Raw genomic sequence first — 107271 nt, forward strand, 5'->3', positions numbered from 1 at the left:
TGACAAGATTATCATATCTGTATTTCTGCAGACCTAGTTTCTGTCTGGGGCAGAGAGACTTGGAGGGGGTTGGTTTCTGCCTTTAAAATCCTTTGGGGAAATATATCCTGCCTTTTTAATATTTCCCAAAATATTTCTTTCTCTGGATTCTTCCCACAAGGTCATCTCCCTACTTCTGTATACTTCACCAGCTGTGATTCATTTCATGGTAGACAAACACTTCCACTTCATTTTTTTACAATGCATTGTAGCAAACATGTCCCCTTTCCTTTGGTACTTTGGTACTTACCTTGTTTTCTAGGACTTAAAGAATATTTCAGACCACTTTGCCTAGGTAACAACTCTTATATACCGGTATTTCTGGTGTCACTTCTGTTGATGGCTGATTTGTCTGAGTGCCAAGCTTCCAAGAATTCCCTCACATTTTTGGACTTAGCTTGATCTAGGATGCTCATAATATCCCAGTTGAAACTATGATTAAGTCTGTGCATGTGATATATAACAAAGGAATTTTCATCATGTCTTCTGACTGCTAGTTGATGTTCATGGATGCAGTTTACTAGTGTTGGAAATAAAATCTGGTCCGTGTCCTGTTCCAAGCCAGCAGAAAGACACTGGACAAATAAATTGGAGGCAGGCTGCATTTTCGAAATCTAGGTAGAGATGGCTCCTGTAGCCTGCAGTGTTTTCTCTAAATCCTTTCAAATCCTTAAGTAACACCAGCTGCCTGCAATTAGTGCAGGTTCGCATCCCACCAGGCTCAAGGTTGACTCAGCCTTCCATCCTTCCGAGGTAGGTAATATGAGGACCCAGATTGTTGGGGGCAATTAAGCTGACTTTGTAATAATGCCGCTTGGGGGTGTGGTGTGTGAAAGCCCTAATAAGCAGGCATATACATAGAATGAAGGCTACTGCTAAGCTTGTAAGCCACCCTGAGTCTTCGGAGAAGGGCGGGATATAAATGGAATAAAAAAAATAATAATAATCTCACACCATTCAATGGGTGTACATCTCAAAGTGCATAGCTAAATGTCTATGGAGATTTTCAGTCATCCAAGTCATGGTTGTCCCAAAGGTGCTTTTTCAGCAGGCAACTGGACTTTCTTGTTTTGCCTTTGAAGATGTTTCACTTCCCATCTAAGAAGCGGTATTAGGAATGGATTTCCAGAAAAGATTGCAGACTACAGGAACCATTTGCGCCTTGGTTTGAGATGCAGGCAGCACAGACTCATCCCCAACAACCCGCGGCTGTCTTCAACAGTGAAGGGACACGGGGCAGAAAACATCCAGCAGCCAAGAACATTTGCATTGCTCAGGTGACTCTGGTCAGGTAAACCTCCAAATGGCCTCAACTACTCTCTAAAACAGGGGTCTTCAAACTTGGCCCTTTTATGACTTGTGGACTTCAACTCCCAGAATTCCTCAGCCAGCTTTGCTGGCTGAGGAATTCTGGGAGTTGAAGTCCACAAGTCATAAAAGGGCCAAGTTTGAAGACCCCTGCTCTAAAAGAATGGAAATGAGCAGCTGTCTGCAAGGAATATAAATCCTTCCATTCCCCACCATCCAGTCAGAGCTGAAGAAACATCTTGAATGAGAAGTGAAACGTCTTCAAAGAAAATGCAAGAAAGTCCAGTTGCCTCCTGAAAAAGCACCTTTGGGATTTCAGTGATCTTTGCAATGATCTTCGTTAAAATATACTTATTTGATTGCAATATCTTCTATAATTATTAAATATTATTAAAATTCTTTTCATTCCTAAAATTAAAATTCTTAGAGTTGATAGATGAATGGCAAAAGCAAGGCATATTCTTCTTTTCATCCTCATGTTTTTTGCCTGCAGGCATACCCTTAAAATCAAATTTGGGTTCTTTTGTGGCCTTTTTTAGTGTTTTCATAACAGCAGCCATTCAAACATTCATATATTATGATACCGATGAAGGAGAATGCTTGTAGCTCGGGGTATGATCTTATAAATTGTCTGCTTCTTTCTTTCCTTGTTGAATGACAGAATTGGCAGCCTAGATTTGCTTTGATTTGTTTCTTGATTTCAGCAATTGCCTTCAAGTCTATGGTCACTATGGTGTGGAGATTGCATGGTTTGTATGGTGAAATATGGAAATGCATCACTGTCAATTCAACATTATTGGTAATATATATTCTTTTAAAACCAAGAGTTGTAAAAATATCGTGATTGAAAAAAAGGTTTTTCGATGCTGGGAAAAGTAGTTTCATATACATCTATGCCTAAGTCCTTTTTTTCATTTTTCACTGTAATTTTTGTTGTGGATGCCAAGAAAGTTAACAGTAGGTCAGTCCTCTTTTGTCCTCTGGCTGGACCTTCCCTGGATCAAAATTCAGCTTCTGAAACTACTTTGAGTTCTGAGTTATTTTATAGTACAGTACAGGTAGTCCTCACTTATGCGGGGTTGAGCCCAAAATTTCTGTTGCTCAGAGAGACAGTTGATAAATTGCCACAATTTAAGACCTTTCTTGTCCCAGATGTTAAGTGAGTGATTGCAATTGTTAAATTAGTAACATGGCTGTTAAGTGAACCTGGCTTTCCCATTGACTTTGCTTGTCAGAAGTGATCGCCGGACTGCGGGACACTGCAACCGTCATAAATATGAACCAGTTGCCAGGCGTCCAAATTTCAATCATGTGACCCTGGAGATGCTGCAATGGTTGTTGGAAAAACAGTCAGTCACTTTTTTCAGAGTTGCCAACTAGTGCAGGTTCGCATCCCACCAGGCTCAAGGTTGCCTCAGCCTTCCATCCTTCCGAGGTAGGTAAAATGAGGACCCAGATTGTTGGGGGCAATAAGCTGACTTTGTAATAATGCAGCTTAATAAGCAGGTATATACATAGAATGAAGGCTATTGCTAAACACATTGTGCTTTAGATTGTAAGCCGCCCTGAGTCTTCGGAGAAGGGCAGGATATAAATGGGATTAAAAAAAAAAGAAGTCCACGAGTCATAAAAGAGCCAAGGTTGCCTACCCCTGCATTAGTCTCTTCTCTTTGTGCTGAGGGATCAGTGAGATGAAGCTTATTTCTAGCTAGGAGAATGCCTGCTCTCTCCCATTCACTTCCTTCATCATTTTTCATGAAAATTAATTTCCTCTCTGCCCATATCAATTACAGTGATGACAGGGGACAAAGTCCCATGCAGCTTAAAATTCTATGCAATAGGCCAGGGGTGTCGAACTCAATTTCATTGAGGGCCGCATCAGCATTGCGGTTGCCCTCAGGGGGCTGGGTGGGTGTGGCCTGGGTGGGCGTGGCCTACTGGGTGGGCATGGCTAAAGTGCGTATGGCCTACTGGGTGGTCATGGCCAGCTCTACATGGTTCGCATCAAGGGTGCCTATGGGTGCCTGGGCAGGAGTGGGACAGATCTGAGGGTCTCTGGCAGGAGGAGGGTCTCTGGGCCAGGGCCAAGGCAGTGGGGGACGTTCTCTCACTGTTTCCAGGATGGCTTTGCGGGCCACATGAAACCACTTCACGGGCCGGGACTTGTGTTTGACATGTCTGCAATAGGCGATTGTTTGGTCAACATAAATCCTTTGAATGCTGTTCCCACATCCTGGAATGATGACAGCTTTGCTTTCAAAACTGAGCTATCCAAAGGAATCTTCAGGGCTTGCAGAAATATCATAAATGAATACGATGAGATAAAGCAGCTAAGTTTTAGGAGCAACCCTTCCCCCACTCCAAAACAAAGAAAATAAGCCATGAATGAGAGTCATGGATGGCAGAGACCATATATTACTTATTTAGTTAGTTATTTATTTGATTTTTATTCTGCCTTTCTTAATTTATAAGTAACCCGAAGTGGCAAACATAAATATTACTCCTTCCTATTTCCCCTCCTACAACAACCTTGTGAGGTGGGTTGGGCTGAGAAGAAGCTCAGATGTAGCTATAGTTATAGCACTGCCAGAAGCCCATAACAAGTTCACTTTTTTGGAGATTTTCCTTTGGCATAGAGAAGAGAAAGGGAAATGTCCATCACCTCAACTAGGTCTGCAAGTCAAGGAGAGGACAAAGCTGCTTCCCTAAAAGCTTAATATTTGATAGGTGCAAAATGCATTGATGTCTCTGTATTTTTCTTGGTAAAGAATCAGAAAAGGCAGAGAAAAAACCCTTAGCCTACCAACCAAAACAGGGCATTGCCAGCTGAGGAATTCTGGGAGTTGAAGTCCACAAGTCATAACATTGCCAAGGTTGGAGACCCCTCCCTTGGGGGGGGGGAGTTCAATAGCCGCATGCGCAATCACCATTTTGACTTTGTTGACCGCACTTTGAGAATACCTATCTTCTTGGTGCTTCCCTGCTAGCTCCAAAGTAGGGATTTGAGCTTCTAGACAGAAATTCATTGCCCAATCTTAGGTGAAAGCCAGATAGAAGCAGGCCTTTTCCCACCATTGGCCACTTGTCAGCAGGAGCAGTTTTAAGTTAGAGGAAGTCAGATGTTGGTGTTCCCAATGAGTTCCTGGCCAAGAAGAATAGTCGGACAGAAGATCCCCAACCCCGGAGAGTTAATAAGGCGAGGCATTCAAGCGCAGGCTGGACAAGCCACAGATTGGGATGCTTTCATTCGGATTCCTGGAGGGAGCCCAGAGTCGGACGAAGTGATTTTAAGCCCTGCTTGGGTGAACCGTGGCTTCCCAACCGTTCCCCCGAACGTCCTTCCTCCGCGGGCCCTTCCCTTCCGCGACTTTTTAGATCAGCTCGGGCTGGGATCTGGGGCCTCTCCTCGGACCCCCCCCACCCGCCCCCCCGCACCCATCAGCGCAGCCTTAAGGAACCGTTCAAAGCCAGGATGCCGGGAGACGGGGCGTCTGGGCGGCGGCGCACAGGTGCCCGAGGAGAGCAGGAAGGGAAGGAGAGTCGTTGTCTTCGGTGAAGGAGGAGGCTGTGGGAGGAGGAGGAGGAGGAGGTCCCGCCCCTGCATCGGGCTGGCTGGGTTTGGGCAAGAAGAAAGCGCGTGGACGAGACGGGGAAGAAGAGGAGACGAGCCCGCTCGGCGTTGGCAGCGGGGCGAGCGAAGGCAGGCAGGCAGGCAGGCAGGCAGAAAAAGTGGGACCTGGGCGGATCGCCTGGCCGAGAAGCGAAGGGAGCGGGACGATACCTGCGGAAGGTGGCCGGAAAGCAGGCAGAGCTCGGAGCCCAATCCGAAGGGGCGAGAAGAGGCTCCGGAGGGAGGGAGGGAAGGAAGGAAGGGAAGGGAAGGGAAGGGAAGGGAAGGGAAGGGAAGGAAGGAAGGAAGGAAGGAAGGAAGGAAGGAAGGAAGGAAGGAAGGAAGGAAGGAAGGAAGGAAGGAAGGAAGGAAGGACGGGGGATTTGAGCGCGTGCGGGACAACTTCGATGTTGGGGTCCCGGAGCAGCCACCCGGCGCCGGCGAACACTTGCGGGCTCCGTAGCAGGTGAAGCCTTGCGGAGGAGCCGAACCGGGCGAACGCTGCCACGGCAACAGCCGCCGCAGCAGCAGCATGTTCGTTTCTTCCGGCTTCGACTGAAGCGGGATGAGGACCCTCGCGTTCCTTCTGGGCAAGGCGCTAAGGAGAAGGTTTCGCCTCCTGCTGGTCTTCGGGCTGCTGGCCGTGGGGCTCTGCGCAGCCTACCTGGAGCTGGTGGTGCTGGCCGACCGGAATGGACACCCCCTGAACCACAGTGAGTTACTATTTGGTGGTGGGGTGGTGGTGGTGGTGAGCAACGGGGGTCCTCCCCTTGCTGAACTAGGGTCTGGGGCCGGCTTGGTCCTTGCCGGGCATCAACTGGGCTCCAAGCCGGCTTAAACTTGGCTTAAAACTTAGTCCTCCTGGCATCAGCTTTCCGTCCTGTCTGTATAAATTCCTCATCTTAAGAGCAGCGGGCATCTTGGCATGTGCCCTGAACCACAGGAAGCCCTTCTCATTGCAGTCCTGGTGTGCAGAACTCCACAGGTTGGCCTTGGGAGGGCAGGGGAGGGCGTTGCCTGTGTTTGTAATTGTACAGGCCCCATCGGCGCTTCGCCACAGCCCAAGGTATGCCATGGCATCATCCTTTTTTCTGCGGTGCTCCCATGCGGTTGCCTTCATCTACCTCCCAGCCCAGCTGCCAGGCAGCTTTAATTCATCCTTTCTCTATACTTCTAATAGCACTTCTCCATTTATTACAAGGTACTTGCTACATCAGCCGCCCCTGTTTTTCATGCAGTGGGGAACAGTGACAAGGATGGTTTGGCAGAACAGACAATGGATTTGGTGCTGGGATAACTTTGGCCCATTCAAGGATGGGTGGATAATACTTCAACCTAAACAATGGTTAAAAAAAAAAGCCCACAGTAAGGCTTAATGGGCAAATGTAAATGCATACAGTATTTAGGGTGCTTTTAGTGATGAAAATGCCTATTGTTATATGATGTACTAAACACTTATATTAGCATGTCATTTAAAATTAGGCAGAAATGTAAGGATTCTGGACAAGTAACTAAGATACAGATAATCCTCGACCATTGGTCTAGTGACTGTTCAGAGTTACAGTGGCACTGAAAAAAATGACTTATGACCAGTTTTCACACTTATGACCGTTGCAGCATCCCTAGAGTCACATGATCAAAATCGTGGCAACCAGCAAGTATTTACGAGGGTTGCGGCATCCTGATGTCATGTGATCAGCATTTGTAACCTTCGCAGCTGGCTTCTGACAAGCAAAATCAATGGGGGAAGCCAGGTTCGCTTACTGACAGCACAATTCTTTTAATGACTGCAGTGGTTTGCTTAACAAATGTGGCAAAAAGGATCATAAAAGTGGCCAAACGCACTTAACACCTGTCTTGCTTAGCAATGGAAATTTTGGAGTCAATTGTGGTCGTAAGTCGGGGACTATGTATACTTGTTTCTTCTAAGTTTCTGCATGTCCAGTTGATTCGAAAAGGGAAACAAAAAGGTTGACAATGTTAAATTTGGCCAAACCATCTTAACATGTTTCTGGTGACAGTTTGTTATTTTTCCGTGAACTTTTCAAAAATCGCTTTGGTTCAAAAATCTGCCTTACCCATTGTCTTCCCTTCTCCCGCTTCTTTCAACCAAACAGAATAGTTTTTGCTTATTTGTCATCTGTTCATATTTCATGCTCATAATAAGCAGGTTTCTTCTGCCTGTTGAACCTCATCTCAAGGGAGCAATCTTTATTTTTTTTCCAGGAGTGATTGATTGATTCATCTTACGGTTCATCTTATTCTTATCAGCCGTCTCCATCTTTGTTAATCAATTATGTCTTCCTTCTTGCTCTGTCTTTTTCAATTTCGTAATTGCTTTGCAGATTCTGATCTTTCTTGTCATAGAAATAACCTTATTCTTCCTATGTTTGTCACTGCCTTTCTTCTATGATTAAGAGACTCTTCGTATTTCTCCAGGCCCTGAAAACCATAAATTATTATGAATTCAATAAGCATACTGGTTGATATTACCTTTGTCTTCTTAATATTTAGCATTAACCCAAATTTTTCACATTCCATTTTAATCTTTCAGTGAGCTCTTATAAGTTGTCTTTACTTGCAACTAAGAAAGTTTATCTTTAACTGTTAGGATTCCAGTCATTTCTAATCCTTCCATTCTTATAAGGTATTTGGTGTACGAGCTAAACAAATATAGGTTCAATATGCATCAGTATGTCTCTCCATATTCTGAATTACTGTTTCTTTCAGTTCTTTCCATGCTTTTTTTTATATTTCATTTATTTATCAGTAAATACAATACCTAATATTTTCCTGCTTGTTAGCTTTCATTGTTTTTCTTTTTAAGGAAATAATTGCATCAACTCAGTCAAGAGTTGAAACTGAATGTACATGTTTAAGTGAAAAGTATGTTTTGTAACTTTACTGTCTATTTCTTTTTACTGCCAACTATATAACATTTTACTGCTGGCTTGTAATTTTACTACCAGCTTTTCCCTTGACTCTGCTTGTCAGAAGCTAGCTGTGAAGGACAGAAATGGTGATCACATGACCATGGGACAGTGAAACATTTGTAAACACCCACCAATTGAGAAAAGTTCCATTCGCAATCACGTAATGGTCATAAGCGCAAGGACTAATTGTACAGCTATTTTTTCAAAGATACCATAACTTTGAACAGCCACTAAACAGGGCAATCATTAAGTAAGGACTACCTGTATAATACATAAAGCTGAGAGATGGATCACCTCTTTAATACATTCATACTTTCTTTAAGGCACATTAGGGTACATGCAGCCCATTATATATGAATTGGCCAGTCACTGACAGTGGGGCGTAAGGGCAGGATTTTTATAAGTTTAGAAGTAGGCAAAGACTCAGTCATTTGCTTTGCTGGCTGGGGAATTCTAGGAGCTAAAATCAACACATCTTCAAATTGTCAAGGTTGAGAAACATTGAATTATACCAAGACATCAAGTCATTTAATTGGTTTGGGTTTAGTGTGTGCAATCCAGCCATGGCAGTTGATACCTTATGACTTGATGGCCTGCGAGTTTGAGCAGTTGTGATTTATTCAGTCAATCATGGTTAGTTCTAAAAGGTGGAGCCCAGGCCATTTGATGAGGTGAGAACTTAAGGGAGGATTTATAGCAGGAGTGGGTAATTAATTTTCCCAAAAGATCACATGAGAAACTGGGACTATTGTGAAGGGATGCCGTTGCCATGGCCCCTGCTGCCGACATCCACCACTGCTCCCTACTTCCCCAAAATGCCATTCCATGCACCAACGCTGCCCCCACTCTCCAGAGCTGCCCTCACCCCTTCTGCCATTGCTCCACCCCCTGCCACTGATGATGCCCCACCATCTAACAACAATACCTACCACCACCATGGGCCCCACAGGCTATAAAATGCCCAGGTTTGATGTACAGTATTCAGTATTTCCTTCCATCTGCTCACGAACAGGTAATAATAGTAAAGTTGGAAGGGACCTTGGAGGTCATCTAGTCCAACCCCCTGCTCAGGCAGGAAACCTTATACCATTTCAGGCAAATGGCTGTCCAGTCTCTTCTTAAAAACTTCCAGTGTTGGAGCATTCACAACTTCTGGAGGCAGGTTGTTCCACTGATTAATTGTTCTAACTGTCAGGAAGTTTCTCCTTAGTTCTAGGTTGCTTCTCTCCTTGACTAGTTTCCATCCGTTGCTTCTTGTCCTGCCTTCAGGTGCTTTGGAGAATAGCTTGACTCCCTCTTCTTTGGGGCAACTCCTGTTAATAGGTAATAGGAATTGTTACCTGAAGAGCTGTAATCAATAAATGTACAATATGTTTTCGTGTCAATGGATGTGAGATGGGAATTGTAGTGTATGTTTGAAAGGCCTTTTATTGGGAAATGTTCTGCTAAGCCATGGTTTGATTACATGCAAGTTTTAACTGTAGCTTTGTCATCTCAGTCAGCATAATGAAAGATAAAAAATAGCATTCAGGGAATATCCCAGACTACAGGGGATTAAAAATGGATTATTTGCTCTCTCTGCTTAGGGAAAAGGACAGGCCATTCTTTGACCGTTTGGCATCCTGGTCAATTCCCGGGTGTTGGGAAACCCTGATTTAGAGTGAGGTTGACTACATAAGAACCAAGTACACAAATATACCCTCAGGTGATTTTTAAAACAAAGAAAAGAATTTTCTCATAATGTTCAAGTTAAAGATAGTAATTGTAAATAAAAGTTTCCTAAGTACATGACACAAGACCTTTTTAATATGCTGATTTGATAAAATGATACAAGCTTGTGGTACATAATTATTTAATCAATATATTGCATAACTCTTTGTAACATGAACTATATACATACTTCATACTTTGTCATAGTAAATATGCCCTTTGCCACTATTAAAATTAATAAAGAAAGTTCACATAAATTGAATCTTGAAATAGGAAGGTAATATTAATTCCTTCATGGAAAGGGGAGATACTAATTTCTCTAATTGAGAAAACATTTCTATGGACACTGTTCGTTAAAAAATTCTTCTGTGTACATAGATACTGGGTCTATTATTCTCATATCAAAGTTTTGGCAATGAAATATAACAGCGTGAGAAAAAATAAAGAGATATTTCTTATAATGTAATAATATAATATTTTCCCAATATAAAACTGAAAATGAATAGTACAGTAATTTATTGTAACTATTATAATGCATCTCTTATAATACTTCTGCATTTGTGCTATGAATGTAATACATTTGTCATCTGTGAAAGACAATAAAATAGGTCTACTTTTTCAGATTCAATAGAATAGAATAGAATAGAATAGAATAGAATAGAATAGAATAGAATAGAATAGAATAGAATAGAATAGAATCTGGAAGGGACCTTGGAGGTCTTCTAGTCCAGCCCCCTGATCAAGCAGGAGAACTTATACCATTTCAGACAAGTGACTGTCCAGTCTCTTCTTAAAAATCTCCAGTGATGGAGCGCTCACGATTTCTGGAGGCAAGCTGTTCCACTGGTTAATTATTATTATTATTATTATTATTATTATTATTATTATTATTATTATTATTATTATTATTATTATTAATTTTATTTGTATACCACCCTTCTCCCGAAGGACTCAGGGCGGTGAACAGGGCAATACATATTAAAAAAACAAGATACAAAAATTAAAAACGATTAGACAAAATGCCCACAAATAAGTTAAAACACATTAAAAAGTAGGTTAAAACAGATTAGTAATCTGTCCTCACTTTCAGGAACTTTCTCCTTAATTCCAGGTTGCTTCTCTCTTTGATCAGTTTCCAACCATTATTTCTTGTAAGATTACATAAGGTGAATAGGGCAGTATGGATGTAAGAAAATCTAAACAATCAAGATAGATTCAAATATAATTTAGTTATGACTTCATAAATAGTACTGTACTATTATGGATAGTAAACAATACAGTACTACCTGTACTATTTACTATTTACTCTCTAGCAACACACTACTAGTGAGAGGTTCCTTGAAGATGGGCTGTAGCATGAGTCCTAAAGCTTGGAAGGCTAAACCTCTGGTCCCAGTGTCCGACCCATATTGGATCCTGCAGTACAGGTAATCCTTGACTTAAGACCAAAATTTCCTTTGCTAAGCAAGGCGGTTGGGGAGTTTTGCTCCATTTTATGACCTTTTTACCACAGTTGTTAAGCAAATCATTGCGGTAGTTAAATAAATCATGTGGCCATTTGGCAAACCTGACTTCCCCCATTGACTTTGCTTGTTGGAAGCCGGCAGGGAAAATTACAAATCATGATAACATGAACCCTGGGCAGTTGCCAAGTGCCTGAATTTTGATCATGTGACCATAGGAATCTTGGAACAGTACTAAGTATGCAAAACAGTCATAAGTCACTTTTTTTCAGCTTTGAACGGTCCCTAAACAAATGGTTGCAAATTGAGGATTACCTGTAATACGATCCAATCAAAATAAGCAGATAAATATGCAGATAAAGTCTGTGCAACTTGGAAGTCCTTGTTTGCTTGGTGTGGCTGTCCCTCTTCTGTCTATGCATGTGTGTGTATATAAATAATTCCAGGCTCTTAGAAGACATGGGTTCTCTTTCTTTCACATAGCAATTTAAAAGACAGCTGCCAAAAGCTGGAGGAAAATATACCTCTGTTTAGTTTAAGGATTTGCTAGTGGCTTGTAAAGGCAGTCTTTGAGACTGCAAGCACTGTCTTGCTGCCAGTAAAACATTTATTTTGAGGTGTAGCAATGTAAAGCATTTTTAAAAATTTTTTTGCTATTTTAGCTCAGTAAAATTTCCACCTTGTGTAGGTAGAAGCCGTCTCTAGTTTTTATTTTTATTTTCTTTCTGTAGAGGAGATGGTCCCAAATGAAGGCCATAAGGGCTCTTGGGGAGAGAATGGTTCCAAAGCTTTTATTTATTCTCTGCTTTTATTATTTTGCTTAATCTGTCTTCACAGTCTCCCAGGTGAAAAAATCTAAATACAAGCAGGAATTATAGCACTGCTGTTGCTGATGCAATAGCCTGCCTCTGCATTTGTTGTTCTAAAACCAAGGTACTTTTTTTTCTCAATAATTTCCCAGGCCTGGAAAGAAGCCTTTACAAGATCAGTATTTCCATGTCTGTTGGTAACAGAACATTCTCTGTTAAACTCTTGATGTGTGCGGAGGTTTCACTGGCTAGGAGGATACCCAGTTGAGACAAGCTGTTATATGATCTCTGCTGGAAAACAATAGGCTGCTTCAGTCTAGGGCAGGGGTAGGCAACCTCGGCTCTTTTATGACTCATGGACTCCCAACTCCCAGAATTCCTGAGTTGAAGTCCATGAGTCATAAAAGAGCCGAGGTTGCCTACCCCTGGTCTAGGGACAAGAAAACATCAAGTTTTCTAGATGATCCTGAAGTACAACAACAACAACAACAAATAATAATAAATAAAAAATAATAAATAAATAAATATAATAATAATAATAATAATAATAATAATAATAATAATAATAATAATAATGAAGAAGAAGAAGAAGAAGAAGAAGAAGAAGAAGAAGAAGAAGAAGAAGAAGAAGAAGAAGAAGAAGAAGAAGTAGTAGTAGTAGTTGGAAGGGACCTTGGAGGTCATCTAGTCCAACCCCCTGCTCAGGCAGGAAACCCTATACCATTTCAGACAAGTGGCTGGCCAGTCTCTTCTTAAAAACTTCCAGTGTTGGAGCATTCACCACTTCTGGAGGCAGGTTGTTCCACTGGTTAATTGTTCTAAGTGTCAGGTAGTTTCTCCTTAGTTCTAGGTTGCTTCTCTCCTTGACTAGTTTCCATCCGTTGCTTCTTGTCCTGCTTTCAGGTGCTTTGGAGAACAGCTTGACTCCCTCTTCTTTGTGGCAGCCCCTGAGATATTGGAACACTGCTATCATGTCACCCCTCACCCTTCTCTTCATTAAACTACACATACCCAATTCCAGCAACCGTTCCCTATATGTTTTAGCCTCCAGTCCCCCAATCATCTTTGTTGCTCTTCTCTGTACCCTTTCTAGAGTCTCAACATATTTTTTACATCGTGGTGACCAAAACTGGATGCAGTATTCCAGGTGTGGCCTTACCAAGGCATTGTAAAGTGGTATTAACACTTCATGTGGTCTCGATTCTATCCCTCTGTTAATGCAGCCTAGCACTGTGCTGGCTTTTTTGGCAGCTGCAGCACACTGCTGGCTCATATTGAAGTGATTGTCCACTAGGACTCCGAGATCTCTCTCACAGTTGCTACTATTGAGCAAGGTACCACCTATACTATACCTGTGCATTTGATTTTTCCTACCTAAATGTAGAACCTTACTTTTTTCACAATTGAATTTCATTTTGTTAGATAGTGCCCAGTGTTCGAGTCTGTCCAGATCCTCCTGTATCTTAAGCCTATCTTCTGGAATATTGGCTATTCCTGCCAGCTTGGTGTCGTCTGCAAATTTGATGAGTTCCCCATCTATCCCCTCATCCAAATCGTTGATGAAGATGTTGAAGAGCACTGGGCCCAGAACAGAGCCCTGGGGCACCCCACTACACACTTCCTTCCATGTAGATGCAGTTCCATTGAGGACCACATGCTGAGTACGGCCTGTCAGCCAGCTACGAATCCATCTGGTGGTGATGCTATCTAACCCACATTTTTCTATCTTATCAAGTAGTAGGTTGTGATCTACTTTATCAAATGTCTTACTGAAGTCCAAGTAAATTATATCTACAGCATTCCTCTGGTCCACTAATTTTGTCACTTGGTCAAAGAATGCAATAAGATTTGTCTGGCATGATCTGTTTTTGACAAACCCATGTTGACTTTTAGTGATTACTTTGTTTGCATCAAGGTGTTCGCTGATTTGTTGTTTGATTATCTTTTGAGCCTTGGTGGAGCAGAGGGCTAATGCCTCCTTAAGTAACACCAGCTGCCTGCAATTAGTGCAGGTTCGTGTCCCACCAGGCTCAAGGTTGACTCAGCCTTCCATCCTTCCGAGGTAGGTAAAATGAGGACCCAGATTGTTGGGGGCAATTAAGCTGACTTTGTAATAATGCCGCTTGGGGTATGTGTGAAAGCCCTAACAAGCAGGCATATACATAGAATGAAGGCTACTGCTAAGCTTGTAAGCCGCCCTGAGTCTTCGGAGAAGGGTGGGATATAAATGTAATAAAAAAAATAAAATAATTTTTTCCCCCAGAATCTTCCCAGGTATTGAGGTCAGGCTGATAGGTCTGTAGTTTCCTGGGTCTGTTATTTTTCCTTTTTTGAAGATGGAACTACATCAGCTTTCTTCCAGTCCTCTGGTAGTTCCCCAGTGCTCCAGGATCTTTGAAAAATATAGTTCAGTGGTTCTGAGATCACGTCTGCCAGTTCCTTCAGAACCTTGGGGTGTAATCCATCTGGTCCTGGTGATTTGAACTTGTCTAGGCTGGACAGGTGCTCACTTACCATTTTCTTGCCTAACTTAACCTTTACTGTTTGACAAAGGTTCGACTTAAGCTTTGTCTAGGCATTCTAACACTCTACTAAAATGCACTGTATGCTTGTTTTGGCTTGGTATGATGTGACAGCCTAAATGTTTTAAAGCATGTTTTCTTTATACATGATCCATATTATAGTCTCAGCAGGAGACAACACCTGGTTTAACTTGTTTATGCCTGGAAGCTAAGAAAGGTCAGACGGGGTTCATGCTTGGCATGGATTCCTCTGGAGAATACTGTAGGACAGATTGGGAAGTGAAACAATTAAATCCCAAGGACATCCCAGTGGCACATAATTTCTGTAATCCTACCAGTATAACTGCATGGTTGTATTAATGAATTCATCTGGAATCAAGCTTAGCTCCTAGGAGACTTTATTTACTGATGCTGAAGCAAAGATACAAACATTGCCACAAATGATGTAAACAATAATATTTTTCTCATATTAAAAAGAACTAGAAGATTAAAATCAAACGGGCACAACAACACAAATTAAAGTGCCAACAGTTTACTACATAGGCTCTGGACTAATTGTAATAAATCAGAGGGGAAGGAACAGTCTCACAGTTTGGGGCACCTGTGTCAAAAAGTTCCCCCCTCGGGTTGTTACGTAGTGAACCCCCGAGACAGATACAACATTGTCATGATGGGATCCTCACCAGATCTTAGTGCTCAGGCAGATATGCAGGAAAAAATTGGTCTGTCAAATATCTAATCCTAATTCCAGCATCAACTTCCTGAAATTTTAAGGAGTGGGGAAAACATATTGGTAGCCAATGCAATTCCATGAAATAGACCTTATTTATTCCATAGTTAGGTTATTCCTTTTAATAGTTTAATGAAGTAATTATGCATTGACGTTGATTTCTATGGCAGTCTCAAGGGCAGCGACACATATAGCACAGCACAATAATCAGTTTTGTGATTAGCACTACAAAGAACAAGGTGCCTGGATTACCTTTATCCAAGAACAGCTAGAACTGGAAAAACACATTCTTTGCCAGAGAAAACACATGTGCTTTTATTCAGGGTGCTGGATTTAGAAGAATCCCCAGAGTCTACCCATCTGTTCTTTCAGACGGAATACAATCACATCTGAAGTAGGTAATTTCCCTGGAATAAGGTAGATGCCTATAATACATGCTTCTGTTTTGGTGTAATGCTGCATCTTCCTGGCCAACATATCCAGAGATATTTCTAAAGTCCAATAGCCTTCTTAAGAATTAACAAGATTTTGTTGTTGTTGTTAGTTGCGAAGTCGTGTCCGACCCATCATGACCCAATGGACAACGTTCCTCGAGGCTTTCCTGTCCTCTACCATCTTCTGGAGTCCATGTAGGCTCATGCCTATTGCTTCAGTGACTCCATCCAGCCACCTCATTCTCTGTTGTCCCCTTCTTCTATTGCCCTCAATCTTTCCCAGCATCAGGCTCTTCTCCAGTGAGTCCTTCCTTCCCATTAGGTGGCCAAAGTATTTGAGTTTCCACTTCAGGATCTGGCCTTCTAAAGAGCAGTCAGGGTTGATCTCCTCTAGGACTGACCGGTTTGATCGCCTTGCCGTCCAAGGGACTCGCAGGAGTCTTCTCCAGCACCACAGTTCAAAGGCCTCAATTCTTTGGCGCTCAGCCTTTTTTATGGTCCAACAAGATTTTACTTTTGTTATTAAGATTGTCAATCAAGAGGAAACCAAAGCTAATTCAATCCTCAATCATGCATATCTTCTAAAAGTATCTGAGCATCTGTACAAGTCCTCTCCTAAGCAGTCTTTCTAAGGCAGACATGTAAAACTCTTGACATCACGTGACGTTGCACGATGTCACAGAAGTTTTTCCCCATTGTTGGCAATGGGGTGGGCGCAGTTTCCTCGTGACACATCTGGCCCGCGGGCCGGCAGTTTGACACCCCTGTTCTAAGGGCTGTGGGAAGTAACAGGGTAATAGGCTGCAAATATTCTTTCTGTTTTTTACACATTTCATTAAGTACAAAAATTAAAAACATTGAACGTAGTGTATCATCTTTGACATACATCTTTGTCTGATCATTCAATATTGGTAACTTTGCATGTGGTACATAAGAAAGTAAATATTACATACTTATATACAGCTATACATTTCCAGTTAACCTTTTTCTACTGATATCCATTCTATCGACTTCCTTCTTTTCCCCCTCCATTTGTAAAATTTATTCCATACTATGTAATATTCTGTTTCATCCTGATCTTTTAGTTCTTTTGTCATCTTGGCCAGTTCTGCACAATACAAGTTTTTTTTATTAGCGCATCCCCGTTAGAAGCCTCAGCTACTTTCCAATTTTGAGCAAGCAAAATTCTTGCCGCCGTTATAGCATGTATGATTAAGTATGTATCGGCTTTGTTTATGTTCTTTTCTAATATTCCTAATAATAGTGTTTCTGGTTTGTATTGAGTTTTTTGACCTGTCATTTAAAGATAGGACCACCATTCCTTGGTGGAGCAGTGGGCTAATGCCTCCTTAAGTAACACCAGCTGCCTGCAATTAGTGCAGGTTCGCATCCCACCAGGTTCAAGGTTGACTCAGCCTTCCATCCTTCCGAGGTAGGTAAAATGAGGACCCAGATTGTTGGGGGCAATTAAGCTGACTTTGTAATAATGCCGCTTGGGGTGTGTGGGAAAGCCCTAATAAGCAGGCATATACATAGAATGAAGGCTACTGCTAAGCTTGTAAGCCGCCCTGAGTCTTCGGAGAAGGGCGGGATATAAATGGAATTAAAATAAAATAAATAAAATAAATTCCAAAACAATTCCCTGCTGTGTCAACTCTTGTCTTTGCTTTATATGACCTTCCTCTGACAAAATGTCTTTATATGTAATAACTTTATCTTGCCTATATAAGTTGGGGTACGTGACTGCTTCTAATGGTGAAAGCCAACCTGGAGCTTCTAGTGTTGGTATTTAACAGTAGTCCAGCTTTTTATTAGCTCTTGCCGAACTTTGTGTCTCAGGAATTATTGGTGGTTCCTGCTTTTCCCTGTCCATAAATGGGCATGCCAACCCTGCTGAAGGTCATGCCCCTCTAAATATAAACATCTTTTGTTTTCCAGAGTGATCCAGTCCCTAATCCACGTCAGGGACGCTGCTTGATAATACAGTTCCCAATCCGGAAAACCTAATCCCCCTCTCTCTTTGGCATCCTGTAGTAGAGACTTTTGTTTTATTCTCGCCTTCTTTCTTTCCCACACAAAATCTAAAGTTAATTTATTCAACTCTGTAAAAAAAAATTATCTAATTGGATTGGAATATTTTGAAACAAGAATATCATTTTAGGTGGAATGTTCATTTTCACTGCTGAAATTCTTCCAAGAAGTGAAAGATTTAGGTTTCTCCAGCGGTCTAAGTCAACTTTTATTTGCTTTACTAATTTTCCATAATTGTCCTCTTTGATTGATGAGCAACGTGCAGAAATAACAATTCCCAGATATTTTATTTTAGGAACTATTTGTATACCTAATTTTTTGGCAAGATTTTCTTTTTGTGCATTGGCCATATTTTTAGCTATGATCTTTGTTTTGTTTCTATTTATTTTGAAGCCTGCCGAATCTCCATACTCCTCCAGTATTTCAAATAGTTTCTGACCTGATTGCTCTGGATCTTCCAATATAAATACTAAATCATCAGCATGTTGTTGTTAGTTGCGAAGTCGTGTCCGACCCATTGCGACCCTATGGACAATGTTCCTCCAGGCCTTCCTGTCCTCTACCATCTTCTGGAGTCCATTTAAGCTCACGGCCACTGCTTCAGTGACTCCATCCAGCCACCTCATTCTCTGTCGTCCCCTTCTTCTATTGCCCTCGATCTTTCCCAGCATTAGGCTCTTCTCCAGTGAGTCCTTCCTTCTCATTAGGTGGCCAAAGTATTTGAGTTTTAGCATAGGCTTGATCATCAGCATAGACTTGATATTTGCATACACTGCAAATATTCTGATTTAAACATATATTCCTCAGTTGGAAGTGCATCAGTCCATTCAGTGTGATTTCATCCTGACTTAAGGGTGAATATAGCTTCATGTTTATAGTTGTTTGTTTGTCATCTATTATACTAGCATATTAATATCACTTCTGTTTGGAAAAAAAATCCTGAATTAACATCAATTCAATAAAATGAATAAAAATCATTAAATGTCAGGCGCAAACAACCAGATCCACATATGTAGAGTTCAAACTAGCTACTTTATTGTTCTACACCTATTTCACAGGAATCTTCCCAGACTGGCGGTTTTCACCTGGGAAAGACTAGATAAAGATCAAAGCCATTTGGGGGTGGGCGTTCAGGCTTCAACCCTCTTCCAAACTGGGACAGTTGCTGTCCAACATTAAAAGAGTAATGCCAGATAAAAGAATCGATTGAGAAGCTAATTTTAAACAGGAATTAAAAATATCTAACCCAGAAACATTGTGGCCTGATGTATTGCTGATAGGAAATAATTTCACATGACCTTGGCACTCTTGTTTGAAACCATGGTCTATTGCTAGCAAATGCTGATTAGTTAGTGTCACTATTAATTGAGTATGTCCTGAAAGAGTAGTAAAAGTATGCTTATACAGAGAGGAAGAAGACTGTATAATATTTCCAACAAAATGTCTTTGATGGAATTCTGCTGGTGACTTTCTAAGTGCCATTCATGTGCAATCCATCTTCTTCAAAAATGCTGAAACTGAGGCAACTTTGTTTCCTTAAACAGAGAAAGGTAGGATGGTATGTGTATATGTGCCATCTGGAGACAGCTTCTCACAAAAAGAAAAAAAAATGTAGTTAGGAATGGAACAGATCTGTCAGGGAGAAAATTCCCACTTTAATACATTAATACAAGGGCCTTGTTCTGTCCCACAAGCTATGATGATTGAAACTGTTCTTCTCATCTGTAAAAATCAAAGTTCATAATTGTTGTATCTATTTGCTGTTCTCTTATTTTATAAACTCTGTCAGGAGCTGAAAAATCTCAAGGAACTCCAATATGTTCATGGGACACCATGATTTAGGGCTTTCCCCCCACATAGTTATAATGTAGAGCAAGGGTGGAGAACTATCGTCCCTTTGTGACCTGTGGACTTCAACTCCCAGAATTCATACAGGGGCCATAATTCCCCACCCCTGATGCAGAGGAACAGTAGTTTTTATATCTCTCCTCATGCCCACAACTCTCAGCAACAAGTTATTTTGTTAGCAGAGTGGCAAGAAAAAGAAAGCACTCAGGCCAAACTTGTTCTTCTGAATTTTCCACCTCTTGTTTCTCCGCATTTTTCAAAAAACAAACAAACATTCAAGTCCTTTCCCATGCATTCTGGATACCCAATCTGTGTATCAGCCATCTGAGTAATTTGTTCAAATTACATTTAAAAAAAAATGAGCACCACAGCAATAAAGTTACCCTCCCACCCTATCGCCCTGAGTGGGCTGTTTGCAAATTGTTATGGGGGTGGGGGTGTGGGGTGGAAAATAGAGAAACAAAAAGAGGTTATTTTTCTAAATAACCAGATTTATTTATTTTTTAGCCTGTGGGCAGAGTTTAATCACTGAAATGATTCAAACAGGTATTTTAGACGAGTTTCATTCCCGGACAATGTACAATGTATGTACCAATCCGAAGAAAAATTGAACTAGTGGTTTCAACCTCTGGAGAGATGGAAGCTTTCTCATTCCATCAAGGCTGCATGAAACAATCTATAATTTCTGTTCAAGGTTTGTCTTCATCAAGTGGAAAGTGCAAATGGAATACATTGTTTTTGAAAGGCCATCAGTCCTTTTTCTGAAGGTCTCCTTCCCTGAGTTCTAGACCTGTCTTGGGCACAAAGTGAATTGGGTGACATTGAGCCGGTCACTTTCTCTCAGCCCTAGGAAGGAGCCAATGGCAAACTACTTCTGAAAAACTTTGCCAAGAAAATTGCAGGGATCTGACTCCAGACAGTCTCTGTGAACGGAACATAATTGAATAAAAGAAGGGAAAGAAAACTTCCTAGATAGAGGGAGGAATAATAGAATAACGATAAGAGCCTTGGTGGAGCAGTGGGCTAATGCCTCCTTAAGTAACACCAGCTGCCTGCAATTAGTGCAGGTTCGAGTCCCACCAGGCTCAAGGTTGACTCAGCCTTCCATCCTTCCAAGGTAGGTAAAATGAGGATCCAGATTGTTGGGGGCAATTAAGCTGACTTTGTAATAATGCTGCTGGGGGGGGGCAAAAGCCCTAATTAGCAGGCATATACATAGAATGAAGGCTATTGCTAAGCACATTTGATTTGTGCTTAGATTGTAAGCCGCCCTGAATCTTCGGAGAAGGGCGGGATATACCGGTAAATGGAATTAAATAAATAAAAATATAAATGGGATTAAAATTAAAAAAAAACAAAAAAAACAGAATATCAGCGTTGGAAGAGATCTTGGAGGTCTTCTAGCCCAACACAATGTTCAGACAGGAAATCCTACACCATTTCAGATAATTGCTTGTCCAATCTCTTCTTTAAAACCTCCAGTGTTGGAGCACCTACAACTTCTGGAGGCAGGTTGTTCCACTGATTAATTGTTCTCACTGTCAGGGAATTTCTTAGTTCTAGGTTGCTTCTCTCCTAGATTAGTTTCCATCCATTGCTTCTTGCCTTGCCTTCAGGTGCGTGACAACTGTGGATGAAAAGTTTCTCTCTCCAGAGCTTTAAAACCTGAACTGTTGTACAAGCAATTTGATAGAGAATAAAGATCGCTGTCAGATTTTCTTTCTAACTTTATGTGCCACATGGGGTCTGAATGGAAGTGAAGAAGAGATGAAAAGACGGAGGAGAGCAAGAAAGAAGGGGAGATAGAAATATTAAAGGAAAAATGAAATAGGCAGAAAAAAGTGGGGAAAGAAAAAGAAGATGAAGAGGACATGAAAAAAGTTCAATATAATGTCATCCAGAAGTGAAGTCTCTCTCATAGTAGTGAGCACAGTATTTATCTCTAAATACATCTAGTCTTTTACTCAAAATAAGAGGGTTTATACAAAGGAACAAACACCAGTAGCATATGACTAATATTTATACAACTGTGGTGTATATACTGTATACTGTTTCTTGTTAAATTCAAGGGTTAAGGAGAAAATCTTTTGTTAGATTACAAAAACTAAAAAAAAAGGTGTGTGGGGGGTGTGCAAGGGTGGGATAGTGAAAGACATCTGAATTGGAAAATAATCTGCTGAGAATAATTTTCTGTTTTACCAAAATTCTTTAAAGGATGGATGTTTAGGCTTGGAAGAGTGTGATATAAGATGCCTGGCCTGCACGCAAGGCTCTCTTATCTGCTGAGCTTCTCCTGAGCTTTCTGTTCTGTTTCATAATGTTTGATTTTCCCATGCATTCTGGATTGATTCTGAATTAATCTGTCTTTGATGACCTTTAAAAAGCACTTTGCATTTCTAGATCTTTGGGACTGCATTTTCTTTCGTTCTGGGGGATTTGTACTGCTACATGAGTTAGCCAGAATAAATCAACCCAGAGAGTTATTTAAGTTCATTTGGGAAGGTTGGGCATTATTTGTTATCTTTAGATGCATACATTACATTATTCTTATTTTATCTGAGCAGAATTACTGTTATTTATAAAGCTTGCTTTCTGAATCTGAAATTGCAACACAGCTGATTTATATAGTGGTGCTGGTCCTTTTCTGAATATAACATGCATGGGTTGTGCTAAGATGTATTGTTCTGGCTGCCAAGTTTGCATTTTCCTCTTTTTATCAGTAAAAATCACATTTTTGACCCTCCCACTGTCCCCTGTTCCCCACAATGGTGCATCTCTTCTCAGACCTTCTTCTAGGACAGGGGTCTTCAAACTTGGCCCTTTTATGATTTGTGGACTTCAACTCCCAGAATTCCTCAGCCAGCATGCCTGGCTGAGGAATTCTGGGACTTGAAGTCCACAAGTCATAAAAGGGCCAAGTTTGAAGACCCCTGCTCTAGGATAAAAGGTCCTCAACCCCTGAATTAGACTGAGCTCAAGAAATTGCAAGGTATTTACTTCCATAGACATGTGTAACATGATGTCGGCTTGGTAGTGGCATTATTGCCCAAGCCATATAAATGGCATAATTTCCATTAGTTGCATCAATTGCATCATTTATGCAATGCATTTTGTCACTGATAGCATCGATTGGATTTACACAATATGCTGAACCATAAACCACCATTTCCAAACACCATTGTTTTGGCTCATGTAGTGCATTAAGCCAAAACCAACAAGCCAGGTTGTGTTTTTTAGGTGTTGGCTAATTAACCAGTTTTGTTTTCAAAACCTTTATACTGTCGAAGAGTTCAAACCATCCCTCCCTCCCTGTGGGAAGAATGGCTCTTACCTTATTCCTTGATAAACCCTTTGTAACATTGAACAAACTGAGCCTGGCAATACTCCTGGCAATACTCCACATGGAAAAAGGTGGGAAAAAGACATGTCATAAAAACTCAGAAGGAATTTTTTTTGGGGGGGGGGAAGAGTGCTTAGTCCCCACCCATTCACATGCCTAGGCAGTTTCTGCCCAGTGGAAGAACACCTGATAATACTTTCAATCTCAGGGTAAAAATAGTGGCATAAACAAAGCCAGCTCATGTTTCGTTTTCTCCTGCCCAAACTTGCATGTACAAATACTCTGATGAGAGTAATATGAAATCTGCAGTCAGCTTGCTTACCTTCTGAGCAGCATGCAGGCATTCAGCCCATGTTCTCCAGGCCTGACTCATGGATTTCCAACTTTTTCAAAAGTTTACAAGGTGAAGGGAGTGCCTTGAGAACAGGACTGAAAGAAGAAGATCTTGCAAACTGTTTGCTCATGACTACCAAATGAATGGAACTCTAATCACTTGGAGATCCACAAAGTTCACTGTGAATCCAAATTAAACCCCTTCATTTCTGGAAGGGAGGGCATTTGCTTTCATCTTGGCTGAACTGGGTTGGCAGAGTCCATGCACTGTAGTAGGATACAGTAGTTTGGTTTTAAGCAAATTCTCTGAGTCGCTGAGCTTGTCGATCAGAAGATCGGCAGTTTGGCAGGTCGAATCCCGAGTGCCGTGTAACAGAGTGAGCGCCTGTTACTCGTCCCAGCTTCTGCCAACCTAGCAGTTCAAAAGCACATCAAAATGCAAGTAGAAAAATAGGGACCACTACGGTGGGAAGGTAACAGCGTTCCGTGTGCCTTTGGCGTCTAGTCATGCCGGCCACAAGACCATGGTGATGTCCTCGCTGGTTCTTCGCCTTTGAAACAGAGATGAGCACCAGCCCCTAGAGTTGGAAACGACTAGCACGCATGTGCGGGGGAACCTTTACCTTTTATTATAAGTTAGAATAAGCTTGTGACTTCAATCATTTATGACTTGAATTGTTTAAATGGTCATTTTTAACTTTGTCTATTGCCCCGAGTCATTGCCCTAACTAAAATGGGTGGTCATAAATTGTAAGATAAATAAAATTGAAAGAGGAACAAAGAGAAAGAGAGACAGTGCTGAATCTTTTGTAATCTTAGTTATGTTGTGTTCTACACAACAATAACTTTAACTTAAGGGGATTTGAGGGGGTATTGACACAGTATGTTGTGTGAATGGAGTTCTTATGGTGTGGAAACCCATGGCTTGTGGCTAAGTAAACTCAGCCAGTTATGATTTATTCAGTAGGTCATTGCTGTGCATGAATCTAGTTGTGTGATTGCAGTTACCTATAGAAAAGCAGCACTCCCACCAAGTAACATTTTCAAATATCTCTAACATTTTCAAAGTGGGATGCATTTATTTATTTAGATAGATAGTGCTCATGGATTGTCACTTCTGTGAAATGTCCCAAATAGTTCTTATTTCAGATTTTCAGTTACATGGAAGCTCTTAGGAGGTTTTCAGATTGATCAGTCCCAGAAAAGTTGTAGATATTTTGACCTTACATGTTTTTCAACCTGTAGTAGAAAAAAATAAGTTGACCTTCACATTTTAAATTTTAGTACAGAATTGCACTTTGGTAAGTAAGAGACTAAAACTCTTTTGTTCCATTACTAATGGGTAAGCAGATGGGTGGGTGGCTATAGTGCTCCGGATTATACAGGCTCCAGATGCATTTAAATAAGAAGGAAAAGATAAGATCTTGGGAACTTGTTATTCTTCTCCATTTCCATGATAAGTAGAGTTGACCCGCCAGCTTGCCCTAAGGCTCTATGATAACATTAGTGAATGCCAGATTGGCTGATAATAAGCAATCAATTATCCATGATTTGGTCTTGAAAAAAGAGCAGACTTATTTTACCTTACTAAGGTTGGGAGACTAAGCTGTGAAGAGCTGATCTTATCTAGATGTGCCTAGATTTTATATATAGCACCAACATAGGCTTGGCTAAGGGGCGGAATGGGGTGGAGGAGAGGAGGCACAGCATTTTCTGCTCTGTTCAATTGTTGAAATACCAGGGGAGTACAAAATCTTGCAAACTATTTGCAAAGATATTGGGGGCAGTTGGTGTGTGTGAAAATGTTGAGCCCACTTCATGATTTAGGAGGGAGAATCTCTGTATTCTAAAGCAATTCAGTTTTCATCACCAGGAGAAGTTCTGGAACAAGAATTCAAATATTAGTCTCTAAATTTTGCTGATGAGGACAGATTGGGGTGGCAGTAGGCTTGCCATGGTGCAGTGTTTTCTAACATACAAATGTATAGATATCAACTCCTGGAAATCCCAATGTTGCCCTTGATAGGTGGAAAATTCTGGAATTAAAGTCAACACACTGAAATTGTCGTACCAGGGAATGACTGCTATTGTATCCAAAGTTCTCTACCTGGTCTGTTAGCAAAGGTTTTGCTCTGACATGATGTTCAGAAGCCCAAGTTGATTCTCTAGGGAAGTTCACATTTGTGCTAAGATTCAGTGCCTTAAATTTTGGGGAGACAAGTGATAAATAGCACTACAAAACTCAGAGACACGTGTCAACGAACTGCTTGTGGAATGTACTTTCAAACAACCAAAGCAAGATTTATTTAATCCTGATTTATTTAATAAATCAAGCTTGTCTGGGTTCACCCTTTGTACTGAAATAATCATTTATAAACTAAAATGTTTGGATTTGTACAACTAACTGAGTCAAAACTCAGACAAACCACATTATGAGTTAACATGTTCTGGAGCAAATGCTGATTAGTTATGTAAAGACTGGGTTCACATGTTTTCCTAAAATTATGATTTGCTTAATGATATTTTATTGAATAACCTACAATCGGTTAGATTTCCACAACATATTAAACAAGAGGTTCCCAAACTTTATAGGTTGATGCCCCCTTAAATGTCTCAGTAATTGTTTCACAGCCCCCTATGCTAGTAGATTGCATGGCATCCCACAGATGTCAAACATTTCTATGTTTTCCTTAAAAATTTAAAATATCCTGTAGTGCCCCTGTGACTATCCCTGCAGTGCACAGTTTGGGAACTGTGACACTAAATCATAAACCATATTCTACAAACCTCTGCAGCTGGATTGACATAGACATTAAGTCACATCCAAACTCACCAACTATCCAAATGGTACAGCTTTACATGATGTGTGAATGCAGCCAGTCTGTGGTATGGCTTAGAGCTGCTTCAGCAGAGAGAATGCAAGCTTGTTTCCTTCTTATGTAGTTGTGGCAGCAAGTTTATATTTAGCTGGCAGTATGTGGCCTTGTGGGCAGCATAAAGAAAAAAAATCCCTGCAGATCATTACCTCACCCTGCCCAGTTTACCAGAGTATTTAAGCTGCTTGGGTGGAGAGTGGAGAGATAAATTTAGATGAACCATTCCTTCGCCAAGTGCTATGTGTCTGACCTAGCTAAACTTTGGTGAGATAGGAATCGAGAACGATATCAGATCTCCTCTCTGAGTTTCCCAGGGTGTCCTTATTCCAGAAATGTGCACTGGGAAAAAGAAAATGCCTTTTATAAGGGATGACTTCTGGGTAGTGTATGGTGGGATAGCTGGATAGTATGAGCCCTGCATAGTGTGAAGTTGAGAAATGCCTTTCTCCATGGAGCTCTTGAATTATAGCCGGAAGGCAGCTGATGCATGCATACGTGGAATGCTACAGGGCTTTCCTGAAAGAAGCCTGGCATAGGAGCAAAGGCATTCAGAGGATTCCCTGATAGAAGGGGCTACTTATAGCGCGCACACATATGTTTGCGCTCACTGCAGCCAGCAGCAGCTTTGGTGGAAGATTTCCAAAAGGGGAAACAAATGCAGGTCTGCAGGATCGTTCCAGAAATCCCACATAAATGCAAACTATATGACAGGAATCCTCGACTTACAACCCCAGTTGGGATGGGAATTTTGGGTTGTAAGTCATTGTGTAGGAGATGACCAGGATAAGCCCATGGGAAGGGTCAAATGCATCATCAGTCTGGAGTCCCTTCACACCCACAAGAGATCTAAGTCCAGCTCTCCTTGAGTTCCATGGACTCTTATCTCCCGCCAATAGGCCTTGTCTGTTAATAGGTCAGATTCTTGTAGAGCAGGGGTCCTCAACCTCTGATCCAGGGCCCGCTTACCAGTCCATGGCCTGTTGGGAATCAGGCCATGCAAGCAATGGGCAAGTGTGTGAAGCTTTATTTGCGCATGCGCAGGAGTTAGGTTGTGCACGCAAAGCAACCCCCTTTCCCTCCTCACTCCTTCCCTTCTCCCCCCCCCCCCCGCTTGGTGCTGCTGCTGCTGCTGATCTGTGGAGCCAGAAAAGTTGGGGGCTGCGGTTGTAGAGAGATGGCATGGAATAAACTTGTGCTTATTTGAACAACCTTGGCTCCTGATTTCATGCGCTTGACACGTTGGGGTCGTCACTTGAGGCACCACACAACCAGACTCAAGACCAGGAAGTTTTTATGACAAGTCAACTTAGTCATTAAGCAAACTGTGTCTAAGCAAACCACGTGATCATAAGTGCAAGCCCACTTTATGCAGTGGGTAGGTATATTTTCCTGGGAAAATGGCAACAGTGTTGAAATACATGATCATGTGAGAAGAGACTGGACAGCCATTTGTCTGAAATGGTATAGTTTCCTTCCTGAGCAGGGGATTGGACTAGATGACCTCCAGGGTCCCTTCTAACATCATCATCATCATCATCATCATCATCATCATCATCATTATTATTAATAATAATAATATTTCCATTCATTTTGCTGGTTATTTGTGTCTTGAATAAGAACTCTGCATTGATTTGTTCAATTCTCCTTTCATATTTTATTTTATTTTTTTATTGGCTATCCATGGAATTCTCAGAAGCCTTCTCCAACACAAAAGTTGAAAAGCACCATATTCTTTCTATCTTCTTCACAATCCAACTTCTATAAAGTTTCACAGAGAAATATGCCACGGCTGCCCAATAAGTGCTAGTAAGAATGTCGTGCTAAATTCTAGATTCTGTGACAGAGAAGACAACAAAGAATGAAATTCTTTTGCACCGAACTGAATGAAAACTTAAGAGAATTTTTTTTTGAGAGCACCCCGGTCCACTAGTAGGTACGGCTATTATTTTAAATTTTCTTTTTAATGTCTTTTCCATCTTTCTAGGATGGTCAGTATATTTTTTCAGCCCAATAGCCACATATTGTGGCCAGCTGGCAGACTGCCCCAATCCATGGTGACCACATTAATTGAAAGCTGGGTGGAGTTCCATATGTAGCAAGTGGGTTGTCTTGAATCATGGTTGTGCAGGCCTCCCATAGTTATTTAAAGCTAAAATCAGTAATCTGCTGTCTGGAACAAAAACCCAGACTTCTTCCTTGCAATAACAGAAATCGCTGAAATTTTTTATTGCTTTTGATACTTTATTTCCCTTATATTTCAGCCACTGTTACACTAGCGATGGCCATTCTGCTAGTTAAAGATGCCAACTTGTTAAAAACACAAATGAGTATTTGCTCATTCTATTATTTTACTAGATGAAACACATGAAAGTTCCATAAACAAAAAGGAAGAATAATGATAGATAATGTATCAAAGACATGAAGTATTAAGGAATACGTAGTCTAAGGATCTTTGAGTCCCTGATACTGTTTATAATCTGTCACAAGGCCTCGCTAGTTAAGGGATTGTTTAGCTACTACCTCGTTGTCTGGAAAAATCCACTTCTAGCAATGGAACTTCCTAACTGTATGGCATTTTCAAAACTTTGCTCATGAAATTGAATTAATGACAATCTTATCTTTTCCCTGCTATGATTCTGTCCCTCATGCTTTCAATAGAGTGCTTTATTAATTGTCTGCAACATGTTCCAGGAAAAGGTTAAAAAAATAGCAAGGGTGTGCATGTTGATTTCCCCCCTTGTTTTTAATCCTATATTTTATTATTAGATCTTTATAATACTTCGTTGTAATTATAAATTTCTATAATTTTTTTTGCAATTTGCTAACAGCTATAGGATATTTGGAAGAGAAGGAGCAAACGAGGTACCATGAAAAATGCATATATCGTCTGTGTAACAATGCTATGAACAGTGCAATTGTAGGAAAAATACATTGGAAAGATCTCCTTTATGAATTTTTCATACTTAATCCACAGCTTATGACCCATTGCTTAGTAATCATTCAAAGTTACAATATCCATAATGCTGGGCACTCAGCAACCAGACCGTATTTACAATAAAATTTACATTTTATTCCCTTTATCCCTTTTCCTTCCCCTTTTTCCATTGTCTTTATTTTTTATTTGTGTCTTATATTAAGAAAAATAATAATAAAAATATATTTTACACATGGCCACATTTTATGAGGTTTTTGGCAAAACCATCCCATAGTACCAGTTGGTTTGCTTAAGAAACTAGTCATCATTAATGATTGTCACACAAAAAAAGTCTTAAAATCAAGTCAGACACATGAGGGACCCATTTTATGACTGTTGCAATTTACAGCTGTAATGGATAGGTTCCATTACGGTTGTAAGTTGAGGACCACCTGCATTCAAAACATACTTTAGCATTTGCCATAGGGTAAAATATAGTAAATACAACCAAGAAGAAGAAATGCAAATTCAAGTGATGTGCTAGATTTCAGATGACACATTATGGTTATTATGATTTGGACTTTTATGGAAAAAACAGGCAAATTTTGAACATTGGAGACCAGATAAAAATGGTATCCTTATCAGTTTATTTACATAATTTCTCTTCAAACACATCTGATCTTTTGTATTTTGACATAATGAATATTGACTTTGCTTCACCTACATAGGTTCATATGAAGCATTTGCCTACATTATGTGTACAGAATGTGGCTTTTCTTACATTAGATTTTTTGTTGATGCTTGTTTAGTTTGCATCTAGAGTAGCATGATTTATTTGCATAAAGAGCCAGAGTCAGGATAAAAAAAATGAAAGCAATAATTATGCAGCTGTATATACTAAAGGGTAATAATTTTACGTGTTTTCTTTGGTCTTGCTTTTTTGTCTGTGTATGCTTATGGCTTGTCTATCCAGTCCAGCAAATGAACCAATCTAGATGGCTTAGTTTTCAAATTCATGTATCATTACAAATGGCCAAAGGCAGAAGTTTGTTTTCTGAATGCTCAGTAAAATATCTACTAGGTAATCATAACAAGAATGTGCTGAAGGTAAAGTTCAATTAAGCATCACTTTTTGGTCATGAAAGGTCTATTATTAGTACTTATGTGTGTGTGTGTGTGTGTGTGTGTGTGTGTGTTTGGGTGTAATCTGTAATTGAAAGAAAGGAAAGGAAACCTATATGTAGAATGGGTGGACCTCATCGTCCTCCAGATGTTTCCAAACTACAGCTCCTAGCATTTCTCATAATTGACCAAGATTGTTGAAGCTTCTGAGCATCAGGAAAATCACAGGCTGTTAATCTCCAATGTATAAGTGTTATTTGCAGAAAGTAAACATATTTTAACAAATAACTAGGAGTTGACAAACAAAGCACTTCAGAAAGGCAAACACAAAAAGAGGACATTCACGCTCCAACATAAAACCGATATGTTTGTTCCTTATGGAATCACATCTTTGTGCTGGAAACTAAATTGCTGAAATATCTGAGAGTTCCTGTTGGAACTGATTGGCTATCTGAGTTTGGCTGTTTGTACACTGATTATGTTATCTAGTTGGGTAATGAAACGTCTAAAAGAAAAACAACCAAGCTCAGAGAGCACCCAGGACACAGCAACCGTGAGCTACAAATGTTCTCTTCTATTGATTGACTATTCTGGATGCTTTTGTGTTGCCATATTATAATTTCTGACTGAATCCATCCACATAGCAGCTGTGTTTCTGGCCCATAACTTGGAAAAGCAATCAGATTTGTTCTGCTTGATCTAGAAGGCTACAGCACTGGGTCATTGCTTCTTCTATCATCCTCATATGTGCATCCTCACCTGGCTGTCTGCGTACATTGAAAAGCTTGGAATGATCATTTAGAAGACTGACAGAATTGAATTGAATACTTTATTTAGCCAAGTGTGATTAGGCGCACAAGGAATTTGTCTCTGGTACATGCAAAGCAACAGAATAATAATAATAGTAGTAATAATATCAATAAAAAGTAAAGAAGATAATAAGAACAATAAATAACACTACAGCCGCACTACATGGTTAATAGACATGGGTTAATAGACATTAGGCAGCACTGAGAGAATTAGATGCTTGGTAGAGTGATGGCACAAGGAAAAAACCTGTCCCTCTGTCTAGTTGTTTTGGCATGCAATGCCCTATAGCAGTGATGGCAACCCTTTTAGAGACTGAGTGCCCAAACAGCAACCCAAAACTCACTTATGTATCGTCGGGTACCGGGTGGGTGTGGCCCATTGGGTGGGCGTGGCTGCGGTGGTAACGGCAGACTAGGTGGGACTAAAAAGTTCAATCTGTCAATTCCAACTTTGCGAGATCTTTTTTTCCCCCGCAAGAAGTTAAAATTGATTGATTGAACCTTTTTTTTTTTTTTGCACACGGCGGCGGAGGCCTAAAGTGAAAATGTTTTATAAAACCCAGCTGAAGGCCTAGGACTGGGGCGACGGCACGCGTGCCCACAGAGAGGGCTCTGTGTGCCACCTGTGGCACGCGTGCCATAGGTTCCCCCCCACGGCCCTATAGAGTCATCCCAAGGGGTGGAGTTGAAACAGTTTATGTTCAGGATGTGAGGGAGCTGTGGATATCTTCTCAGCCCTCCTTTCCTTCACAAGTACCGTGACCAGGTGTTTGGCCATAGGGATGAGCAAGCGCCTTATATGGAGGCTCCTCCTCCAATGGGAAATAAATAAATAATAAAGTTGGAAGGGACCTTGGAGGTCATCTACTCCAACCCCCTGCTCTGGCAGGAAACCCTATGCCATTTCAGACAAATGGCTCTCTTCTTAAAAACTTCTAGTGTTGGAGCATTCACAGCTTCTGGAGGCAGGTTGTTCCACTGATTAATTGTTCTAACTGTCAGGAAGTTTTTCCTTAGTTCTAGGTTGATTCTCTCCTTGATTACTTTCCATCCGTTGCTTCTTGTCCTGCCTTCGGGCACTTTGGAGAATAGCTTGACTCCCTCTTCTTTGTGGCAGCCCCTGAGATATTGGAACACTGCTATCATGTCCCCCTTTGTCCTTCTCTTCATTAAACTAGACGTACCCAATTCCAGCAACCATTCCTTAGGTTTTAGCCTCCAGTCCCCTAATCATCTTTGTTGCTCTTCTCTGTACTCTTTCTAGAGTCTTGACATCTTTTTTACATTGTGGTGACCAAAACTGGATGCAGTATTCCAAGTGTGGCCTTACCAAGGCATTGTAAAATGATATTAACACTTTACATGATCTTGATTCTATCCTTCTGTTAATGCAGCCTAGCACTGTGTTGGCTTTTTTGGCAGCTGCAGCACACTGCTGGCTCATATTGAAGTGATTGTCGACTAGGACTCCCAAGATCCCTCTCAGAGTTGCTACTATTGAGCAAGGTACCACCTATACTATACCTGTACATTTTGTTTTTCTTGCCTAAATGTAGAACCTTACTTTTTTCACTACTGAATTTCATTTTGTTCGATAGTGCCCAGTGTTCAAGTCTGTCCAGATCCTCCTGTATTTTAAGCCTATCTTCTGGAGTATTGGCTATTCCTGCCAGCTTGGTGTCATCTGCAGTTTCCCATCTATCCCCTTGTCCAAATCATTGATGAAGATGTTGAAGAGCATTGGGCCCAGAACAGAGCCCTGGGGCACCCCACTACATACTTCCCTCCATGTAGATGCAGTTCCATTGAGGACTTTCAGCAGTGTAAAGAAACAGGTCTTTTTAATTCCTTCAAGTAAATGAAAATTAGGCTATGTTATTTCTCCCTTAAGACTGTGAGGAAACACCCTATGTTTATCTATCCATTCTATCTCACTATGGAAGCCATAGTTCCAGTTTTATTCCTTACAGGCAAAATGTGATCCAGTTTATACTTTGGCATCACTTGGTGGCTTCTGATACTGTTGACCATGGCATACTTTTAAAGTATTTGAATAAACTAGGAGTCAAGAAAAACATCTAATCCACTGCACCTCTGATCCACGCAAAGTGCTATTGGGGAAAAGTAATTGGAAATCTCAGAGCATATCTGTATTTACCATTTATATTGTATTATTTATATTATTCTTATCTTGTCCTCATGACAGCATATCTGGGTCAAGATATTTTAGCAGGAACTTGCAAGGTATTATGTCTGCATTATAGGCTTCAACATCCTCCCATTGGACAAATGTTTTGCTACTGTGTCCTCCCATCTTCGTTTTGCAGGAAAGCAATGGCCAATCATTTGTGTGATAAGCTCTTCCAGGTTATACATACAGTAGGTTCATTTGCATGTGTTAGTTACTTAAAGAAACTGCCTACTTAGATGAGATGGACAGGATAGAAATGAAATGGATGGATGAATAGAGGGATGGATAGATAGATAGAATGTATTCTTTAAAAAACTACCAATCATGGTTAAATCCAAGTTATATCTGTATTCAGTAGCAATAGTCAGTACAGTATAAAAGTTACATTATGTTAAAAGAACCCCAAATTTCAAATGTGTACAAGACCATGTATAAAATGAGTATTCATAAGTGATTTCCAAGTTGAATGAATTCTGTATAGCATTTTAAATATTGAGGCAAATGTTATTTTTCCACAGATCTGTTTTTTCTGAGAATTGGAAGCCATGTTGCCTTTATTAGAAATTTTCTTATTGGAGGCATTTAATAACTTTGGAAACAGATGTGGCCTTAAAAGTCAAAATATTTTTTTATTCTCCTGAAACTCATCCTTCTTTCCTTCACTCACGTGCTCTTTAGCTCTTCAGTCCTCAGCCAATTCATCATACTATAAGAATTCTAAATTCTTGACCCTCATACCACTCTGATCCAGTTGAACAAGCCCTCCATCATGTCCTTACTTAAAGATGAACCCAATAATTAAAAATTGCACTGACAAGATGAATGGTTATATTATTATAATAAATGGCAAATCATATTGGAATCAGCTCCCCCGAGAACTTCGGATGGCCCCAGATCTCCGGTCCTTTCGTCGCAACCTAAAGATGTATCTTTTCCAACTGGTCGACCTGGACTGAAGATGGGGTTTTTTAATATTGTTTTTAATTTTTATTGGTTTTAGTAATTTAATTATGGGGCTTTGTAATTTAATTCTTTTTTAATATTTGTATTACTGTTTTTTATAGCTGTTTTATTGTTGTGAGCCGCCCTGAGTCCTTCGGGAGATAGGGCGGCATATAAGTCCCATAAATAAATAAATAAATATTTGGTTAACTGATCAATTGAGATGAAGTAAGAGACTGTAAAACCAGATGATCATAAAATCATATGGTTGGAAGAGATCTTCTAGTCCAGGGTAGGAATCTTCAAGTCATACCAGTCCAATTTTTGCTTAACAACTTCCAATGGTGGAGCATCAACAATTCTAAGAGGCAGCTCCATTGCTTAATTGCTTAAGCTTAAGCTCTACTGCTTAATAACACTCAAGTGCAGGAAATCCCTCATTTGAATTTGGATCTTCATATGTAAAGCTTTCACCTGTTGACTCTTGTCCTACTTTTGGGAACTATGGAGAATAAATGTATATTCTCATCTCTGGAGCAGCCCTTTAATTATTGGGAGACTGCTATTATGTGTCACCTTAGTCTTCTCTTCTTTAGGCTAAACAAACCAAGTTGCTTTAACCATTCTTTGTAGGATTTAACCTCCAAGCCTTTCATCATGTCTTTAATGTCATACATTAACGCTGGCTTTAAAATATTATAATAAATTAAGCAATAATGAAATATAAAGACCTATGCTGGGTCTTCCTTGGTCAGATTAAGAAGACAGATTCTGCAGGCTTTCAGAGTAGTTTTTAAAACTATAAAATATTTTTTTTAAAAAATCATACTTTTATGAGATATTTTATGAGAGAGGGATAGAATCAAGATCAAGTGAAGTACTAATACCACTTTACAATGCTTTGGTAAGGCCACACCTGGAATACTGCATCCAGTTTTGGTCACCACGATGTAAAAAAGATGTCGAGACTCTAGAAAGGGTACAGAGAAGAGCAACCAAGATGATTAGGGGGCTGGAGGCTAAAACATATAGGGAACGGTTGCTGGAATTGGGTATGTGTAGTTTAATGAAGAGAAGGGTGAGGGGTGACATGATAGCAGTGTTCCAATATCTCAGGGGCTACCACAAAGAAGAGGGAGTCAAGCTATTCTCCAAAGCACCTGAAAGCAGGACAAGAAGCAATGGATGGAAACTAGTCAAGGAGAGAAGCAACCTAGAACTAAGGAGAAATTTCCTGACAGTTAGAACAACTAACCAGTGGAACAACCTGCCTCCAGAAATGCTGAATGCTCCAACACTGGAAGTTTTTAAGAAGAGACTGGACAGCCATTTGCCTGAAATGGTATAGGGTTTCCTGCCTGAGCAGGGGGTTGGACTAGATGACCTCCAAGGTCCCTTCCAACTTTACATTATATTATTATATTATGATAGACATCCCTCTTCTAGAATCTTGATACTTTTTTCAATTATTGTTATTCAAAAAGGAATGACAAAATGTTAAAATATGCCCAAATGGCAGGGCATTTGAAGAATGTGAAAGAACCTTTGAAATTTAAAATTACATAGTACGCACCAAAAGTAGGTTAGCTTTTTTTGGTCTTATTTCATGTGGAAAAAAGCATTACAGATTTTGTTCTTAAAACAGACAGTTGATGTAAAATGAATAGACGTATTACCCTCTGGGTTTCCCTGCCCTGTAATTGATTCCACGCTACATGGAAAGAGAATCCTGTGGCTGATTTTTATTTTAAGCCTGGATAGTTTTGATAGATAACAGAAGAACTCATATTCTACTTATAGAAGGTAGGAAGAAGAGATGCTGTTATCACAACAAGAAATTCCCTAGCCTGTGTGTACTCAGTAAAATGAAAAATACACAGTTAGAATCCCTGCAGCATTTATGGAACCCAAAATAATAAGGTTACCATACCTGAGATTGCAAAAGTTCAGATCTCAGCAGGTGAGCAAAGATTGCTACATCTAACAGTCATCTAGATTTTGCAGCCCAGATTTGATAGCCCTTACCACTAAGAGATCATGCAGCAGTTATCCTCATGTTCCTATTGATGCGTGGAGGGAGCCATTAAAATCAAGCAACAAGCATTACTATTCTCTCAGTCCCAGATGTGCAGCCCCCCTATTGCAAGGCATGGAGTCAAGAGTCAGATACCACCTGGGCACCTCTGGCATTTCTAAATGACAACCTTTCCACCCATTTGTGGCGAAGGGAAGAAAACCCGCCACATCAAGGCTTATCCTAGAACCCTCTAGTAATTTGTGGAATGAGTGTTGGCAGGTTATGCTTGCTATTTTGGCAACGGCTGCAGTCAGAGTTACAAAGGAACAGGATAGGAGTGAAGTCAGTGCTTATGAAGACCAACCAACTGCTGATCAAGGTGAAAAACGTTTGGAGGGACACTGGAAAATGAGTAGTTCTGGCGAAACTATCTTTTATTTGACATTGTTGTTCAAACCAATACTGAAGGAATGGTGGTCAGCCCAATAAAGCTGCTCAGAGCTTCCACATAACTGTTGCTTGAAAAGCTGGCCTTTATCAAACTTCCCAAGAACTTCAATAAGAGAAATAAGTTAGTATGCCTGGACTCCTCGCCCAGATTTACAGACTGCAGGTATCTAATATGTAGAAAATGTCTACAGAGATTCTCAATCATCCAGGCCACAGTCGTCCCCAAAGTGCTTTTTCCAAAAGGCAACTGGACTTTCTTGTTTGTTTTTTCCCTTTAAAAATGTTTTGCTTTTCGTTCAAGAAGCTGAACTGAAGAATCTTCATGGATGAGAAGCAAAATGTTTTCAAAGGGAAAAAAAACCAGGAAAGTCCGGTTGCCTTTTGGAAAAAGCACCTTTGGGGAAATACAAAAAAAAACACCCTTAAGTTTTATTCTTACATTGATTTTATGAAATAGAATTGGAAAGTACCTTAGAAGTCATGTTGCTTGGTACACTCTAGAGCAGGGGTAGGCAACCTTGGCTCTTTTATGACTCGTGGACTTCAACTCCCAGAATTGAAGCACAGCTGGCTCAGGAATTCTGGGAGCTGAAGTCCACAAGTCATAAAAGAGCCAAGGTTGTCTACCCCTGTGTCTAAAGCATCTCTGACAAATGACTGTTCTACCTCTGTTTGAAGAACTTCAGTGAAGGGAAGACTCACAGCTTCCTGCAGTGGTTTGTTCTACTGGCTAACAGTCATGCAATTCCTCCTGATGTCTAGCCTGAACTTACATCCTTATAGCTTTAACTATATGATCTCATCGTGCCCTTAAGGCTTCCTCTTCTGTATGACAACCCTTCACGTTTTTTTTAAGCTGATATCATTTCAGTCCTCATTTGTCTCCTTTGTAGGTTAAATACATCCAGATTCTTTAACAGTTCCTCATAGGGTTGGGTTCCCCAACAGTGTACCATATTGGTAGATTTTCGTTGAACATGTTTCAAGTAGTAGTTCTTTTTGAATTCTAGTGCCTAGAACTGGACACCATAGCCCGAGTGGAGTCTGAACAGGGCAGAGTCAAATGGAACAAGTACTACCTATAATCATGCCAATAGCTCACACTTACCTTGTAATTCAGGAAAGATACCCAGATTCTTTTTACATGCAGCAATACTGAGCTAGGCTCCCCCATCCCATGTCTGTGCTTTTCACCTTTCCTACTCATGCAGACTTTTCCTGTCCTTTTGCATCATCTTCATCTCAGATTACTGCTCAAGCCTCTAAATCTTTTTGATTTGCATCCCTCCCGACTCTGTGTCATCTGCAAATTTCATACCACTCTTAAATCATCTAAGAGTATAGGGTGTAGGATAGACCCTGGGGCACTCCACTTGATCTTTCCCTCCAAACTGAAGTAGACCCCTTAATAAGCACTGTTTGGTGCTGCTTTCAGAAAACCATCAATCTGCTTAACAGTCACATCATCTACCTTATATTTTACTATTTTATGAAGGAGAATGTCATGACACATTCAAAAAGCTTTGCTGAAGTCCAGGTACCCTTCCAGGAGGAGGAGGAGGAGGAGGTGGTGGCGGCGGCTGAGGCTGGCATGATGTGTTTGTGCAAAGCCATGCTGGTTCCTGTTAATTGCAGCATGCCTATCTGTGCACTTGCTCATAAATATGCTATTCGATAATCCACAAGGACCTTACCCAGTGAAGACATCAAACTTAAAACTTCCCAGGTGCTTTCTCTTTCTGAAGATAAAGGTAAAGGTAAAGGTTCCCCGCACATGCGTGCTAGTTGTTTCCGACTCTAGGGGCCGGTGCTCATCTCCGTTTCAAAGCCGAAGAGCCGATGCTTGTCTGAGGACGTCTCCGTGGTCATGTGGCCGGCATGACTAGACGCCAAAGGTGCACGGAACGCTGTTACCTTCCCACTGTAGTGGTCCCTATTTTTCTACTTGCATTTTTACGTGCTTTCGAACTGCTAGGTTGGCAGAAGCTGGGACGAGTAACAGGCGCTCACTCTGTTACGCGGCACTCGGGATTCGACCCGCCAAACTGCCGACCTTCTGATCGACAGGCTCAGTGTCCTAACCCACTGAGCCACCGTGTCCCTTATCTAAAGATAAGAGCTGACATTTTCTCTCCTCCAGTCTTCTGGGAACTGATCAGTATTCAAAGATTTCCAAGACCAATTCTGTTGTCATATCAACTAGTTTCTTCAGTAGGCTAGATGTAATCCATCTGCTCATGGAAGTTGGATTTATTTAAATTAGCAAAATTCTTTTTTTTACTTTTCCCTTCTCTCTTAAACTGCAGCTCTCTTCTTCCTTCAGTGCCATAGCAATAGACAGCTAAGACTTTGTTTCCATTCTGAGAGAAGATAGAAGCAAAATAGGGGTTAAGCCATTTGCCATGTGCTCCTTCCATCAGAACCACTCCCTCTTCATCTAATTGTTGTTGATGTTTCTAACATACACATATAATGCTTCTGTTTGCTTGTTTTTGATATGACTTGCAAATCTCAATTTATTATGGGCCTTGCTCCCTCTAACATAATCCCTTCAGTTTCTGAAGTCTAGCTTTAATCTTCTCTTGTGCCGGTTGAGCATCTAACTTTTGTGGCGTTCTTTCCTTTCTACCTTTTTTCCTCTCTTTCTTCCTTCTCAAATCATAATCCCAGTAGCTCAAAGAAATACCTAAGATTTTTTTTCTTTTTTCTTTTTAGGTAGAACATGAGGAAAGTATAGAACAGGGTTGTCAAACTCAATTTCATTGAGGGCCGCATCAGCATTGTGGTTGCCCTCGGGGGGAGGGTGGGTATGGCCAGGGTGGGTGTGGCCTACTATATTCAACAGGGATATGATTTAATTCATACCTGAGTGGCCTAGTGCTTTTCCCTACCTTCTTCAGTTTAAGCCTAAACTTTGCAATGAGAAGCTCATGGTCTGAGCCACAGTCAGCTCCTGGTCTTGTTTTTACTGACTGTATAGAGCAGGGGTGTCAAACTCAATTTCATTGAGAGCTGCATCAGCATTGCGGTTGCCCTCAGGGGGCCGGGTGGGTATGGCCAGGGTAGCCGTGGCCTACTGGGTGGGCATGGCTAGAATGTGTATGGCCTACTGGGTGGGCGTGGCCAGCTCTACATCGTTCGCATCAAGGGTGCCTATGGGGGCCTGGGCAGGAGTGGGACAGATCTGGGGGTCTCTGGCAGGAGGAGGGTCTCTGGGCCAGGGCCAAGGCAGTGGGGGCCGTTCCCTCACTGTTTCCAGGATGGCTTCGGGGGCCACATGAAACCACTTTGCATGCCGGATCTGGCCCCCGGGCCTTGTGTTTGACATGTCTGGTATAGAGCAACCTCTATTTTAAACACTTAAAAACAATGAATTAGATTTAACCTTTATTATATAATTTTAAATGAATTGTTAAAAGTTTCTCTCACAATTACGGTTTAGAGAGCCAGTTTGATGTAGTGGTTAAAGGCGTCAGGCTGGAAAGTAGGAGACCATAAGTTCTAGTTCCGCTTTAGGCACAAAGCCAGGTGAGTGACCTTGGACCAGTCATACTCTTAGCCTTTGGAAGGAGGCAATGGCAAGCCACTATCAAGCACCAGGAAAATAAGGAGATCCAGACAATTCAGTTAGGTATAAAGATCTATTGTAAGCTTCTCTACAAGAATCTGTACTACTAATGGCCAAGATAAATTAGTGGGAGATAAGAGTAGAAGGAATTCAAGGTGGGCAGACTTAGATCTCTTATGGGCACGAAGGGACTCATGACTCATGATGCATTTGCCGCCTCCCTCAAGCTCAGTCTGGTCATCTCCTACAGTTACTTCAGGGACTAGTCCAGATGATCATCAGCAATCAACACTGACTTAAAGGCACACACACGCACGCACACAAAAGATTACAATTTAGGATAATTATTTTTAGATAGTTTAATTTTTTTAGTTGCCATGGTGCAATGATTTCTCATAACTTCTACTTTACAAATGTCTGTACTATGCCTTACCTGGCAAAAAATACTTATTTCTAAATGGATGTTTTACAGTTGGATGATTTCCGTGGCTAGGATTCTAAGCTTCTGTTGGACCTGTTTCCCTACTGACATTTCTGAAATTCCTCTCCTCTTACTTCTCCTGCCTTTTGGGATTTAAATAGGAAGAGATGTCTTATGTCACCATTCTTGGAGTGGCAATTCTAATACCCACTCATCACATTTTCCCTCGCCCACCTCCTAAACTTAGCATCATCATTCACAACTAGAGGACACGTTTAAGCCTTGAAAGTAGCTTTTGATCACCTAACAACATTTAAAATCAGTCAAGATATTTATAGGGTTGCCCAAAATTTATGTATTTATTTAACAAATCTATTTGGCTGCCTGTCTCACATACATGACTCTGGGTAGCTATCCGCTAAAAGAAAAAAGGGGAAAAAACCCCAACAAATTTAAAAACAACAAAAATGATATAGCAGCCAAGAAACTCAGTTAACACAACCTAGGATCACCATATTATCAGGGCTCCAGACCTGATGGCAAAGCCATGTTTTCAATGTCTTGTGAAATATTTGATGCTATAAAAGTTCACTTAAAAGTATAAACTATGACTTTTTTTTCAACAGAATATCTGCAACCAAATTTGACCTCTTCAGGATACATTCAATAACAAATGAAAACTCTTGCAGGATCCATGCCCATCTTTGAAATTTAGGTTTAGTGGAACTTGTCCGTAGCCATGCTAATACTTTGGGATCCATTAATGCAAGGAATTGTTGTGAATATTTTATGTCATTCCTTCTGAACAGAAGATCAGAGGATCCTCTCCTTGAGTATCAGCTTATAACTTGAGATATACCATTGACAATTTATTTTGTTATATTTTGTTTGGATGGGGAGGAACAGACTCCAGCTCAACCCCGACAAGACTGAGTGGCTTTGCATACCTTCGTCCCGGGTTTATTCGGACATTCCACCTCTAGTTATGGGGGGTGAACTATTACCCCCCGTAGATAGGGCTCGCAACTTGGGGGTCCTCCTAGATTCACGGCTCACTTTGGAAGACCATATTGGAGCCGTGACTAGGGGGGCCTTCGCACAGGTTCGCCTGGTGCGTCAGTTGCGGCCCTATCTTAGCCGGGACGATTTATGCACGGTCACTCATGCGCTCGTGTCCTCTCGTCTGGACTACTGCAACGCTCTCTACATGGGGCTGCCCTTGAGGACTACTCGGAAGCTCCAACTGGTACAGAATGCAGCCGCGAGAGTGGTGTTGGGAGTCTCCCGATACTCCCACGTTACGCCTCTGCTCCGTGAGCTGCATTGGTTGCCAGTTGTCTTCCGGGTGAGATTCAAGGTACTGGTAACGGTATTTAAAGCACTCCATGGCATGGGGCCGGAGTACCTCAGGGAACATCTGCTGCCGGCATCAAGTTCCCTGCGCCCTGTGCGTTCCCACAGAGAGGGCCTCCTCAGGGTGCCACCGATCAGAGAATGTCGATTGGTGGCCCCCAGGGGGAGGTCCTTCTCTGTGGGCGCTCCGGAGCTGTGGAATCAGCTACCGGTTGAGCTCCGGATGGCGCCCGATCTTCGCTCCTTTCGTCGCGATCTTAAGACATTTCTGTTTGTACAAGCCGGCCTAGCCTGAGGGGGAGTGTTGGGGTTATTTTATTTTTGTTTTTTAACTTTTCTGGGGGGTTTTAGTGTTGTATTTATATTGTTTTTAACTAGGGCAATTTGTTTAATCTTTTTTTAATGTTTGTATTCACTATTTTATTCTGCCCTGTGAACCGCCCTGAGTCCTCAGGGAGAAGGGCGGTATATAAATGTTATTAAATTAATTAAAAAAAATTAAGATCTTTTTAAATTTCTGCGTTATGGCCAATAGTCTTATTCTGCTCTCTTCCTCTGTAAGATCTTTGTCCATTTGGCTCTGATCAGTACCATCCTCCTCTTATATTATATCCAATAAACTTGGAACGTGGAACGTGGAACTCAGTTCTGTAAACCATTTTGGTTGGAATTGCCATTACTATAGTTCTAGCATAATATGATTTGAGCATGCTGATAGGTACTTTGTATATTTTTGTAACGTTTTAGTTTTTTATTTTTTCTTTCTTTAGTGGGCCTCCAACCCATGTTGCATAATATAAGCCCCCTCCTCAGCATTTTATTGGTTTTAAGGGCACAGAAGACCATCACTTCATTCTCTATCTGAATCCCTTAAGTCTGACCTTCTTGTTGACCTTCAATTCATTTGTGAATCTTGTCATCTGGTTTGGTTTCGTTCCACCAAAACATTATATTGCATCTCCCATTCACACTGTTACAAGAGTGTAGTTAGTGAGAAGGAAATTCTACGTGCTAACCCTAAAATTTTTGCCAAGTTCCACCATTAACCAAAGCTTGGCTGCATGTTGAAAGGCTATAGAATGCAGCATTTACAGTTAAATGAAACTTTACAAGTTAAATCAGACATATTACTCTTCTTCAATTTCAGCTTTCATTAAGTGGCTTCTTTTTTTCTTGTGTGCCAAGCACAATGCTTTATTTAATTGGTTTAATAAGCAAAAGAGCTGGTTAAGACAAAAGAGGAAGGAGCAGGGGAGCAGCTGCTGAGGCCTCTGTGGAATCTGTTCCACTATTTCTATGGTAACTCCTGTGGTTAACTTGGCGTCTAAGACATTAAGAAAGAGACTGAAGGGCCTTGGTGGATCAAGGCACCCAGGCAGGTAACGCTCTACTTAATGGTCTGCTAAACACTGAACTCTGGGACGAAAAAACTTTATTCAATACTGCGCTTTCGTCAGCAACTGCTGACGTTATCAAAGTGTGAGCTAGCAACTGGAGGTGCTTGTTCTTATAGCCCTTTGGATGTGTTAATGATTGGGTCATTGAGCGTGTCATAGGTCTATCCGCCCCCCGCCCTCCTGTAATTAATTGTGTTAATCCTGATTCGGCTGCGCTGGGCAATATCTGCCTCAATTTTACTGTTCCCCCCACCTGCCTCACCCACTGATCCTGTTTGTTCTGCAAAATGTGGCTGGAACTGGGGTCCAACACATCTGGAGGATTCCTTGTTAGGGAAGCTTGTATTAGCTCATCCTGTTCAACTGGTAGTCAGCTAAGAAATGCTAATTTATTTAAGGCTGCCGAACATAAAGCCACGGACGATTCTACAGTGGTGAACTAACATATTGCGATTGCCTTGTCAACCGATACTAAATATGTATCCTGATTACCTGTGTCCCCAAAGTAATCCCTGGTGGCCTATTTCAGAGCCAATAACTTGATCAAGTCTTGGCTTGTACACTAGCCTATTACTTTCTAGGTGCTAACACTGTTGGAAGATTGTTTTTCAGCCCTTTCGGTTAACCATCTGCCAGGGTGGCATGAAAATGCCCCGGTTCCACTTGGATTGTTTGTCAGAGTCTTTACAAAGGCAGATCACTTACTTGCTTGAAAGGAGGAGATGACAGAGCCATAAGAGTCTGGCCATCATTTATTAATAGCACCGTGTTGCATTTCCTTTTGCCTCTGAAGTCCTCCAGGGACTGTAAAGAAAAGAAGAGATAGGGCGACGATGTAAAAGCTGGAGTCGGAGCCCATCAAGAAATTTGAGAGATTTCCACAAGGAATCAGAAGTACGAGTAGGAAGGGGAATCATATATTTTTACAGACACATGGTACAAAATGGCAAGACACAGGAAGTTCTAGATCGTCTCTCGTAAAAATATTGAGAATTTAAACTCTACATCCCAGCCTTTCAAATCACTCTCTTTAACAGGGCTTTTAAACCAGTGGTACGGGTACCACCTGTGGTACATTGGCACCTGGCAGGTGGTACGCGACCATCCTAGAAAAGTGGTAGCAAGTGAGGGAAATGAGCTGAACCGGTGGCAGCACCGCACAAGCCTGAGCGAGAGACACTGGAGCTGCAGGGCTGTCAGGGCTCAGCATAAGTGTCAGGATCAGCACTTCTTTGGGGCTGTCAGGGCTCAGCGGAAGCGCCAGGATCAGCGCTTCTTTGGGGCTGTCAGGGCTCAGCTGAAGTGCCAGGATCAGTGCCAGGCTCCAGCTGGAGCTTGGTAATGATCCTGGTGCTTCTGCTGAGCCCAGAAGAAGCGCCGATCAGCCGGAATGTTGCAGCATCTCCAGGGTCTTGTGATTTACATTCAGATGCTTGGCAACTGATTCATATTTATGATGGTCACAGTGTCCCAGGGTCATGTGAAGTGACCAAAACCTGCAGACAGGGGGAATAAAAACCAAACACCCCCCCATCCCACCCCCACTGCCAATCCTCAAGAGAAATGCTCACAACAACGAAAACCTCGGACAGGAGGAAGAGTGCCACCAGGCAGGCAGGCAGGTGTCTTGCTGGGCTGTGGCTTGGGGGGCACTTTTTCCAGTGCCATTGTAACTTCGAACAGTCACTAAGCAAACTGTTGTAAGTCGAGGACTACCTGTACTTCATCACTTTTTTCCTTTTTTGGGGGGGGGGTCATCAAGTTTTTGACACCTTGCTAGGCGACTGGTGGTACTTGGATGTTGCCATATCGTAAAAGTGGTACAATGGGTGAAAAGGTTGAAAAGCCCTGCTCTTTACAATTCACAAAACAAATCAAATGTAACAGAAGATCATGATAGACTTTTGTGAAGAAAGCCAGGCAGGAAGACTGCAAAGGATGGAAGGTGCCGGTCAAGTCATTTTCTATACCTCGGCAACGTTACGATGCCGGGAATCCGACTCCCAGAATTCCCCAGCCAGCATGCTTTCACCTTTATGAATTGTGTGAGAATTCAAAGAGAAACTAAAATAGAATCTATTTTAAATTTATTTCAGCAAGTCATTAATAACTGATCACAAACATAATCCACTATACATCATGAAAATTACATATTGTTACATTTCTCTATTGCTTTGGTATAATATGCAGATTGGTGTATGCAAATAATATGCAAATTAATATTTTTAATGGCATCTAACTAGCCTTTTTTTGGTCAAAAGCTTTTGAAGAAATTGGGGGAATCATCCAACGTCTTCCACAATAAATCTTCCCTTCTATGTATTTATTATCTGTATTTCCTAAAATGTGCAAATTAATGGATCATAGATTCAGTTTGTTGCTAGTTGCTAGGCTGTTACTGATCAGCAATACTTAAAAGTGTGGGCAACAATTTTGGCCGAAAAATTAACACATTTATTCACATCTGATTACTATTTATTACTACATTAACAGCATTTTCTGAGATCCCAAATGTGATTAATATCTCAAATAAGTTCAAATCCAAAAGTTACATTTGACTGTAAATAGACTCTATCCCTTTTAGATTTTGCAAACAGCTATTGAGAATTACTGTTACCAATGTTTATAAGGAAATTACCAATGAAGTAATTGGTAAAACTGTTTTTCCCCAGATAGTAAGACATCAATAGTTTCTTGTCATTTCCATTTAATTCTTAGGGAGGCAGTTCTGGAATAACTATTGCCAACTGGCATGCTTTCTTTCTAGAATTCAGTTCTAAAGACTATATGCAGTACATAATCAAAAGTCAATACAAATGCTACATCACATTTACTATTTTTCATAGATACATACACGTGCTTGTTCTTCCTGTAGTAATGCTCCCCCTCTTCTACAAGTAATCCACTACAGCATTTAAACTCTACTAACAGTCTTAAGATAGCCTGTGAGTAGATTTAGCTTGGTTGCAGGATTTACATAAACAAGTTAAAGAAGGAAAATGTTTGTGGTAGTCCATTCCACTAAGTTGTGTCATACTGATGTGATTTATTTATTCAGAGTCTTGGTGCTTTATTGCCTGTTCCTTGCTGACACTTTTTTTTAAAGGATTCCTGCTGTTGTAGAATTTCCATTTCCTAAACAAAGTTTAGTCAAATGTACACCGATTCTGGTTTTACTACACTCACCTTCTCCTGGTGGAATGCCCATGCCCTTGCCGTGTGTGTGTGTGTGCGCGTGCGCGCGTGCACAGGCACGCTTTAGAGTCAAGTGTTGACTCCTGGTGACTGCCTGGACATTTCTGAAGTTGTCTGCTTCTTCCTAGGGCTGAGAAAGAGTAACTGGCCCAAGGTCACCCAGCTGGCTTTGTGCTCAAAGTGAGATTTGAACTCATAGTCTCTTGGTTTCTACACTGATGTCTTAAACTCTACACCAGACATGTCAAACACAAGGCCCGGGGGGCGGATCTGGCCCGCTAAGTGCTTTCATGTGGCCTGTGAAGCCATCCAGGAAACAGTGAGGGAATGGCCCCCATTGCCTTGGCCCTGGCCCAGAGACCCTCCTTCTGCCAGAGACCCTCAGATCTGTCCCACTCCTGCCCAGGCCCCCATAGGCACCCTTGATGTGAACGATGTAGAGCTGGCCACGCCCACCCAGTAGGCCATACACACTTTAGCCACGCCCACCCAGTAGGCCACACCCACCCTGGCCATACCCACCCAGCCCCCTGAGGGCAACCACAATGCTGATGCGGCCCTCAATGAAATTGAGTTTGACACCCCTGCTCTACACCAATTCTGGCCCTGATGGCTAAGAATTAGGATAGTTCTACTGGTCTTCAAAAATTCAAGGGTGCCCATAGAATTATAGGACTGGAAGGGACGTTAGAGGTCTTCTAGTCCAACCCACTGCCCAAGGCAGAAAACCGTATACCTTCCCAGACAAATGGTTGTGCAATCTTTCCTTAAACACCTCCAGTGATCTTTTCTTAAACACCTCCAGTGATGCAGCACCCACAGCTCTGGGAGGCCAGCCGTTCTATTCCTTGTCAAGAAATTTCTCCCTAGTTCAACTAAGGAAGGTTGTATTATGATTTCCAACCCTGTACATAAGCTGGAAAAACCTACATTACAAACCTTGACTTTCTGCCTTAAGCATCTATTGACTGCTGGGGCCAAAAACTAGCATTCTGCACGTTTGCCTCCTTTCTTGCGTGAAAACCTTATCATTTTGTTTGTTTATAATGTGACTCATTCAGTCTTATCCAGAGCAAATAGTGGTAGAATATCTGTGTGAGAGTGTAAATCATATCTTTGTAATAAATTAATCAATATCATAAACTTGTGAAAGTTGACTGACCAACATGGCCATGAGCTACCTATACTCCTGCATATTGCTACATTTTTCCACTGAATCAGTTAATCACTTTCCTGAGGGGAATTCTTTTTCTTTTTAAAAAGGAAGAAAAGTAACTTTCAGAATCATGAGGCTGAATGGTTATGAATAGAATATTATTGCTTAATCTTGCTTTTTTTTAAGAGCCAGATGCTCATGTCTATGCTTCAGTTGTGTGGGAGGGTGCCAATTTTAATGATTTTTCAAAAATGAAAAATAGTAATAGAATAATACATTCTTAGAATCTGTGACATAACCCTGTAGCACCATAAATGGGAGAGGGAGTGGAAAGGGGAGCAAGAAATGTGAATTGGAATGTGTGATTCAAATTCCATGCCTCATATGTTTGTATATGATATTGCAACACATGTCAAAAGGACAGACCTGGTGGTCATGGTCTACCTTTCATAATTTTGGCATTATCATGTTTAGAGACAGATAATCACCTGAATAACCTTTATAGCACTAGTAATAAAAAAGGAATGGGGGGTATATCATAATTTTCTCAGCCTCCCACAAAATGAGAAAATGCACTATAGGTGGTCCTCAGTCCATTTGTTCAGTGACCGAAGTTAACAACACTAAAATAAAAAAAAATAACTTATGACCATTTTTCACACAACTGTTGCAGTTCCCTATGGTCACATGATCAACATTTGGCTGCTTTGCATCTGTCATGTATTTACGATGGTTGCAGTGTTCCGGGGTTATGTGATCCCATTTTGTGACCTTCTGTTAAGCAAGGTCAATGGGGAAGCCAGATTTGTTTAACAACTGCACGATTCACTTAAGAAATGTGGCAAGAAAGTTCGTAAAACATGGCAAAACTCACTTAACCATCGTCTTGCTTTGCAGTGTAAGTTTTGGACTTAGTTGTGGTTGCAAGCAAACGACTATCTGTAATGCAACGTGTAGAGACGTTGGGACTACAATCAGAAGTCACCAGCTCACTGAGTCATTGAAAAGAAATTACTCAAATGTTCAGTGACAAGTAGTCACTGAACCTTTATTAGGACATAAATTGATTGACAAGACTACTAATACTTCAGTATTGGAACTGCAGCATCATGCTCTTGGAGAAGGGACCAGTGTGTTTTTCTCTTAATCTCAAAGTGCTGCTGTCACAGTGGCACAGAAGCAGACACAGTTGATGGTCATCAAACTCTGGAAAGAGAACTGAACTGAACTGAACTACTGTCCCTTGCGTAGGAGAGTTTCAAAACAAATTGCTCTCAAATCTGTCTGTCATACATCTGATAATAACACCCAAACAATATTAAAACTGTCTTACAATATTTGTCCTGCAATACAGTATTTGTCCTGCAGAGATTTTTTTCTACAGAGGACATCTTTACAAACATGGTACATTATTAGTACCAGAGTTAATTACAGGTAGGCAATGGTTGGTTAAGGGACGTGGTGGCTCAGTGGGTTAGGACGCTGAGCTTGTCAATCAGAAGGTCGGCAGTTTGGCGGGTCGAATCCCGAGTGCCGCGTAACAGAGTGAGCGCCTGTTACTCGTCCCAGCTTCTGCCAACCTAGCAGTTCGAAAGCACGTAAAAATGCAAGTAGAAAAATAGGGACCACTACGGTGGGAAGGTAACAGCATTCCGTGCACCTTTGGTGTCTAGTCATGCCAGCCACATGACCATGGAGACATCCTCAGACAAGTGCTGGCTCTTCGGCTTTGAAATGGAGATGAGCACCGGCCCCTAGAGTTGGAAACAACTAGCACGCATGTGCGGGGGAATCTTTACCTTTACCTTTAATGGTTGGTTAAATGCCCACTTTTAATCCCATAATAATAAAGAAGTAAAAATGTTGAGACCCTCCTCTTATTTTTTGTTTCTTGAAATGTCCCCTTTTTAGACTTTTTTTGGTACATTTATTAGCTAGGGCAGTGATGGCGAACCGTTTAGAGACCAAGTGCCGAAACTGCAATCCAAAACCCACTTATATATGGTCGGGTGCGGAGTGGGTGTGGCCCATTGGGTGGATGTGGCCAATTGGGTGGCTGTGGTGGTAACGGTAGACTGGGTGGGACTAAAAAGTTCAATCAATCACTTCCAACTTTACGAGATCTTTTTCTTCCTGTGAGAAGTTGAAATTGATTGATTGATTGAACCTTTTTTTTTGCACACAGCGGTAGAGGCTTATATTGAAAACGTTTTATAAAACCCAGCTGAAGGCCTAGGACAGGGGCAACGGCGCGCGTGCCCACAGAGAGGGCTCTGTGTGCCACCTGTTGCACCCGTGCCATAGGTTCGCCACCTCAGAGCTAGGGATTAGGTTCAAAGTCTTGAATGTATTCTTTTGTAAAATATTCTTCAGGCAAAATTGTATTGGCTACCCAGATGGGAACTAGAATTGAATTCCAAACATAATTTCTGTAACTGTTATTTTGTTTTAAGGTCTTTAATTTTCTTGAAAACTTGCATGTACCCATTGTAAGATCATTCTAAGTCACATGGTTACTCAGAATCCAGTATGCAATTTTGTTTTACTGCCATGAACACCTGAGGGTGTTGATATTTGAGCCAAATTTAAATTTTCTTGAATTTTACAAGCAGTTTTGAAAACAGAGGTGAGCTACAATGCCTAGTGTGTCAGCTGTCCAGTGGCAGTGCCAGTTATTAAACATTTTCCAGTACACTCACTGAATATAGATGAATATACCAACAGGACTGCATCTGTTGCTACCTGAATGAGTATCATGTATTGCATCCAATGGGTACTAGAGTGGTTGCTGTGTTCAAAAGTTTAATTGATGTAGTTCTGAAGAAAGAAGAAAGAAATTCTATTGAAAGCCTCTTCTTACCCAAATTACCCAAATGTAATCAACTTAGAGCAGACATGTCAAACACAAGGCCTGCTACTCGTCCCAGCTTCTGCCAACCTAGCAGTTCGAAAGCACATAAAAATGCAAGTAGAAAAATAGGGACCACTACGGTGGGATGGTAACAGCGTTCTGTGCGCCTTTGTCGTCTAGTCATGCTGGCCACATGACCACGGAGACGTCCTCGGACAAGCACTGGCTCTTCGGCTTTGAAACGGAGATCAGCTTGTCGATCAGCTTGTCCTCGGACAAGCGCTGGCTCTTCGGCTTTGAAACGGGTCTGTGTGGGTGGACCCCTCGGAGAGCCTGGCTGACGCCCAACTGGACCACCTCCCAACGCTTGCCAGCCGCCGGGTTCTCCACGAAGTTCTGCAGGCATCCTGTTGCCCAGGACCGGGTCTGCACACCCGGACTCCGCAGCGGGCCTCGCTGGCCTACAGCTGACTCGGCTGCCTGCCTCCACCTATCAGCTGCTGGATGCGCCTGCGCAGATGGACTTTCCAGCAGGCCCCACAGGCGGCCGGTTAGACAGGCCGAGCTCCGCTGCCCACTTATCGGCAGGAGACTCTGCTCGAATGGGGCCAACGGCTGGACGAACTGTTCCCTGGTTAGGGATGCAGCCTGTTACCGACTGTGAGCTGGACCCGGGTGGACTGGCAGCCGTGGGCTGAGGCCTCGGTTGCTGCGGCCGGTGCGGGTTCCTTGCCGCCTCTGCCAGTTCTGCCTGGTGGTGAGGTGCAGGGATTCCCCAGACAAGGGGTGGTGGTCCTGGGTTGGGGGGTGTCTGGCATGGCCGTGTGGGGTGAGGGGGACTTCTTAGGGGTTCGGGCAGGGATCGCTTGGAGTACTTACCCTGTGGGAGGCAGCATGCCGGGGAGGATGGACGGAGGAGCAAACGCGTGAGGCGCAAAGGGGAAGGGGTGATTTATAGGCACAGGGCCAGATGTTAGTTTGCATCAGGGGTGTGTGGTTACTGTGCATGCAAGCCATAAAGAGCATTGGGAGCATGGTGCTGCCAACGCTGACTTTATCCTTGTTGGAAGCTGAATAAAGCAATCCTTGGTTGTCACCCGTTCCTGCTGTCGGCTGTGAGTGTGTGCGTCGTTCTGCGGACGGGTTGTGACATTAGGTTTCTCTGATGTTGCAGGAGTGAAAGACAAAATTGCTATTAGGACTGTAGAGGTTCTGTTTAGTGGCTTTGTTTCCATCTTTAGAGCTAAACTGATAATAGATTGACAAGGCCTTTTTGAAGGGCAGAGTGCCAGTCAGTTCTTTTAGTTCAATGCAACATTTAGTGATGATCAATTGCATTCTTTAAAATTGCAGCCAGGTGTTTCCTGTTATATGGCACAGCTAATAATAGAATTTGAGGGCCATCACGTACAGGACATCTAAAGGGAAAAGGCTACCAATATGTACCTTGTGGTGTCCTATTTACTTTTAAATACAGTACATGTTGCTCTGGTGCCCACATTTTTAAACTATTCATCAAAAGGTTAGGTGGTGGTTTCTTCTTCTTTTTTCTTTTTTGCCAACCTGACACAACCCAATCTATCTTGTGTGGCCCCTGTTTCATTGCTGGTTTTCTTTGTAATTTATTCCTGCCTGTTCTTTTTAAAAAACTGAGCTTGATGTCTGTCAAATAACTCCCTTGTTACATGAGCAGAATGGAAAATGAAAGAGAGATGATGTCCACAACCTACGATGCAATATTGTGAGATCAGTTTAGGGAAACAGAGGTCCCCCACTTGTGGTGAACTATAGCTGCTAGCAATTCTGTGTATCTCTACTTCTAGTACTGCTATGGTCTAAAATCTTATTGGCCTCTATATCCCATTTGTTACTTTAATTAGAGCTACCATGTCTGGACTGCCAAAATCTAGATAACAACCACAAGATGGTAAAAAAGCAAAAACCTTATCTCTTTCTAGTGGTTGTTTGGATTTCTGCAGCCAAAGTAGAATAGCCCCAATGGATCAGGAAGAGAGAAATAAGTTAACATTAGGTATAAAATCAAATTAAATAGAAAATAAAGGCAAGTAGATAGATAATCCAGGATAGTTTGCTCATTATATACAGCACACATTGGCACACATTTCCTCTGTTTCTCTTTGCTGCTATCTAGAAGTTGTCTGGATTTTGACAGTCCAAATCTACCTCCTCCTCCTCCTCCTCCTCCATCTTGTCTCCTCCTCCTCCTTCTTCCTCCTTTTCCTTCTTCCTCTCCTTTCCTCCTCCTCCTCCTCCTCCTCCTCCTCCTCCTCCTCCTTGTCTTCTCCTCCTTCCTCCTCCTCCTCCTCCTCCTCCTCCTCCTCCTCCTCCACTACTACTACTACTGTTACTACTACCACTACCAAAAATTAGGTAAGATAGGAACTAGTGCACAAGCAGGATAGATATTGGATTTTCTTCTTAATTGAATTGAAGTAATTATTCTAATTGGCACTTGTTAATACTTTCCTTAAATTTGGTCAAACAGGGAACTTAATTTCAGCAGGAAATTCTTGAACTTGTAATGGCACTCCCTCAGATCTAATTTTCATTTCTCTAGTTTCCTAATACTATGACAGTTGTTCTGTGTAACTGGAGTGAATAAACCAATACAGGCAGACAGAATATACCAGCCTGTGAAACCAGGTGTTCTCTTCATAGCTATTATAAATGTCAAGACAGATTTAGGAATCAAGTGATCTTTTCCTCAGGTATGTGTAGTGGAATGTATGGGTGAGCCTGGGAATCAGGGGAGGAAATGCTGTCTAGGAAACAGATAAGGCAGGCAGTCAGAGAAAGAAACCAGAAAGGACCCACCCTGATGGAGTAAGCCAGGGGTCTTCAAACTTGGCCCTTTTATAACTTGTGGACTTCAACTCCCAGAATTCCTCAGCCAGGCATACTGGCTGAGGAATTCTGGGAGTTGAAGTCCGCAAGTCATAAAAGGGCCAAGTTTGAAGACCCCTGGAGTAAGCAGTTAAAGATGGTGATAGGAAACTTGTACTTTCAGACTTGCAAGATTCTGTTAAAATAGCCTTACAGCAAGTAGGATTCATTCATCTTATTGTGTTTCCTCTCTGATTTACCTTGGAGAGCTGACAGTCTTCTACAGGCCCAATGGAATTGGATACTGTGTTTAAATAAATAAATGTAGAAAAACTGCTTCTAAAATGAGTGAGAATAAGTCATATCAGCTTGCAAGCTGAAAAGAACATATTTTACCATGTGCACTCTTAACAAAAAAAGGAAAATATTTTACTGATGGTTCTGAACTGGATTCATAGTGGGTTAGTTAGAAAAAGGCTCAACATCACCTCTGTTCTAATCAACTGATCTATCATGGAGCATACAAATAGTTATACAGTGGCCAACCTGCACACACGCACGTGAATTAAATATTGAATGGTGATCTAACAATCAGACAGACCTATGTGGGAGCAATTTGGGGGAATAATTCCCTTAAGAGGGAAAGTATGTTAAGTGATTCTGATTTTTCTGCAATAATTCAGGACTCTCTTCTCTATCCTCTTAGCCACAATACTTTATTACCTTTCTAATATTAAAATGAATTCTTCAGCCAAGAAAAGATGAAGGCACAGGTTACATATGAACCAGATCCACTACGTGGAGTTTCTCTGTGACAAATCATAGCAATAATAAATATAATTATTCCAAACATGGGCCCAGTTTGACAGTATAAGGAAAAATTATCAAGAGGAATGGAGCTGTTGGAGGCGACAGCTCAAAAGAAAGCAACTTTAATGAGGACAACTATTGTAGAATTCTTGGGAAATAGATTCCATAATTCTCATGTGTCATATTCACAGATCAGAATAATCATTCACTTATTATTTGAATGTAGATGACAAAGCAGAGCTAGAGAGATCATAGTATATTACTTCTATACTATTGTTCATTGATTTACTGTAACACATAATAAAGGGAAGACTTCAGTCAAACTTCTGAAAAGGAATATTGTATTGAAAGAATGTAAATTAAATACACATTGAAAATTAAGAGGCTTTTCACTTTTTTTTTAGTTTACCGCTCACAGAATCAAACAAAAATTTTAAAGAGACTTTACATACAACCTGACCAGCTATAGTCTCTAGATCCATTTTCAGGAAATATGTATAATGTCAGAAACGATCAAAAATATGTATTAAATAATAAAAGTCTCAAGTATGAACACTACAGTCTCATGGATGACTTCTTGAGATTTTTGCATTTAAAAAAATAAAAAATAAAAATTCTTAATTTGGGATTCCCCAAGAGTCAATTTGAGTCAAGTTCCCCAAGAGTCAGCCTAAGTCTTTTTTTTAATCTATTAACAGCCATCCTAAATCTGTTGTAGTTTTTGGCATGTCCATGGTTGTATAGGATTTTCAAGGATTAATCTTTGTTTTAAATGTTGATATATGAAAGAGACTATTACCAGATTAGCAATTATGTAGCACCAAAGTTATACTATGGTTTACATTGTAGCATTGGTAGTCCTTCAGTTAAAAAAGTTTTAACAATTTTGTTTACATGTTGTCATGATGTCACATACTGTATGGAACGTATCACATACATATCATTGCATCGAATAAAAGGGTATATGGATACATACTTCCACAGTAATTGTATTGCAATTATTTTTTTAGCCAGAAATTTTATTTCAATATCCTTTTTGTCTGTGCAGGATATGGAAGCTGGAGTGAATTGGCGAAAGCACTTGAACATCAAAACAAACCGAGAGTTGATCCAAGTCTTAAGCTCTATTTGCCCATAAAGGTAAACAAATCATAGAACCTTATGTGGATTAAAGATGTTATTAAACAGATTAAGTTTTGAAGTACATCAATAAAACTATGCATTTTAAAAAAATACATCCAACAAATGTAACAATCAGTGCACACAGTGGAAATAGGAATGTTATCCTGATTTGTTATTCAAAGTTATTACCTCCCAAAATGGAATTATTTTCACATTAAACAGGTAAAGCTCAGCTCTCTTGTGTGCAATTAAAATAGTTGCAGAGGGCTCCCATCAATGGTTATTTTGTTGATCACCAATCACATAATTCTAGCAGGTCCATAAAATGAGCAATTCAGTTGCTACAAAGCCTACACACAAATTATTTTCACAATATTTTGGACTAGTTTAGGTCTTCACTTCTGAGTTTGAAAAGACAGGTATACAGGTAGTCCTCAACGTACGACCGTAATTTATACCAAAATTTTCTGTTGCTAACCAAGACAGCTGTTAAGTGAGTTTTGCTTAAGGTCACTTTCCAACCTTTCTTGCCACAGTTGTTAAGTGAATCTGGCTTTCCCGCTGACTTTGCTTGTCAGACGGTCACCAAAGGCGATCACACGACCCCAAGACACTGCAACTGTCATATATACAAGACAGTTGCCAAGGGTCCAAATTTTGATCACGTGACCACAGGGATGCTACAATGGTCGTAAGTGTGAAAAATATTCATAAGCCACTTTTTTCAGTGCTGTTGTAACTTTGAATGGTCACTAAAGAAATGGTTGTAAGTTGAGACTACCTGTATTTTGCTGGACAATCCCAGCTTTTTGTTAGGACAGACTACACATCAAAATCAATATAGTATCTTCTTGTTGTTTCCTCTTAGTTACCTAAACTGCAGTAAAGATAGGAGGAAGAAACCAAACCAGACTTAGCAGCAGGCATTTGTGGTTGCATTTGCCCAAAGAAAGTTGGCTCAGGATCCAGGTAGAAGGCAGTATTTTTCAGAGAGGAATGAAACATTTTTACCATCTTGACATCATAACCATCACTTCCATTTTATTGAGTGTTTAGCATACATTCTTATAGCCACCATTTCCCAAGATAAAGCAGAGGATTAAAAAGCACGACAAAATCACAAAGGGGGGACTCTAAAAAGTGAGGTGCTGATGGCATAGCTGCAACCTGTGTCCCATGAAAACTAAAAATGACAAGGGGATGCTTAAACACACTAGTTTAGCCGTGCAATGCAATTACTCAAGATGAGATTTAAAATACTCATGTTTGGTTGAAAAACAGCAAAATCAGAAATCATACATCCAGGTATAGGATGGGGGAATATCTGACTGATGGTGTTGATGAAACAGATTTTACAACTGCAAATTAAATGTGAGCCAGTTGTATGATATGGCGGGGGGGGGAGTAAATTTTAGGGTTATAAGAGGATATAATTTCCAAATCACAGAAGGTAATAATTCTATTCAAGGTTTGTATTGGCAAATCCTTTGTCCAATTCTGGGGACCACTCTTTAGGAAGATCTAGAGAAATTGGAACAACTTGTAAAAAGTATAACAAAAGTTATCCAGGTCATGGTTGTCCCAAAGGTGCTTTTTTCTAGAAGCTGCTGGACTTTCTTTTGTTTCAATGCAATCTTCAAGGGGGGAAAAAGTGCCTTTTGAAAAAAAAAATCACCTTTGGGATGCAACAAAAGATGAAACTAAGATTTAGAAAGTTAGCTGAGTAGATAGATAGATAGATAGATAGATAGATAGATAGATAGATAGATAGATGGATGGATGGATGGATGGATGGATGGATGGATGGATGGATGGATGGATAGATAGATAGATAGATAGATAGATAGATAGATAGATAGATAGATAGATAGATAGATAGATAGACAGACGATGGACGGACGGACAGACAGAGTCAAAGGATGTCATATAAATCAAGACCGATTTGCCTCTCATTTCAAAATTTAAATTGCTAGAATAATTGGGATAGTAATGATTGCAGGATATTTTTGTATTCATGGACCTACGTTTAAATTAGCTATATGCCAATCTTTCTTATTGATATAATTTCTATATCATGCAATCTCTGATAGATCTCGGGGGGGAAAAAACATGTGTGCAAATTCACCATTTCCAAACACCTCTAAATCTTCTTAAAAACTGTGTTCAGCGGCACAGGGGGAAAAAAACAACCTCAACCTTTTCTTTTGTTTCTTCCTCTGATGAATTTAGAACCAAACAGAACAAAAAAGCTGGAGCAATAGGACCAGTTCTGCAACATCGGAGAACACTCCTTCTGGGATACCCAAGGTTAATCTCTCCCTATATAAAATCTCCTACCTATGAAGTTATATAACTAGAATAAATATGCCTAGAAGTTATGATGGTCTCAGAAAAAGTGATTTACATCCTGTCCTTGAAGTTATGACCATTGCACCACTCCATGGTCCCGTGACTGCAATTCAGGCACTTGGCAAATGCCGTTTATGGGGGTTGCAGCATCTTGTAGTCCTGTGATCGTGATTTGCAAGTTTCCCAGCTGTCTTCCAACAAACAAAGTCAACTGGGGAAGCTGGATTTGCTTAACAACTGTGTGATCCATTTATCAACCACATGATTCACTTGATGACCACAGTAAAGTAGTCGTAAGATTAGATCTAGTCACATGATCAAGTCATGGTGTAAGTAAATATTTAAGTCTATGAACAATCTTGGGCTTCCCTTCCATGCATTGAATTGCAGTACATAAAGATAGCAGAAGTGTTTGTTCCTTACATATCTTTCATAATGGAGTTTCACAAGTGCATGGTTTCCACTGAATCTATTGTGGCTTAAAATTATGTGAAAATAGTTTAGGGCAGTATATATTCAGTGGATAGAATCTTATAAATATTGTTTTAAATATTCTTTAAGCATCAACACAAGGTCTCCATTCTTCCAGGCTCCTTTTTATCTAATTTATTTTCATTGGCATTTTCACATTCTCCATATTATATGTAGCTGATTTGCTCCAGAGATAGCGAACTGCCAGACATTTTTTTTAAAAAAAGGGACAAAGCTATTCCTTTCTTCCTTTCATAGCAACAAGGGTTGAAAAGGGCCTTTCCCAACAAATTATGAGGGTTGCTTTGTTTTGTCTCACTGAGCATCAATCAGTCTCCCTGTCATCATGCATAACTTGCTGTTCCCATATGTTTCGCTGCATAGATCGTAGGCAGCTGAGATCGTAGGCAGCTGAGACTGATAGAGATGTAGCCTTGGTTAGTGTAGTGGTTAAGGCAGACATGTCAAACACAAGGCCCGGGGGCCAGATCCGGCCTGCGAAGCAGTGGCGTAGCGTGGGTTGTCAGCACCCGGGGCAAGGCAAGTAATTTGCGCCCCCTAACCGCACCGCACGCCTGGCACCCCCCCTCCACAGTGGGCAGCGGCCCGGCGGCTCGGATCGGATTCGCACAGCCAGCACTGCAGTGAGATTGAGTGAGTGAGCCAGGCAGGGGCAGAGAGCTGCGAGTGCGAGCGCCCCCCCAGATGTTGCACCTGGTGCGGCCGGCCCCCCCTGCACCCCCCACGCTACACCACTGCTGCGAAGTGGTTTCATGTGGTCCGCGAAGCCATCCTGGAAACAGTGAGGGAACGGCCCCCACTGCCTTGGCTCCGGCCCAGGCCGTCAGGAGCCAATGTACAATTTTGTGGTGGTCATCTATGCTGAAATACATTCAGTCTTAGCTCCACAAGGCCATCTGGAAAGAGTGAGGGACCGGCACCTGCCGCATCGGCCCCGCCCCCTGGGTGCACGCTAGGGAGATATCACCCTTTGTCAGGAATGAAGAAATGAACCATCGCCTGGAAGTGGCCAGCACATGGCCCTGGCTACTTCAGGCAGGCTAGGGGCTGGGCAGCATTGTGCTTCTCTTCAAATTTGTGCCACCCGGCTCAGCCTCTCAGCGCTGTGAGGAGAGGGCCATGTGCTGGCCACTTCCAGGCGATGGTGCATTTCTTCATTCCTCATGAAGGAAGACACTTCCCCAGCTGCATTTCTTGCCTGTTTTTCTCCCTCCCTCATCTCAAATATTTTCCCATCACTCTGTTCTTAGGAAGGAAGGAAGGAAGGAAGGAAGGAAGGAAGGAAGGAAGGAAGGAAGGAAGGAGAGGGAGGGTCTGAGGGAAGTCCTGCCTTAGTCCTTCCCTGCTGCCCTTTCACCATCCCCTTGCCCCCTCCTCCTGGCCTAACCTGGGTGGTCTCCCATCCTATTGCTAAGGAAGCTTTGGATACAAAGCCAGGTGTCCTCACATGGAGAGGGAGTGGGCCTCCCTTTTGACTTTGCCCTCATACCCATCATGAGCAACCTGGCTAAGGAGAGCAAGCACAGCAGCTGGGCACCCCCTTGGGGAAGTGGGGCTGGGCTTAGTGCTGCTGGTGCTTGAGGGCTTGGCTGGGCATTTGACCTCCACACCACCGTCCAGCCTCCCCCCCCCCACATGGCCTGAGAGGAACAGTGAGGCTCCTCCAGTGGACCGTGCCTTGGCACTTGCCCCAGTCCCATCTCCTTCTGCCAGAGACCCTCAGATTTGTCCCACTCCTGCCCAGGCCCCGATAGGCACCATTGACGGGAACAATGTAGAGCTGGCCATGCCCACCCAGTAGGTCACACACACTCCAGCCACGCCCACCCAGTAGGCCACACCCACTCTGGCCACACCCACCCAGCCCCTAAAGGGTAACCGCAATGCTGATGCGGCCCTCAATGAAATTGAGTTTGACACCCCTGGGTTAAGGCATCAGAAACCAGGAGACGGTGAGTTCTAGTCCTATCTTAGCCATGAAAGCTGACTGGGTAACTTTGGGCTAGTCATTCTTTCTCTGCCTAACTCACCTCACAGGGTTGTTGTTGTGGGAAAAATAGGAGAAGGAAGGTATATTAGGTATGTTTGCAGCCTTGAAGTTATTTATAAAAATAGTAAAGGGCATAAATAAATAAACACATTCACACATGGGATAAAAATGGCATCTTTTTGTATACAATTTTATTAGAAGTTTTATAAGGAAGATAAAAAGTAATATAAACTAATTTAATATAAGGAAGGAAAAAGAAAAAGTGAAATCCAAGAGAAAAGTAAAAATGCAAGAAAGGAAGAAAGTAAAAAAAAAATAAAAAGATACAAAAAAGTGGCTTGCAATCTTCTTTATAGCAATTAAGTATAATAAATTTACCTCTTTCTGTAAAGTTACAATGCAGCTTTCCATGGCCAGCTTTCTGCAGCCAACTAGCCACGGGACAAGAGTTACACTAATATCGAAAAAATGGTGCAATAGAATCATTATAGAAAGGATGCAAAGGGAAGGACAAAATATGTGTATGACAAAAATTAAAATGCTCTTTATTATTTTAAATAATTGAATTGAATTCTTGAGTTGTCCTGCGGCACGTTGTCCCATTCCACACCCTTTTGCTCTCAAATGATCACCAGACCCCACCAGGAAACTGCCCAAGAAATGAGCTGGAGCTTCTGAGGTTGCATGTGTTTCTCTCCCCAGCTAACTTCCTCTCTTAGCCTCCTTTTTGTAGCAGTCATTGGTCTTCCAGACTCTGCTGCACATCACTGGCTGTTGCTCTACTTGTTGGGATAAGTCTTCTTTGATGAGTGATTTTCACTTAGTGCAGGGGTAGGCAACCTTGGCTCTTTTATGACTCATGGACTTCAACTCCCAGAATTCCTGAGCCAGCCATGTTGAGGGGAAAGGGAGAGTTTCCAAGCTGAGCCATGCTGGCTCAGGAATTCTGGGAGTTGAAGTCCACGAGTCATAAAAGAGCCAAGGTTGCCCACCCCTGAGTCTTAGTGGCTGATTTCTAGACTCATCTGGTTTCAAATCTGTTCACTCATTGGTCTTCATATGTCCAAGTCCGCATTTCTTAGATTGTTTTGTTCTTTGCTTGCTTCGTGGCTCCGTTTGCTGATTTTTTCCTCTTACCTTCCCCAAGTAGTTACTGACTTCAGATAAAATCCATAATGTTCACTAGAGTTTTAGATGCTACATTTCTGGGCTAGGGATCTGTGGGGAGATGAAGAGAGAATGATTATATGGGGCTTAGGTACAGCTTGTAAGAGTTAGATATAGGAGGGGGGAAAAAGGGCTGAGAAGAATCAATAAATATCCCAGTGTGTGATGACAAAACCTTATAGATACCAGTTTGAGATACTGTATTAAGACAAAAAAACCCAGAAGGGGTATAAATATAATAAATAAACCTTACATTTAGAAGTATATGTGCATATTTCAAGGAATACATTTTTTTAATTTTACAGTACTATAATGTGAAATATATATTAGCTTATTTCCCAAAAGACCTATAACTTTGTCAACTTTCTGAAGGCCATTTAGAAAATGTAGAATAAGGAAATGTTCTCAGAACCTTCATCCCCATTTTTTTCTTCTCACGATTGCTTTCTGATTTACAACACATTGTACGAGTTCCTTATCTTTCTTGAGGAAGCCTATGACGTAAGACAATATTTGTTATTGAGAAATGATTAGTGATTTGCTGGCAGCACAAGATCTGTCAATTTGTTCTCTCACATTGTTCTGCAGGTCTATTCCCCTCACAAAATTTGTCCCCAAAGAAGTGGGCATTAGAAGTGAGAACTTGAAATCCATTTTAAAAACCATTTTCCTGCTTGTAGGTTAGTTGGTATATTTATGATACACTGCATGAAATCAGCAGTGCCTACAAATGGAGGTCAGGATACTTCCACATTAGGACTCAGTGCCAATTGCAAAATATGTTTCTGTTCTGTTCCTAGCCTACATGAGTCCTTGTTATGCTCACAAGGAAACACCCCTCTTTTAGGAAACAGGCAGGAACCACAAGAAAAAACCAACCCCTTTTATTCTCACAGACTTGAGTCAATGTCCAAGGCAAACAAACACAGTCCACAGAAACTTGATCCTCTACTTGAATGGTTGCCTTCGGGAACCAGCACCTCCCACACCTTCCCTTTTATAATTCAGCCAAGGCATGGCTTCCTAATGCCTTCTCCTTTGCCTTTGGAGCCACCCCATTGCATTCCTACTCACTTCTCTTGCTTGTGCTTTCGTGCATCCTGGATTTATCCCAATTGTTCTTCATCACTGTCCAACTCAAGCTCCCAGCACAGCTGTGTCTCAACCTGAGTGTGAGTAGAGGGGCCAGGCTCCTCGTCCGACTGTAAGTCTTGGTGCTCCTCAGAGCCTTCCTCTGAGTCTAATGTCACTCCAGGTCCCTCCTCCTCATCTGATTCCTCAGACTCAGCTGCCAGATCCACTGGCTGGCGAGGAATCACAACAGTTTCTAAGGTGTTAGTAATGTCCGTAAGGTAAAAAGTTAAAAGTTTCCATATCCAATCATGTCTGAGTTAGGGTGCAATGTGCATCTCTGTTTCTTAGCCGATGGAGCCAAACTTGTTTGAAGACATTTTCTGTGGCCAGCACAGCTACTACCTTCCCACCAGTGATACTGATTAATCTACTTGCATTTGCATACTTTCGAAGTGCTAGGTGGGCAGGAGCTGGAGCAGGAACAGGAGCTCACCCTGTTGCATGGAGTTTGGGACTTGAACCAGGACTGTCAGCTGTCCAACTGACAAGCTGTCCAACTAACCGCTGAACCATTGCACCCTCTTAATGCCCATAAGCTAAGCCTATATATTTTCAAATCTAGTGTATTTGAAATTGCAGGAAAAAATGTTGCTTTTTTTTTACATGATGCAACTCTGGGGAGGTTGCAGGCAATCTGTTTACTATTTTTAAGAACTTTTGCCTTACCCTTCCTCCTGGGCTTCAGCTGCCCTAGAAGGTCTGTCAAGGAGAAAGTTTGACAACTTTGTGGGTGCTTCTTAGAGGAATCTTTTGAATCGTTTTATTTTGCTTGGGGTTTTTTGTTGTTTTTTTTGCATACTGCCAGAAAAACATGTACCGTATGACATAAGTATTGAATATGAATAGACATCACTTTATTTTATTTCCTTTTATATGGCGTGAGGCGAAGGGATTTTTTTCTCTCTCTCTCTTAAGACTTGCAGCAGTTCAGAGTACAGGACTGTTTCTCTGATCGTCAGATAACATAGTCACTGACTGCTTTTTTAAGGAATTAAGAAATGAAAATGGTGAAAATAGTCTACTTACCCGTCATCAAAGTAAAATTTTTAGTTGTTTTCTAGTACTCATTTAGAACAGAGATTCTGCATCTAGATGGAGATGTGTTAGCCCTCAGACAAGACAAAACTTCATAAAGTGCTCAGGTTAAAGTTTCTATCAAATCTGGCATAATTCTGGACTTTTGAAATCCTTAGACTATACCCCAACTTCTATTGCTGCTCATTTGCCCTTTTGATAAAGTGCAAAGAGCTATTGCACCCATTACCCAGAAGAAATTTGAATAAGCTATGGAGAATACCGATAACAGGGAACTGCTACTGATTTTAGCCATTGATACATATTTTCAATTAATTGACTGTCTCATCCATAATTTACACTTTGTAATATTTGTTTTAGAAAATAATTGGCATATTTCAGTAAAAGGTTTAGTATACAGTAGTTGAAGCAAAGTGAACCATACTGTCGAAACATACCTATCAGATTATCTACAGTGTCATTGCATTAAGTATTATATTTAAAGATGTTAAATCTATAATAGAATTGGATAATATGAATTTCAACATTACCTAGAGGTAATATTTTAATTACATGCACCAAATAAGTAAACCTCCACCCCTTTAGATTTTCATACATAGTTATATTGTATTTGCCATTCCAAAATATTTAACCTTGTTGCTGTTTAAATGTCTTTTTTCTCCACCCTGCTATGAGTCCACCTAAAGTTAGAAATTGAAGCCAAGAACACAATTAGCTTTGTTTCTACTTGAAAACTGCTTTTGGATTTTATGCTTGAGGTGGGAAAAAAATGTAACTTTGATTTTGAGTTTTGCCAATTAGATAGGTTTGTTTTTATAGAAACGGCTATTTTATATTATTATATAAAAGTAAAAGGCTGAGATTTGATGCTATTATCTTATTCTACTGCATCAAAAGGAGTCAAAAGTCAATTTTATTTCTTTTTTCCCTTTCTCCTACACTTTTCCCTTCCCTTTTCCCTCCATTATTTTCCTATTATTTTCTTTTGTATTTTATATTATGTTTGGACAAACTAATAAAAATTTGAATGATTAAAATACGAAAGTGATGCCAAGATTAAAGGATCCATTCTTTTGCCTATTTAGGTCTTATTTGGATGGAATCAAAACAAATTAATTGAGGAACCAGGGGATTGGTTCTTCACCAAGAAGAAAGACATAGAGAGAGGGAGGGAGAGGGCATAAGCAGTTTCTTCAGAAAATGCACAATTTAGATTGAAGAATCAGAGTTAAACAGCTTAGCTATCCAAGCTTTTATTGATTCACCTGGATAAATTCCCAGCAAGTGCAGGTGTAAGATATGCCTAGAAGTCTCACACTTCTGGAGGACAGCATGTTGAGGAAATATGATTTATGATCTTACATATAACAGGATAAAACGTCTATCTACAATTGCAATTCCCAATATTTCTTCTTTGCCAACCATAATGTTTAAGGACCTCCATATAAGACAGAGGCTGGTAAAGTGATACCTTCAGGCACTCCGGGACATTGAGTTCACAAGATTGGTTGGTGCAGGATCAAATTTAAATCAAACTGAGTTAAATAAGAGGATTGTGTTCTTATTTGAAATATCCTGATTTGGGAATCCCACAAGTTTTTGGCCATTTTTTTTTTAAAAAAAATATTTCAGTGCTTGGAATATGGTCCATTTGCAGTGCCCATATGGTCCACCAGTGGTCCCTAAACACAGGCTGAGAATCAGTACTTGCTATCACCCTAGTTGATTTACATTTTCATGGAAGATGCCATGTAACCTTCCTGAACGTGTCGCTTATCTTGTAATCTTTAGCCATTTAGGTGTAAAATAATGTAACAGATTATAGGGGTGTTTTGATAACAAAAGCTCTTGCATTTTCATATGTGTGCAGTTCCAAGGTCAAGTAAATCTTCATGTTTTTGAAGACTGGTGTGGTGCATCTATTGAACAATTGAGGAGAAATCTTCACTTTCCTTTGTATCCTCATGTGAGTATCACTTAATTCAGGATTTTCTAATAGTTTGTTGACTAATGACCAGATTCACAAATCATTCTGAACCCAAAATGGCTGGGTTCGCAAGTCCCACTAATCTCCCACCAAACTTGCACAATGAATGGAATCAGTGTAGAGGGCAATCTTTTCTTATTTGGAGACACATTTAGAAATGTATGAGTATGTGATTATACTCCAAATAAATTGCTACCATAAGAGGACTTGTACATTCACAAAGATTGAGCCCCGGTGAGCCACAAAGAGTCACCAGCTTTAAAAAATGTGTACGAACAGGCCACTCAAATTTTACTTTTGAGTGTGTTTAAATAGAGGGAGAGGTTTTTGCATTATTTTTTTTATTATTCATGTTTAAATATCACAGATAAACCTTCCCTCCCTATGGTCTTGGTTGCTCTTCACTGCCTTTCTTACCATTTGTATTAACAATAAAATCTGCAACTTGGTTCTTGATTAATGTCCTCTAAATTATGATTATGGCTTTCTGACAAAATATTTTCATAACTAAGATTTGCTCTTTATAGAAGCATTTAGACCTAATTTTAATTATTAGGTCTGGAAAACATGTGTATGAAGAATGCATAAACAAATGCTTCCGATGCTCCCTGTATAAGATATAAGGGCATATAAATTGGAATGAGTTCAAGGCTAGGCTTAGGCTAAGTTTGTTATTATTATAATTAATAAAGCATAGCTCTTTGGATATTTCAACTGTATTTTTAAACTTGGTTTATACAAGATTACATGTTGGCAAGAACTGGAATTATAGGGCTGAAGTTGCGGCTACAGTTGGTACTTTGGGATCCACACTGCTATGTTATGTGCAAGTTGTACCTAAATTGCTCACTGCTTTAAAAGCCAGAGATTACTGACAACAACAATTATATTTGTAAAAATGATTATTAAGACATTTAGCTTAAAACTTCTAACTATTCAGGGAAGCAGAGCCTTAAGCATGAAACAACACATTGTTTCTTTTGTTTCTTGCCCATGCTGTATTTCTCTGAATAGCCCTGACCTTATTTCAGAATTCCCAACCATTCCTTTTTATTCTTTTATCCCCAACCATTCCTTTTTATTCTTTCTCCTCCATTCCTTTATCTTAGTCCAGCTCAATTTAGTAATGCTAACATTTCCTTTTTCTTCTACTTCTAGATACGGACTACTTTGAAGAAGCTAGCAGTATCACCAAAATGGAAAAACTATGGATTGCGGATATTTGGTTACTTGCATCCATACAAGGATGGTAAGAGGAGAGTAAAACTGGCTATGTTGCAAATAGCTTTTCAAGTGTAGAATAACTTGGCTCTAAGAGACTTCCATAGCTTTTAAATAGCATTATTAATGTGTTTTTTACATTTGCTACTCCCTTGTCAGGGTTGCTGCTGAGTAAATACATAGAGTGTGGCAGGACATATCCCATGGATTAGCATATGCTTAAATGTATTGCACTAAATTCAAGTCCTTTTCTTAGATAATGTCATTTTTTATTGCAGATTCATGTTTGATCCAGGCCTGGAGTTATCACAGGTTTCTGTACATACAGATAGTATTCTGTTTATCGCCTCTAGCTTTATTCTGTATTATTAACTTTTATATTTTCTATTGCTTACATTTCTTTTGTTTTACTTTTCTGTTTAAACTTTATACTCCTCACCAAATTCAAGTAATCCTCGACTTACAACCACAACTGAGCCCAAAATTTCCATTACTAAGTGAGACATTTGTTGAGTGAGTTTTGTCCCATTTTCTTGCCACAGTTGTTAAGGGAATCACTGCAGTTGTTAAGTTAGTAGTAGGGTTTTAAGTGGATCTGGCTTCCCCATTGACTTTGCTTGTCAGAAGGTCCCAAAAGGTGATCACATGATCCTGGGACACTCCCGACTGTCATATATATGAACCAGTTGCCAAGTCTCTGAATTTTGATCAGGTGACCATGAGGATGCTGCAATGGTCGTAATTGTGAAAAACGGTCATAAGTCAGTTTTTCCAGTGCTGTTGTAACTTCAAACAGTCACTAATGTTATTAGTTGAGGACTGCTTTTATAGTACAAACCTGTACAAGCTCCAAAGGTAAGTTGTGATTGAAGCTTCTTAAATGGAATAATAATAATAATAACAACAACAACAATAACAACAACAATGTTGGAAGGGACCTTGGAGGTCATCTAGTCCAACCCAACCCCCTGCTCAGGCAGGAAGCCCTATACCATTTCAGACTGTCCAGTCTCTTCTTAAAAACTTCCAGTGTTGGAGCATTCACAAATGGATACTTGGCAAAAGCTGCTTTCACAATGGATGCAACCTGTACTTTGGTAGATGGTAAAAATAAGAATGATTAAAAATAAAGCAAGTATTAGGAAAATGAGTCTCATTAAACATCTGTTAATGAGTGCAGATTGGTACCATGAGGTTTAATTGTACTGCTATTGGATTTATTCCAATTTTTGCAAATTGTTACCATGTGAAATGAGAGAGAGAGAGAGACAGACAGACAGACAGACAGACATTATATCGTTGGAAATGATATGTTTATTAAAGATATATCATTCTGCTTCCTTCCACTGGCATGGAACACTATTTTCCATCTTTTTCAAATATTTCTTACTGTTAAGTCCAGTTTTGTTTTTGAATTTCTGTAGGTATGTTCCAGTTTGCGATTGGGGCTGATGACAATGCTGAGTTTTGGCTGAGCCAAGGAAAAAACATCTCAGAGCTTCAACTGATGGCCAGCGTAGGCAAGGTGATCAACCACATTCTCTCAATTCTTTATTTCATGTACAACAAGGAAATTGCTTGTTCATATAAATTAATAAATATTAATTTATGTATTTGAAATCGATACAACTTTACTATATCAGCCCACTATTGAGGTTAATTAATGCTTCACCCATTATATGTTTATGTTTGACAGCTGTTGTATGTTCTTGAATGGTATCCCATTAAAAATTGTAGAATTACCTGGGACTCTTACAGAGACCAAGGATACCAACTGTCAGATTTGTAGCAGGATACAAAATGGGAAAATCTGTATAACTGAAATGAGAAAATAATGTAAAACGGTTTCCTATTTAATTCTACTATCTACATACACCTAAAGTAGCACAGAACTGCAGAAGAGTTAAAAATGTATAGCAACTTGTCTTGTGCATAGTATTAACATTTCATAACCATATATGTTTATTATGTTTTGGATGCATTAATTCAAGGGCCATGGGGATTCTGATTCCAGTTTTGATGAGTTCTTAAACTGTGAAAATAATCTCTCTGCGATGTTTGGGTTACACAAGTGAAGATGACAATGAAAAATAGGCAGAATGTTATAAATTTAAATTCATGGATTATCATACGAAGTCACATTTAGAAAGTATTTGAATATTTTAAAAGCAAGGGTCTTTTTTTACTTTATAAAATTTTAAAAAATTGCAACAAAAGGCATAAGAGCATGCTTAAAATTTTTGTGCCTACGTTAGCCAGCTCGGGAAATGTCTTATTTCATGTACACACGCATGCCTGCATATATTCATTCAATATTTACAGCTCATAATTTTTGCTCAGTCGCTTGCCTTCTCCTTTTGACCCCATTTACTCAGTCACAGCCACAATGCACCCATCTAAATGTGGGTCAGCCGAGAAATGACACTATAGCAAATTGCAAATCTAGCAGCTGAATGAATAGTCACTGCCTCTTCTACACTTCTTCTCTTTTTATATCTCTCATTCAGCTTTGACATCAATGCTGTTCTGTCTTAAAGGTCAAGAGCAGGGGTAGGCAACCTTAGCTCTTTAATGACTCATGGACTTCAACTCCCAGAATTCCTGAGCCAGCATGGCTGGCTCAGGAATTCTGGGAGTTGAAGTCCACGAGCCATAAAAGAGCCAAGGTTGCCTATCCCTGGTCAAGAGCAAATAGCAATCAAGAACATTCATGCGTTTAACTACAGTTGAAGACGTACATTATGTTATTTAATCTGATTAAACCCTTGTACACTATTACACAGTCTGTGGGGAAAAAACGTGTTCTGGCTTTATGTGTCTGAAGCCTAACATAAAAGGGATGTTTTGTATCTTTGTTCAGACTGGAAAAGAGTGGACAGCACCAGGTGAATTTGGGAAATTTAGAAGCCAAAAGTCAAGACTCGTGAAGTGAGTAAACTGAGATAATTAATTCTATTTTGTACATTACTCAACTGGATACAAGCCAGGTAGCCATATTTTCTTTCCCATCTTAAACCCAGTCTGCAAATCTTTTGTCATGGTGTGTGTATATTTTAAAAAAAAACAATTCTAAACCACTTTCCAAAATATTTGCCAGTGGAGTTTTTATTTCCTCAAAATAATTTCAGAGTGCTCCCTAGTGGCTAGTAGTACAATTTTCTACACATCTATTGATCTAGTAGAAAAGAATATTTGTAATTTAGGATTGAACTCTGGGATCCTTGGTGCTCTCTGAGTTTGGTGGTTTTCTTGCACACATCGCATTACTAAACTACGTAGCATCACCAGTGCTAATATGATGGCACTGATGATGTTATCTAATTTGATAAGGAAACAGTCTGCAAAAAAAACCCACCAAGCTCAGAGAGCACCAAGGATCCCACATTATTAATCCCCCTTTTCCCTGGGTTATTTCTCCATTTGCACCTAACCTTAGCATTAAAAAGTTCTGGCAATATCTTGTTTCCACCAATTTTCCTTGGCATGGCTCTCATCTCGTTCCTAATTCAGGAATGAGACAGATTTATGTCATCCTTAGATGTAGCAATGTTAAAGGAGTGTTTCCCCCTCTTTAAGGCAACTAGTTTCAGCAACAGGCTTTACAAGGTTTGTAAAATCTTTTATGCTTCCCCACCCATGACGTTAGATTAGAGGCTAACTGAGATATTTAGTAGCTGCTTCAAAATTATGCAGATATGATTCTTCCTCTCTAATCTGCAATCACTGTCATCTGTCAGTGTTCTGCTTGACAGCTAGATGCAGAATTTTCCAGTACAGATCATCTGCTCAGCTGGCTGTAGTGTGAGAGTTTGAACTATACTGATTTAATGCAAAGTTAAACCTTTACATTGTTGGAAGGATGGACCCAGCCTCCGCCCCCCCCCAACCCACCCTCCAATCACCGCTACCATCCCAAAGATAACATGGAAAGCTCTAGAAATTGCCTTGTGTTCCCAAAAGGAAACTAAGAAAAATCTGAAGTAAAGTGCTGTTCATGCTTCAACTAACTTTATAACTCCAGTCTGTTGTGGGGTCGTGTCAACCGTCCCATTGGCATATGTAGCAAAAGAAACTCCTGGGTCATTATTTTACCAAGAGTATGCCTTTACTGATAGATCCATATAGGCAAAGTAGGGAACGGTTGCTGGAATTGGGTATGTGTGAAGAGAAGGGTGAGGGGTGACATGATAGCAGTGTTCTAATATCTCAGGGGCTGCCACAAAGAAGAGGGAGTCAAGCTATTCTCCAAAGCACCTGAAAGCAGGACAAGAAGCAATGGATGGAAACTAGTCAAGGAGAGAAGCAACCTAGAACTAAGGAGAAACTTCCTGACAGTTAGAACAGAGGTCTTCAAACTTGGCCCTTTTATGACTTGTGGACTTCAACTCCCAGAATTCCTCAGCCAGTGTGTCTGGCTGAGGAATTCTGGGAGTTGAAGTCCACAAGTCATAAAAGAGCCAAGTTTGAAGACCCCTGAGTTAGAACAACTAACCAGTGGAACAACCTGCCTCCAGAAGTGGTGAAGTCAGTTCTGATGTTTTCCTGCGAAAACTGGATAGTTTAAAATCCCTTTTTTTCCCCATTGGCCACCCGCATGTCCATTGTCCACCAATCCAGTGCCATCTCTTTGTTTTTGGGAAACAATCTGCTCCCCTCAGAAGACTCTCATCCTTGGACCTTGAGGTGTCAAGTTTCTCCCAGGCCTCAGTCGGTGGATATGAATTCCTCAATTTCCTCCCAGCCACCCATACATTCCAATCATACCCCTCCCTCCTCCCTTGATTCTGTTGTTTGACTGCAAGCAAAAGTGCACAGGAGTGGGACATGACAGGTTGTTTATTGTACTCAGTTCTGAAAGTTTAGTTTAGTGGTTGAGTCATCAGGCTAGAAATTGGGAGACCATGAATTCTAGTCCCACCTTAAGCACAAAGACTCTTTCTCAGCTCTAGGAAGGATTTAGATTTAGATTTTATTAGATTTATATAACGCCCTTTCCCGAAGGACTCAGGGTGGTTTACAGGGCATTTTAAAATCATACCAATACAAAATACAAAGTTAAAAGACAAATAAAAGATTAAATTATCCCTGAAAATAAAACCCAGTTAAAGGACAAACCACGTCTAAAAATATTTTCAAGGAAAACTTCAGAACCTTGTCCAGACAGTTGATGAAGTCAATACTGATTTGAAGGCACTTGATACAAAAATTACAAGAGTGGATCTATAAGGAATGGATTCCCAAGTCATCCTGCCATACCAGTAATGGGGATCTTTTTCCTCCCAACCTGTGATGAGTGGAAGAGGGAGAAAACAAAGCCAGAAGACTGTACCAATCACCCACTGCTCGTGCTTTATCAGGACAACTCCGTTTAGTAGTGACCCAGAGCAAGAGGCAGATAATGATTGGCAACAAGCACACTGAATGTCACCCCGGTGTAGTTTTCGACCGACTCAAGGATACTTGGCTAGTGCTTTAATCCAGCGGTAGGGAAAGAGTATCTGCCATGCTTTATTTCTGCATTTTTCAAATGCCAGGTATACGTTCACATGTTATTAATGGATTGATTGAAGTGATCATACGGCACCTTAATTATCTGTACATTGGCTACTCCATACACTGGAATTCAACATGCACAAAGAATACATTATGGGTTTCTCCATTACCTTCCATAATATTCCTATGTCAGCTGATTGATTGACTTTACCACCTAGAACAGGGGTTTCAAACTGCCGGCCCACAGGCCGAATGCATCATCCGGAAGCTGCACACACCCCATTGCCGGCAATGGCAAAACCAGGGCTTTTTTTGTCATAGAAGGCCCAGAACGGAGTTCCAGCACCTTTTTTGGATGGAACCTTGTAGGATAGGCAAGGCAGATTGTATGACGTGTGTGAGTTCCGGCACTTTTTTTTTTTACAAAAAAAGCACTGGGCAAAACTGTCCCTATATGTTGCATAACGTCACATGATGTCGCAGGTTTGACATGTCTGACCTAGATGGTCCAAACTTTTGTAGAACCAAGTGACAGGACCTCTTAAATAGAAAGAATTGAGAGAAGGTGTGAAGAAAATGGTCCCACATCCTTCCCACATGGATTTGGGAAGAAAGTAATCTCATCATTTTCCTAAACAAGTGGGTTTATGCATTTCTTGGAAACTAGTCCAAAATGTCCTTTTCATTTTCAATACCTTTAATACACTGTATTGATAGCAAAGGGACGCAGTGGCTCAGTGGGTTAGGACACTGAGCTTGTCGATCAGAAGGTCGGCAGTTTGGTGGATCAAATCCTGAGTGCCGCGTAACAGAGTGAGCGCCTGTTACTCGTCCCAGCTTCTGCCCACCTAGCAGTTCGAAAGCACGTAAAAATGCAAGTAGAAAAATAGGGACCACTACGGTGGGAAGGTAACAGCGTTCCGTGCTAGTCATGCCGGCCACATGACCACGGAGACGTCCTCGGACAAGCGCTGGCTCTTCGGCTTTGAAACGGAGATGAGCACTGGCCCGTAGAGTCGGAAACGACTAGCACGCATGTGCGGGGGGACCTTTACCTTTACCTTTATTGATAGCAAAAGACTTATTTTGCTTTTAATCTCTTTTCTTCCCTTGCAGATTGTCAGCTGCAAACAAATATTACTTTGAAATTCTACACAAACAAAATGACAAAGGAACAGATCACGTGGAAGTTGCAGTAAGTTCACTAGATAGATTTGTATTTGGTTGTCTATACAGGGATTTGATTTAGGAGTTTTGGCAATAGATAGTTCATGGACCAACTTTTGCTTTCTTCTTGATGGAGAAAGCATCTTCTTTCTGATATAGTATATGAAATGCTCAGCCACCTTAAGCATATCTAAGTGGAAAAGGAGGAGGAGGTTGTTGTTGTTAGTTGCGAATTCATGTCCGACCCATTGCAACCCCATGGACAACGTTCCTCCAGGCCTTCCTGTCCTCTGCCATCTTCTGTAGTCCCTTTAAGCTCACGCCTACTGCTTCAGTGACTCCATCCAGCCACCTCATTCTCTGTCATCCCCTTCTTCTCTTGCCCTCAACCTTTCCCAGCATTAGGCTCTTCTCCAGTGAGTCCGACCTTCTCATTAGGTGCCCAAAGTACTTGAGTTTCAATTTCAGGATGTAGCCTTCTAAAGAGAGGAAGAGGTTACTCAAGAGGAAAAAATAAAGAAAAGATTGCATGTATCTCAGATCCTACCTGTTAGTTTATCACATCCCAGAGACCCAAAATAGAAGCTGTTGGTTCCATGTTCTTATACAGCTTAGTCTCTCCTTAAGAAAAATGCAAATATGATTTTTGCCAGAGTTTTATTTTAAATTGTACTCAAGTACTTTCTACCATTCACTTTGCAAAGCTTTCTTGCTAAGTGAAGCAAGTCCTAAAATTTCAAGCCAAATTATATTTCGATCACTAACTTTACAAAATATTTCTGAAATAGTTTCCTTGACCTTGTCAATCAGAAATTGTAATCTGGAAAATCAAACACAGCTCAACATCCAGAAGTCAGTAAATCTCCTGGTTTTCTTTCCTGAAAGGCCATAGTAGCTAAGGTGCATTTAGATTAATCTCTGTTTTCTCTCCCAGTAAACAAATCTATAAAACGTGTATGCATGTTTTCTTCTTTCAGTGGAGATTGGATAATCCTGAAGCCAGGTTTACTATTATTGATTCTGAATTCCTCTCCCTTTATGTCGGTAAGTCTTTCCATGCCATAAAAATAATTAACGGCAGCAGTTTCTTCTCTGACTTCATTACCTCTTTTTATCTGAAACGCTTTGTCACAAATGCTAGTGCATAGAAAACAGAAGTTTTCTAAATATGTTTAAACAGTTGATAGATTTCACAGGGTGTCAAGAGAAAACAATTGATTGGTTTATACAATACAGTCTCTTGACTAAGGCGCCCTTTGATCATCCTTTACTATATGCTCCTACCAAATGAGATGAAATAACCTTTTATTAAGATGACGCCTTTATGGATGATGTTAGGCCATGTTTTACTTCTTTAAAGTATAACTAATTTCTCTAACGTTAAGAATGGGGCCAGTGAATAACTATTGCAGAAAATTGGGGCTATCATAGAAACAACATTTTGGGGCATTCCTGTCTCTTATTCACCAGAAATAGGACACTACCAACAATTTTTCATGAGTGATACTTCAGTAATATCTGGTTAGCAAGAGGTGATCCTGAGCTTATTCAGATGCCATGCCATATAGAGCATTGTAGGTTTAAATCAGCACTTTGATTTGACCCTTGAAACTTATTGACAATCAATATAAGGCTCACAAAATTAATGTTACATACTCATAGTACTGAGCACCTGACAACATGTGAACTGCTTCATTCTGGACCACTTGTAGTTTTCATGTGGTCTTCAGATGCATTCTATGGCATTGCAGGATTCCAGATGTAATGAGATTGTGAGTCACTCTAGCATGATCCTCTTGCTCTAATTATATTCCCAACTGGCACAGCAGCTGGATCTGGATAGTAGACCTCCTGGCCACAACCTATGGCTGCTCTTCCAGTAATAGCTCCAAGTCTATAAGATCCCCAAGACATGGACCTTCTCTAACAGGAAAAATGCATGAGAAGAACAGAGTGGAAGAGATGGGGTAGCAACTCGGAAAGAATAGGAGAAAATGTAACTACATCAGGTCAGAGTTGATGTATTTTTCTTCCTGTACCATGTATGTTTCCGGTGCATAGGAAGAGTATGAGTACAGGGCAACCAGGAGAAAAGGGACCTTGAAGTAGGATCCAAATCTTTTGCTTCTCCTGACATTGGAGTTCCAGTATTGGCATAGAATTTCATAGGGCAATTATTTCCTATCCTGGGGTCATTAGACATGTTGTCATTAGACATATCCTGGCTTGTCTGGAAATTGCCAACCTGAGAAGCCTGAATCTAGACTTCTAGATGTCTAGATGTCTTCTAGAAGTGACATTTCCTCAAGTGCTGCCTCGTGTCCTAAAAAAATGAATTATTTCTCCATTCTCCCATCTATCATACTTCATTAGCGTTTCTTTCTTTATATCTTAGATGAAACTCTTCTCAAAATGGATGAAGTTGCTCATATCCCACAGACACCAGCCACTCGGGCAAACCAGATGCTGCATAGTCAGGATGCTATAGAACATCCAGCTGACATGCTGAAAGCTGACCCCCGGGACACAATTTATTCATGTAAACATTCTGATGTTCTGTTTGACAACTCTTCAGAGTTCAGTTGTAGCAGTAGGTCAAGAATAGTCGATTTTTTTAAAAAAGAAAATCCAATACAAAAAAGAAACAAGACCAAATAAGCCTACTAGTGATGAAGCTAGATCCCCAAATACTCTCTGGAACAATCTGATCTTCACAAGACTCACGCAGCTGCTTCAAAAGCTGACAGGGGGCTTTTATATATATGTTTGTCTATGCCATAGACAATGCTTCTGCTGGAACCACCAGCAAAACAAACTGGCTCTGCCTGCCCATACATGCAGAGACAACTGGGGAAGTGCTTCATTTGCACTATCGTGCTTTTCATATCACCTCTTTCAAAGTTTTTTTTATGTAGCCCTAATATTCAGAAATGAAGGAGGCCAAACTGCCAACATTAATTCAAGGTGGTCTGCAACATGAGTTTAAGGTTCAAGAGATGATGTTTGATAGCCTGGAAATGTAGCCTTTGCAATTGCCTCTTTTTCATTTATTTTTGATCTTCTTAGTGCCTCTCTTAAGGAAAAACCATGTCCGCAGGATGATTCCAGAATGTCAATACAAACCAAGTTATGTGGTCAATGGATTCAAACTACAGCGCTACCAGGGTCTTAATTTTGTGAGTCTCATTTCTCAATTAAAGTCTTTTTGCAGCTTATGCACATTGCCAACTGGAGGTATCAAACGATGGCTTGTATTGAAATAACATAGTTGTACATAGTATCATCTGGTAGTTGCCTATCAACCAATAGTTGTATAATATTAAAGCCTAGTGGGGAATTTGGTCCTGATTCTGATGAGCATTCCGCATTAGTTGTGGAGTTATTTTTTCACTAATTAATCCTATCCAAGCTTTATTTGCTGGCTGTACTGCTATAAGGAAATAACTTGAGTCTTACCTAGCTTACTTGCAGTAGAGATCTTTGCGACAATGGGCCTCATTATTCAGTTTTGTATGATGGCAGCAGAAATGGACCTCCCAAAATGTTTAAAACCCCCAAATCTCAAAAAATGATTTGTCTAATATTATTTTTCATGATTTTACCCTTTAAGAGTTCAAGATCCCAGATGAAAACTCCCAAATATTGTTTGGCAGTTCCAAAATTTTATTTCATTGCTTTTAAAAATAATATTTTAGATATTAAATTTTTGTTGTATGGCATTTAGAGATGCCTCTGATATCATACCATGACCGATCTATGCATTATGATCCTACTGGATGGAAAGTTTGGAAACTAAGGTTATCTTTACTTGTATAGTCAGTTCACACTTCCAGCCTTACTGTGAAGAAGCATAATGTCTTATTTCTCATGTATGATTAATTGAATGGCATGACCTTTTGAAACTCTGACCCTAATTGGTAAAATCTGCTGCATTAAATTAGCCTCTGCTGATTCATCCTTCCGTTTGAAGGAATCTTGCTAGAAATTACCTTTATGCTGACATTGTGGCTCTACTTCATGCTTTCTGGGAATTCCAGTTGTGTTCTCAATGCACCTATAGCAGTGGTCCCCAACCCATGGGCTGCATCCCAATACCGGGCCGCAGCCTGTTCGGAACCAGGCCACATGAGCAAGAATGCATGTGTGTGCAAAACTCCACTCGCTGAGTGGAGAGCACTTGTCACTCACACATACCCCGCACTGGCCCAGGCCAGGTGGAAATGTTTAGCGCACTGCTGATGTATAGCGCGCTAAACTGGGAAAGTTTGGACTAGAAAATATTCTAAAATAAAATCCGTTGCTCAGAATGGGATTAACCTCAAATAAGCATGTAGAGGGTTGACCCTGAGTATCTTTATGTTAATCAAATAATAAGGTAAAGGTAAAGGTTCCCCCGCACATGCGTGCTAGTCGTTTCCGACTCTAGGGGCCGGTGCTCATCTCCGTTTCAAAGCCGAAGAGCCAGCGCTTGTCTGAGGACGTCTCCGTGGTCATGTGGCCGGCATGACTAGACGCCAAAGGCGCACGGAACGCTGTTACCTTCCCACCAGAGTGGTCCCTATTTTTCTACTTGCATTTTTACGTGCTTTCGAACAGCTAGGTTGGCAGAAGCTGGGACGAGTAACAGGAGCTCACTCTGTTACGCAGTACTTGGTATTCGACCTGCCAAACTGCCGACCATCTGATCGACAAGCTCAGCGTCCTAACCCACTGAGCCACCGCGTCCCTATAATCAAATAATAGCCAACTGTTAATACCCAACTGTATTAATTGTGGACTTATGGGAGTTGAAATGCAACATAGTAGAAGGCCCTAGACTGAGTAATTTTGCTGAAAAAATATGTGTTTGTTGCTCTTGGGGAGGCCCTTGAAGGATTTGAATGACAAAGATGCTAATTTTACCTGGTTATGTTTCCATGATTTTGATTGTTTTTGAGAATGAATGTTTGGCTGAAAGGCTTTAAAATATTTAAATGATTTATTAATTGCCTTTCCAATCTCTGAATATCATAGAGCCAGTTTGGAGGTTGTTTTCATAGGGAAAATAGGAACCGGAATGTATGTTGGTTATACTTGTCACCTTGAATTATTTGTAAAAATAATAAAGGCAGGAAAAAAATTAAATAAAATAATAACATAAAATAATAACATAAATAATAAAATAAAATAAAGCTGTGTTTCCAGGTTCGACTGTCCTTTGTGTATCCCAATGACTACACTCGGTTGACCCACATGGATTCACTTAACAAATGCATGTACCAGGAAAGTGAGTTGTATCTGAACAGGTAAATAAACTCCTCCCATAACTTTTTTTTATGACTGCTAAAATCCTTTTCAACAACTGGAATTTTCCTTTAGGCTAATGGGTTCATAGAATGATTGATAGTGTATTAAATCTGAAAGGTGATTGAAAAGACTTATGCACTTTTAAATTTTTTGTTTTCTGATTAAAAAATAGCGATAATCCATTTGTCAGGGATTGGTGGCTAGAATTTCTTGGCACTCTTTCTGGGTTTGTCCCTGCCTGAGATAAATATTTCATGAACATCAAGAATTAGCTGATGCGGTAAAAAAAAAGCTGAGAATTCACTGACATGTAATTTTTCTGTGTTTTCGGAAAGGCAATTTGGTTGTCTGAAGCTTGAAAGTGGCACACTTTGGGAAAATTGTCATCAATTGATTCTCTTGATTGCATAAAATAGTTCCTAGAAGCTGAAGGCATACAAATAGTCCTCAACTTATGACTGGTCATTTAATGACTATTCAAAGTTACAACCTGTCTGGAAAAAAAGACAGGTACTGAAGTGCCTAAATTGCACCCTACCCCCACTTCAGGTGCCCCACAACACGATTGTTTTTATGGCCCTTTGCATCATCCCATGGTCATGTAACTGGGTTTTATGATGGTTTTGCCAAAATAGTTCCATAGCAAACAATGGGTTCACTTAACAACTGCAATGTTTGTTTAATGACTGCTGCATTCCGGCTGTCTCAAAAATGTTTTAAAATCAGGTTGGTTGCCCTGATTCATTTCGTGACCATCACAACATATGACCATCATGGGCTGGCTCCATTACGGTCGAATATCAAGGAGGGGATATCAAATGCTGGCCCTGTGAAGTAACTGCCATAAATCTTGCAGGTTTGGATTTTCCAAGTACATGCAAATGGATCCACCCGAAGATGGATCAAAAATACCAGGTACGTATCTTTACGTCAGATGCGGAAGCTAGCTTTATCTTTTTCTCTCTCTTGTGCTTTAAGGCTGATAAATGATAAAAAAATGCATTAGCGTTTAGCATTAGATTAAATCTAATTAATCTAGTTTAGCATTGTATTAGTTTCTTGTATCTCTTGCATCCACGAAGAATAAATTACTAATTTGGACAAGATGTTTGGATCTTCTTAGTTCAAAATACCCCCCCAAAAATGCATCAGTACAAAAACTGAGAATGCTTTCACTTTTTCCCTTGCAAACAGCAACCCAGGTACAATTTATACTGTGGAAATATCTTATTTCTCAACTGTCACAATGAACAAGTTGGCCACTCTTACAGAAGCTACATTTTAGGGCTTTTTTATTTAAACAATAATGCTTAAAAATAAAAATGAAATCCCTTCAAAGATTGGGTGAAATAGAATATATTATATAGCTTTAGCACAAATACTTTGTAAATAAAAATTATGGTTGGTTGTTGTATTTTTTTGAAGTGCGTAACATTTTCTGGTAAGGGACATGGTAGCTCAGTGGGTTAGGACACTGAGCTTGTCGATCAGAAGGTCGGCAGTTTGGCGGGTCGAATGAAGTGAGCACCTGTTAATCATCCCAGCTTCTGCCAACCTAGCAGTTTGAAAGCATGTAAAAATGCAAGTAGAAAAATAGGGACCACTGCGGTGGGAAGGTAACAGCGTTCTGTGCGCCTTTGGTGTCTAGTCATGCTGGCCACATGACCATGGAAGACGTCCTTGGACAAACGCTGGCTCTTCGGCTTTGAAACGGAGATGAGCACCGGCCGCTAGAGTCGGAAACGACTAGCATGCATGTGCGGGGGAACCTTTACCTTTACCTAACATTTTCTGGGTGGAAAGAGTTTAGGTTTGAGAGACTTCCTTCCTGGAATAGTTGTTGAAGCCAGAATAAAATATATATTTGGATTAGTTTCATTTGTTTATACTGCATTTAGCAAAACTTAAATGCTGTTGATATGGATATAAGCAAGCAAGTCTTCATATGATTGGAGACCCAATTTTGACCATTTTTTACCATGGTCATTAAATGAATCCCCATGGTTGTTAACTGAATTGTACAGTCATTAACTGAATTTGGTTTCCTCGGTTGACTTTGCTTGTCAGAAGCTGACTGGAAAGGTCACAAATTGCAATTTTGTGCTGCAAGATGCTGCAACTGTAAAAAAAAAAATACAAGTCAGTTGCCAAGCACCCAAATTGTGGGATTGTTGCAGTGGTTTGTAACTTTGAAAATGGGCCATAAGTCACTTTTTATCAGGCTGTTGTAACTTCAAACCGTCTTTAAATGAACAGTCATAAGTCGAGGACTACCTGCACGCTATAGTATATAGATAGGTGGGGAAGTTCCCTGGAGGCTTTTGCAGATTACATTCAGCGCCTCTAATGTAGATGTTTTGGACGCAGTGTCTCTAGTCAAATGAGAAACACAGGGGTTTTTTTTTGCAGCACTTCAGTTTTGTACTCGGTACAACAATGCCACTCTCCTACTTTCTACAGCACTCTTCAAAAACCTTTATGCACCTCTTAGCTTAAGAAACAATAGCTCTTTGAGATTGGATCGAAGCAAGAAAGTGAGCAAGCGGTTAACTTCATTGCTTCGTCAAAACTAGGAGACAAAATAACTGATATAATCAATACAGTCGGAATACAGCTGGAAAGGACCTGGGAGGTTTTCTAGTCCAACCCCCTGCTCATGCAGGAGACCCTGGGCCTATACCGTTTCAGACATGTGACTGTCCAATCTCTTCTTAAAAACTTCCAGTGATGAAGCACCTACAACTTCTGGAGGCAAGCAGTTCCACGGGTTAATTGTCCTCACTGTTAGGAAGTTTCTCCTTAATTCCAGGTTGCTTCTCTCCTTGATCAGTTTCCAACCATTATTTCTTGCCCTGTATGATATGTAATTTTATTGTTTCTTTTTAAATAGCACGTGATTGGTGAAACATAACTACTATTTATTTATTTTATTTATTTGTTATTTAAACTTGTATACCGCCCTATTCCCGTAGGACTCAGGGCGGTTTACAGGGAAAAATTAAAAATACATACATACAAAGTTAAAATCGATTAAAACTAAAATTAAATTAAGTCCCTGAATTTAAACTAAAACCCCATTAATAAATAATTAAAACCCCTCAGTCTGGGCCAGACAGCTCAAAAAGCCAAGTTTTCAAATCCCTGCGAAATGAGCGAAGGTCGGGGGCAGTCCTAAGCTCCGTGAGAAGATGGTTCCAAAGGGCCGCCGTGCCCACAGAGAACGCCCTTCCCCTGGGGATAACCCGCCGGCATTCCTTGACCGGCGGTACCCTAAGAAGGCCCTCCCTGTGGGAGCGCACGGGACGATGGGAAGTTGATGCTGGCAGCAGGTGTTCCCTTAGATAATCCGGACCCAAGCCATTGAGAGCTTTATAGGTCATTACCAGCACCTTGAATTTCACCTGGAGGGCAACCGGAAGCCAATGCAGCTCACGGACAAGAGGTGTTACACGGGAGTATCGGGAAACTCCCATAACAACTCGCGCAGCTGCATTCTGCACCAGTTGAAGCCTCCGAGTGGTCCTCAAGGGCAGCCCCATGTAGAGAGCGTTGCAGTAGTCTAGCCGGGAGGTCACGAGTGCATGAGTGACTGTGCGTAGGGCATCTCGGTCCAGATAGGGCCACAACTGGCACACCAGACGAAGCTGGGCAAAAGCCCCCCTGGTCACGGCTCCTATATGGTCTTCAAAATTGAGCCGTGAATCCAAGAGGACACCCAAGTTGCGAGCCCTATCGATGGAGGGTAACACCTCACGCCCCATCATTAGTGGTGGAACAACCTGGTTTATCCGAGATGCCAGTATGTACAGCCACTCAGTCTTGGCAGGATTGAGACGAAGCCTGTTTCTCCCCATCCAAACCCGGACCGCTTCCAGGCAACGGGACATCACGTCGAGTGCATCACTGGGTTGGTTCGGGGTGGAGAGAAAAAGTTGGGTATCATTAGCGTACTGATGATACCCCACCCCGAAACCACGAATGAGCTCGCCCAGTGGTTTCATGTAGATGTTGAACAGGAGGGGAGAGAGAACCGACCCCTGGGGGACTCCACAAATGAGAGACCTCAGGGCGGACCTCTGCCCTCCCATCAACACCGACTGCGAGCAGCCCAGGAGGTAGGAGGAGAACCACCGTAGAACAGTGCCTCCCACTCCTAACCCCCTGAGACGCCGCAGTAGGATACCATGGTCGATGGTATCGAAAGCCGCTGAGAGATCTAAAAGGACTAGGACAGAGGAACATCCCCTGTCTCGAGCCCACCAGAGATCATTCACCAGTGCGACCAATGCTGTCTCCGTGCTGTACCCGGGCCTACTATAGATATGAAGTACAATCAAAAATATATGACTGCTAATAGAACCAGAAGAGAATGTACAGAATAGCAATGCAAAGAGAGACATTTGAAGAAACTAAAAATATATTCATGAAGTGCTAAGATAGAACTAGCTCAATGGTTAAACATATTATTAGACCATCTGTTCCTCCTAGATTTTGGAACAACTTGTTATTTCAGTAGAATGATACTTGTGTAATAGAGGTTTAATGTTCAATTATTTAGGTGCCTTAGCATACTATAAATAAGAGAAAGAAAAAGTGGATATTTGGTAACTATAATTTCTTTCAGCTTATGAAGAGGACAATTTTGATGATGATCAGTATGCAAATCCAGAAGCAGCAGAGATAAAGCCAACAGAAGACCATGTTGCAGCTGTTCAGTATGACAATGTTTATGCTGACCCAGCTCAGAAACGTCGGAATATCTTGTCAGTTATCAAAAAAAGGCAGAAGAAAGACGAGAACAGATATAAAACTAAAGCAGAAAGTTATTCTGCAGCAAGGACCTCACATTTGATATTCAGTGAAAACTTTCAAAACCTTCAAGACAGGAATGTCCACAGATCGACAACCAAGAGGAAAGAAGGAGGCAAGGATTTGCAGACTGACAAAAGACCCAGGATGACTAAGGAACATGGAAACACAACAAGAGAAGCCAGTCAAGCTCAGTTAGGCTTTAATGCAACCAGAAACAAAAACGCCTTATTGGATACCATCAAAACTGGAAGGGACCCCCAAAAAGTTGAAGAAGAAACAGGCAAGACAACCCTCCGAGAACAGCCTATCCATGAGGACCAGTGGCTTAATCAAGTAGCTTCTTACATAGCCCAACATAGAGCTGCAGATGCTGCTAATGTCGTTTTTGGTAGGAAGGATCTAGATTCCAAGCAGCAAGTCAGGACTGATTCTTCCCACCCAGCAACACGAAAGGAAGATGCTGTTACAATAGTGGAAGAAGAAAATGAAGAAGAAGAAGAAGAAGAAAATGAAGATGATTTATTTGCTGCTCCTCCTCTTTTCTATGACCCAGTAGTGAATTGGAAGCAGACTTTCAAGGCAAGCAATGTAGACTTCCAAGCTTTACGGTCAGACTGGATTGATTTGAAGTGTAACACTTCAGGGAACCTGCTCTTAAAAGAGAAGGAAGCCTTAATGGTTGTTCAAGTATTCCTTAAAAAACTGAAGCAGAAGACCAAAGGGTAAGATGGAAGAGAACTTGCAGTCACTCTGATCTTTACAAAATGTGACGATGTTTTGTTGAAGACTTAGGAAGTAAGGCATATAAAGGGTCTTTTGTTTCTACTATTCAGACATTTCTAGTTGGCAGACCAGATTGACACAGATGAAAATATCAAATTATGTAGCCAAATCTCACTGCTAACTAGACAAGGCAGCAATATATAGTTGGAACTAGGGTGCTGATCTTGGATGCAAAATCTTATTAGTGATCAGTCCCACGTACCCAACAAGGCATACCTCCAGTTAAAGATGGGATAGAGCATTCTCACCAGCATGCAGTTCTACCACAACAGGAAGATGTATTATACAAGTAGTCCTCAATTTACGACCACAATTGAGCCCAACATTTATGTTGCTAAGCGAAACATTTGTTAAATGAGTTTTGCCCCATTTTACAACTTTTCTTGCCACAGTTGTTAATCAATCAGTCAATCAATCAATTTATTATTACAGCCAAAGGCCAACACATAAATTAAACATTCCAATAAAACAAAACTAAACAGAACCAACACAAGAGGACATAGCAATATATTACAATTAATGATGTAATCCATGGGTCACCAAGGTCTGCCTAGTTTACAGACAGGATAACAAACCTAGCTACCTTCAGAAAAACTGAATCATACTGACCTGACAATAAAAATACACTGAGTATAGTCTAATGCTGGATAAAAACCACAGTTGTTAAGTGAATCACTGCAGCTGGTAAATTAGTAACACGTTTGTTAAGTGAACCTGGCTTCCCCATTGACTTTGCTTGTCAGAAGGTCGCAAAAAGGGTGATCACATGTCCCTGGGACACTGCAACCATCATAAATGTGAGTCAGCTGCCAAGCGACTGAATTTTGATCATGTGACCATGGGGATGCTGCAATGGTCGTAAGTGTGAAATACGGTCATAAGTCACTTTGTCCAGTGATATTGTCACTTTGAACAGTCACTAAATGAACTTAAACCGAGGACTACTTGTATATGCTAAATGTATTAATTCTGGTTTAAAAACCACTGTCAGCCTTCCCAGGTAGGCCAGACAGAAGTCGTGAACAGATGACTAATTATTGTAAGTCTACATTAACAGAATCTTGCCAGTCTGAAAGTACAGACCTCCTGCCATCTCCTTTACAGCCTGAGAAGCTACTGAGGATCCTTTCTGAGCTTCTTTCTCCACCTGGTTTGCAACTGGAAGCTCTGCCCTCTCTTATTTGACTGTTCCCTAGACCAGGGTTCCCCAACCCCTGGTCTGTGGACTGGTACTGGGCCTCAGCATGCCAGCAACCAGTCTGCACAAACAAGCAAAGCCCCATCTGTGGGATGCAGGCAGCACACAAAACCACGCCCCCTCTGGTCCATGGAAAAATCTCTCTCCATGGAAGTGGTCCCTGATGCCCAAAAGGTTGGGGACTTCTGTCCTAGGCAACGTTTCTTTGCCCTGTCTCCCAAGGTCTTCCTCACATATCATTGCAACTGTTCTGCTGACAAATGAAATGTTCAAGGAGTATATAACTAAATATCTGCACTTTCTTGCAGGATTCAGCTCTGTGCAATCAGCTGAGGCACTAGGATTGCCCTGTCCTGTTCCTTATATGATCCATAGAAGCAAATGGCTGCGAATAGTTGAATCACGAGGTGCTGGAGTTGTAGCACACAGGCCATTTTAACAAAGCCAGTACATGTTTTTAACCTGCTGCGTGATGTAATTCCTCTAAAGTGGGTAGAAAAAAATAGGTATTTAGAAAGGATAATGTAATGGAGGTCTTAGGGATGTCTGACAATCTTTGGGAGTCCAAACTGAAATAAATCACGCCGAAAACATGGGGAAGATGTTTGCTGAGCATCAGGGCAGTGAGTTATGCTTGGTCAGACCCAGCCAGTAGTGGGATTCAGCCAGTTCGCACCAGTTCAATAGACCCGGTAGCTAAATTTTGTTGAGTTCGGAGAACCGGCTGAATCCATGCTGCTTCCGGAAGTCTGTTCTAGGCCTCAGAAGCCAGGAGGAGGCCTCCCAGGCCTAGAACAACCCACACAAAGTGCGCTGATGTCACTTCCAGAAGTCCATTCTAGGCGTCGGAGGCACAGGCCTGTGTCCACGCAGAGAACTGGATGTTAAGGTATTTGAATGCCACCACTGGCCCCAGGTCTAACCCCAAAATCTAACTAGAGTTGTTCCCATTTCCAGGCGGTTCCAGTTGGAGCACATTGTGAATGTGGAGAAGCGTCAAGACTATTTACGGGGCAGCCGCTACTTTCTGGAGCTGGAACTGTTGGAGCAGGGAAAGCGCCGAGTCCGTTTCTCTGAATATGTCTATGCACGTGGCTGGCACGGAAACAGCAACGGCGAGGAGGAAGCTAATATGAAGGAGCTGGCATGGGGCCACCGACGCCACCTGTTGACCAGCACGGAGGAGCCTGTTCTCTGCTGGCCGTTAAGCTTCTTATGGAATCACCGTGCGGTTGTCCACTTTATAGTGCCTGGTAATGGGACAGAACTGATATCTTTAAGCAAACAGAATGTTGTGTGTATTGTTAGAATAATAGCTGGGAGAACAATAGACTTGGGTGTCTTCCCTGTTAACCAGGAGGAATTATATTTATGGAGTCCTTTCTGAGCTAAGAGAGTGCCAAGCACCCCACAGTTGAACCCTGAGCTACAAATATTCTCTTCTATCGGAATTATATTTAATTAGCTGTTCAAAATAAGAGAATGAAAGGCCTCTGCCGCAATTTGTTCCTAGATTTAAGTCATCATAATTCCTGTTAGATTTACATTTGGCAACTCCAGTTACTCTTGTAAATGCTGCTGTCTCTTACCTGTTCTTCCAAAGTCATACATCTCCTACTCAGGATTCTCTTTCAAATGATATAGGGCAAATATTAAACTTTAGATATTAGTTCCTGAGCCATCCTAATATTTGGATACTTGGTATTTGACAATTTGTCACACTAAAAATATGCAGAAAATACATTTAAAAGTCGATAATGGAATACCTTACATCCCGCCCCAAAGAACTTTAAAAATATTTTTTTCCGCTTTGCCCAGATTACAATATCACTCAAACCTCTAGTGGGAGGTCTTTCCAGAGGTCGACCCACTGATGGAAAAGCAACATTTCCAGGGTAGAGCATTTTGCACCAACCAAAATCTCCAGGTGGCTTTTAAAGCATCCCTTGTAGGATCTGATGCTTTAGCCTAATCTGGTGATAAAGAAAGTGTGAGGCAGTGCAGCCAGATCTTTTAAGTCTCAAGTGAGGCCACAACTTGCTGCTGGGCCAGGGAGCCCACCTGGTGATTTAACAAGAGCTGCCAGTATTATACATGCAGGTAGTTCTCGACATATGCCTACAACTGAGCCCAAAATTTCTGTTGCTAAGCGAGACTGTTGTTAGGTGAGTTTTGCCCCGGTTTGCAACCTTTCTTGCCATAGTTGTTAAGTGAATTACTGCAGTTGTTGAGTTAGTAACACAGTTGTAAAGTGAATCTCGCTTCCCCGTTGACTTTGCTTGTCCGAAGGTCACAAAAGGGGATCACGTGACTTTGGGCACCGCAACCGTCATAAATACACGCCAGTTGCCAAATGTTACCATTTTGGTCTCATGACTGTGGGATGCTTCAACCATCATAAGTATGAAAAATGGTCATAAGTCTCTTCTTTCAGTCCCATTGTAACTTCAAATAATCACTGAATGACAGGTTACAAGTTGAGGACCATGTATATAAAATACGTAATTTGCCACTAAGTCTTGTGCCTAACCTTGCATCTGGGGCACATCGGTCCAATCTTAATGCCGGTTTTGCTTTGATTCTCTTCTTTTCCTTCTCCTCTCAATCAGTGAAAAATCAGGCCCGTTGGGTGAAGCAGTTCATTTTTGACATGGAAGAGCTATTTAGGATTACCAAGGACCCCTATTTCAATGTCATCATTGTAGACTACAGCAGTGACGACATGGATATAGAAAAAGCTCTGAAACAGTCCACCTTGCATAGGTAAGAATCTATTTCCCTTAGGAAACATATTTTCAGATAGAAGCAGAAGCCGAGTCTATAAACAGATGATGCAGTAATGAAACTTTTTACTTAAAGAAGTTTTACTGGCTTCTGAAGCTATGAATTTCTCTTATCATCCATTTTCATTCTGGAGCACTAAATCACTGCTGAATTCAAAAATAAGGGTCCCCTTAACCCAACACAGGGGTCATAGATTTATGAATGATTAACTCAGCATTTAGAATCATCTCTAAAAATGATCAAGTATTTCTTGAGCATGCCAAATCTTGAAACATGTTTATTCTTACATGAGTTTTTACAAGGTCAGAAAGATGCTCAGTGAAATCTCACCATATCTTATTAGGATTTCAGCCATGTTATAAATTGTTGATATTTGAAAAAAATACTTATCTTTGTCCTAAAGTCTTCATTTGAGTCATCCAGTTAATTCTACCTATAACTGACTCCTTTCACTATATTTACTCATAGTCAGGTACAGCAGATTTACCTTGCCAGCATTACACTTTCTTGCTTGTAGGAGTGTCAACTGACAAGCCTGCTTTCAGATTTTCATTTTATGGATGGAAGACTGAAATTGAGAAATAGTTTATTTCAAAACAGACGGTGACTTATAACAGATCTGAGAAGGGATTGCAAGAACTTCCAGAGCCCACTCTGTCACAATTATAACTCCATTTTCTCTAACTTCTCTTCAGCTACCAATACTTGCGATTGACTGGGAATTTTGAGAGGTCTAAAGGTCTACAGGCTGGCATAGACAAAGTCAGGGTGAGTGGTGAGAGTTTGTAATGTTAGACTATTACGTGGCTACAACAATAAGGAAAAAGCATTTAAAGATAACCATCTTAGCACAATTATTTTCAAATAAGATGATTCAGCTGCATTGGCATCTCTGCTTCACAAGCTGCTAGTTTTGCTTCCAGGTGCATCACTTATAAAGCTCAATCTGGTACATGAGAGACTATCTCCCATAGTTTCTGCCTGGCTTGCACACATTGGCACAGTTGGTGTTCTTTGGGTCTCTTTGATGAAACAGTGCTATTTATAGGATCCCAGAAAGCATGTCTTCTCTGTTATTCATCCCCCATTGAAAACCACATGGCCACCAGCATATTGGTGGTATTCCATCAAGCTCTGAAGCTCTGGATATTCTCCCAAACTTTGGGTTAAAATGAATGGAGTCCCTTTTCTTTCTGCCTATGTTCTTGTATAAAAAAAGTCAGATACCACTGTGTTTTGTTCTGTATTTTGTATTTTTTATTGTTTATCATACTTTTAGCTTCCCAGAGTCAGAATATATCAAATGAATAGATAGTTCATAAAGATAACATTTACTTTAGAGAAAAATCATTTATTTAGGAGAAGACTGGAAAATAGGGGAAAATACCTTTTCTAAGGATAGGAGAAGAGGCAATGGACAAGCTAAAGAAAAGTTAACCATAATGTTTAGATTAATCTTTTCAAGGTTAACAATAATTCAGCAATTAAGAAAGAAATGGAAGGAATTTAGATTAAACTTTTCAAGGTTAACAATATTTCAGCAATTAAGTAAGAAATGGAAAGAATTTTTGTTTCCTGCAAGCTTTCTCAAAATAATTTCTGCATTTTCAAGAGATGCTTGTCTGGTGATGGGATCCTGTACACATGGGAATCCTTGACAGGTCTATATTTCTATACTGGAACAAAACCAATACAAAAGAAAGGAAATTCTCTTCAGGAGTCAGAGCAGAAATAGCCATGGAGGTACAGAAGCCTATGGCCTAATTGGAGGAGATGATTCTCCTTGATTTACACATGGCCACAACTGCACATAGGCGTCAACACATACCTAGACTACAAAAGGTTTTATAGGTAAGCGTAGGTTGCAAATAGTTGCGAACAGGCTGATGCGCACAACTATCTGCTGTGCAGAGATGCACATCTTGCATGCTAATTAATTGGTCCTTTCCTGTTTGAATGCTCCTTGGCCAGAATATTAACAGTCACAGAAATATAAAATGCAACAGCTATGCAACCATCTCTGATCTATGGTTCAGTGATGTGCACTGATGGAGAAGTCTAACGCACCTTCAGACTCTTCCTTCATGCAGCGTTGGATATTTTGTTGTGTTTTGTTGGAACCCCGTCAGCAGCAGTCTGATGACAAGAGGATGTTGCCAGGATTTTTGTCTTCTATGAAAGTTAAGGGGGCACACCAGATCTGGGGCAAAGAGGCTGTGGAGAGAAGCCCAATGAATTAGGAAATAGCAGAATTAACAGCTCTGTATCTTTGCCTACAGGATTCTCACAGCATCATTTTTCTTTGTGATCTGCACATCCATTTCCCAGCAGGGTTCATTGACTCTGTTCGGAAGCACTGCGTGGAAGGGAAAATGGCCTTTGCACCCATAGTTATGAGGCTGAAGTGTGGTGCGACTCCACAACAGCCAGATGGTAAGGGATTGGTTGTGGGCCAATGACGCTTCAAAAGCAGATTTATTTTCTGGTCAGCCTTCTCTAAATGAACAATCTCTGGAAATATAGGAGATCAGTCCCCATAATTTCCAACCCAGAAATACTTTCGTGCAGTAGCCAATTTTTCTGTACTTGGGGAATAACTGCTTTCTTCAGATAATGGAGAATATTGTATTCTGTTTATTTTAACTTGAGTATGGCTTTACCTTCACCAGTAAGAGAGGCAGTTTGATCTAATGGTTAAGGCACCAGGCTAGAAAGCAAGAGACTGTGAGTTTTGGTCCTGCCTTAGTCCTGAAAGCCAGGTGAGTGGCTGCCTCAGCCCAACTCACCTCACAGGGTTGTTTGTTGTGGGGAAAATAGGAGGAGGAAGGTGTATTGGATATGTTTGCTGCCTTTACTAGTTATTAGAAATCAGGATTTTCTAATCAGGGTTAGAAATCATGGTCTCCTGGTTGCTAGCCTGGTATCTTATCCTCTTCACCAAACTGGCTCTCTATTAATTTATCACAAACACTGTATAATAAAAATAATTGATTCCTAAACAATGAACAGGCACACACAAAACCTTATTAAATATCAACAATTTGACAGTGAACTCATTTTGGCTTCATTTTGATTCTGAAATGTTTCAAATCCACATCAGCCTCTGCACTGTGATTGCATTATTATTATATTAGACACATGTCTAATTTTCAGTTGCGTGAAGAATCTCTATCAACTGAATTTCTTGAATTGAAATCTCATATCCCTTTCACGGCAATGTTTTTAAAAAGCGGGGGGGGGGGGGAGAAAACCTGTCCAATCCCATATGTAAAGATCGAACGTGTTACAGAGAAAAATTCTAACTGAGCCTTATCCCAGTCATAACTTTCTTAAACTCTGCTTTCTAGAAGAAGTTTGTTCACTTATTTTAACAGCTACAACTCAGTTCTGAAAGTGTGGAGTCCTTGGTGCTCTCTTGTGTATTTTTTTCTTGCAGGCATACTGACAATGTTATCTAGTTAGGTAATGAAATGTCTGCAAGAAAACAACCAAGCTCAGAGAGCACCAAGGCCCCCATATTTTAACCCCTGATCTGTAAATATTCTCTCCTACTGGTAGTTCTGAGTATCTAAGAAAGAAGTTGGTCATTAATGTAGCAGAAAAAATCTGGAGATATTATCTTGTGGAAAAATCCCAACGGATAAAATTTCAGTGAAACAGCAATTGCATCTCATTAAGGTTTTATGTCATCAATTTTTAATTTGTTCCCCTATCGTATTAGATTTCCTTACCGATGTTGCTAGTCATCGGAATTTGAAGTGTGCAAGCCAATTAAGTCTACTCCATGCCTATGCATACAGAAACCATGGATGACCTGGGGACTTTATTATTATTATTATTTTTAAAAAAAAGAAGTTGTGGCTGATAACTATTATGTTTTGTTTTTTTTGTTTTTTGCCTTTATAGGCTACTGGGAAGTTAATGGTTTTGGTCTCCTGGGCATTTATAAATCTGATTTGGTTCGTATTGGTGGAATGAATACCCAAGAATTCCGTGACAAATGGGGAGGAGAAGACTGGGAACTCTTGGACAGGTAAGTAGGAATGTGGTAGCCATCTCTGAGGACAGTTCAGTCAATTCTCAACAGAGGAATTGTATATAGATAATCCTTGACCTAGGCAACCTTGGCTCTTTTATGACTCACGGACTTCAACTCCCAGAATTTCTGAGCCAGCATGGCTCAGCTTGGAAACCTCTCCCTTTCCCCTCAGCAGATGTAGTAGACAGAGTACTCTGCCTTACTATATACACACAGGGTTAGGGTTAGAGTTAAGGTTGGAAATTGGGTTAGGATTTTTTAAAATAACATTCTTAATATTTAGCAAACAGCATGTTATCTGGGTTCATGTATTTAAAAAAACTAAATAATTAATTTCTGTATTATCATAAACAATATGTTAGTTAATTGCTCAATAGTCTTCCTCTTACTAGTATATATTCAGTGTTACATAGTACATATCGCATTCCTTTCTCTCTAACTTGTTTCTCTAGCCTAGCTCTAGCTCTATATTGTCATGGTCATTTAAACAAAACAAAATTGTTCCTAAGCTCACATGTAAAACAAAGCTACAAATCATGGTTTGCTATCCAAAGTAGCTGTGTTTGCATATCATGTTAAACCCAAACCAAACAAATCACATAACTGTTTACCACTGTAACTTTTAGCACCCAAGATCTGTATGGGTTGTCCTCAACTTAGAAACACTTTTTTTAGTGACTATTCAGAGTTAAAATTGTTCTTGCTTTTACAACTATTGCAGCATCCCCGTGATCATGTGATCAGAGTTGAGTCACTTGACAATGGGCAAGTATTTATAAATATATATTATTAATTTATAAACATCCCCAGGTCATGTGATCACCATCTGCAACCTTTTGACAAGCAAAATTAATGAGAGAAGCTGGATTGGCTTAACAACCACATGATTCACTTAACAACAATAAAATCAAGCACGATTCATTTAATAACCACTTTGCTTAGAAATTCAAATTCTGGTCCCAGTTGTGGTTCTAATTATATTATATTCTTATGTTATTGCACATCACCCAAAATCACTTGTCATGAGAAGAGACGTTATATAAATTTGATAAATAAATATTGAAATTCCCTCCACCTTCTCTTACAGGATATTTCAGGCAGGCCTGGAGGTAGAGAGACTTTATATCAGGAATTTCTTCCACCACTATCACTCCAGGAGGGGCATGTGGAATCGACGTGTGTTGCGGATCTGACACACCATCTTTCCACTTCTGAATCCCATTTTGCGTTTTCTCTGGACAAATCACTAAGAAGTCACCCGTTCTCTTTTCCACAGTGATCACAGCATAAATTTTGATGCTCAAGCAAAAAAAAAAAAAGACAAAATGGAGAGTTTTCATTTAATCACTGGAAAGAACTGACAAATAGTTGATTTTCAGAGTGTGAAAAACTTTCTCACCAGCATATCACAGGCTTCACTCACTGAAGAATCTCTTTATGGTGCCTTCTTTGTATGGATTATTATTTTTTTTAAAAAAAGTACAGAATGCTTTCAAATCATTCTTTGCAAAATATTTTAAAAGCAATGGATTAATACAGACTTCCATGATGTCTAATATCCTGAAGGATCTCCAATGTGTGAAGGACAACTTGTCTATTACCAAAAAACAAAATAATATTGTGAAAGACTACAAACAGAAAGGTGCCAGAACTGAAATGCCTTACATAGTGTGTTACAAGAGGATTAATAGCCTCATTAGATGTATTTTTAAGGGCGATGCTCTTTTTTTGAGGTAATTTAATAACCAAAAAAACTGAAATTCATGCCTTTGGACTAAAGTCAATCAATTGTTTGATCTTTGCATAGTGCTGTTCAACCTATGCAGGATATATTAAGGAATTTCTCTTCACGTCTTCTCTTTTTGTATTCTTATATTCTACTCAGGTACACCGAAAGAAACATTGGCTTTAGAAAAATGGATATATTTTTCTTCAGTGACTATCTACTGCTTCTTTCTGTCAATCAATGGGATATTTGGTGGACTGATAGTCAAACTGCATCTGAAATCTTGCTAGGATCTGAATTGTTTTTGGCAGACACTGGTGTCAATCATGATAATCATAGGAATGATACTGCAAATAGGAATATGACCATGGAACTGCCTGCTCTTTCTTGAATTCCCTCTGTTAACACTTTGGAAGTTGACTGACATTTCAGTCCCAGACATCGGTACTAAGAAGCTTCAACAGCTTCAATGTACTCTTTTTTAATTTATTGTGCATTCTTACTATTTTTAGTTGCTTTCAATTTTTTATTTTAATGTATTGTAAAACATTCTAAGAGAAAAAAATGTTAAAGGGCAAGATATTATTGTTTATAAAATTATTTAATAAGTTAAACTTTGGGATTGGGTTTTCAAATAGAAAAGTAGTTTGCATGCATCTAAGAAAAGGAAGCCAATCAGTCAATTTCCTGGTGGCAAATTTTATATGAGGCAGAATGTGGAGCACCTATTTGGAAAGTTTATGATTACTTTAGATCAGTGTTTTTCAACCTTAGCAACTTTAAGAGGTGTGGACTTCAACTCCCAGAATTCACCAACCAGCATAGTGGATGGAGAATTTGGGGAATTGAAGTCCACACTTCTTAAGGTTGTCAAGAGTGAGAAACACTGCCTTAGATTAAGCGCACAAAGTCCTAACTGAGGAGTATATGTATATAAATGTCTATATGCACGTACATAAATCAAGCAGTGACAATAATTTTATAGAGTCTCAGAAATGGCCTTCTTAACCTTGAACCAATGATCACAGTAACAGAGAAAAGCATCAGAAGTTCAACAGAACTTTTTACAAAGGAAACAGAGATTTTCTTGTTTAACGCAGTTGTGAATATGAATAGAAACTATCACTGTTTCTCAACCTTGGCAGCTCAAAGATATGTGGACTTCAACTCACAGAATTCCTTAGCCAGCTTTGCAGGCTGGGGAATTCTGGGAATTGAAGTTGACACATCTTCCAAGTTGCCAAGGTTAAGAAACATTAATCTATGTCACTGCTTTACATGAGTCTAAAGCAAAAAAAAAAACCCACAACCCTGCTCTTTTAAGAAACTGAGCTCTAACAGTCTTCTAGCTAAAGTCAGCGCACGTAGTCAATTCCATCAGTCATCAGGAAATAGTAGATTTTGATTCTTTCCTCCCCAGTGGTTAAGCCTTTACAAACCTTATGTCCTGTATCTTGTCTAAGAAGATGCCTGTCTACTCCTCCCTGCTAGCCTGCGGTAAGAGTCCTTGTTTCAAAAACTACAGAATTAAAGGGAAAAATGAATTGCTCTTATTATTTCTCCAGAAGAAATTCCATGTACCTTTCTCTGTGGCAAGTTCTTGTGGAGGATTTTGTTCCAGCTTCTGCTGAGTCCTTTCATGTAGCCGTGGTAGGCATGGATCCTCAAGTTTACCTACCTCTTTATTGCAAAATATTCATGTTCGCAGTTTTGTTACCAAGCGATTCTTATTAACTTGTTCAAATCGATTTTGTTGTTATTCTGTGCTGTTTTTTCGTTCAGGCACGAAGTTGAGGAGTTCTCTTCCCTGTCAGTTTGTTTTGGAAAGGAAAGGCAACTGCAACCTTGAAGAAACAAATATCACTGGATAGTTTCTTCATATACAAGCAGATATGCTGTCCCATGATTAAGGCATGTCATCCTGAAAAAACATATTTTCCTCCAGAATCCTTAATTGATTTACATGGATGAACATTTGGTTATAAAATAAGAAAAGCTTGGGTCCAGTTTAGGTTCTGGTGACTTCAGGGACAAGTCCATCTGGGAACTTTTGGGCAAAGAAATGAGAATAATTTCCCCTTGCTTTCTTCCAGAGTGCTTCCCCCCCCCCAATGTCCTAGCCCAAGGCTCTGATATTTCCTGGTGATAACTCATCCAAGTACCCCAGATTGTCTGGAGGGAAACAAATAATGGCAAAATGGCAGTGGAACAGGCCAATTGCCCTGTTGTCATACATGTATCCAATGCTTGTTAATAAGGGTGGACTTTCAATCACCTGGTCATTTGCTCCTGCAAGTTCCAGCTAGACGCAGTCAACAGAGGTCTGCTAGCAATTATTAAACTTCTTAAGGTTTTTCTAATCCATGTTTTGAAACAAGATTCCAACTTTTTCAATTACTGGAATGGAAAAGTAGAAGACAACCATCCCAACTAAAAGACATTCACACAGATTTGGTGATTTGTCTATACCTGAGAGAAATAGCCCCAGCTGCTGTTCTGGGACTAGCTAGGGTACTGCTTAAATCAAACCTGACTGTATGTCTCCATGGAATGCAAAAGTGCTTGTTCTCAGGAAATAACCCATAAGTACAAGGAAAGAATTATTTGGGAATCTGTATCCTGGCTGTTATGAAGCAGGAAAAGATGTATGATTATTGTGTATCTGTACTGTACTCTGGAAAAGATTTATGTCCTGATTAGGGAAATCAAAGAAAGGTTAGCTTTTGCTGCAAGGAAATAAGCTTCCAACAAATATAACACAACTTAGTTTTTGCTTTTAGCTTTTATCAAGGAGTCTTGATAATTATTTATAAAGAACAAGATATTTTAGATACCTGAATTATGTAGCATTCTTTCCTAATTGATTCAAAGAAGTATTGTGTAGAAGAATGAAAAAGCACCAACTCTCAGAAAGTTTGCTGATTATGTCCCTTGGTTTTTAGAACTTTATGAGTATCTCTTAGGAAGGACCATGAGTAGGATATTTAATTCTTCTATCTAGGCGTTAAGGCTAGTTGCAAATATTGTATCACAACAGCAACATGTAGGAATTAGATATTTAAATACTCCAAGTTAGAGTCTGGATTTTTTAAAAAATGCAATCAGAAAGAATTCGGTCATTCTGTCTAACGAAGTGTACTGCAGAAGAACACCACAGTGGCTTATTCTGTGTAAGCTGCTGAGAATAATTTGACCATGGTGGAATAGAAACAGGATTGATAAATAAATGCAATAACCATATCACTATTTCAAACCTGAGCATTTCAAATTGCAGGGTAAAAATACTGTGTGAAAGTAAGACCATAAAGCCATAAAGTTAACACTTCCTCATAGTGCTTGGATAGATACAGAAATTAAGCTTTTCATTGAGGTTTTCTCCCAGAGAAGAGAGACTTAGTTTATGGCAATATGTATGGCAAAATAACTATGTAAAAAACCTAACAAATTCATGGGTGTCCAAGTATGACCCATAAGTCAATGTGCAATCAAAGGTCTATCAGCAGATCCCTCCCCACACATTGGACTTAAAAAATAATTATTGTTTAGAAATAAACCAACCAATATTTCTTCAATACAGCCTTCCTCTGTCTGCTGCCCATCAGCTCTATTAGACGTTCCTTGTTATAATCCCCAACAGCACAATAGAGGAAGGAATGAAGACTGAACTTTGCTTATCACATCAGTAAAGAGAGACAAGACTGTGACTCTGTTAATCTATATCTGAATAGACTTATTGTTCTGCTGTGATTCCTTTTTCAAGCCCGCCTTCTTTTTCATGAATATCTGAGGTGTGGTTTGGGTTTTAAATTCTGCACCTCTGAAATGTGTGCCTTAAATGTGACCTAACTTTTTCTTTCAAGAAAGAATGAATCCTGATTAGTTTATAAGTACACATTTCTCAACGAAAATTTTATGTTGTCTGTGGTTAGTTTGCCCTTTTGAAACAAAGAATCCTGTTCAGTTTATAAATACAGATTTCTCAATGAAAAATACATATTGTGTATGTGTCCTTAGTTTATCTTCTGAAACAGTTCTAAATGATAACACATAAAATGAAGCTAAACTGTAATATACTTTAATAAAGAAACATAAAACAAATAATTATGGAATATAAAACAATATCCCAGTCTCAGAACAATATTAACCTTTTAAAATGAATGGGATATCAACATTGTCGAGTGCAGAAAATATATACACAGAAATTTCAAGAGACATCATTCTGGATTCAGTTCCAGGTGCTGAATCTCCATTTTAGAGAAGGGATGGATAACTCTAAATCATCTCCGGTTGTTATCGAGTGCAACTTCCAGATATTGAATCATCTTGGCTGGTGGCAGGAATGATTTGAACTGTGACTTCTGCATGTTGTGGCTATGTTTACACAATAGACTATACTATGGTTTGTTTAATCATGTTTTATTAACTGACAGCTAGATTCATAAAGCACACAGCAAAGCTATAAAATCTGGCTTATAAACCGTACCGGCACCACAAAACACTGCTCAATAAATGTTTCATGCACCATCTAATTGTGGTATCCAGTGGGGTCACCCTTTCTTGATTTTTCCTGAATTGAAAGCTGCTTCACTCATTTGGAAAATGGTGTCTAACCATCCAACTACTGTTTTTCTTGAGAAAAAGGCCAAATAGATGGAAATACCATGAAGGCTGCCCAGAGACGACTCCTTTTAACAGCAGGATCCAACTTTCCCATTTTAATTTCTTACAGCACCCAGTGCAATTCTACCTCGGGCACTGTGGGAAGCTAAATAGAAGCAAACAATGGTATATATAATATCAGAGCCCCTGATAAAGGAACCAGCTGAAACAGCAGAATGAATACAGAGTCAATACAACAGTAGGTTTTGAGGAGCTGTTTTCCTTTAAATGGATCTGATGATGCTACTTGGAGCACTTATGCAGAAGTGTGGCTCCTTCTTTAAATTGCCTGCAGGGCAATAGTAAATAAGCTAGTGCAGGGGTAGGCAACCTCGGCTCTTTTATGACTCATGGACTTCAACTTCCAGAATTCCTGAGCCAGCTTGGCTGGCTCAGGAATTCTGGAAGTTGAAGTCCATGAGTCATAAAAGAGCCGAGGTTGCCTACCCCTAAGCTAGCATGCAAAAGTTTTTTCACAAGGGGGTTCCCACATTGTATTAAACAATAATGAGCTTCTTTGTTTGGTTTAGTTTGGTGCATGAATAGTGGCTTAAGTGTTGCAAATGTGATATGCCAACAAGGAGACATGCATTGCCTATGGCAGGGGTAGGCAACCTCGGCTCTTTCATGAGTCATAAAAGAGCCAAGGTTGCCTACCCCTGGCCTATGGTCTCCTGTCATTTCCCTGGTTTGTTTTTGGACATTGAATTAAACAGCAATTTAAGTGCAATAAGTGCAAAAGGAAGCAAGGCAAGCTAGAACCTGGTCAAACAAGTCATGGTTAAAACATGGCTTAGCATGATGTGTACATGCAACCTGCATATAGATACAGGCTGTAATGCAATGGAACATCTTCAGATTCTTGCAAACGCTATTTGTTTAATTCAGCACGTGTCAGCTTTTTTTAAAAAAAATCAGTCAAATAGCCTTGTTACTATTCTTTTATTAGAGACAGCCATAAGCACTTCCAGGAGATACTTCATTGGGCTTCAGAGAAATGGAGAGTGGATGCACAGGTGCCTGAGGTGAGCAGAAAGGGAAGGAGAAAGAAGCAATGGGAAGGCTGCTGTCATGGATCCTGAAATGGGCTGGAGTTTGGGGAAAGAAAGAATGGCATGGATAAGGAGCAGTTAGAACAGTATGCTCAATTAGTGGAAGAGCAGGCAAGGCATGACTGAGGATAGGACTGAGGAAGATCACCCAGCACCAACACAGGAACCAGCGCCCAGTCAACTATCCGAGGAGAAATTATATCCTCATCAAGAAACCATCAAGAAAGAAATATTACCATAATCAATGCTGGTAGGTCAAACTACAATACAAACAACCAACCAACTTCACTTCCATGCCCTCACAATGTTACATACCCTTGTAACAAAACAGCTGCAGATAAATAAGCTCAGAGAATACAAAGAATCAAATAATTCCTCCCCTTATAAATTACTCAACCAGAGATTTTCATTAAAGGATCAATCTAGCAAAAACTCTTGCAAATGTGCAGAAAAAAAGGAAACTTGGAATCTTTATGAGAAATCATTGGCTCCGAACTGTGGAAATAGGTATGGTTTTAAATGAATCTGCTGGTTTATGAAATTCGGTAGTCTTTTTGATCTGACCTGGTTAATTTGCTTTTAGATCCCAGTGGGCAGAATTACACCCATCCTTCCTGAACTATATTATTATTATTATTATTATTATTATTATTATTATTATTATTATTATTATTATTATTATTATTATTATTAATTATTATTAAATTTATATACCGCCCTTTCCTGAAGGACTCAGGGCGGTTTACAGGGCATTTAAAACAACCAGTACAAAAGTTAAAAACAAATTTAAAAAGATTAAATCATCCCTATGGTTTTAAACTCTGGGAGTTCTAGTGCTGAGACATCTGGAGGACACCAGGTGGGCAAAAGCTGATTTAACCTATGTTTCTTGTATGAATTACTTAACAAAATAAATCTTAATTAATATGACACTAAATCGTGGTTGCTCAGCATTAATTGGAATTTGAAACTGCTTGAATTGGTTTCAGAAGGATAAAAATTGTGACTGAAGAGCCATGAATGATAAGGCTACAATGAAGATACAATCATTTCCTTTAACCAACAATGAATAGTCCAATCTCTATACTTACCAGTAAATCCCAGGGTAAATGAAGCAAATAAACTTATGTGAATTTAGGCCATATTCATTAAGAATGAATTAGTTTCACATTAAAGGCAATTACTAGCTTTATAAAGGTAAAGGTAAAGGTTCCCCCGCACATGCGTGCTAGTCGTTTCCGACTCTAGGGGCCGGTGCTCATCTCCGTTTCAAAGCCGAAGAGCCAGCGCTTGTCCGAGGACGTCTCCGTGGTCATGTGGCCGGCATGACTAGACGCCGAAGGCGCACGGAACGCTGTTACCTTCCCATCGTAGTGTTCTCTATTTTTCTACTTGCATTTTTACGTGCTTTCGAACTGCTAGGTTGGCAGAAGCTGGGACGAGTAACAGGCGCTCACTCTATTACGCGGCACTCGGGATTCGACCCGCCAAACTGCTGACCTTCTGATCGACAAGCTCAGCGTCCTAACCCACTGAGCCACCACTGCCCTAAATCATAATGGGTTGTTTCATTTTGGCTTAATGAATCTGCAATCAATCATTAATTTGGCTAATCAACTGTTGTTAAATCAGTTATAACTTAATGCAAAAAAAAATGTAGCTAATCACTAACTCTTCATTCCCAATCATTGCCTGTATCCCATTTAGTAAAATTTCTGATGACAAATCAGTGCCAGTGTTTAGAGATCTGAAATGTGTTTGGCTCATGGCTAAAGTTAATTGGATCCCTTTTGTTAGGATTCAGGCTTGGACATGAGGCAGAAACAACATTGGTCACTCTGTGGTTATAATTGTTGGAATCTGGAAGGAGAGATGTGTCTTCCTAATCCTACCATCCTCACGGTTGTGTTCTTAATGTGACCTTATTATCCTCCTGGATTGTCTGTATGCCTTCCTGGTGGAGATAGCATTTTGCAGTTGTTCTACTTCTGAGTTATTAGTCCCAGATGGAAGTTAGGAGAACAGTAGATGGTCCTGTGATAGCTCCAAAATTAAACCCTACTGGCTGCAGGGTTTAATCTTCTCTCCCTGGTTATGCAATAGCAATAGCACATAAAGTTATATACTGCTACATAGTGCTTTTTAGACCTCTCTAAGCAGTTTACAAAGTCAACATATTGTCCCCAACAGTCTGGGTCCTCATTTTACCAACCTTGGAAGGATGGAACAGTGAGTCAAACTTCAGCTGGTCAGGATGGAACTCCTGGCAGTGGAACTCAGAGTTAACTTGCAATATTGCATTCTAACCACTGCACCACCCCAGCTCTTATTCAAGTGATGCTATTGGGACACTTGCAAGGGCTCACAAATGATTATAGAGTTATCCTCCCTGGCCTTGGCTTTGTAACTGCTGTCGAACCTAAAACCAAGAGGAGCAAATTTCCAACAGAACTACGCCAGCTACATTCCTCTTGTTACCCAGTGAGATCCCAGGGAGAACTACCAAGTTGTGTCAGGTCTTTTTTTTTTTTTTTTTTTTTATTGAAAAGTTTTACAATACAATTTTCCATTAACAACCCCCATCCCCCCCGACCCTCCCCTCCCCAGCTCCCCCCTCCCTCTTCCCTCCCTTGCCTCCCCCCTACCCCCCTCCCTCTTCCCTCCCCATACCTCCCCCCCACCCTCCTCCCCCCCCCGGACTTCCCAGAGCTAAATACAAGGTATATATATATAAAAGCAATCATAAGCAACCATATACTAACAACCATAAATTCTAAAATCCATCACCCTCTAACTTGTATAAGAACAAGCAAAACTTAACATTATTATATATATATAAAAAAGAAAATTGGAAAAGAAAAGAAAAAACACGAAAGAAGACTTATTCAAATGCTAGATAAAACTTCTTAACCCTATACTTATTCTGGATAAACTCAATCCACTTTCTCCATTCCATAATATAACGTTCTTGCGAGTGATCTTTCAAATAAGCCGATATCTTCGCCATCTCTGCCAGGTCGGAAACCTTTAAAGTCCATTCTTCTATGGTCGGCAGCTCCTCTTTCTTCCAATATTGTCCTATCAAAAGTCTTGCTGCCGTAATTAAATTCAGCATCAACTTAGAGTCCACCACTGTAGCATCAACAATTATTCCCAACAAAAAAAATTGCGGACAAAACTTTATCCTCCTTTTAAAAATCTTCTGTATATTCCACCAGATTTTAATCCAAAAGGCCTTAACCTTTTTACATGTCCACCATATGTGAAAATATGTTGCATCTTCAGCCCCGCACCTCCAACACTTAGGCTGATAATTCGGGTACATACTTGCAAGTTTTTTAGGATCTAGATGCCATCTATAAAACATCTTATAAAAATTCTCTCTTAGATTTTGAGCTTGAGTAAATTTCACATTCCTCACCCAAATCTTCTCCCACATGTCCATTGTAATAACTTCCTGGATATTTTGGGCCCATTTTATCATACAGTCCTTAACAAGCTCTGTTTCTGAATCAATCTCAATCAATGCAAGATATATCCGTTTAATGTGTGCAGGTCCCTGATTTCTAATTTGCTTTATCAAATTTTCATCAATCGTTGCAAATCCAATTTTCTGGTCTTCTTTCCACCTGGCCCGTAGCTGAGTATATTGAAACCATGTTTGTACAACCTTCTCTTCTCGCAAGAAGCTATATGATTTCAAACACCAAACATTCCTTTCTAAACTTAAAATTTCCTTGTAGGTAGTCTCATCGTGTTTGAAACCAGCATGTATATTTTCTATTGCGTGTTTTGGAATTGCCCACAATGGTATCTTACAACTTAGCTTATGTCTATACTTCTTCCAAACTCTCAGCAATGCCTGTCTTAGAATATGCATCCTAAACACGGTACCTACCTTCTTATCATACAACAAATATGCATGCCAGCCAAACAACAAATCATGGCCCTCAAGATTTAATAACCTCAATTGCGTCAAATTAATCCAATCACTTATTCCTACTAATGCAGCAGCTTCATAATATAATTTAAAATTAGGCAATTTAAGGCCACCTCTCTCACGAATATCCTGCATAATCTTAAGTTTAACTCGTGGCTTTTTCCCTGCCCACACAAATTTATTGATACCACGCTGCCATTCCTCCAAATTAGAATCTTTCTTAAGAATCGGTATCATTTGAAATAAAAATAAAAATTTGGGCAGGACATTCATTTTCACTGCTGCAATCCGTCCCAACAAAGTCAATTGCAATTTTTGCCAAGTCTCCAATTCTTTTTGAATTTTCCCCCACAATTTTTCGTAATTATTTTTATATAGCTTTGTATTCGAGGGCGACAAAATTACCCCCAAATATTTAACCCTTTTAACAATCTCAAATCCAGTTAATCCTTCCAAGAAGGCCTTCTGTGAAACTGTCATGTTTCTAGCCAAAATTTTAGTTTTCTGTATATTTACTTTAAATCCAGAAACCTTCCCATATTGTGTTATTATCTCTATCAGGTCCACAACAGAATTCTCTGGCTGGGTCACTGTAACAACCAGATCATCTGCAAATGCTCTCAATCTATAGTCTTGATCTCCAACTTGTATCCCCTTAATTTTTTCCGAATTCCGAATCTTGTTCAATAATATCTCTAAAGTTAATACAAATAGCAAGGGCGATAACGGACATCCTTGCCTTGTACCCTTCTCAATATTACATACTGCCGTCAAGCTATTGTTAACTATGATTCGGGCAGTTTGCTTTTGATATAATGCCCTAATCGGCTGTAAGAAATTTTCCCCAAAATCCATTTTATCTAACATTCTCAACAGAAATTGCCAATTCAATTGATCAAAAGCCTTTTCAGCATCTAAAAAGATTAGCGCTGCAGAGATCTGGTTGTGTCTTTCCAAAAACTCTAACACATCAACTATATGTCTAACATTATTTTTCATTTGCCTACCACTAATAAACCCCGTTTGATCCCCATGAATCACCTGTTGCAGAACCCTCATCAGTCTATTAGCCAAAACCTTAGCAAATATCTTATAATCTGTATTTAAAAGCGAAATCGGTCTGTAATTTTTAACTTGAGTAGCATCCTGATCTTCCTTCGGAATCAATGAGATAAAAGCTGTTCTCCAAGACGGTGGCACCTTTCCCCCCCTCTGGATTGTCTGGAACAGTTCCTTTAACGGTTTTATCATCTCAAATTGTAAATTTTTATAAAAGGCCGCAGACAAGCCATCCGTACCGGGCGCCTTATCAACCTTCAAATCCTTAATTGCTGTAAGGATTTCTTCTTCTGTGATCAGTTGGTTAATCCCCTCTCTTTGTGCTTGCGTAAGGACCGGAATATTAGCATTCTCCAAATATTTATCAATGTCTTTTACCTCAATTTCCTCTTTGGTATATAATTTCGAATAAAAATCCACAAAAGCATCCTTAATTAGATTCTGTTGAAACACAACCCTTCCTTTATATTCAATCTTGTCTATGTTAGAGGCCCTTTGTTTCTTCCTCAGTCTATAGGCTAACCATCTGCCTGGTTTATTAGCGTTGCAAAAAGTATTATGCCTAGCAAACCGCAGATTGGTTGCCACTTGGTCTGCCATTAATTTATCAAATTGTCCTCTTAACAGCCTAATAGCCTCTTTAATCTTCACGTCCCCTGGATTCAAAATCAAAACCCTTTCTTTTTCCTTTATTTCATTCTCCAGTTCTTTCCTTCTAGTTTCCATTACACGTCTACGTCTGTTATTCATATATATCAACACCCCTCTCATATAGGCCTTACTAGCATCCCAAACCATATCCATAGAGGTACCCTTATTCATATTAATCTCGAAAAAATCCTTCATCCGCTGTTTACATTCTTCCACATTTCTCTGATCTCTAAACAAGTTCTCATTTAGGCGCCACGAGCGCCTATCTCTTTTCTCCTTATCAATCTCCAACCAAACTGGACTGTGGTCTGAAATAGTTCTTGCACATATCTTCACTTTTTTAGTTCTCAAAAAGAAGTCATTAGTCAACAAAATAAAATCAATCCTTGAAAAAGATTGGTGTCTGTCAGAGTAAAAAGTATAATCCTTCTCCTGCAGGTGCCTCTCACGCCAGATATCTCGCAATTCCAAATCATCCTTCAATTCAAAAAAAGTTTTAGGCAATCTGGCGTGGCTTGGAACACGCTTAAAAGCTCCAGCTTTATCCAAGTGTACATCCAGAACACCATTCCAATCTCCCATAAAAATAAAAGATTTATAATCCAACTGGGTAAGCTTTGTATGAAGTAAGCTAAAAAAATCAGCTTGTTGTTGGTTAGGTGCATATAGTCCAACTAGAAGCATCTTTTTACCTTCTAACAGCAGCTCAATCATAACATATCTTCCATGCTTATCTGCTTCAATTAAATCTGCTGTTAGAGCACTTTTAACATAAACAACTACTCCATTTTTCTTATTCTCTGCAGAGGCAACAAAATGCGTACCCAGTCTCGCGTTCAATAAATACTTTTGATCCAAAACTCTAATATGCGTTTCTTGCAAACATATAACGTCTATCTTAAATTGCTTTAAATATTGAAAAACTTTCTTCCTCTTCTGCGGTGAATTCAGTCCATTAACATTCCAAGTTAAAAATTTAGTTGCCATGAATATTCTCCAAAAGCCCATGGACCACAGCCTTGATAGGACTAACTTCTTTAGGCCGTGCCCCTCCCACAGCTTGACTGTATGTACGTTGCGAAGAAACTGAAGACTTTTGTTGATCTTGTTCTATTATTTTCTTTGCTCGTTTTAAAGCAGCACGCGTCACTCTTTGCTCTCTAGGATCATCCAAAGAAGTTGTAACTTGATCTCCTCCCGCTCCACTTTCCTCCGTTTCCTCCTCTTGTTGTTCTTCTTCTCCAGATCCTTTCCCAGCTTCCAGGAGCGTTAATGGAGTTGCTTTTAAGACATTGTTGTAAAAATCACGCGCTTGCTTCACGGTAATCAACCGGTACCTTTTACCTTCATGCATCACCATCAGCCCCTGAGGAATCTCCCATCTGAACCTTATATCTCTTTGCTTGAGCTCATGCACGAGGAATGTATAATCCTTCCTTCCCCTTAAAATCCTTGGAGGAATTTCTTTTAAAACCAAAACTTCTTGTTCAGCAATCACCACTTTAACATCATAGGCAGCTTGTATAATTTGATCTCTGATCTCTCTTTTTGCAAAATAAACCACCACATCTCTAGGCAACTTCCTCTGTCTGGCAATCCATGAATTCACCCGAAACACTTTATCCATAGCTGCTCTTATTTCAGATGCTGGCAGGTTTAATACTTCTTCAAAAGCCTCAGAGATCAGCTGCTTCAAGTCTTCTTTAGTATCCTCTTTTAAACCTCTGATTCTGACAGCAAACTGCATCTGGTAAAATTGGGCTAAACTTAAGTCCTTCTCCAGTTTATCTCTTACATTTTCATTCTCTCTTACTTTGACTTCTAATATAGCATTCCTTTGATCCAAATCATCCATCTTTTCATCTAATTCTTCCACACATTCCGCCACTTTATGCACTGAAGACAAAATGTCTACCTTCATCACGCTGAGCTTCTGTTCCATCCTCTCTTCCATTCTCTCCTCCAGTTTCTCCAATTTCTCCTCCATCTGCGCAAATTTATCAGCCATTGATTGATTAATTGAGTCCAAAAGTTTATCCACAGCATCTCGAAACTCCTTCGCTGTCAGCGCTTCAGAAGGGTGCAACGCCTGTAAAGAT

The 107271-nt window shown here is 40.4% G+C and overlaps 1 protein-coding gene across 1 annotated transcript; it reads left to right on the forward strand.

Annotated features, from left to right (window-relative positions):
• Positions 1-5260: 5260 nt before the first annotated feature.
• On the forward strand, positions 5261-93433 carry B4GALNT3 (beta-1,4-N-acetyl-galactosaminyltransferase 3). The gene is made up of 20 exons (XM_083366810.1): positions 5261-5670; positions 55075-55166; positions 57378-57455; positions 65186-65281; positions 66461-66551; positions 67948-68048; positions 69384-69451; positions 73133-73211; positions 74161-74227; positions 75579-75722; positions 76250-76359; positions 78368-78468; positions 79326-79384; positions 83094-84003; positions 86220-86515; positions 87872-88025; positions 88742-88814; positions 90326-90479; positions 91953-92079; positions 93173-93433. The coding sequence occupies exons 1-20, from the start codon at positions 5523-5525 to the stop codon at positions 93276-93278; spliced, it is 3054 nt and encodes a 1017-aa protein (XP_083222936.1). The 5' UTR covers positions 5261-5522; the 3' UTR covers positions 93279-93433.
• Positions 93434-107271: the final 13838 nt, after the last annotated feature.

This window comes from Vipera ursinii (genome assembly GCF_947247035.1).
Source record: "Vipera ursinii genome assembly, chromosome: 6".
Classification (NCBI taxonomy): Eukaryota; Metazoa; Chordata; class Lepidosauria; order Squamata; family Viperidae; genus Vipera; species Vipera ursinii.

What these genes read in the sequence shown, in the direction of transcription:
- B4GALNT3 (XM_083366810.1), top strand. Translation starts at nt 5,523, where the DNA reads ATGAGGACCCTCGCGTTCCTTCTGGGCAAGGCGCTAAGGAGAAGGTTT. An exon ending in CAGATCACGTGGAAGTTGCA is followed by an intron (nt 73,212 to 74,160) that starts GTAAGTTCACTA and finishes TTCTTCTTTCAG; the next exon opens with TGGAGATTGGATAATCCTGA. An exon ending in CTGAAGCAGAAGACCAAAGG is followed by an intron (nt 84,004 to 86,219) that starts GTAAGATGGAAG and finishes TCCCATTTCCAG; the next exon opens with GCGGTTCCAGTTGGAGCACA.